Here is a 144179-nt window from a genome sequence, read left to right as displayed (position 1 = left end):
ACAATTGCATCCTGTGGCGTATTATTCAAAAAAGCTAACTGCATGCGATGTCAACTACAGTATCATGGACAAAGAACTGTTGGTTATAAAAAGAGCATGCGAAGAGTGGAGGCACTACCTCCTGGGAGCCAAGCATACCGTTGAAATATTTACAGACCATCGTAATTTACTATTTCTGAAAACGGCAAGGGCACTAACACCTAGACAACTCCGTTGGTCGCTGTTCTTTTCAGATTTTGACTTCGTCATCAAATACCGTCCAGGACCTCAAAACGGTAAGGCTGATGCCTTATCGAGACCTGTCTCTGTACCTGAAACCAATCTTCTAGATCGAGACCCGCCTGCGATCCTGCAAGGAGCCTCTTTCCCTGATTCTCTGTTGGCCTCCGTCACCACCCTCGAGTTTTTGGACAAGGTGAAGGAGCAATTAGAAGATATGGATATCCAAGCATGGATCAAAGAAGACCCCGATCACCGTAAAAGCAGTAACGACCTTCTGTATCATGATGATCAGTTGTACGTACCAAATAGCCCTTTGCAAATGCAAGCCCTCCACTGGATTCATGATTCCACATTGGGAGGACATCAAGGCATACAAAAGACTATAAAAGCCATGAAAAGATATTTCTGGTGGGAAACCTTGCCCGCAGATACAACCACCTATGTCTCTGAGTGCGCTATTTGTACACAAGGGAAAGCACAACATCAAAAACCAAGTGGGTTGCTACAAATCATTCCCGTACCCCCAACACCCTGGCATACGCTGTCCATGGACTTCATAGTGGACATGCCTACCAGTATGGGACATAACACTATACTGGTCGTGATAGATCACTTGACCAAAATGGGACATTTCATAGCACTATCTAAATTACCCTCCTCCGCAGAACTGGCCCAGGTGTTTTTGGAACACATCGTACGAGCTCATGGCATCCCGGCGGTGCTCATTACGGACAGAGGGACCCAGTTCACTTCAAGATTCTGGAAAGCATTATGTGACATCATGAAGGTGGACGCTCGCCTCTCGTCTAGCTACCACCCGCAGACAGACGGAAAAACAGAGAGGCTGAACCAAACACTCGAGCAATACCTTAGATGTTTCACATTACAACATGAAGAAGAGTGGACTAGGCTTCTGTGGATGGCCGAGTTCGCTTACAATAATGCCGAACACTCTTCCCTAGGATGTTCCCCTTTCTTTTGCCTAAATGGGTACCACCCTAATATGTTGCCCTTTGAGAAACCTGCACAGTCCAAACACCCCACCATACACGAGCACCATGCACATCTCCGTGGCGTGTTACAGGAGGCAAAAACACAGCTTAGTAAGGCCCAACTCCGAGATAAGCAATATGCTGACAAAAGACGCACCCCAGAACCTTCCTATGGGGTGGGAGACAAGGTATGGCTTAACACCAGGCACTTGAGACTGAAAGGGAATTCGAGACTACGACCAAAGTTCGTAGGACCCTATGTGGTAGAGAGAGTGATAAACCCTGTAGCCATTAAATTGCGACTCCCTTCTTCCTGGCGTATCCATCCAGTCTTTCATGTGTCCTTGCTGCGACCCTGCCTTCCTCAAACCAGATTGCTACAAAAGCCCCAACCACTAACCATAGAAGGGGAGGAGGAATACGAAGTGTAGCGTATCCTTGACTCTAAGATCATTCGGGGAAGGATTCATTATTTGATTGATTGGAAGGGATACGGACCTGAAGATCGGTCCTGGGAACCCAAGACCAATCTTCACTGTCCAGACCTGCTCACACGCTTTCACAGGCGGTTCCCGTCTAAACCTGGTGGCCCGTCGGGACGCCGGTCATTGAGAGGGGGTCCTGTCACGTCCCGGCGCAATTTGGGGCAGGGACCACACAGGAGGTGAGCGGGAGCGAGTAATGCCGGGACATTGGTGGGATGGACTACATTTCCCAGAAGTCGGTGAGGGGCGTCTTCTACCGTCCCTCGGACTTCCTTCTTAAGCTCCGCCCTGGGACAGCTCGGGGCTTGTCAATCCCGTTCCTTCGTGCTACCGCGTTTGACCTGCCGTCCTCGAGTCACGCTCCTCGTGTCCCGCTGGCATCCTGCAAAACCCGTCCTATTCCCGGAGCAGCCCCGCTGAGCCCCGAACCAGAGTAATTTCCACACGCGCTGAGGCGCGCAACATTGTATCGTTGCATCCTGATTCGACAGGGTGTTCCTCGGCGAGCCGCTTGAAAGGCTCGGATCCCGTTTTTGTTGTTTACTTACCAACCCCCCAGGGGGGGCTCCAAGAGCCGTTTGTTTTAGGCTCGTATTTTGATTTACATTCGCTTTCACTCGCCACAGTAACAGGAACTTCTCCATTGGGATTCGCTATTGGGTGAGACGGCTGTCTCTCTCTCTTCTGGGTTTCTGTCTAATTCGACACGTAAGCGGATCTCTCTCCTTGATGTTCCTGCTCTAGGGAACCACAGTCCATCAGAGCTAAGTACTTTCCTTACATGTATTTCAGAAGGAGTCTAGTTCGCATGTCATGTGATGTGAAGAGGGACACGCTTCTTGAGGTGGTTAGATTAGCCCTGGACTAAGAGAAACCTGTATCCGGCACTTGTAAGTGGGGGGGTTGTTGTCAGTAACCTTAGACCCCATTCTTCCTGACTGCTGGTAATGCATAGAGTGTGTTCTCCTTATTTCTCACTGCAGGGACCACGGGGTGTATACAGTGGAAGTCCCAGAGCCTGACTGAAGTCTGTTACCTGTCCACTGCGAGTGAATTGCTGGTTTACCTTTCTTGTTTCTTTTGTCCCTTTTTTCCCTTCCCCTGATGGGGAGTGGTCCGGCGAGGGTACTATTTATATACTCCCGGGCGGCTCCGCAGTGGGGGCAGGGTTCCCTTTCATCTTTCATCGCTCCTGCTGTATCCGGCTTGAAGGTTAGTGGTAATCTGCTAACAGTCTGACAGTGCCGAACTATACGGGCCTAAATTAACCATCTGGGTCCGACCAGAGAGAAAACTAGCCATCCAACGAAAGGCAGAATCTCTTGTGGTACTGAAAATTCTGGACCCGTGTTATAAACATCGTCGTATCAGCAGACCGAGAATGATTAGAATACTATGCACAAGTATTTTCGTCATATTCGGGTGACGAAATCACCCTGAAATCAGAGTTTCCGTCCTGAACCCTCGGTTTCCATTTGAACGGCAGCCATTTTGTGATTGCCCTCACATAGGCCAATGACTAAGGCCAAAAACGAGTCTGAAGGACATGTACACCTTTGCTGACTCCTCTGTGACCTGGGCAAGCTGACTCCACTGCCTGAAGCCAAACCTGTTCGGCCAGTTCCTTTCCCAGTGGCCGAATGAGATTAGTATCAAGGCACAACATATCATAAAACCTTTCATCACACACAAACCATGCCTAATCTTACACACACCCCTGTCCCTGTTTCTTTTCTTATGACTTGCTTTCCGAGGAGGAGGTGCCCGTTTTTATTGGGGGTCCGGGTAATTGATTGAGGGCTGGACAAACTGAAATATGGGCTTGTCATCATGACTCTGCTTTTTCTTTGTAGTGAAAATATGTGAATAGTCAACTGTAAAATAAGGAATGTTTGCCTAAAGTATAATATTTTGTATAAAAAGAGAAGGCTGGCTTTGTAAGGTTGAGCAGTCTCCTGAGAATATACACCGTGTTGTACTTCTAGGATACCTGTTACTGGCTGCAGCCAATAAATACGATCTTTGACTTCACCAAGAAGACTCTGTGTTTCTGTAGTCTGAAACAGGAAGGACTCGAAGTCTTAGGGTGTGTTCCCTGGCACCGCTGGGTTCTGAAAAACCCAGTACTTCAGTTGGCGCCCAATGTCGGGCGATTTCAGCGGTACCGGTCCAAGCCAGAGGTTCGTGAGGAGCTTCGTGTGAAAATTCTGGAGGAAGGCCGCCACTTCATCGACCCCTGCATGTCGACGTGGTCCGAAAGTCTTTGCTGCGAGGTTCCCCGCTTCCCGACGGCTACGAAGGACTGCTGCCCTGACTATCGCCCTGTTTTGGACCCTTGATGTTTGGTAGAGCGAAACGATAGACGAGTCTTCTGGTGACGTCATCGATACCTCAGTTAAGTATAAGTGGAGTGTCTCCCAGTCCTTAGTTTGGTTCTTAGTTTGGTATCCCCTTGGGATCTTTGATTTGGAACTTGCAAGTACCAAAGCCGAGGGACTCGTGTATTCACGAGACTATCGTATTCGATAATCCTTTGAAGTTTGAAGCTAGACTAGAGAGCGAAGATGCCTGGTTTTAGCAGACTTGGAAATTTGTTTTGTCTTGGTTGTAATAGGGATTCCCGATTGGAGGACTCGTGTCCGGTTCCTCCGATTGGAACTCCAACCTATGAACTATATGTGAAACATGGCGTAGGCCCCATCACATATAATGAAGTATGGATCCGATACACCAGGAAAGATGGTGTTTTAAAATGGCCCCAATATGGTAGTTTTGACACAGAGATTCTGGATAATCTGGAGGTTAAACTTTTTCAGAAGAAAGCCCGGCCGGCGATGTTTGACTCTTTCCGCCTATGGCGTAAGGAAGCCAAACAGAAGGAAATTAAATTAGCAAAGAAAAATAAGAGAGAAAAGGGTATCTCGATAATGCAAGCTGCTATGCAGTTTAAAGATAATGAAGAAGAACAGATGAGTGAGCAGTTGCACAGGCAACGTAAAATGGTGATTGATAAATGTTATCCAGTTTTGCCGCTTCTTCAGCAAGATGCAGCAAAAGAACTTGAGAAAGATCCTTTAATGTCACACTTGTTGAGTTCGCCACCCCCTCATGCGCAGAGTGCTACAGCACCTCCGCAACCTTTAGTTGTGCAACCTCCAATTATTGTGCCTCAGGTTCTTCCACAGCCGCCAGCTCCTCTTTAGTTGGCTCCTACTCCTATGGCGCAGCCCCCTCAAGGGCCGTCGACTTTGCTACCTGCTCCATCTGTACTTCCTACGACTTTGTCTACTACATCGACTGCCTCCTCTGGTGTTCTTCCTGATACTGCCTCTGCATCTGCGCCTGCCTTGCCTCCCTCTGTTTTTCCTCCTGTTCTTTCGTCAACTTCTCCTTCTGTCCGACAGAGAATGACTGATACTGTTGCTAGCCTTATATTTCCTCTCTTTGGGTCATCTGGTTTGACCTCTGACTCGGGGCGTAAGCAGTCGCGTAGTCAACTGCCTGATTCGAGAGAGAGAGAGAGAAGCGTTTGACCATATGGCGCGTAAATGGGTTACTTACCCTTTAAGATATGATGTGGAGTCTGTTATGGATGTCTTCCGTCAATGGGAAGCACCGAAACAAAGATACGTTTTTGAGAAAATGTGTGCTTTCCTTTGTGAGGAATTGGAGGATAATGATTTGGAAACAAATCCGCCCGATTTGTGCCGTGTACGGTTTGAGTTTTCAAAGGGCACGATTGTGGGTTCCGATGTAGAGAAAGCAGTTGCGACGTTGTTGTCCTTTAGGAATAAGGATCCTTCTCAGTCACTGTTTGAACATGACTCCTCAGTTGGGAAAAAAGTGCGACAGTACCCAATGAGAGAAGTCCCTCCGGTATGGAAGGACGCCGTTGCGGCTGATGCCGCTAATCAAATTGATGCTGTTCCAGCTCATTTTCAGCGTGTTTGGGTACATGTTACTTGGAAGCGAGCTGAAGTTTTAGCCCTTAAGCAGACTTTGCCTGACCCCCGTAAAAACCCTGCAGGGTATTATAAGGAATTATCACAGACTGCAGACTCATGCATTATGAATTTAGCCGACATAGACATGTTATTTGGGAATGTTGTTCCACAGCCTTTGTGGGGATTGATTCGCCATACAGATCATGCACAAGAGTTAGGTGACTCATGGGCTAATATTAGTACTGCAAATGATAGACAAGTTAGTGGTGCCAAGCCTGAGCCTTTGGTAGCAGAACTTCCTGCTAGGATCATTACTTACATGAAGACTTTAATGCCTGCGATGCGTGTGAATTGGGATAAATTGTCTGCGCGTAAGCAGCAGAAAGATGAAACAGTGTCTGATTTCTTCACCAGGTTTGAGGAAACGTTTATCGACCACAGTGGTCAAGATATGAGTACAGAAGGTGGTCAACAGTTGTTCGTTGACAAGTTTGTACACAATTTGCTTCCCGAGCCATGTAAGAAATTGAAAAATTCAGAGAGTTCTTGGGCCATTTCCTCTTCAGCACAAATATTGGCTACTGCACAGTACTACGAAAATAGGGATAAAGATGAGAAGGATAGAGCAGAAAAGAAAACAAAAGAATTAAAGACGAAGGTTCTTTTACAACAGGCGTATCCGCCACGTGGTAGTCAGAGTAACTATCAGCAACCTCAACAGTTTCAGAGAAACTCGCAAAGGTTCGAGTTTTCTCAACCACGTGTTCCTGTAGGTCCCAATCAGTGTTCATATTGTAAAGAAGAGGGCCATTTCAAGTATAGTTGTCCTATTTTGTTACAGAGTACGAATGGTGCTTCTGGCGCAAGAGGTCGAGGTGTTCAACAAGCCCCTAGAGGTAGAGGACGTGGAAGTGTCCCCCAGAACGCGCGTTCCTTACCGTCTCAGAATTCAATGAATAGTTTTGACCAGCAAAATAACGCGTCTGGTAGGACGGCTCAGTACTATGCTGACGACTACTATGCGAAAGATGAGAATATGGAAGGTAATGATTGCTAGGACAGCCATAGACAAAGAGAGGGAGTTGTTTCAGTTCCAGTAGATCAGAGTGGACCTTATGTTAAGGTGATTACATCAGGTGTGTCAGAGCCTTTTCTGTTGGATACTGGTGCTACAAAGAGTTCTATTATGCACTCAAAACTCCCTGGCGCACCTTTGTCTGGCGAGATGAATGTCTCAGTAGGTTTTTCTGGCGCCCCGGTTAGGAACCCGATTTCCAGTCCTATGTCCCTTTCTGTTGGACCTTGTGAATTGGAAGCACCCCTTATTCTGACGACAGGTTGTGGTGAAAACTTATTAGGATTGGATCTGTTGAAAAGACTGTATGCGACATTATATTGTTCTCCTTCGGGGGTACAACTTACACTGGGTAGGAAAGTGATCTCTCCAATGTATTTGTCGAAGGATAAACTTCCGACCGAATTGTCGTTTCTTCCTGAAATTCTTTGGGCCACTGGTCCTAATGATGTGGGTCTTTTGGAAATACCGCCATATGTTGTGACATTGAAAGCCAATGTTAAATTGCCATGCATTCCCCAATACAAGATCTCTAGTGAAGGTGAAAAGGCGTTGCTAGCGATCATTTATGATTTGATTGAAAAAGATGTAATTGAAGAGACAAGAGGCAACGTTTGTAATAGTCCTGTTCTGCCTGTCTTGAAACGTACTGACCCTTCTCAACCACCTGTTTACAGGTTCGTGATTGATCTGAGAGAGGTCAATAAAATAGTTGTGCCACAGTTTCCAGTTGTTCCTGATATCACTGCCCTATTGACTATGATTCTAGCTTCCGCCACCTGGTTCTCGGTAATTGACTTGAAGAATGATTTCTTCAGCATCCCGATTGCCGAGGAGAGCAGGGATATTTTTGGCTTCAGTTTAGGAGGCCGAAGCTTCCGCTTCAAACGCGCTCCTCAAGGCTACTGTGAAAGTCCATCAATATATAGTCAGGCTTTAAAAACACAGCTTGATGCAATTGTTTTACCTGATGGCGCTACCCTTATTCAGTACGTCGATGATTTGCTAATAGCTGCAGATACTGAAGAGATTTGTAAAGAAGCCACCTTGTCGTTGTTGCGTCATTTGTCTGATTTACATCACAAAGTGTCTCTTTCAAAACTGCAATATTGTCGACAAGAAGTGACCTACTTAGGTCATCTCTTGTCGAAGGAGGGAAGGAAACTGACCCCAGAAAGAATTCAGGCAATTGCAAAATTGAGTGTGCCAAGGACACAGAGAGAAGTACGTGCTTTCTTGGGCATCACATCATACTGCAGACAATGGATACCGAATTTTTCTTTGCTGGCCAAACTTTGGTAGCATTGACCTGTAAAGATACACCGAATCCCGTTCCGTGGTCTGAAGATTGTCAGAAAAGTTTTTCCGAATTGCGTAATGCATTGTGTTCGGCTCCTGTGTTGGGTACCCCCGACTACAGTAAGCCCTTTACACTGTATGTCCATGAGAAAGAGGGTTGTGCATTGTCAGTGCTGACACAGTCTTTTGGAGACAAGCAGCGTCCATGCGCGTATTTTTCGTCGACTTCGGATCCGGTAGCTAAAGCATTGCCGAGTTGCTTGAGAGCCACAGCGGCAGCAGCTGTTTCTATTCGACAGTCTGCTGGGTTAGTGATGAATAATATGTTGATTGTGATGGTTCCACATGCAGTGGACACGTTGTTAAACAGGACCAAGATACAGCACTTAACTAGTGCTCGATTGTCAGGTTACGAGTTGACACTGTTAGCGAGTCATGTGAACATAAAGAGGTGCAATACGTTGAATCCAGCCACGTTATTGCCGATTTCAGTAGAGACAGATGATGTTGAACAGCATGATTGTTTTCTCAGGACAGAAGAAGAAACGAAAGGGAGAGTAGATCTTAAAGATACTCCTCTTGTAAAGTGTGATGGTACCTTATGGGTGGATGGATCATGCTTCAAGCTTCCGAATGGTGATACGACTGCAGCATATGCTGTCACGACTTTGCATACGATTGTTGAAGCTGCACGTATACCACATAATTCAGCTCAAGAAGCAGAGTTGATTGCACTTACGAGAGTGTGTGTGTTATCAAAAGGAATGAAAGTGACCATATATACCGACAGCCAGTATGCGTTTGGCGTGGCTCATAGTTTTGGACGATTGTGGAAAGAACGTGGGTTCCTGACTACGCATGGAGCTAAGATTCAGCATGGTCAGTTGGTGAATGAGCTTCTTGAGTCACTGACCTTGCCGCTACAAGTTGCGATTGTGAAATGCAGTGCACACAAGAAGGTTACTGATGATGTTGGTCGTGGCAATGCATTTGCTGACGAAATCGCAAAAGAAACAGCAAAAGATGTGATGAATCAAATGTATGTTGCAGGCCCTGCAAGATGGGTTGGTGACGTTGGAATGTGTGAAGATACGATAGAGAGTGTGAAGTCTCTTCAAGCTGAAGCTTCAGAGAAAGAGTTGAGTGTGTGGAGAGAGAGTACGGGTAAATTGGATGAAAATGGTTGTTGGGTTGACTTGTCAGAACATCAGCGATGGTTGCTACCCGATGCGTATGTGCTTGCAGTGGTGACAATGGCCCATGGAATGGCCCATATCAGTGTGAAAGGGATTTGTAAGTTGTTGGCTCCAGTATGGCAAAATGCTGGAATTCCTAAATGTGCAGAGAATGTGGTCAAGAATTGCATGGTGTGTCTGAAATACAATCCTGGTAGGGGAACCCCAACTCCAGCTGGTCATTTTGCGCCTCCAACGTATCCGTTCGAGGTTTTGCAGCTAGATTTCATCCACATGGAAAGGTGCAACAATTTGAAATACGTACTCGTTGTTGTTTGTGCCTTTTCAAGATGGATAGAAGCATATCCCTTAAAAGACAACACTGCCTTATCCACAGCTAAAGCCCGTGTCAAAGAATTCTTCCCTAGGTTTGGAATGCCGAGAATGGTCTGGAGTGATAATGGGAGTGAATTTGTGGGTCGAGTGATGAAAAAAGTATGTGAGGGGCTAGGTATCCAGCAAAAATTCCACGCTGCAAATCACCCCCAATCAGCTGGACTAGTAGAGTGCTATAATGGCACGCTAAAACTTAAATTGGCAAAGATACAAGCGAGCTCTGGTCTTAAATGGCTTGACGCCCTGCCTTTAGCACTCCTATCAACAAGAATGACTGTGCATTCGCGAGTGGGACTTAGTCCCTATGAAATTGTGTTCGGCCGCCCGGCCAACATATGGGGAGTGCCAAGGCCGACAAAATTCAGTGAGATCGAGCACCCTGTACTGCTTGATTATTTGTATGAATTGACGGCTAAATTGCGTGTTTTACACCAACAGGTTCACGATACTCTGCCTCAGGTCTCTGAAGCTCCAGGACATCTTATCGATCCTGGATCATGGGTGCTGGTCAAGAACTTCCAGCGGACAAAGAATGACCAGCCCCGTTGGACCGGCCCCTACCTCGTCCTTCTCTCAACAAGATCAGCTGTTCGAGTGGAAGGGAAAAAGAACTGGATCCACGGCGTACACTGCAAGAGGGTCCCTTTGCCTCTACCGTATGACTGGTGGGTCCAGGAGGGGATCGCTGACTCTGAGACTGAGACCGTGCCTCGTTTTCTGCCTTTTAGCGATGCACGTGTAAAAGGAACACTTTCTGAACGAGAAAGTGACAATATTTTGCAAGAAGCTGTGCCACCGTCAATTCGATTGAACACTACAGAGCCTGAACTCTTGTTCCAGAACCAGACAGTACCTGGAAAAAGCCGTTATAATTTGAGGCCGAGAACTATGGACAAATAAAAAATTATTTTTCCTTGCTATTTTTGAAAGTGCAGCTCTCTCATCTGAGAAACTTTCTTATTTTTGTTTTTCGAACCGCCATCCGGGTTCAGCTGCAGGGTCGTGGTTGCCCAAGTCTTTGGAGTGCAGCTGAAGACGTTAGGTCAACAGTTCTGGTCGGTCTAAGGGAGTTGCCCTGGACTCACAGAAGCATTCCTTAGCATAGAACACCCTACCACCGCGAGCAGCAATTAGAGAGGATGGAGTTTTTCGAGAATGAGAGACCTGCCAAACAGATGGACTTTAAAGCCAGAATGTGTATAAAGATGACAAAGAAACGATTTTTGATATTATGTATTTTCATGTTGCTTAGTGGAATGACGTTTTTAATAGGATATGTTTTATTCTCTTTTCAAGTGACATTTGCACCCACTACACAGCCCATACCTCCTTCTACTGTTTCCTCGCATTCTTTTCATCCTCTGCCTGAACACGAGTCCGCTAGAAGATTAGAATTTGTCAATAATTCATTCATTCAGCTTCTACACCAACACCAATTAGTAGTGAACACAACTAACTGTTGGGTGTGTGGTCTTATGCCGCATACTACTGATAGAGGTATCCCTTATCTGGTCCTGCCTTTCAGCCATAATGGTTCTGTGTGGGCATATAGAACGATATTCATATACGCTCATGAAGCCAACCCCCTACGTTCTGTGAAAGATAATCCTAAGAATAGTGCTCTAGTTAAGGGTATAGTAGATATGATTAGATATTTCCTATGAGATTATCCCGAGAGATGAGACACTAGCATATATTGGATGGAACATAACAGGATATGGAGTCACTCTGAGTGAGAACCAGCGAGCAAAGTGATCCTCCCCGATTTGGATTGTACCCCATCAGGGTCACCTATGTCTGCAAGGTAATGGCAAGAATCCCAGAGCTCAGTTAGGGAAAAGTATCTGCACTGAAACATATGTTTTTGCGTCTCAGACTTCCCCTTCGTTCTTAGCAGCTAAGGGTACCTATTTCATCTGCCATAATAGAGCCTATACATGGTTGCCCCCTGACTTCTCAGGCACATGTTTTGTTTCGTTCCTGTTGCCTCCCACCTACACGGCCGCGGCAGATTACCATAAGACAAGGATAGTTAGAGGTGTCATCAGTAAAGAAGACACTACAGGACAAGAACGTGGAGATTTCGTAAAGGGTTTTCTGCCATTTTGGGGGCCTATGGTTAACAGCAGGAACATAAGGCAATTGACAAGGGTGGTTGAATCCACGGTAGATGAAACCGCCGGTGCCCTTAGTAATTTGACTGCTGAGCTCCAGTCGGATCGCCTTATGACTCTTCAGAACAGGGTCGCATTAGACGTCATACTTGCAGGCCGAGGTGGGGTATGTAAAGTGATCCATTCAAGTTGCTGTGTTTTCATTCCAGATAACGCTCCGACGGTTTACCAGGCCATTTCCAGACTGCATAAGATCTCCGAATCTATTCACGTGGATAAAGGAGATTGGTCAATGATGGGGTGGTTCTGGGAACTGATATCCGCCTGGGGATGGAGGATTCTGATAGTCATTGGGATGATCTTAGCCATTCTTTTCCTGTCCTGTCTGTGTGTACAGTGTGCTCCTGCAATATGTGGCCTCTGTGCTACATCGTGTGTAAGGAAACCTGTATCAAGAGACGAGCTAAGTAATAGGATGATGCTACAGCAACATCTCAACGACTTTATGAATATAGACCTGGACTCAGATTAGCGTGAGTATAGGTTATTGCCTATGTAAGGGCAAAAGGAGGGTCTGTGGTACTGAAAATTCTGGACCCGTGTTATAAACATCGTCGTATCATGATGATTTTGGTATCAGCAGACCGAGAATGATTAGAATACTATGCACAAGTATTTTCGTCATATTCGGGTGACGAAATCACCCTGAAATCAGAGTTTCCGTCCTGAACCCTCGGTTTCCATTTGAACGGCAGCCATTTTGTGATTGCCCTCACATAGGCCAATGACTAAGGCCAAAAACGAGTCTGAAGGACATGTACACCTTTGCTGACTCCTCTGTGACCTGGGCAAGCTGACTCCACTGCCTGAAGCCAAACCTGTTCGGCCAGTTCCTTTCCCAGTGGCCGAATGAGATTAGTATCAAGGCACAACATATCATAAAACCTTTCATCACACACAAACCATGCCTAATCTTACACACACCCCTGTCCCTGTTTCTTTTCTTATGACTTGCTTTCCGAGGAGGAGGAGCCCGTTTTTATTGGGGGTCCGGGTAATTGATTGAGGGCTGGACAAACTGAAATATGGGCTTGTCATCATGACTCTGCTTTTTCTTTGTAGTGAAAATATGTGAATAGTCAACTGTAAAATAAGGAATGTTTGCCTAAAGCATAATATTTTGTATAAAAAGAGAAGGCTGGCTTTGTAAGGTTGAGCAGTCTCCTGAGAATATACACCATGTTGTACTTCTAGGATACCTGTTACTGGCTGCAGCCAATAAATACGATCTTTGACTTCACCAAGAAGACTCTGCGTTTCTGTAGTCTGAAACAGGAAGGACTCGAAGTCTTAGGGTGTGTTCCCTGGCACCGCTGGGTTCTGAAAAACCCAGTACTTCACTCTTAGTCCTATTTCCTTCAGCCTTCTGAGTAGTATTTGATGGGAAACAGTGTCGAATGCGGCGGATAGGTCTAATAGCACCAGAATCATGGAATGGCCTTTGTCCAGGGTAATTTTGATGTTGTCAGGGACCGCTAGCAAGGCTGATTCGGTGCTATATTTAGGCCTAAATCCTGACTGAGAGGAGTCTAGGTTACCTGATAATTCGACATAACTGGAGAGGTGCTTATTAACATATCTCTCTAGTTCTTTGCTCAGAAAAGGCAAGAGTGAGATAGGACGAAGATTGGTCAGATCAGTCAGAGGGGCCTTCATGTTCTTACAAATAGGCATTATCTGAGCTACTTTCCATTCTGGTGAAACATAACCTTCTTTTAGTGAAAGATTCAAAAGATGTCCAATTAGTGGGGCAAGTTGATTAGTAAGGGTGTTAGCTATTCTTGCAGGGATCAGGTCACACAGGGAGCCAGACTTCACTTGGTGCATTAAAGCTTCTACATCTGTAGTGGTAAGCGGGGGAAAGTTCTCAAGCAGCATAGAAGGGGTCAACCCTGCTGCATCTATTGTCGCCGTTTGTGTTTGATGTAAACTCCTTGCGGATACAATATTATCATAAATTGATTCATTTTTTTGTGAGAAAAAAGATGCTATATTATCACAAAGTATTTGTGAAGGTACTTCTACAATCTCACATACTTTGGGTTTCGTAAACGACTGAAGGATATTATATAAAACCATCGGCGCATTACCAGCCAATGTAAGTTGGGTGGAGATGTAGTTCTTTCGTGCAAGCTTAATACTACAATGATAGCTTGATAAAGAGGTTAGAAACTGGATTTTATCACTCTCCTCATGAGTGGTACGCCATTTCCTCTCATGTTTTCTGCATAGTTTTTTATGTGTAAGTAACTGGGGGGTGAACCAAACGGCTTGCTGACATTTTGGATAAGTAGAGATGCATTTCACTGGCGCAAGATGGTCAATAGTATCTGTTAATGCAAAGTTATATTTAGTGCAGGCTGGAGAAATGCAGGCTATGTAATGGGAAGAATCAATTGTCCCCCGCCTCAATCAATGCGCCTCCACTTTCACTGTTCAGCAGCTCACAATTAATTAAAGTTATCCCGGACAAAAAGCTCATCTGTAATGATGAGCTAACCGCCGCCACGACAAACTTCAAAGTGGCTGCTATCAATATGAATTCAATAGTGTGGAGCCGGAAGGCGCTGATGAAAAAGTGTGAATCTTACCCGGACGGTCCAGGTGCGCACCTCGTCAGGGCCGGCCGTGAAGAAGTATTCGAGCTGGAGGGCTGCAAAGCCAGTCTTGATGATCTTGGACAAAGCGCTGCAGGAAAACACCACAGACCTGGTTAGTATACTCAAGTAGAACTTGTCTGTCAAGTCAACGCCTGTGTGCTTTTGGAAACACCTGACTGACACACATAATCAATGTTTTGTAAAAGGAAGGCAAAAGGGCAAGGAGGAGCCTGTTATTTTAAACTGAATAACAGTCATCAAATGAACCAAATAGGGAGTGTAAATACCATGTTAAATAACTACACCCACTACTCCCACAGAGAGCGTTACTCCTCCAAATTTGTTTGCTCAATTTATTGTTCAATAAAACAATTCTTAAGCTACAATTTCAATACAGCCACCATTTCAGAATTAATAAAACGCATTGCCACAACAATAAAGAAAAATGTATCGAGAAAAAATATCAGTTTTTGCCAATTTTTGACTTTCAAACTTAAAAACACAGAAAATCTCTCTTTCTCGTTTCTACCCCAAGCCCTGCATTAAAAAAACAAGCGCATGCGCCTCGCGCGAAAAGTAAAAAGAAAAATGGCGCCGCGCTCGCTCCCGCAAGGGAATCGCCAAACGTGCATGCGTTGCCATTGAAAGCAATGCAACGCGTGCACGTTTTTGGCCTCAAAACCGACTAGATGGCCAAAGGTCTTTTTCCTAGGCAGCGCCTGCGCGCTGTGTAGGCGAGACCTAAAATTGTGCACTGCCACCACTGCTTCAAGTTGACAACACAGCACATGGGCAGTAGTCCCATGTCAGCTAGAGGGTACACTGGTGCATCCCTCCAGGCTCTTGACCTTAGAGTCAAAGGACAGGTTTAGCCTTCAGTGCGCACCCTTGATTAGCATATGAGTTGTGCCACAAAAAGTAGGAATACCAGACATCATATGCAGTTGGGTTACTTAGGGCAGGGGTACACAACCATTTACCATGCATAAAACAATCCTGTTCCAACAATTTAGTATGGTGCCAGCGAACCAACCAGCATTGGACTGCCAAACAGCTATCACTTAAGTTCAAAAATTGTTTACAAAAATACAGGTGAGAGACTAGTTAGCATAGATAATGATGTCACTTCATCGGCGATAAGGCTAACACTCAGTGAAATGTGAAATGATCATTTAAAAATGCTTTCTCCCCTATTGTAATTCCACAATTAACTTTTTGACCTTTTAAGGTACTTTTAAAAAATACTTTTTTTTCAATGAATAAAACAAATTCTCAGAGTTATCTGTTTAATGCTTTGGTATAAACCGCTGATAAGAGTTAATAAGAGTGAGATATGACTTGAAATTGGAGTCATTTACACATGTTCACTTCCCCAGCAGCCTTTACCATGCTCATCACCATACTTAATAATTTGACTCAATCTTTCTAAAAATAGATTCCTTGGAATTAATCCAATTTGTCAACTTGCGTCTTCTTGAGTTTTTCCATTTCCTCCTCCTTGGTCTGCGTTGCAATGGGCACCGTGCTGGTTGGCAGATCATGTTAGGAGAAACCTGGCTTGGCCAGGAGGTACCCTAAGATGAATCATTGCTGGGCCTGGAACCCATGAGCCCAAAACAAAAAAAACTGACACCTATAAAGGTCAGGCATGAGAAAACCTAGAGGGGCTATTTGGAGAAAAAGGGCAGGGGGGACTTCAGTTCAACGTTAGTGAAAAGATGAATGTTCATACAGCAGGCCGTTTTCCAAGAAGTGTTTATTGTAAAAGTAAAAGAGAGCCGCCCCAGCACCTGAGCCAAACACAAGACAATCTCCAACTGCCGCACAGCCCAGACGCAGCTAGGCAAATGTCAACATTCCAGATGACATATAACAATTCTACTGCATGCTCTAACAGAATGACATCATGACACACTTCCCTTCTTTTATTAAAATAACATTTAAAACATAGAATAAAATATTGAGCAGTTTACAAGAATACAAAATCTACAATCGTTACACAACGTACGACAAACAATCCCATTCACACATACTCTCGCAACCAGCTCGGTTTGACACGATCCCTGGAGCTTCTCCTGACACCACCATCCCCTCCTAAAATTCTTTCGTCATTTCGCACCTTTCCTTGTGAAAAGACAGGATCTCTAGCTACACGAGACGTATTCCACCAATTACCATTGCTCAACTTAACAGCATTTCTCCTGACTTCAACAACCTGTTGAGGATCCAAAAACTTTGACAAACCTTTCCTAACAGACACGGGATTCTTTACTCTCACCCAGTCACCAACCTTAATCTTGTGATCTTCATTGCAAACAGTAAATTCACTTCTTTTCTTACTAATCTCATAAGACTTCTTATTCGCAGAATCCCAAATACTCCTCATGTCACATCCCTGATGAAAAGACTTCACCATCCAAAAAGGATAAACCTGTGAAGAAGCTTTCCTGCCTCTCATGAGTTCGAATGGACTGAAATTGGTAGACACATGAGGAGAAGTGCGGTAAGACCACACAAGATCCTTAACTGCCTGAAACACACACATATTAGATCTGTAGGCAGCTTGAACACACTCCACAATAACCCTATTAAACCTTTCAGTTTTGCCATTGCTCTGTGGATGATAAAGGGGAGTTCTCGTGTGCTTGATGCCAGAAGAATGCAAAAAATGATTCATTTCTTGCGAAATAAATTGGACACCATTGTCCGTTAGGATTTCCTCAGGAAAACCTTCTCTGAGAAAAATCTTTTTAAGACAGTTGATAACACTCTTTGAATTAGGTACACCAATAGGTTCAACCTCAACCCATCTGGATAGATGGTCCACAAGAACAAGAAAATATTTTGAATTTGTAGGAAGAACATGAAATGGGCCAAGAAAATCCATGCCCAACTTTTGCCAAGGCCTTGCAGGAGGAGAAACAGGATGTTCGACAGAACCTTCTAGAACAAGAACCTTATCACTAGCACTACATCGTGCACACTGTCTAACCAAATCGTCCACCTGAATATCCATTCTAGGCCACCAAAAATCTGACCTAACTTTCCTCTTTGTGATGGTAGAACCCAGATGACCTGAATGAGCGTTCAATATGATTTTCTCACGATAACAAGTGGGAGGTACCAATTTGTCACCCCTGACAACCTTTCCACTCTCAAGAGAGAGTTCACTATTAACTTTCCAGAACATTTGAAGATCTGGAGAAAGACACTTCTCTTTTGGCCAACCTCTTTCAATCAATGAAACAACTTCACTGAGGATGGTATCTTTTCCAATTTCAGAAACCCAATCATCCTCCGCAAAAGACAAAATTTCACGATTCACACAAGCTACAAAACACTCTTCTACATCATTTTCCCACTCTTGTTCACTCTCATCTGTTATAGGCAACCTAGAAAGACAATCTGCTCTACTATTTTTCCCCCCTGCAATATACTCCACAGTGAAAGAGAACTCTAACAATTTAGTTGACAACCTAGCCAGACGAGCAGTAGTGCGTTTTGGATTTTTCCCTGATAGAATATCAACTAAAGGCCGGTGGTCAGTCCTTAGAACAAAAGATCTTCCCCACAAATATGACTTGAATTTTTCCACACTCCAAGTGCAAGCTAGTAACTCTTTTTCAATCACGGAATACTTCCGTTCAACTGGACGAAGAGTCCTAGAGGCAAACCCTACTGTGTGCTCTCTACCCTCAGCAAACTGCGAAAGAACAGCACCCAAGCCGTACTCGCAAGCATCAACCGTAACCACAGTTTCTCTACCTTCTACGAAAGCTTGCAAAGCTGGAGCTCGTACAATGTGACTCTTTATACTCTGAAACCCCTTCTGACACTCTTCTGACCAAATGAAAGTTGCCCCCTTTTTGAGTAAAGCTCTAAAACACTCAGTTGTTTTTGCAAAATCCTTCATAAATTTAGCATAAAATTCACAGAGACCCAAGAAAGACATAAGTTGTTCCTTATTCTGTGGAGCAGGCGCTTCAACGATACTCTTGATCAACCCTGGTCTGGGCTTGATGCCTTGTTCCGAAATTATGTGACCCAAATATTCGATCTCCTTTACCTTAAAGGAACACTTGCTTCTTTGTAGGGTCACTCCTCTACTTTCTAGTATTTTAAAAACATGTTCAAGAACTACATCATGTTCAGCCTCATTCTTAGTAAAAACAAGAATGTCGTCCTGAAACACTACAACATTGGAAATGTCTGTGAACATTTCTGTCATAAGTCTCTGAAAGACCGCAGCCGCAGAAGCTAGGCCAAAAGGTAATCTACAAAACTGGAAAACCCCGTCAGGAGTTACAAATGCTGTGAGATGTCGGGACTGAGGATGAAGTTCGACCTGATGATAAGCCGCCTTAAGATCCAACTTAGTGAAAAATGAGGAAGACCCAACTTTGGCGATAAGGTCTTCAATACGCGGAAGGGGAAAACCATCGACCCAGATGGCCTCGTTGAGACTCCTCAAGTCCACACACATCCTCAGGTCCCCAGATCTCTTTTTCGCCAAAACAATGGGAGAAAGCCATAGAGTGGACTCGACTTTCTCAATAATTCCTTGTTCACACAATGTCTGAAGATGTTTTGAAAGATCATTCCTAATACTCAATGGAACATTGCGCAATTTGTGTTTGATTGGAACTGCATTTTCCTTTAGTTTGATGAAATGCTGAAAATTTGTAATTCTACCTAATCTATTTTGAAAAACTTTACTAAATTTAATTTCCAAATTATCAACGGATAGAGTGCTAGAAAGAGAAAACATGTCCTGTGTGGAATGAGTACAATTATGATCTGTCTTTCGTTTTTCAATAAAAACAGGATTTTCTAACCCAGGTTTAATCGTTAAGCCAATTTCAGCTTGATGAATGAGACCAAGGACATTAATTCCTTTTCTGGCCACATAAACTTTGCCTTTGATACTCTCACCTAAAACATTAATGGTAGCCCAAAAATATCCTAACAAATCAATATGGCTGCCTTCAAAAGCTATAGTGAAAACATCAGGGGGCAATAAACAGTTTTTAAACCAAAACTTCTGATACTTTTCTTGAGAAACAATTGTGATTCTAGCTCCTGTATCAACTAATAGTTGAATTATGTTGTTCTCTATGGTGACGTCAACCTCAGGATCTGGAATATGTTGTAACGCATTCTCATGACAATTTTTTACCACTACAACATATTCTTGGTTGATAACATCCTCTTCATGTAGATTATCAAACTCATTGATTACACATCTAACATTCCTTCTTCTGCCACTCAAGCAAACTTTCGCAAAATGTCCCATTTTCCCACATTGCCCACATTGTTGGTTTGCCGCTGGACAATTTCTAAAAGATGAGACATGTGCTGATGACCCACATCGATAACAGTACATACTGGAACTCGGTTGTCTGTTTGGCATAAATGCTCTCCCTCCTCTAAAGTTACTTAATCTTCTGGTGTTGTTGCGAAAAGAATTACCCCTAAACGTATTTTCTTGAGCAAACATGTAAGGCTTCACAGAAGATGACTCAGAGTGTCTCGTTGAAGTAGCACCTGAAGATGATTCAGAATGTTTTGTAGAGACAGCACCTGAAATAGAAGAATTCGCTAAAGCTGACTCAAGCTGTTTGGCATCATCAATGGAAGTTTCTATACTTTTAGCGATGTCGACCGCTTCGTCTAACGTAGGATCCTTACATGTGAGTAGCCTCTGTTGAACTTTTTTGCAGTGACAACGTGCAACCAGCTGATCCCTTATTAATTGAGAAGTAAAATTTTCAAATTCACATTTGGAAGCTAACACCTTTAAAGCTGTGATAAAGGTGTCAATACTTTCTTCTGCTTTTTGTACTCTGGTAAAAAAATTGTATCTGTGCACTACAACATTTTTTGTTTTTGTGAAGTGTTTATCCAGTTGTGCCACAGCTATCTCAAATTCATCAAGATTTTCGTCTTCAGGTGGAACATATGGAGGTAGGTGATCAAATACATTCTGTCCTTCAACCCCCAGGTGATAGTACATTAAGTTCTTTTTCCTATCTGGTCTGTATCTCTGACCATCAATTGCTCCTAAATAAGCTTTAAATGATCTGAACCATAGTTTCCATTCTAAAACAGGATCTCCTGGATCTTGTAAAAAGGGCGCTGGCGCAATGACACTTTGCATGTTGATATTGAGTTTTTGTTAAAATAAAAAAAAAAATTAATCAAGAATGAGGAAAGAGAAAAGTAAAGTAAAAAAAAAAATAAATGAGAGAAAAGGGATTGAGAACAACTGATAGGAAGATATTACACTGCATTGTAATATTTCCTCAGGTCACTAGATGGCAGCATTGTTCTCTTTTGTGGGATAAAAAACAAGAATAATGTGAATAAATAAGCTGTGCGTGTCAGCGATAATGTAAATGATAAGAAGAAATGACACGCAAATGCTGAGCGTGTCAGCGATGATTTTCCAACGTTGAATTGCCTGAATTAGCCAAAAATATGCTAATGCGCTTCATCGGTACACGTCGATGCGCTCCATGCGTGAACGTCAAGAAACAATGCGTTCCAAGTACAGGAAGACAGAAGGATGCGTTCCAGGTGCGTAGATGACAGAAGGATGCGTTCCAGGTGCGTAGAAGACAGAAGGATGCGTTCCAGGTGCGTAGAACAGGCGTTCGACAATGAAGAATGCACGAGAAGCTTTCGAAGCGCGAGCAAGTACCGCAGTTCAGAAACGGTAAGAAAATTAAATACGGAAACTTTTGCCCATTACTGGCAAATGTCCTTACTGCCAAAGTCTTGTATGCCACGTAGCTCGTAATGACAGTGCAGAAGAAGATAAAAACAAAACGGGTGCGGCTCTCTGGTTGCTTAAAAGTGAATAAAAAAAAAATAATGCCTTAACGCTCAGATAGGCAACGCTTTGGCGCTTGAATAAGTAAAGAAAAAATGTACTCACAATAGAGTCGTGGGTTCAATCTTGCTGCGATGCAGGCATACCTTGGCTTTGTTCGTAAAAAAAAAATCTTGATTGGCAGGACATCACTGGGTAGATTCGTATCCCATCTTCTGTCGCCAATTGAAAAGATGAATGTTCATACAGCAGGCCGTTTTCCAAGAAGTGTTTATTGTAAAAGTAAAAGAGAGCCGCCCCAGCACCTGAGCCAAACACAAGACAATCTCCAACTGCCGCACAGCCCAGACGCAGCTAGGCAAATGTCAACATTCCAGATGACATATAACAATTCTACTGCATGCTCTAACAGAATGACATCATCACAGTTAGCTTACAATGGAATAGAGGAAAGTGTGTTTATCCTCATGTGGGTTCGTGTGTGAAGTTATAATTCCATGGAATTGTGTGTGTGGGGAAGTCCTCATTGCCAGTTATAAACCTAGGATCTGGTTGTAAAATAAGATATTTATTCAGGCATGAAAGTAAATGTCACGGCAGTACCATGGCAGAGCTCAACTGACAATCTCAGAACTCTGCAGCAGCGCCAACTAAACGCAGGGGGTTATCACAGGCTCACGCCTACAGCATATTATCACTAGCTCACACATACAACACATGAGCTCAGGCATACACCTACAGCACATATACACAATTTATCAGAATTTAAAACAACTTAACAACAAACACACATGCCGCACAAGTCGACAACCTAACTTCTACAGCACTTAACCACAGATTCACACATACTGTGAATAGCCACATTTGAATACATAAAGCACAGTGGCAGGTGGCAGGCAGGGGGTTGAAAAAAAACAAAAAAAAACACTTACCTCTTCACGCCGTCGTCCCTCCTCTGTCATTACTTCTCTTTCTGACGAGTCCAGTTAGCACACAGATTCCCCTAAGCCAATCACGGCGCTGCTATAACCATGACAGCAGTGTTGTGATTGGTCTGAGCGCCGTGGTTTGACGCACAGACAGAGACTGGGAGCCTGTGCATGTTCTCCTCCCAGGCTGTATATTACAGCCCCGTGGAGAACATGCTAAGTGTGCATGACTGTTTGGCCGGCTCGAGACGGCCGGCCAAACCGTCATGCGCACTTAAGTGCATGAACCACTCAGCCCCCTGTGACCCCAGCCCCGTCCTGCCCTAACATAACCCCGTAGCTACGAAAAATAAAATAATAATAAGAAAGTTATCCTTTTATTTTTCCTTTTTCCACTGCTCTCAGAGCAGTGGGGTGATGCTCCTCGGCCTTGGCGGAGAAGCTGTCCCTGTTAAACATATAACCACTGATTCATATAGACAGTACATAGCCCCGGGATCACACACACGGGTAGCCATTCTGTCCTCTCAGACTTTTGAATTTGTTTTCCATATGTTTTTTTTCAATAGCCTTTCAGCAGCCCAGACAGCGGGAGGTCATCTGACTCTGACATGCCAAAGCAAGCAGCGGAAAATGTGTCAAGCATGGAAAGGTAGGCCAGTCCAGGCATCATTTGGACGGCATCATTGTAGTCGATTGTACATATGAGACCAGCAAGGACATACTGCGTTTGCAATTTAATCCTATTGCTTTAAGGTGACTTTTGCTATAAACATGCAGCTCTGTAATGCCTACCTCACCGGTATCTTGTTATAACAACATTTTTTCTCTGGGAGCCATGCTATGGTGACACCAGGCTCCAGCATTGATGGGTGTGCAGCACTAAAGAGCCAATGACTTCGAGATTAATGGGGCACGAATGTGAAGTCAAATTCTTTCAAACTGCTGTGGATCACGAAGAAACACAGCGAAAACTGTGATATAATCATGTACTCTCTGGATAGGAAAGACCCCAGAATAATTGTCGAAGCTAAATCCATTCAACAAGATTCATTTTGTTAAGGTTAGGCTGCCAGCAGGAGTCAAGCTAGGGGTTCTCCTCTTATCCATTCCTCAGAGACGAATACAGAAAGAAGACCCTCTCTATGATGCATCTTCCCATTCAAATGTCGCAAATATCCCAGTTTTGAACTTTATGCAGGACAGGAATCAACATTTTGGGTTCCATTCTGCATTGGGCATACCCAATTAAGGGTGCTCCACAGCACAGATTTGGAAGTGTATTTGATAAACCTCTAGTGTGCCGGATACCTCTACCTGCACACATAACTAGTGAAGTTAGACTATTGCTCCTAGACTTGCCTAATCATCAGAATGTTTTAGATATGCTTTCAAGTGTCTCTCTCATAGCCGATTATTTTGAGGATGGTAATTGTTACCCTGCATATAATTTAAATAATCTATGTGCTGAAAACTATCAGTGAACCAGGGCATTGTTATCCACGGACACAGAGACCACCTCTGCAGAGAACTCTCTCCAGGAGAAGTTCTCCATCACTTTACTTACGAGAACTGAAATTAGCTTAAGCCAATCCATGACATAAATAACGAACGTGGAGAAAGTGTTTAGTTATAATCCTGTCTAGAGCGAGTTTCCAGACTGAATAATAGGGTGTCACACCTGCTCGCTGTGTAGCGGCGTCACTATGGGGGTGTGGGGGGTGCAGACCGCACCGGGTGACACCCTCACATGGGGTGACGCCAACAGGGCCGGTGTGTGCAGAGCAACCTAACCTTTCAGGAGGAGGAGGTGCCTGTGCGCAGTGCGCACTTTCTCCTCCTCCACCGCGTCTGCGCTCCTCTCTAGGCCCGGGTGCAGGCGGCTGATGTCATTCCCGCATGCGCATTGGGCCCTAAAAGTGCGCGTGACTGGCCTGCAGCAGCATCACGAGTGACGAGGAGCAGAGGCACTGTCAACCGCCGGTTTCTGGGCCGCCCGCCGACGTAGCCTCCCCTGCCACCAACACAGCAGGTGAGTTTCTCCGGCACCAATTGATTAATGATCGTGGGTGGTCAAGCGGTTATGCTGCCTGTGCTGTGCGAGTTATGATGAGTGAGTGACTTCTTGTGCAGGGCGGAGGCAGTGCGGAGCGAGGTTGCCTGCCTCTGATCACCGAGTTGTGGGCCCATTTTTTGAGCTGTCGGGAGGCCTGCGAAGATGACTTTCAGGCACAGCAGCTCTGTGTACATGCTGAGGTCTCTCACCTGCTAGCCCGGCAGTTCTTCTCTTACTGAAAACAGTGGCTGCAAGACAGGGTTCTCACTCTCTTTCCTCTCCTTTCTTTTATTTGCTTCCCTGTGAAATGGATCCAAAAAAGAAAATCACTTTTCCTGGAAAATCAATGTCGTATTTTTCTGACATTTAATTCCAAAGTGCAGCATCGGGAATAAAAGTTTAAAAATATGAAAAAGAAATAACTAAATAAAGTAAGGCAGAGTGGTAGCAAACTGGCCAGATTGATTTTATTTACACCCAAACACATTAGTGCCACTTTTACAGAGTTTTCCAGTGAAGCGCTATTTTTGTTGTCTTGGCTTTGTTTTCCCTGGGCTTAGAACTAGGGCACCAATCCTGGAGGTACTGCAATGTGAGGATTGAAAAACAAAATTTGTACTGCTGCTCTGCATCTAGAGATGTTGTCTTTCTTTACCATACTACTTACGTTTTGTAAGGATATAAGCAATGGCCATTGGAATGGGTCCAATCAAGGCCCTGTTGTCATGTCCTTAACTTTTCAGGCAAAAGCACTCACTGATTTCTGAACAGTGAGTGTAAAAGCGTTAAGGTAACCATGTTGTTCCTGCTTACATTTCACATGGTTTGCAAAATTTTGCATTCCCTATTATTGTTTGCTTTTTCCAGGATGCTGTCACTTTTTTCTTGTAGGCCACAGATTGCTCTTGCCCAGTGCGTAATTTAAATTGAGCCGCATCCCGGTGTTTATAGCTGGCAACAATTGGGTTGTAGTTGAAGGCAGTCTGAGTTTTTCTCAGTGGGGCAGTATGGTGTTCAGTGGGGGAGAGGATGTGGCACTATGGCCAGAGCTGCTGAATTTGGAACTGGGGAACCAGGTTCAGCCTTAATAACCAGTCCACCAGACCACTCTCCTGAGAGAGCACTATCTCATGCTAGACCTTAGAAGGCTTCGCAAGACATTAGAATCCCCGGTGTCGTAGCACCGGCAGGTGAACCCTAGCATTACAAGTGTAGGTTAACTTTCAAGGCTTGTCCACCACTGTTCATACTGAAGTTCACCTCCAGTCTTGCGGGCAGGCCTATGAAGCAGTACACCCTAGAACAGTGACCCTGTCACTGAGATCACAGGACCCTTGAGAAGGGCCAGCTCTAGGGTGGCGCAACCACTGTGACCGCAGCAGGTGATGACTTTAGGTGGAGGCATAATTTTTTCAAGTATATTATGGTTTTTAAAGCGCTTGCTGCCTCCTTCCTGGCCCCAGCAATTTTCGGTAACAATAAAAATGTCATGATGACTCTGGTGATTAATGTTCTTCCTAGAGAGTGATCGGAATTTTGTCTAATGGAAGATTTGACTCAAGGAAAGGTAGCTCAGAGGGTTAATGTACCTGCTGCAAAGAACGTGCACCATGCAGATCACAAAGTGCACATAATGTAAATAGGCCAGTGGGCTACTGCTTTTGTCAGAGAGATCCTTTTGATACTTGCAGTTTATAAGTTAAAATCCTAACATAGAACAGTGAGCTATTAACTGTCATCTACTCCGCAGCAACACAAGTCACATTTTCTATTAACTTTTGATACCTTTGAGCTACAAACAATTTATTAGTTTAAATGGTCAGATGCTGCTGCAGTTCTTGCATTATGAGGCAAATATGGCGGAGCCATTATTATTTAGAAAACATTTGCAAACTAGGATTTTTAGCCATTCCTGTTCGAACTGCTGTTTTGGAAAAGGGAGAAGTGCTGGTGACAGAAACTCCATAGCTCGGAGACAAATGGCTTGTGCTTCCACATTTTATCGTATTTGGGGACATTCTGTGATTAGAAGCATATCCCGCTTTGTGAATACATTTTTCCGTGAATAACTCCTTATAACCTTAAATAATCATGTGTATCCATTGGTTGATAAAACTGGGCAGTGAAACCAAACAAATACAAAAAATTGGGATGTTTGCGCATTCTGGCCACACCTCTGGCTCCTCCCACTGATCCAATCCTTGGGTTATTCCCGCCCTCTGATTCTCCGCCCACAGTTCCCCTACTTTTTTCCCTCCACTTCAACCACTGATATATCGTGTTGCTGGGTAGTGGGAACACCACACCAGGACAAAATACCATACCTATGATGTTATAAATTCCAATAAACTGTTGACTAGCAGGTAGCCCACTCTACAACCTGATTAATGAGTCATTATTAAGGCTCCCTGTTTTCCGTTTTTACTGATTTTTACAGATAAATACAGACAGAACACCATTTGTTTTCTTGTCTGTATTTATTTATAAATGTGGATAAAAACGGAAATTAAGTGCTTTTTGAGTGATTTTAAATACACTTTGCAATGACTGCCAGGCCAATACCTGTGTTGATTGATAGGTAAGGAGGTTAGAAAAAAAGGAATTTTAGTAAACGTGCTTAAACAGCAGTAGATATGCACAAGGCTGATACTGAAATGTGCATATTTTCATATAAGTTAATTGATTTATCTTCTGCAGGTGGTCATATAACTGAAACCAAGCTTGACTGCATATTTATTGGTTATATAAATGCGGAAATATACCAGTTGCAGCTTTATTTTTTCCACAAAACTCATAATAAATATGGATAAATACAGATAAAGTTGACAAAAAATAAATATGGATAAATACAGACGGAAATGTCAAAAAAATAAATACCATAAAACCGGGAGCCCTAGTCATTATCACACTGTTGTTAACAGGCACATTTTGTAAATATAGGACCTACATTTACAAACGTTACTAAGGACTCTATATGGTCCCGTTATTTGCCAACTGTGTCCACTGGCGGACTCAGAGCGGAGGAGGTCCATGCGGTAAGTCGTGAGGGGGTGACACCATGAGTTACCCGCACCGGGTGACACCAACCCTAGTGACGCCACTGTCGCTGTGCGTTCCTGCCTGGCATAGAAGCTGGGGATTTGTGTGACTGTCCGGTATCAGAAGTGTTGATTGCATTAATATACCTTTCGTATAAGCACACTTCATAATCGGATGCCACTATCAGCAGGAAACACTAATTTTCGCGTTGGAAATCTTCCAAGCAGTGGCAGTCTCGAGACATTTTATGGGGGCGCACCAAAGGCAGTGATTAAGTGAAAAAGAATGGGCTCTTTAAAACCAACAAAAACAGTCCGTAGTCAACAAAAGCTTCAGTTTTCACAGACCAGGTTTAATGATCCAAAACAAACGGGATTAGCCTCTAATAACTGCTGTCGGGTCAGTTTTTGTGTCTGAAAATCCATGATAGTTTTATACATGGAAATAAAGACAGAGAGGCCATTTTGCATTAAAAAAAATAGTAACTACGAGATTTGTCGACCCAAATTCTACTGAGGGGTGAAAGAACCATGATTTACAAATGCAAACATAGGTTCGTAATTCACAATATGTGTATTAATACGTATAAATCGGTTTACACCATAGTGGTGGCACACCACTATGGTGTAATATTATGGATGAGTTAAGGTGCTTTCAGGGGTAGGGGTTATGTGTTCCAGGATGGCAATAACTTGGAAAATACTTGATAAGCCACCCTTGAGGCGACCAGAGGTTTGCTCCTTTCAGTAGCAAAAGCAAATATGTTTTCACAGTGGGGCTGAGTATGCCCCCCCCCCCCTCCCCCCTAAATTGGTTGGGATGCAGGGGAAGCGGTTTCCTGAACGAGGAATAAGTTGGTTACTAAATCATGTGCAGTTGATAGGGGATTTTCGCATCAGAAAACATACGTGCATCTTTGTTCACGTGACAGCACAGTTATCTTATGCACATTTGTGTAGCACCGACTTCCGTTGGTGTGGCACTGAAGTGTTTTCTTCATCTGGAAGCACTTTTTGTGCAGCTCTGTACTTTGTGTCGATCAGCTTAGTCTGTATTTTTATTGTGTATGGTTGGAAGAGAGAGTTGTTAACCGACTACTTTAGTAATGTCAGTCAATTACTTTTATTCGATCAATAAAAGATCATAAAAAGAGAGAGACTACTTTAGTAATGGTTTGAGCTGGTAAATGTGAAAATAAAGGAGCCTGGCTACGTTTGATGAAGCTGTGACTGTGACATCTTCCAACTTCTGTGGATTCAGAGAAAGTAAGGCATTTACTTCAGACGTAGGAGTAAACCTACAGGATGGAATTTCTGACACAGTTTTGTGAATCCAATTCACATTTTGGAGAAGATTTTCAATTTTTTTTGAATTCTCAAAATATTCCAGTGATATTGTTATAGAAAGTGCCATGAGGCTGCAACAAACGTGCTATATTACAGAAGCGAGTGCAATGGCAAAACAGCTTTTAGGAGACACTCTGAATGTGTGTCACATAGATGGAGCACACAGTCAGTGTGCTCCCCAAACTAGTCCCTCGGAAGAAAGCGAAGGACGTCGGAGACTTTCGCGGCACCCATCTGCAGGCAGGTATTGCTACTCACCGCCCTTGTGGTGATCTCTTTCACCTTTTCAGTCTGACATTGGGCCTCTGCCTGCATTAAAAGGCCAGTGACGTCAAACAGCCATCTTACCTTTCACTAATGTGCTCTTCACTGTGCAGGTGTGAATTCGTACCTACATTAGAGTGCACTGTTCTAGTCTGCGTCTGTTCCTCCTAGTAAAGGATGTGCTGCAGCGCAGAGGGAACAGTGCCCCCTATCTGGAATTTGGCCCCAGGAGTTCATCTGGGACGTTGAGAAAATTGCAACTTTCAAGGAGTACTTACATATAAAAACCTTTACACGTTTGTAAATATTCATAGTAGATCTTTAGGAATATGTAAGTGCTTAACATATTCACACCTGTTTACGTTTTATTTTAGTCTCAAGGAAAATATTTTCCCTATGGAGTAACCTCTTCCCTTACACCCCAACCACCAGATCCAAGCGAAGAATGCACCTTAAAAATGTCTGTGAATACTGACAAACATAGTCATGGTTCACCTACTTTACCCAGCATTCCTGCCTTGGAACGACCTGTGACTGCCCCTGGAAACAGAGGATCTGATTTAGATGTTGGTGGATCTGGTCCAACCATCGCTTTTCCGACGGTATTACTGCCCACTGGCTTGGCGGTTCACCCGCTGTATTTAGCTGTTAGCGGGTCCTTGGAAGGAAGACTGTCGGAGTCCCGCCATCTCTGCCAGAATCTTCCTCCCACGTCAACAGTGTCATAAGCAGAAATGAATGTCAAAGGGAGTCCTACCAAGCTGATCACAATGTGCCTTTCCGTCGAGGAAACTGTGGCGGGGAAACCTCCAAACTCAAGTTGCCGGAAACTAGGAAAAAGAGGTGAAAACGTACCTTTTTCCAGGTTCCCACTTCTGTTTCCATCTTGAACCCCATTGTCTAGGTCATTCCTGTGCTGCTGCTACTTGACCTCGAAGTTTAGCATCCCTGTTGTCGTCGGAATCTAAGGTGGGCTTCTGTGTCACTTGTCTCACTATGATTTGTGTGTAACATTAGCTCTCGCCTTGTGTATTTTTACAGTGCTCTTACATACAATTTTTTTATGTGTCATCTTACAACTTATGGTAAAATGTACACACCTGTAGTGACACATACAAAATATTTATTTGGTGCTTGTGGGTGTTGTGCTTGTGGAGACTTTGGGTGTACATACAATAGTGTGTGTAAGTTGTTGGTGTGCAATGCTATATGCAAAATGAATGGCATTACATATTACCTACATATACATATTGACAGAGTCACAACATATATATGTATTGAGATAAAGATATGTAGTACTTACCTCTCTTCACACCGCTATGGCCTCACTCCGTAAGTACTTCGCCACCAGGACACCACTAGCACAAAGGGAACACCTGAATCGACTCGGCACAAACCCGTCGGCCTGTCGGCGACAGAGTACTCTTAGTCAGCTGAGAAGACAGCCGCCGTGTTTGTAACCAGTCTGTTTATGCCATATCTAAATACGGTGGGCAGACCAATGTCAGATCGACGGATTACGTTGAACCGCCTCCGCAGGACGAAGGTAATCCAGCCAAGATCTAAATCAGGCCCAGAATTATCCAACATTATTTTACACTCTGCTGGTGTTGGGGAAATGTACCCAAAAGTGAGCACACTGGTGCATGGTCACCCTCACGTCCTCGGGTCGGAAGACTAACAAAAAGAGAGATCGGCACTGGAGTCGAAGTTAAACAACTAGTTTATTAATCACTCATGAGTGGGACCACGTCCACACAACACTCTCAAGTGTTGTAGGAGGAGGTACACTGGATTCACAAACCATCGTCCTTATATACAGTTTTGTTGCAATGTAAGCATATGGACAGAAATGGAAAGAACGAGTTTAAACACAGAAATAGCAATCGGCAAACAAGGGCAGATGGATGACCACTTGGTCAGCAAATAGGGAGGGGAGCAGGAATGCCTATGGTAGCAGTAAACAGTCAACAGATAACATCTAAGACCAGGTGCACCGGTAGCTACAAACCCCCAGCACGTACATTGTTTAGCCATTTCGGAAGAGGTCAACTAGAGTTGATGACACAAGCAGAGTGAAAAGGCGAACAGCAGAGGACAAAAGAATTACGAAGTGAACAAAATGGACACCACAGCCAAAATGGCTGTTGCTTATGCTAAGTAAAATATTACACATTTCCACAGTGTCATATAATGTGTATAGACGCACTTGTGAATCATGTGATACGAGCACCTAAGGTCGATTTACTTATGCAAATTCCTTTGTGAATTGAAACAGATAGTAAAGACTTAATAAAATAATGTGTATTAAAGCTCATTACTGTCCAGTTCTTGACATTTTTGGTTCGGTTTAGAAGTGTTTATCTTATTTTATGAACTTTTAGAGAATGCAGTAGTCAGATAGTTGGAATTTGAGAGAAACGGCAAGTAGTGTAAATGGATGACTACAAAGTGGAGAGCAAATAAAAGAAATGGATGTACAAATAGAGATTCCACCAGGGTGGGAGTGATGAAAGGCACCTGAGATGACTGTGTTCCTGTGCTTTAATACTCTCTCGTTTTATTTCAAGGAGGTCTCACCACTCTCAGGAGGACAGCACAGAAGTTTACTTCCCCTTTCGGTCTGACTCCGCCTCCTCCAGGAGAAGCCTCCAGGTGTCTGACAGTATCGAGATTGAAGGGTTAGAGTCCAGCCAGAGCCAAGCCAGGTGCAGGGGCGGCTGGTGACATCTGAAATTGGTGGGCGGAAAAGTTTAGGATAAGTGTTATGTCAATAGCGAGTGAGCCGACTATCATAGGAGGGACTCGAGGGGAGAGGGACTTGCAAAGTTTAGAGCAAATTTGAGAGGGCAAGAATATTTCTAAAGCAATTCTGAAGGTGTAGACTTGAAATATGCACATACATTACAAAATACCCCATATCTTACAGCACTAAACCTATCCCCCTTTGACTGTAGTGTACACATAGTAGTTCAACATGTAAGCTTTTAATTATCTTACCAGGTAAATACTACACCCTTACCACCACATTCCTGATGAACGAGTGTAGTGCATTTGTGACACTTGTCTTGTGCTACCTTTGGATTTTACACAATCCCTAAGATTTCAGTCACAGCATTGATGGCAGCACCCCCACTCTGAAAATTGTTCCAGCACCCCTGCTGCCTTCAGTTATCGCAGACCAGATCAATAGACCTTAAGTCGATGCACTTTCATTGTGGGCCTGTCTGCCACCAGCAACACGTGCGTTCTTTTAACCATAGATGGTTTTGTTTGATTCAGACAAAACTGTAAAATGAGTTGCCAAAGAAAACCACATGATGTCAGTATTGCATGCGCTTCGTAATTTAAAAAATGAGCTAGTTTAAACAGGAATGTAAAACAGAATGTGTCTCCCTCGAAAGCCTTTAAAATAGGACAGGAAAGAGACATCACACCTCAAACGTACCTACATTAGTTCACGTCCAGTAGCATTCTAAACGCATTTTCAACAAGGTTCTCCCTTTTCAAGTGGCAGTTTACAGTGAGCTGCCTGCACCGTATGAACACCACCTCCCAACAGAACAAGCTTAAGATGGAGCCCCGAGGTCAGCCTGGCGACGAGTGCAGCCCCTGGACACCGGGGAGGCCAAGCCGCTTCCACAGGCTTCCACTGTGCAACGACTTTACCAGCAGGTCTGCCCAGTCCGGGAGTTCAAAAAAAGGGAAAAAGCTTACCTGCACATGTGTCGTGTTGTTTGAAACCACGGCTGCAGGCGCCTTTTTCCAGCAACAAGCACACCCCTCCCGGAAATAGGAGCCGAGCTGCCTGACAAACTGAAACTAAATGGATAGCCACTCCCGGTCGCCTCGGCCTTACCCAATGAGAAAGCCTCATTTACGGAGGCAAAAGGAGTGCTGTAATTGTTACCACCCCCTGCACTCAGTGCACTGTGAGCCAGCCCTGCCCCTTCCCATTACTCTGAATGGCGCTCCACTGACCGCGCCCTGGGCCAATTCATTATCGCCCCATTTGAAACCTATTTACTGCTGCTTCTTTCAGCCACTCCCACAAGGCTGATGTCACCCCCCTCCTCGCTCCTCACTTGTGCCTCGAGGGCGAGGAATAGTTCTCGCCCAGCTTTTGCACATGCGCACATTGCGCAGGAAGACTCTGGGTCCGGGACAAAGTATAAGTAAGTAAAAATATATATATTTTTTTTTTCTCAAAGGTGTTTTTTATTGAGGTATAGAACAAGATAAAATAAAATAAAATAATTTTTTTAAAAAACCATACGCGGCAATCCCGCAACAATTCCCACGCAGGGGAGATGCACAAATTGAGGGGGGCCGCTATGACTAGCAAATGTCCAGCTGTCCGGCCCAGCTAAGCTACAAGTCTGAAGGAAAAGAATAGGGTCCAAGTCCAGGCCTCCCATACAGAGGTTATACGGGCATCTGAATTCCGCCCACCAAAAATGTACAGCAGCAGTCCAGTTACCGGGGCCGGACCAGCCAATCCCATTATTTCAGGCTCTCCCCTCTTGCTGTTTGGGACTGGCACAGTAACCCAAAAGAACTAAAATGAAAACAGGGAAAAAGCCCCTAACTTCCCCAACAACCGTCCACCCCCCACCCTACCCTCCAGTGGTGACAGCACACAATCACACTTCAGCAATCATCCAATGATATTCATACTTGGAACAGATGGAGGGCTCGGACAGAGGGCGGGCACACAGCAGCTGGTAGCCCTCTAGACAGAAAGCGCACCAAGGGCCCCCAACGGAAAATTACATTTTTGAAGTCCCCCAGAAATATGTCCGTCATTCGCTCCATGCTTAACAACCTCCACAATTTCGCATGCCACAAAGAAGTCGCCGGGGCTTCCCTCTTTTTCCAGGCCGCCGCCAGAGTGGTTTTAGCCGTCCCTACGCAAAGCCAAAAGATCTTTTTGTCCGCTCGTGTCTGATGTTCGAGAAGCGGGTCCCGAATGCCCAACAGCACATGCTCCAGGGAATCCCTTATCGGGTATCCCAAGATATCCTTAATATGGGACAAGATCTCTTCCCAATAGGGGCGGAAGGATGACCGGGCAGTCCCACCAAATATGGCGGAAGTCCCCCAACAAGCCACAGCCCCTCCAACATCTGTCCGAGGAGTTGGGGAAGATGTGATGGAGCTTGGCGGGGGGAGGTACCAATCCATCATAGTTTTAATATGCGCCTCCCGAAGTTCCATCGAGTGGTTGTGTTTGGCCAGGTCCCGCCACAGATGGGACCACTCCGCATCCGTGATGGCACGCCCAAGGAGATCCTCCCAATGACCCATATATCGGGGCCTAGACGAGACAGCGGTGGTCAGGAGGTGGCTATAGATGAAAGAGATGGCCCCGCGCATGGTCGAGGTTCGGGAAAGGAAGGCCTCAAAGGAGGTGAGCGGCCGAGTCGCCGCATCCCGGACCGACGGAGACAGGGCCCAGTGTAACAATTGGGCGTGGTGGAGCCGCTCCGTCTCGGCAATCCCATAGTCCCGCCCACAATTCGGGAAAGTCAGCGGGGCATAGCCGTGGAACAGATGCGTGAGGGCTAGGCAGCCTCCCTCCCTCCAGGCATCGAAAGGGCCCTCCCGAAGCGCAGGCGGAAAGGCCGGATTGAAATGTATGGGAGTGAAGGGCGATGGGAAAGTAGTCCATCGCTGGTCTCCTGAAACCGAATCCCAGACCTTAAGGGCGGTGCCGGTAGGGGTGCTAATGTAAACATTCTTGGGCCTATCCCCCTTAGGCTTCCACACCAGGTCCCAGATCGTGCGACCCGCCACACTCCTACCCATGTGGAGCCAATGCTTCTCCAAAAGGGGTTGGGTCCACTCCACGAACACCCTCAGTTGCGCTGCCTTATAGTAGAGATGCAGGTCAGGGAGGCCCACCCCCCCCCTCCGCCCGCGGTCGCCGGAGAGTGGCAAAGGAAAATCGAGCCCAGCCCCCCTGCCACACGAAGCGAAGCATGAGAGTCTTTATGCGGCCAAAGAAATCCCCGTCTAGAACAATAGGGAGAGCCTGGAATAAATATAAGAGCTTCGGGAGGAGCGTCATCTTAATCACATGGATCCTGCCCAGCCAGGAGATAAACAACGGCTTCCATCGCTGCAAATCAGTTTGGATAGTCGCCAGGAGCGGGGGGAAATTGGCTGAGTACAGCTTACTTACCGTGGGGGTCAAGCGAACCCCTAGATACAATAGGGAAGATTGGGACCACGGTAGGGGCGAGAGTGGTTGGAGACGGTCCACCTCCGCCGACGAGAGCGTGAGATTGAGGATATAAGATTTGCCGTAATTGACCCGAAACCCCGCCACCTCCTCAAAGTGCGCCAGGGCCCTCTGCACATGGGGGATGGAGTGCGCCGGATCCGCAAGGGAGAGGAGGACATCGTCCGCAAACAAAGAAATCTTGTGCTGCTCCCCCGTGAAGGGCAGTCCCCGTATATCCGGGTGTTCCCGGATTGCCAGTGCTAGGGGCTCGATACTCAGGGTGAACAACAAGGGGGAGAGGGGGCAACCCTGCCGCGTACCCCGCGAATGCGAGAAGAAGGGGGACAAGTACCCATTCACCGCGACTCTAGACCGGGGGCCGCTATAGTTGGCTTTAAGCATGGTCAAGAACCTGTCCGAGAATCCAAAGGTTTGAAGAGTCCGGAACAGGAACTGCCAGTCCACCCGGTCGAATGCCTTCTCGGCATCCAGGCCAATCAATACCGCCGGAATGTTAAACCGGTTGGCCTTCTCAATAAGGTGGACCACCCTTCATCATGAGTTTGCCGCCCCTTGATGAAGCTCGATTGGTCAGGGTGAATTAACGCCGGCATCAGGTCTTGTAAGCGCGACGCAAGAATGGAAGAGTAAAGTTTAGCATCGATGTTGAGAAAGGCTATCGGCCTGAACGACGTACAAACAGAGGGATCTTTGCCAGGTTTGGGGATCACTGAGATGACCGCTTCCGCCATGGAGACCGAGGACACCCCTAAGTCGGCCATTTCATTATACAGGCAAACCAGGAACTCACAGATGTCCACAGCAAAGGACTGATAGAAAAGGGCCGTGAACCCGTCCGCACCAGGCGCCTTGTGGGGCTTCAGAGATTTAATGGCACCCAACACTTCCTCCCTAGTAATGGGGGCAGAGAGCAGGTCATTCCATTCAGTAGAAACGCGAGGGAGCGGAAGAGCGCGTAGATAGTCCTCTTGGGCAGCGGTGTCCAGGGCGTCCCCCGAGTACAACGTTGCATAGAAGTCCCCGAAGAGTTCTGCTTTGGTCGCGTCGTTGTGCTGCAGCAAGCCGGTGGCGTCCCTCACGCCCCCTATGTACTCCTTCTCCCGTTTATGACGTAGTTGGCGGGCTAAGTGCCTCCCCACCTTATTCCCCTGGGAGTAAGAGAGATGGCGAAGCTTCAGGAGAGTGAACTCTGCCCTGTTATTATAGTGGGCCCGGAGCTTGCCCCTGAGAGCAGTAAGGGAGCGCAACAGTTGCCTGGACGGATTGGCCTTATGCGCCCGCTCCAGCGTTGAGAGCTCCCGCTCCAGCGCTTCCCGTTCCGCCCTCCGCAGCCTATTGAGCGCTGCATTAAGGGCCAAGCAGCTACCCCGAACCGGCGCCTTAAAGGCGTCCCAGGTAGTGAAAATCGAGGTGTCCTGCACCGGGTTGAGCTCAAAGAATTCCCGAATCGCCTTACGAAGTTCTTTGCAGGAAGACTCATCCCGCACCAGGGACGCCGGAAAATACCATCTTCGCGGCGCAGACCCCTCCGGAGCCCACTGGAGGCCCAGCGCCAACAGGCTATGATCAGAGACGGAGAGGGGAAAATCTTAGCTTCCCTCAGAGACCCCTGGAGGGACTGGCTATAAAAAACATGGTCGAGTCGGGAGTAAGAGTGGTGCACATGAGAAAAGAAGAGGTAATCACGAGAGAGGGGGTGCAGAGAACGCCACCCGTCCAACAGACCCAGCTCCTCAAGCCGCTGACGTGTCTCCTCAGAAAAGAGGCCGGTCTCGGCTCTCCGCTGGTGAGAACAGTCCAAGTCCCTATCCCAGACCAAATTGAAATCGCCCATTATGAAGAGGCCCCCCTCCATAAAGTCCTCCACCGAGCGCAACAAGTCCAGGAGAAACCTATTTTGCCCAGCGTTAGGGGCATACAACACCAGGAACGTGCAAGTCCTGACGAGGAGTACTCCTTTAACAATGAGCCATCTGCCCTCCTTATCGCCACGCACCCCCAGAGGCTGAAACTGAAGGGTCGAACGGAACATCAGGGCCACTCCCCTGTGTTTCGACGCCGCCGAAGACCTATAAATAAGGGGGAATTGCCTATGTTTGAGGCGAGACTCGTCCCTCCGGGACAGGTGAGTCTCCTGAAGCCCCACCACATCCAGGTGGTGATCCAGGGTGTATTTCCAGACCTTCTGGCGTTTCTGGGGAGAGTTCAGCCCCTTCACATTCCAAGTACCTAGGGTAACAGGCATCCTACATAACTCTCCTCCCCCTTCTCCGCCAGAGCCCCCCACTCACACCGCAGCTCCCTCACCCGTCCCTCAGCGCGATCAAAACTCCCCCCTCCCCCCTGCGAGGGTCAGCAGTGCACACCAGGACAGCAGCCCCCGACTCACAGCGCATGGAGACTCCAGGTCGCCTCCCAAGTCGTCGTGCGTCTCCTCAGTCCCATCAACCATATGTCACCTCGCGCCCTGCCATATCAGTCAGTCAGAAAACTTTATTTCGGCAAAATTGCCATAAAAGTGCAGACATCACATTTAAAAAGAATCAACATATATAATCAATAGTCTTAAAACCTCTCATAAAACAATAATTTAAGTCGTTGTATGTACATAAAAAGTAAATGATGTTTAGCACAAAGATACAGTAAAAAGGTACATGGCTTGCAAAAAAAGGGAAAAAGACGTTACAATACTAGATGTTTTCTTGTTACCCACATTGAAAAAAGGTATTTCGCGGTTACTGTGACGAATAGGGGTGAGGTATCAGATTTCATTACCCTGTGTAGGTCTCTATAGTTTCTTACACCAAGATTTTTGGCTAGTTGAATGATCCATTTTTTGCGTGGGTTAGTGTAGGCCTTGCAAAAAAATAATACATGGACCTCTGTTTCTTCATTCAGACTACACCCTGGGCAAGGACGAATTATAGAACCTTCCCATTTATTCGTCCTGGAAAACAAAGGGAGGGATCCATGCCTAAATTGAATGTAAAGTTTCTTGGCAAGCAATGGTTGGATCAAATCCAGTGCGGGCTCAAAGCTGTAGCTTAATTTCATTTCGAGGAATACAGAGGTCATGTTAGTGCTAGGCTCTAGGCGTAGCATTTGGATCATTTTGTATTCCTCTATCGCTTTTGCCAGCTGTTTTTTTGTTAGGACAACACAGGTCTCCTCTGGATTATGCCAAAGGTCCTCCCTTCCAATTGCGCCTAAAAACTTTTTAATATATGCAAGCCACGAAATGGTACCAGCCCCTGGGAGTGTCATAATTGATTTTAGTTCCTCCCTAAAGTTAGTAAGTTCTGGTGTGCTCCACAAACGGCGCCAATACATGACCGGACGGGAAGCAACCAGATCCGCTATTGGGCGGATTCCAAGATCCATCCTAAGTGGTTGGAGGGGAGTACTATTGGGTAGTGCTAAAAGTTGTCTCATAAAATGATTTTCTGACCTTGCTAAGGACTGGACTGCACTATATCCCCAAAGTTCAGCGCCATACGTCGCCACTCCTCTTGCCTGTACCTTATAAACCTCTACAAGCGGGCCGATTAACTTTATCGGGCTGTCCCGGTACATCTTCAGGATTCCCCCAGAAACTTGGGCCAGTTTCAAATTAGCCTTTAGAATCTGGGCTCCCCAATCCATTTTGTTACTTAATGTAAGCCCCAAATAATCAAAGACCGATACTCGTTCCAACGGTAGATCGTCGAGCTTTGGGATCGGGCAGCTTGTGGTATCCGCGTGCAGAGCCATGTATTTGGTCTTGTTGACATTGATGACCAGGTTCCTGTTTCTGCAAAATGTTGCAAAACCCTCCAATACTCTTTCCATTCCCATTGCAGTCTTGGACAGGAGCAGAGTATCGTCTGCAAACATTAGTGCGGGTATTTTCCTACCTGCTAGCCCAGGTGCCTCTATATCTGTTAGCGCTAGCAGTTCTTCCACAAGGCCATTTAAAAAAAGAGAGAAGAGGGTCGGAGCAAGCACACAGCCCTGCCTCACTCCTCTTTCAACGGGGAAGGGAGATGTTAATTCACCTTTTTGGCCATACCTTACCCTGGCAAAAGTGCCTTTGTGGAGGGTTTCCATAAGATAGCATAGGTATGGAGGGACACCCAATCCCTTCAAGAGGTCCCAGAGCTGTAGTCGGTCAACCATATCAAAGGCGGACTTTAGGTCAACAAAAGATAGGTAAAGACTACCTCCTTCCAATTTAATGGATTTCCAATAGATCATCTGAAATCTAAAAAGTTGATCTATTGTTGACATTTTAGCTCTAAAGCCCGCCTGAAGTGGAGTCAGAATGTTAGTCTCTTCCATCCATGCTTGGAGCCTCCCCAATATGACGCGTGCAAAAATCTTCTGTGCCACGTCTATTAAACTGATCGGCCTATAGTTAGCCGGATCCAGGGGCGAACCCTTTTTGTGTATCGGAATAATCTCAGCCCCAGCCCAAGTATGAGGCGGTGGCATTCCTAAAAAAATAGCATTAAAAAGATTCTGTAAATAGGGAACCCATACAACCTGTTCACTCTTATACAAGTCACCCGGAATCCTGTCTAGGCCAGGGGCCTTATTAGGGAGGACTTTTTTCAGGGCCAGTTCAACCTCTCCTAGAGAGCATAAAGCGTTATCACCCATGATCGAAAAAGGGGCTTGCCTGGGTCGGGATTCATAATGGTCTGAGCCAATTAAGTTACTGGCATAGAGGGCTTGGAAATGTCGGCGCCATACGTCCTCCCCTAAATTAGGTTGGACTGCAGCTTGGGGGGCTGAGGACCCGGTTTTAACCAGGTACCAAAAGGCCCTGGAGTCCCTTTTTCTTAATGTATTAGAGATTTCCTCCCATCTATTGTGCTCCCATTCCTTTTTTGCATCAGTGATCACTTTCTTATAGTGGCCCCTCGCCTCCTTAATCAAATCCTTGTTTCCCCCTTTTAAATTTGCTAGGAGTGATGACTTTGCTTCACTACAAGATTTAGTGAACCATAGAAGTCTCTCTCTAGGATTTCGTGATTGCCTCCTTTTTCCCCGGTGGAAATGTCCCTCTAAGGTTGCACATAGCTCTACATGAGTTGAGCCAATGATGCCCAAATCTGGAGGGGTGATTCCCACAGCAGCATGATCTAATGCTCGCTTTAAAAGCGGGAAAATCTCCCTGTACATATCACCAAGCTCGGTTTGGGATTGGGCAAGCTTGTCCCATCTAACTCTCCGACCTCCGCATGATGTAACCAAAGGGGAAGGAAAATTAATACTCCTAGATTGATTTGGGGAGTTGTCATAACCTTTCAGAGTGAGGACAAGGGGATTATGGTCACTTTCGCTGCGATTTATCACCTGGAAATCCAGAGCCCTAGACCACATATCCAATTTAATCATTATATAGTCTATAACGGAGGTATAACCATTCCGCTGGAATGTAGGTTTACCAGGGTTATCCACTGGAAACCTTCCATTGCATGCCCTCAGAGAATAGGTAAGGGTTAGTGTGGTGAGTTGCAGAACCAAAGGTGTCCATCCCTTCGTAGGATATGTGTTACTAGGGGGAATTGCCCATTCTTCGTCCTCTTCTTGGGTGACTAAGCTAGACACACCGTTCAATGGTTCAAAGTGGCAATTAAAGTCACCACCTATAAGCAAATGTTCATGATTAGGTAGAATACACAGCAAGTCGTCTAATTTTGACAGGGTACTAGATTTTTGGCCATTCTTCACGGGGCGAGAATAGATGTTGATTACATTAAGCTCGGGATTATCCCGAAATGTTAGGGCTATACACATAATGTCCAGTGAACCAGTATCAATTACTCTGATTCCGCAGTCCAGGTGTGTTTTCACCCACAAGCACAATCCACCTGAGGGTCACCCTCTTGTGGCCCTTACTGCCGGCACCCAGTACGCGACGAAGCCGAGGCGATGGCATGCTTGCATTGCCCAGGTTTCTTGGAGGAGGTATATGTCGTGTCCGTCTATGAACTCCGCCCAATCCGGGCAGTTCAACAGGTTAGCAATGCCTGCCAAGTTCCAGGATAGAATTTTTAAGCCCGCTCCATACTCTGAATTTCGAGAGATGTTAACACTTGTATATGGGCCCGTGTGAGGCTGTGGGAGTTGGCCAAGAAAGTCCCCCCCATTCTCTGATGGCTCTACAAATAGGGGAGGGCTGTCAGTCATTAAATGGATAGGAGCAATATTTGTACTGGTCACGATTTTATTGGGGTCGTGAGTGCAAGCCTGGGGCAGATCTGTATGCTGGGGAGGCCACTGTTCTGTGGTAAAAGCTGCCCTTGAGCAATCATGATTGAGATAAGCCTTGGTCTGTCCCGAGAGAATTTCCTGTCTTCCTGCCTGATTGTAAACCTGGCCATGGGATCGGGTGTTTTTAGTAGCCTCTTCCGGGGGTTGCAGTCAATCGACAAGATCAAGGATGCTGAACCTATTGTGACATTGGATAGGGGGGCATGGGTCATAATAGGGGGCTACTCTTATCCCAGGGGGGCCCCTACACCTTTCCCTCGAGGCCCCGATTTGGTCCACAAAACCTAAATCAAGGTTGGATGCTTTGCTAGGGTAAAAGAAGGAGAGGGGGAGAGATTGGATACCGTCCGCGGAACTAACTCATCCTCCATCCCCCAAAAACGAGGTCACCCCTTTGTCCCTAAAGGTTATTATAATACAGTCACCCCTTATATTTTTCACACTCCTGCCCACCCACTCCACTCTGCGAACCATTATGATTTCCCCGTCAAGATGGGGTGGCAGAGGTCTGTTGACACGGAGCCAATACATGACTTTGTTCTTCAAAGCCATGAATGGTTCAGTTTTGTCAGCGTGTAGTTCGGGGACACCAGTTAGAACCACTACGTGAGGGCTACACTCAGGGGGGAGATCGGGTCTTGGAAGTTTTGTTTTAGGACATAGAGATTGATTAAGGCTACTGTCAGGGATAGGCGCTGGTATGTATAATCGAGAAGAGTTCCTAACCACCCTAACATCAGTAGGGGCCTGGGAAGTTTGGGAGGGAAGGGTAGGGACAACAGTTCTCTCACTGTTTTGCATTTGATCCCCGTCGGGAACTGTTATAATACAAGGTGGTGTTAGCTCTTTTTCTCGAGCGACCAGCAAGGGGACCTGTTGTGGGGGTGTGGGTTGACAGAGACCCTTCTTGGGTTGGGGAGCCGACTCGCTGCGGTTTGAGTCCGCAGCGATGAAAAGTACCCTTAATTTTTCTTCAACAGTGGCTAATCGATTGACTAGTGGTGATAGGCTCCTTGACATTAGAAGCTCCATCTTTTCCCAGAATGCATCATAGATTAAACATTTAGAGCATTGAAGAGTCTCTTTCAAAGTGAGTTCAGGTAGGATAGGTGGTATAATGTCCAATCCCGGTGTTGAAGGTGACCTTCCCTGCACGGGTAAATCACTATGACCAGTGTTCGGATTAGGGAGGTTTTTAGGCTTCTTGTTATTGTTGTGTCTCGTCGGGCCTCCCTTGCGCTTCTTACCCTTCGAGGGGTTAGTTCTTGAGCCCTTACTCCTCACAGACTGCTCCGATTTTGACCTAGTAGTAACAGTGTTCATGAAAATTGGAGCTGGTGGCAATAGGTCACTCCTTTGTGCAGATGTCTCATTTAGCCCTGGATCGTTTGGCCTTAATGCCACAAAAGGCCGTTGCGATACTACTGCAACGGGAGGTGCCACTATGTGAGAAGCCCCTTGTGATTCTGTTAGCCTCTTAGCCGGAGAGCGAGCTGTCATAATACTACCTAAAGAGGAACGTTTCTCTAGTAGTGGCTCTAGCGATAGACGGCGTTCAGTGGCGGCAATTTCATATGCCAGGACATTACTGGCACAGGTTATAAAGTTCCCCAAAGTCTCGGCCATACTGCCACCTTTGCTCATCGCCATGTACTAGTCGATGCCTAGTGATTAGCTCTGACCGCTCAGGCAGCGACAATGGGTGTGGAGGTTGCAGTATAATTACAACTCTTACCGCAATATCGTTGTTGCTCCCTCGATTTCAGGATGACGACCCAAGCACAGTAGAGGTGAAAGGGGGGGGGGCCCGGCCCGGCCTCCGCCGGTCTCGAACGGGCCCGCCCTTGGCCCGGGCTTTGCCCGGCGCGTCCCGCGCGCGTCCCGCGAAGCGGGCCCCTTTCCGATTTGTAGGCGCCTCCTGGCGCTGTCACTGTGGCGTCAGGTCGACGCGCCGCCGCTGGGGCTGCCGGGAGTTGTAGTCCCGGGGCGTCGACGCGAGGGGTGAGGCTTCCTGGTGCAGGCGCTGGTGGTATGCACCCCCTGGATTCCTGGCGGTGGCGGCGTTAGCGAGGACACGGTCGCGGCAGGTGAGTGGCAGGTAAATGGCTGGTTCCCCTGCCATATCAAATAAAGCAAAGACCCTAGCCAATTCAGCCCCCCACCCCCCCGCCCGGACTCAGATACCGTACAGTCACTCACCTCAGGTCCTCCCTCCATCCCCCGCGGAACAACCCACTCACACCAGCCCGCACACACCACCCCCAGCCGCCACTACCGGTCCCTCCCCTCCCCAACCCCAACCTTCCCCCCCCACCCCCCCTCCCTCTCCCAGGAACACCCCAACTAGGACCCCACCGAAGACAAAAAAGAAGGAGAGAAAAAGCCAAAAGCCAGCAACCCCAAACCCCGGACCACTGTGGTTATCCCCCAAGTCCATGGAGCGGGGTCCCCGATCTCACCCCTCCAGTGAACAGGCCCAGGGTGTCTCCCCACAGAGTACATCAAGTCCCAGTGGTACCTGAAAGGAGGGTGGCCCTCCGGCGTCAAGCAAGCAGAGGCCTCCCAAGGGGCTAGGCAGCCGAAGAAGAGTCCTGCAAGGCAGCCTCCGTCACAGTCGCCACCGAAGCAACCGCAGCACCACGCTCCTGTACGCTGGCCTCAGGGTCCGGCCGACCCGAAGCGGAAGGGCGCCCCACACTCTGCCAGGAGGAGGAGCATCGACGTCGCCCCGCCGAAGAGCCCCCAGCCCCCAGCTGGGGGGACCCGTCATCCAGTCCCAGGAGATCCTTGGCAGCCTGCAGAGAGCGGACCTGAACCAGCCTGTTCCGCCACCGGAAAATAAGCCGGAACGGGTGGCCCCACGAGTAGGAGACATTCTGGTCCCGCAAGAAGGATGTCACGAGACGAAAGCCACGTCGCTTCTGTAGCGTCGACGCCGCCAGATCCTGAAACAGCTGGGGATGGTGGTCCCGGTACAACAGCGATGGAATCCCACGCGCCTTCCGAAGAATGCGCTCTTTAAGCTGGTATTCATGGACGCAGACCAGGATGTCGGGGGGAGGAGCCCCCGTCCTTCTCGGCAACCACACGCGATGTACCCTGTCCATCCGGACTTCGCGGGTATCGTCCTCTCCCAAGATCTGCAAGAACAGGCCCTCCACATAGCCCCGCAGGTCCCCAGCCTCTCCATCCCACGGCACCGCTCGAATGCGAATATTGTTCCGTCGGGACCTGTTTTCTAAGTCCTCCGCGTGGGCCTGGAGGTCCAGGTTCTGCTCCGTGAGCCGAAGAACATCCTGTTGGAGTTGATGGACGTCGCCGGCGAGTCCCAAGTCATGCTCTTCCAGGGTTGCCACCCTCTCCCCAATACCATCCACATCCCGGCGCACCTCCCGGAGGTCAGAAGCCAGCTGGGAGCGGAGGCTGGTGATATCCTCCTTGATGGCGTTGAATAGCTCCAGCATAAAGGCCTTGGTGACAGGTGCTTCATCATCATTTTGCCTGGGAGGGGCACTAGTGCCAGGCGGCGTCGAAGGGGTGGCACCCCACTGCGGACCGTCCCTACCAGGCCTGCCCCCCCCGGGTCTTGTTGGACATCTTGTTCAGTTCAAGGATAGCTCGGCGTAACACGCTGCCAGGCCACACGTCTCCACCACCGGTGCGGCCCCCACCGCGCGTCCGAACAATCAGGAATAGCCGGTCTCCAGGCAGGCCCCTCTTCCCAGTCCGTGCCAATTGTGGGGAATGGGCAGATACAGGCAGGCGCTCACCAGGTCGGGGGGTCCAGCTATGGGGCAGCGCACCCCGCTGCAGGACGGTTCCACACACGCCTCTGCCCTCTCAGGCCTCTTCCGCCCTCTCCTCAGCCGGGGTCACACACCCAGCTCGCCTGGTTCAGGGGGGAGCCCTCCGCTCCATGGCTCCCCCGGCAGTCCGAGCAGGCCGAAGTAGGCCTCACACAGCTCGGGGGCAAGGGAAGTACAGCCCCCCGAGCACCCACACGGTGCGGCAGCTGGCCACTGCTCTGCTTCCACCCCGTCAGTCCAGCCACGTCTCAGCGGGGTCCCGCCTACAAGACTGCAGGCCCCCCGGCACCACCACGGGCGGAGCATGCTCCCAGCTCCTACGCCCCAGGCCTCCACAAGTGCCCCCCAGTCGTGTCCTCCAAGGGCCGTAGCGCCTCCAAGGTCGCAGTTGCTCACCGCCTCTCAGGAGCCCGGAGGCGTCCGAGCGTCACCCCGCACGTCGCGTCACCTGGGTGGCCCGGTGAACTCGGCCTCCAGCTCCTCAGCGCTCCGGTCCGGGGACCCCCGCCGGCCCTGCCCCTCTGCCCGAGCGGGGGCTAAAAGCTCCCAAGCGGCCACTGCCGAGTCCTCCCGCAGGTCAGGGGTGTGCGGACCACACACACCGGACGTCCCCGCAACGCCGCCTCCACCGACTCATGCTCCGCCCCCGATGGGAGGCCGGGCTCCACAGCTCCAGCCCCGTCTCTCAAGATAGTCCCCGGCTTCTCCGCCAGCCACGCCGCAGGCCGCAGGCAGGACGGGGCAGCAAGCACCACGGCGGGGGCCGCCGGCGACTCCAAACTCCTTCCGCTGCCGCAGGGGACCAAGCGACACACCAGGCAGGTCTCAGGGGTCCTCGGGAGGCCGCTATGACAAAGCTATGCAGAACTGGTGCCAGAGGGACCGGAGAAAGCGTCCTACTCCGCCGCCATCTTGACTCCGCCCCTATATATTTATTTTACATAGTTTAACTTTAACTTTCAAGTTTCACGGGGGAGCACCAAGCAGTGAGCACTTCTTTAAACTGCTCCACTGGTGTTCATGCATTCTCTCCCATTAGTTTTCTACGATGCTGGTAGGTGGGGCAACGCCCCCTACGTCCCTTAACACCAGCCGCCACTGGCCAGGTGTTTGGTCAGCTCAGCCATGCATTAGCCGAAAGTGTTTGATATGTAAATGTACAACAAACGTCCCGTAAAATATGATAAAATCTTCTTTGACATTTGAATCTTTGACATTAATATGCATCATTACAGCACTGCGCTGGCGAGTACGTAATAAAGTGATAGTTTTTAAACAAGAATCATTAGTGAATTAAGAGGCAAGACAATTGTCATGTAAACCTGTTGATGGCCCAGATTATTATAGTACAACATTATAGTTTATTAACTCAAGTACAATAGGTTTTTGTACCACTACTATTCTGCACTCACATATTTGAAAGTATCCGCAATAATGAAGGAGGTTTGGTGAAATAAAATATTTGCCTTAGATCACACAATTTAAACGGGAAAGCTGAGATTTATCCAGGTTTTCTGATTTTGCTTTGTACCACTAAATGGGTATATATTTGTCTTTCCTTATGTTAAGTTTTTATTTGTAAATCTTTGGGCATTTTTTTGCAGTTTTTATATAACGCAAACTCAACCCAAAGGTATGGGGGCGCTTTATATGAGCACCAGTTACATTACACAAGGGCACCTTCATTTTTATAGGCATGGGGAGATTAAGTGATTTGCCCAGATCACCGGATGTTGAGCTGAAACTCAGACTTGGTTCCCCAGGTCCAAAGTCGGCAGCTCAGGCCGTAATGCCACATCCTGGGTAGAAGGGAAGTGGTAGCCAGAAGCAACATGGAAGGTCGGATCGTTATGGGCGCGAGGTTCCAACAGGACCTCGAGCTGAGCAAGCGCCAGGCTATAGGCTTAAGCCTGGCTCGAGCTTTCAGTGGCTTGCCCACCTTAATATGACACATCACGTATCCAGTGACATCACCAAGACCACAGACAATTTTCCCTTTTTGTCTGTTTGCTGACAGTGATAGTCAAGCCGCACTCTATGTGTAATCACTACAGGAACATCAAGGTGTTAATATTAATATTGCAGCCTCCAAATACAATCAGGGGCAAAGGGCCAGATGCATCAAAGGGTTTTTCCCATTCTGTGTCTATGGGAAACTGTGTTCATGCATAGGGCCCAAAGAGTGTATGTACTGCGAGTTAATGCAATTGGTGAAGCGTTTATGTTTGCATCTGCACTGATGACAGAATGACTTAAGCGGTTGCCTCACGCATCACATTACCATTGACATCATCGTTGGTGTATTTGAAGGTGCAAACGAATGTTGTTTTCCATATCTGTTTGTTGACACGCAATATGCTCACTCAGGTCTGCTCTAGGATGGGGTCAGGGGGACCTGGCATATGTCATGGCGTTTCTTCGCCATCTGTTCTATGCATGGATGTCTAGTTGCTAACAATCCACACATGCAATTACCTTTAAAGTAGCGACGGCTTCAGTGATACCAATCGTGACGTGGTATACAAAGTCACCAGTGTTGTCATTTATCATGTTATTAATGACCTTATGTGTGAAGTCACGATCAGTGATTATTGGGGACACTCTGATTGTACCTTACCACAACTGGTGAATTTCAGTGGGTTTCTATCAAGAAAAGTTTTTCTTTTTCCTGCAAAGTTCCACAACATTTCAGTTTCCCCCCGACCAAAGTTTACAGCTCTCTCTCCAGCTTTGCAATGTTTTTCTCTGCATAGAAGAATAATTTTACACTTCAGACGGTTATTCTCACTTTAATTGAACACAGCCAAACTGCAGAATATATGCAGAACTTTTTTTCTGCAGCTTTATCTTTTGAAGAACTTTTCCTCGCTCAGCCATTTTTATCAGCACTAAATACTGGTATATATACAATTCAGGCTGTTCAAAGTCAGACATTTCACAGGGATGTGACACAGCGAAGCAAAAAACAAACAACTTTAGGAAGTTGTGCAGTTTTGGATAGACCTCGACTAAGACTGCAAAAAAATGTTGGCAACGTCACTCATCTCATTTGCAACCGTACTATCCCTTCAACTCAACGTTTCAAAGGATTAAATATGGAACCAGAAACCCCCTTAATGAAGTTTTGTTGTTGAACGAGCACACATGAAAAGATCCCCTGGCACAAACCATATATGCAGAAGCACAAAGTATAATTTGTTATGAACTACCATTGTTAAGGGAAGGGAGGAGCATCATGACACGCGTCTCCCCCGAGTCATGGTCAGTGGCATTCGAGAAGTTCTGAACTAAATGTTCATGTTCTCAAATATTATGATCTCAGATATCTATATTTGTTTGCATGGTTATATTTGAAAAGCATTTCCATGCGTTCATATTAAACTACAACTGATATCAGGCAGGTTGGGCCGAGACATACCTTCTTATCATGTGTGGGATAAATCTGTCCAGTAGTTTTTGCGAGGGAGATCAGTGGTGGTGAAACAATTTTCAGAGTGGGGGTGGTTGCATCTATGTCACATCACTGAACTCGTAGGGATTTTGAAAAATCCCCATGCCACACTAGGAACAAGTGTAGCAAATGAGGCAAAACCATTCATCCGGAGAGTGACAAAGTAGCAGGAAGGGCATTTGGAGCAAACGGTCACAAATCTAGTACTAAAGCATGGTTCGCAGGAACATTGCCATTTACAGATATATCATTTCCATTGAAATGGCCACAAAATTCGGACTGACATGCAGTATTACTGATAAAACTAGAGCACAACAAATGTATGGATATCATTTCAGCAACATTTATCATTTAAACATCACCCAAGTAAAGTGTCATGAATGTTTTGATCCTATTAAAATAGTTGTGTTCATCACACTTCAGAATTAAAAAAAAAATGTGCTTCATTTGTGCTTTCCATATTGTATATTTTGAAATATTTGTACAATTCATTTACAGGTGTTAAAATGCTGTTGTGTGCTAGGAAAAACTGGCATCCTACAGCCTTCCCTTTCATGCTCCCTGTACCCAGCAAGATTGTCAGTTCACTTTACCCCTCAGTATGAATCATCTAACTTTGCCATCAAAGAAAGAAAAATAAATATCAATCTCCATGTTAAAAAACATAAGCAGGAATTTGTCAGAAGACATAGCCTGACATTTGACCTTTGTCTCTGAAGATGGAAACAAAATCTAAAGGCGTCTTTATTGCTCATTCCCCTCCTGAACTCCAGCATGGTTATTTTGGGGATGTGGCAAGCTTCATAGTGCCTATTAGGGAAATGGAAATTTTGGGACCTCACACATTATTTATTAGTGAACATTTCACGCATATTTCTGAAGCATCGCCGGAGTTATTATTCTAGAAAAGAACACTTTACCTAAATAAGTTCATGTCAAGTTCACTCGTCCCTTCACTAGATAAATATCTGGAGAAGGCTCTCAGAAGATGAGGACAAAACTCCCAGGATTAAATGAACACATCGAATGGGTTATCTTCACCATGGCCCTTAGGACCAAAGAGATTTTCCCATTTTGAGGGCACATAAAGAGGAGGGTGACAGGCAACTGGAGAAGCACATGGAAGCTGGAGGTTCTGTTTTCTAGAAAGGGAGGTACAATAATGGCTGAGTCCGTTTACAAAGTTGATGGTATTTTGATTGTGACATCCCATAGGTGTCCCCCACCCAAGAACAGGGTTATCTACCCTGGGTGTATTGTCTGAAGGAGGTACTCAATATGGGGCACCAAGAAAAGAATAATGCAAGCCTGAGCTAGGTACATACCTATGTTTCTTTCCACTGTAGGATGGAGAATGAGCAACTGAGAAAGGAAAGCGGGGTAAAAATCCTGTCCCTGGAATTGAGCCCGGAATCCGACACTGAGGAGCAAGCTCAGGAGAGTGAGGCCCAAGAACAACTTTGTAACATGTGAGTGAAGCGTCTGAGGTATTGATGCAGGTATGTGATGTGAGTGAAGTTTTTAATCTCCAAATGCGACTTTGAGAAGCAATAGGAGGGAGTGTAAGGCCCTGCTGATGCTAAGTGATACATTAAAAAGGTAAAAAGGGGCATGAGGACCTCTGATGGAGCTACGTGAGACATTAAAAGTTGAGTGTGAGGTCCTGATGGAGCTACATGAGACATTAAAAGATGAGTGTGAGATCATGATGGAGAGGCATGAAATGGAATATGAAGGTCTTGATGTACCTAAGTGAGACATTAAAGATGAGTGCGAGGTCCTGATGGATCTAAATGAGGCATTAAAGATGAGTGTGAGGTGGTCCTGATAGAGCTAACTGAGACATTAAAGGGTAATGGAGGTAAGTGAGGCCTTAAAGTGGGGAGTATAAGACTCCAGTGGAGATAGGAGACACATTAAAAAAGGGCATGAGATTCTGAGGGAACTAAGTGAAGCAAAGAAGGGTGTGATGTCCTACTGCAGCTTAGTGGAGACATTTAAGAGAGGTGTGCGGACCTGATGGAGCTACATGTGCCATTGTAGAGGGGTGTGAGGTCCTGATGCAGCCTCCTGAAAAGTGAAATGCCTTCATCAGTTGATGGATGAGTGAGGAGTGTAATGCAGTGATTCAGGTTTGAAAAATTAGAGAGATGCCCTGATGCAGATGCATTGTGAATCAGGAATGAGATGTCTTGATGCAGGTATGAGTTGTGAGTGAGGAGTATGGATTCCTGGTGCACATATAAGAATTGATTGAGGAGTGAGATATCCTGATGGAGGTGCAAGCCATGAATGAGAAATGTGAGTGAGTGAGGAGGTTCTGGTGCAGCTGCGAGATCCTGGCGAAGCTGTGAGATTTGAGTGAGGGATCTGAAGCCAGGCTGTGAGACTTGAGTGAGATTGAATTTCCTGGTGCAACTGGGAAGTGCAAGTGAGAATCGAAGCCGAGCTGGACTGTCCTTCTTGAGTCCTGGACCAAAACTGCTTTGTATGTGGTTGTTTACTCTCTATGGTGGCACAGTGATCAAAAGAAAATGAGACACTGAAGTGCAGGGCAGAATAATTACCAGTGGCTGAAACTGATGAAAGCTTTCCACCCATTACTTATTTGCTTCTCCATGATTACGAATATTCTGCAGAAGTGTACATTCCAGGAACTGTCTATGAGATGCCATGATTGTGCTAGAGTTTGTCAAATATTAGATGTCTCTGCTCTCAGGATAGGGAATTGCCTATGTCCAGGGCTCCTAATGACAGTATGAGTACAAACCACCACAGTGTAGCTAAACAAACATGCTACAAACCTCGATTTACCAGGCCGAATCCTATTTGGTTAGAGCAGGCTGAAGTCCGCTATGCTTGGCCTATAGGTGAGAGTGGACAATAATGGATGTGAGAGGTTCACAAGGGATTGACCAGGTCGAGCTCTATTATTTAGTGCACAATTCAATAAAGTATTTGCACATCTAAGTTGAACTTAAGTGAGGAAATAGCTCAGTGTATGAGTTTTAGGGTGAGCACCTCCTTTCAGATCACCACGTTCACTGTTACATGTCCTGGACTTTTGTTTGATAGACTCCGGCATTTAGGTGTTGTAATCTTTCTTCCATTGCACTGATTAGACTAAAACACCTGAAATCATTGATGTGTAATTGAAAAGTTCCGGACGGTGTCTTTAATGTCCTGGAGTAAAGTAGCCGCCCTAATGAGTGTAAACCACCTCTTGCATTCACATGTGACTATACACTTGTTAATAGATTTGTCCTCCCACAATATTACACCACCAAGGTGTAATATTACAGGTGTATAAATTTGCTCCCCTTGCAGCGTTGTAGATGTTCCAAGGAAGGGTTACCTGAATGTGTAGGTAAACACCCACTGACTTGGCAGTCACTAACTTTCATCAGGCACATTTGCGAAGGTGAAGGATAGCTTAAGGAACGTGGTGAGGAGGGTAGAAGGGGATAAAAAGCCACTGGAATAACAAGGTTAGCCCCCAAACATTGGCATACGGTTAACACTGTGAAGCACACAATGACGTGTTCTGTGCTTTTTCACTCAACGACTAGATACTCTGGCCGAGGGGACAGGAGAAGAGTAGAAACAGACTGTCCTCTGAGGGGTGGGATTTGGATTAAAGATTACGAGCCTGCTTCAAAGTTTGTGAGATCAAATTCTTCCTCGCTAATGTGACAGATATCCTGTCCACCGTGTTACATGTGCATTATAACTTAGGGCACTGGTAATGTGGTGGATGTCATATTTGTGAAGGAATATCCCGTCCTCTCAACTCTATGTCAAGTGCTAAATCTGGACATTTAGGTTTTTGTTTGCGTGTTTCATCTGGAAAGTAAATGGTGTGACATAATATGCCATTAAGAGACATATGTAATACTTGATTTGAGGCTGAATTAGGAATAAGAGGACTCACTGTAGAGTGATTACTTCGGGAAACTGTTCTAGTAGAGGAGCTGCAATGTTGATAAAAGATCCAGAAAGTCTAAATTCTAGCTCAAGTCTGAAAAAGGGGTGATGCAGGTTCTAGTCAAACTGTATAAGGCAGACCACCAAAGCTCGGCATCCTCTATGTATGCACCCACCTTGGGTGACCCATCGATGGAAATGTAATTGCAAAATGAATTATCAGTGTAACAGACATTTTACAATTTATCTGTGAAATTCAAACCTAACTTCAAGCTTCAAACAAGAGTTTGGGACAAAAAATAACAAGCATTGGCAATGCATGTTCATATTGCACACCAAGTTCCACTAATTATCAGTTTCATAATCTGCACCTGCCAACAAACAGACAAACAAATGCAGCCAACTATGGCATTGTCATGCCTTTGGTTGGAGTTTTGAAAAACTAAAATCATAATTTCCTGATGCAGGGTGCAGTATCTAAGTCTGTTATTAGAGGTCCCTCAAGTCAGACGCAAGTCTTCTCTGCAGCAGGTTGAAGGACATTAGGCCATTACTAGAGGTCCCTTGAGTCAGACACAAGTCCTTGCTGTAAGCAGGCTTCAGTACTTTAGACTGTTACCAGATGTGCCAAATTAATATACTAGAGAATTATGAACAGAGCATGTGTTTTTCAATGTCTCTTTTTGTTGACAGTGGAAAGAAACAGTGGCAAAAATCCACTGTGCTTTTGTTTTGAACATGGTATATGATGGACAGGGTGTGGCTTAGATTTATAAAACTGTAGTTTCACCTTCACAAGCTGAAATATTTTTGCTTGTTTTCTGTGTCCTATGTTCCTGAACAACCAGTCACAGAGGGTGCAGATGGGTGGCTATATTTTTAGAGAAGAGGAGCTTTCTTGTGGGGTCCATCAGGGATCTACATTGTCACCTCTGTTGTTTAATATCTATCTGTGTCCTCTGATTGCTGCACTAGCATAGTTGGATTGCCAACCGTTTAACTATGCAGACGATACCCAACTGGTTTTACGGATTGAGAGTTCATTGCAGTCGCAGTTGAACATGCAGAATATGCTTAGGTTCACTGTGAACTGGAGGACAGCAAACTCACTGAAAATGAATCTAAATAACACTGAGGTGCTTGCCATTACCTTGAAGGGAAATCCATGGATAGATGGTTTTTGACCCCAAGAGTTAGGTCTTGTCCCTGAATCTGTGCTAGTAGTGAAAAGTCTTGGTATCAAGCTGGATAGTAATATGTCGATGGCTAAGCAGATGGCGACAGTGGTTGGCAACTGCCAGGCCTCCTTAGGCAGCTCCGTAAATTGGTTCCTAATTCTTTCTTTTATCAACTATGCGTACAGTGGTGGCTGCAGTGATCATGTCACGGATGGACTATGGCAATGCCCTGTACATAGGCCTCCCTAATAAGCTGCTGGGGAAGCTTCAAGTGGGTATGTATGATATCGCAAGACTATTGTTTAAGCTACCAAGATGGGCGCATGCCATGCCACTGCTGCAACCATTGCATTGGTTGCCAGTCAAACAGAGGGCAACGTTTAAGGGCCTATGTATTGCACACAAGACTCTGTATGGCACAGTACCAGCCTATATTGAGGATCGGCTGAGGCACTATGTGCCTGGATGGCTTCTCCGCTCCTTAGAGGCATTTTGTTTGACCTGCCCTCACTTTAATAAATCTACCTTGGGCGGTCGGGCTTTTTCAGTTCTGACACCACAGTTCTGGAATGGATTACCGGAAAGTTTGAGGAGAGAAACCGCTCTCCTCCCCTTTCGAAAGAGACTGAAAACCTTCCTATTTGTACAGGCTTTTAGAAGAGATTGACTTTATGATTATATCGATATCTGCTGCAATATGGTATCATAACCCCTTAGATAAGCGCTAAGAGACCTGTGGTATTTGTGTGCTATATAAGTGTTATTGATATAACATAAAATATTTAAAAATACCCATAATGGGTTATGATGGTAAGTCATTATCAAGACTCCAAGAGCGATGACCGTGTGTTCTGGAAGAAGTCACCTTGTAGGTATCAACAGTCACTTGTATGTACAAACTACCTGTTTTCTATATCTAGAGTGGCGCCTTAGTTACTCGGTAGAAAATATTGCAAAGTGTGCCACAACAGCTATCAGCATGTACAACCATAAAGCAGGTGAAGGCTTGCGAATGGTGATAGAAATGGAAAGAAAATGAGGAAATTATAGAGCGGTAGCAATGATGGAGAAGGTCTGAACAGCAAATAGGCTAGACGGCTAGGCATGAATGAAGCACCCAGAAGGGGAGCAGGAATATGGGCGAGCAAGTGAGCAGGAGAGGCAGGAGGGTGGCAATGAGGGATGAAGATGGCAGCAAGGGAGATAGAATGTAAAGGAGGAAATAGGGCTACTTGAAATCCATCACCGAAACTGAATGGGATCATTAATGGGGCAATTCAACTTTCCATGAAATGCCATGAGCCTGATGGACACCCATTCCAAGCTATGGAAACCATGACAAATAAATGAAAACCATTCGCAGAAGGTGGTTGGTCCAAGCCCACTATCTCCCTATAACTCTCATACTACATTTTGTAAGTAGCCATGGCATGCAGTCACCCAAAAAGCTAAACTGTCAGTAGCAAGTCCTAAAAACATAAGCAGAGATGGATTCTATGGCCCAGAGTTACTATGTGTTGTGCAAGCGCTCATGTGGTACTGTGCAATTTTGTGCTGCACCTGCAGGCCCTTTGATAAGTAAATCAATGCATTTGGGCAAAGTTTGAGTTGCTTTGCCCACATGAGCGGGTGTGTAAAATGTTAGTATATAACCCCTTCTGATTTAGAATTAAACCTTGATTGGTATCTGGAAGGGGCAACAGTAATTGGTTTTGGAGTACTTCTTTTTTTCTAATGTGCATCAATACAGCCCCGGTATTAACTTAATGTTGGATTCTCGTGAATTCCATAGAAATGTGGAAAGCTACACAAAAACCAATAATCATATCTCACGATGTAATGCAGGATGCCATATTTGAGACAGGAGCTTAAAAAATATGTAAAAAGACATGAATACTTAACAGATTTTTAGGTCGATCCTAGAGTCAGCGCGCCAGCGCTGCTCTGGTGAAGATATGCTGTAGTTCAGTATGTGAGGTAAGCCCCGCCCACTCCCCAGCCCATATTTTTCATTGGCTTGTGTCTTTCTCGTTCGTTCGGAAATGTTGTCTGCTGATTGATTATGAGGCTTGTTAGTCCCTCCATATTTCAGCCATGTCGTCATTTGTACCCTCCCATGGCTACTGGCCCCTTTACTTTGAGTGTTACACAGGAAGTGTTATGTAGACTGTGAGCACTATTTTCCTTAATGAGGTTCTCCTACTGCCTTCTCTACTCCCCGGTCCATGCTTTCTCACCCCCTCCCTCCACCCGCACTCCCGTTGTCCGTGCCTTCTCACCCTTCTCCCTCCTCCCCGCCACACTCCCGTTGTCCATGTCTTCTCCCTCCTCCCCCCGCCCACACTCCCGTTGTCCTTGCATCCCCCCTTCCGTTGTCCGTGATGCAATGCAATAGGTCTTGCGTAAATGCGAGTCATATTGCATTGCAAATGCTTGTTAGTGAAGGTTGTAAGTGAGACTATCTTAGAAACATTGACTGACATTAATATTGTGTCCCAAATATTGTTTACGCATATATTGTCCCCATGGGTGTAGCTTTCATATTATTAACTCCAATTCAGTTTTGTAAATTATATTTAAGACACTATATTTGGGGAACATTAGATGTATCAGACGATAATCTCACTACAAAATTCCAGTACCACAATTTATTGAATGATGTAGAGATTATTAAATAAATGGGCAATATATTCTGGTGTTATTCAGTTCAATAGGGGACGGCTATTATTGCAGAGAAGCTATGGAATGTTATGTAATCAGAAGTATAATGTAATTTGCGATTAGTAAACAGTTAGACCCCTTGCAGTGGCCATAGAGCAGACAGGGACTACTGGTGCCTGTCCTTCTACAGCTCTGCAGAATGGGCCAAATACAACCCTTTCCACATTTGACTCTGAGGGTAGTGAGGGTGATAAGTCACAGACTTCTCTGGGAGGTAGTGTGGGAGGGAAGGGAAAGAGTTTTGAACTCAGAACTCAACAATCAACCAGCAGATGCAATAAAGCAATGTCTAGCCCAGTGCTTATCTTTATGAAAAGAAAGTGATTTTTAATCTTAGGCAAAACTAAATACCATGCAATTGAATATTTAGGACAAGAGGGTAACAGAATACTGCATTCTATCAATGAGACACATTCACCCTGCCTTTGCTAGCAATAATCCTTCTCCCTGCTAAGGATTAGATTTAGATGCAGTTATTTTAAACATTTTCAAATTTTTTAATATGTTTCCCAGTTAAATAATTTATTGTTTTCTTAGTCTTAATTCTACAGTCTCAGTGGACATGGAGGGCCACCACGCACCCTTGTGTCTTTTGGCCTGTGAGCAGAAAAATGCCCCACTATTTACCTGCATGTTTCTTTTGGCAGTCCTATGCAAGTAATGGATGTGGTCCCACCCTTCTCCTTAATAGCAAGGGGCCTTCGCTGAATGGCTGTGGCAGTGACTTCTCTGGAAGGCATGGCCAGAAGGCTCTAGGTAGGTAAGTCTTCATATGGCTGGCCAGCCCGTGGTGGCAGCCTTCTTGGGCAGCTGTGGGCCATACTCCAGGACAAATCACCTTGCATTGATGACTTTAGGCATTGGCAGCTTTTAGACAGATTGGCCTCTCCACTGATGCAGTCTCTTTACTCCTCATTGGCTGCAGATGTATTTGAGGATGGCACCCGTGGCTATCTGTCGGGTGACATGTTTCAACCACAACAAACTGTGCTGAGAGACCCGAGGGTCTCCCCAAAACACGGGTCTCTCCTAGTGCACTCTGCTTACATCATCAGCTTCCTCTGGAGTGCCTGCCCCACCCTGGGGACACATAGCCTCTCCTCCTGGACAGCCTCAACTCCTGCAGGTATAGGCACACTCCTTCCCTGTCTGAGCAGGGAGGCAGGCTTTTATTCACTTCATTCAGACCCTCGGCTCCTCCAACAAGAAGTGCTCCCTTCAGGTGATGTCTCCTTACTGCTGGGAGACTGGCTGTGAGGCAAAAACAGCCTTGGCTACATAGCAGCTCTTGCAGCACTCTGCGAAGCACTCTCTTCCCTGATCAAGAAGAACTTGGGACTAGAATAAAGTGATGTGGTTTGGATCCTACCTTTATACACATTTTCCAGACAGGGGATGTTGATCCACCATCTCAAACGTTTGGTTTCGGGTTGTTCATCTTAAGTTGCTCTCCATTCACAATTTTTGTTTAAAGTGATATTTCTCATGGAGGTATCACTGGTGCGGGCTCCAAGCAGAAGCATCCTCAAAAGGAGCACACTGAAGCAAGGGTTTTCAGCACCTGGTTGTCATTACCTTTCTGAAGCAACAAATAGAGAATCTTCCTGAACTTAAACAACAGAAACTGCAGTCCCATCTTTTACCCCTACCATCTACCAAATTAATGTACCCAGGAAGAACAAATCATCAGCTCTTTGCTAACAGAGGGCCTGAATGTGACATACAGTACTCTCTGTCCAGGTGGCGGAGGATGTTACCTCCGCCACCCTGAGGGACTATCAGCCATGAATTTAAAGATGGCTGTTAGCCCTTCTATCCACAAATATCAGCTTGCCATTTTCTGTAAATTCACCCAATGAATCCCCAAATATCACCCTGTCATTTTCATACAGTACTCTTGTTTACTACTACTCCTACATGGGCAAATACTGCATCACATGATATGGCAGTAACATATGCCTACGTTCATAGTCACATGCCAATACTCCCTTCCCCCTCTAAGTGAGATACATTTGCCAATGATCACACAATTGGTCCACGGAAAGGATTTGGTGCCCATTGTGTCCCCCTCTAGCTTATTGCCCTAAGTGCTATACTTCACACAAACCCAACCACATTTCATGTGGTGGACTGACAGTGCACGACTCAATGAGAGTTTGCAGTAACTTAGGGTATTTTAGGATATGTTACTTATTTATTTTTTGATTCTCTCTAAGAGACACCACATGCAAGTCTTCCTCGTATGTATTGCTTCCCTTTGTCTGCTTTCTTTATGCCACGTGTCCTGGTTGTTCATTCCCTCAATGTCCAGGCTTTCGGGACTTGTGCTGGGGGATTCTTACCTTTAATAAAACTGGATAATTGTTTCCTGTCTCTTCTTGTCTGTGGGATATGGCTCACCCTTAAAGGGTTCTTTTGTACCAAGGTGTTGAGGAGTGGCGGCAGCAAGCTGATAAAGGGGGTTCACTGCATGTTGTGGGGCTCCTCTGAAAAAAAGCAGATGTGTCCCTCTATGTAGATCACCATGTGCTTGTCATCCGTGAACTACCTGCTCAACAGCTTCCCAGTCACTGATTTGGTGCCATTCAAAGTATCCTTCACACTGTGGCATATCTCATAAGGTTTAAAGAAATTCGATCAGATCATCACAAGATTGAAGGAATGGCATTGACTTTGCTTGCAGGCTCAAAAAATCTTCAGGACCAGCAGAAATTACAACACAACATATCTGGCCAAGGAACTAACCACCTCAGGTTTCAGACATTACCAGGCTTGAGAGGAAAAGGCAGGAGGAACAGTTGGGGAAGGCAGATCTTCTCCATTTAAGCACCTGGAAACAACAACCACATAAACATTAGGACTGTAAACAATTCATAAAGAAAATGAATACACATCTTTTCAAAGAACATTGCTCCCACACACAAGTCCGACGTGTTGTCTACGTCTCCATTTATTTCCACCTAAGTTCACACTAGACAAGTAGTGTCCTATACATATATTTATCAGCATTTTAGAAAGTTTAGGGATTGTGACTAGATTGGAATGTTTTGTTTTGTCAGAACTTGGGTAAAGGGTAATGCTCGTCAGTAACAGGGGCCAACAACATCTTAAAACCATATGACTATTTCAAGCAAAAACACAAAATATTAGAAGTGTTGAACCTGCTGAAGAGCGACTTGTTTTCGGTATGTATTTCTCTTGTGGAAAATAGCAAAATATTTCCCAAGAAAGTACTTGTTCACCTCTCTCCACATAGGGTTGTCCATGTCTTTTTCTTTAGCTTTGTTTTATTTGTTCCTTAATTGCACCTCCCTGGAGCTCGTTCTTCCTAGTGCTGTGAAGTTTTTGTCAGTTTTGGTTCAACATGTCAGTGGAATCTTGAGAATGAACTACTTTGTTGTATATGCAGCTGAGGGCCAATCCTGATACCCGATAACTCTACATCGATTGGAATTTGAGAATGTGAGGTGGCCCAACTGGCTTTAAGCTCTGATGATATAGTGGTGTTTTCCAGGTTCACTACCTAAACCATACCTGTCATTAAACTAAGAATGCATGAACTTGGTATAATTTTGGGGTGCAAAGTAAATACTTTCTTAAGGACAGGAAGGTTCTCAGGGGATTAATGGTAGATCTTCTGGAAACATAAAAGAGCTTAAAAATCCATGAAGAAGCTTAGGTTTTCCAAAGAGAGATGAGCAAGGACTTTACTGGGATTACCGCTTAATGACAGGGCTGCAGCTTCAAAATAGATTCTGATCTTATTTAGTGATAGGGCAGATCGAACGAAATATGTACTTAGATACTTGGTTATTGTCCAAGTTGGCACAGCTTACTGTCAATGCCAAGCCTTTCATGCGACTGTCTTTTTATTATTGTGATGTAAGCTGCTGGGCTTACTTTGTTAGATGTGGTCACTAGCAATTCCATGGGGCCCTTTGAACTTCCTAATCAGTCAATGAGAAATGAATATAAATAATTCTATAGTGCAAAAAAGTAACCTAACAGACCAGTGGTGTTGTTCACCTCTGTCAGTCAAGAGGTGTTCCCATTTAGAGTAAGTGAGTCCTTTGTTTTAAGGAAAAAACGTCTGGCACTATCCAAGAGAGAAAGGATGTGTCCTTTCAACACGTGAAAATGTTGACACTGCCCCTAAGGAATAGGGAATGACCATGGAAATCTTTGTTTCAGTTCCAATTTCCTTGTGTAGGTATGACATTCTGGTGGGAGTGCAATGGCGGAGCAGGTGGGGGAAGCAGCGAGGAGTGAGAGGGACAATGGAGCAATGGAGACATTTGAGGCAGGACCAGGGGAGGCCTAAAAAACAAAAAATAATAAAAAAGCCAGAGTGGGATGAGGAAAGCAATGGAAAAGCTTGAGGAGAGAGATGAGGGCGCTACACAGATCATGCTAGTTTAGGGGGAGGAAAGCAGCACACAAGAGAGGGAGCTGGAAAACACATCAACTCTCATGGATTGCTGAAAGAAAAATGTAGTTCCCTAAATGTGAACAGTAAATCAAATGGAGGGTATAAAGGGTATGCTTCAGGGGAGGGACAGATAGAAGAAGGGGCGGGACAATTACAGGATTGACAAGGAAAGATACCAAACAAAAAGCAAGCAAATAAGACTGACAACAAAGACAAGTAGTGGTAGGAAATGGGTTGACCCAACCCAATGTAAAGTTTTGATATAGTCCACAATAGGCTAAACACTGTCTGATAGGCGAGACCTAAAAATGAAGGATCAGTCAGGAAAAGGGCCGCAGGATGGCTTACCTGTTCACACAGTGTGGTAGGGGCTTTCGTCACTATAAACACAGCACATACAGAATGGCTTCTTTCTTAGCGACACAGACTCTGAGCCAGCTGTTTGTTTACCGTCAGTGTCTCAATGTCAAGACACTTCAAAAGTCTGTTAATGTAGTCAGTCAGATAATGTGACAAACCTGAGTGTCATCTACATGGATTGACTCCTCAGTCTGCATGGATTGAATCCTGCATGGATTAAACAACGGGATGAAGTAGGAGCTAGGCAACTGACAACAGCAGTGGCTGCGTCTCTGAGCTTTTCTGACAGACAGATAAGAAATGATTAGAGACGGTAATTCATCATTTGCAAAATTAGATTTTTAGGCAATATTAGGCATGGGAGAAAATCCAGTTTAGTGACTCAAGCTGCCCAATTTACTGGGCAACCGGTCGCAGCTCAGCACTCTGTGGTTCTTGGCAAATCCAGTAGGATCAAGGCTCCCCTTGGAGACACTGTATTGCACACCAACTATGACACAACACTCCACCAATAGTTCCCACATATACTATGGGTCCTATTCCCCTCAACAAGTACCACCAAGGTAAAGAGTTACATAAAGCTTTAATGTCATAAAAATCCCATATAAGTTCCCACAGTTACATCATATCACAATCGAGCATATCAAAATTTCATGTCTCAATTTAGCAGTACCATATCACATCAAGTTAAAAAAATACAATTTACTGCTTAGACCTCGACCCCCCTAATACGGCTCAACAAACAATTCAAAAATATACAATCAAAGGATTGAAAAATACACAAATCAAATGGGAGCACCATAAGGACAGTACTACTGTATCTGTTCTATATGCTGATCTGTTATCTCTATCAGACACGAGTCCTGATGAAGTAGATGTTCTTCATCTGTGGTCTCTCGTTGCAAACGGATTCAGCGTAAGAAATACGTAGACGCGTTTCGGTGGATTAGGAAAGAATTCAACCACTCTCTTCAGGACAATGAAATTAGGTATGTCTCCCTCAACATAGTAATAATTTATTCAATATCTACAAAGAAACATACATGTAACACAAAATCAAAACCAACAAAAGAATATCACAATATACAAAGACTTCATCTATAATCCGCCTGAGTGGTACTTAAAAACTGATATACCCCCTATTCCTCTCACTAACAACGAGGGCCAGGCCTAGATCTATAGTTAATGTGGAACCTTCCCGCTAGGGTTTGTGTGTTTTGAAGGACTTTCCAGGCGGGACCCAAGCCTTCCTGGAAGGGCCCCCGGGATGTAAACTGGGACCCACTCCTCTCTCTCACATTCATTCTACTCCATCTGGGTAGGGGCACCCCTTATCCCCTCACTCACCACATAATCCCGCAGAAATAATATGATATTATGTTTCCAAACTGGATTTCTTCACACCTGGGAACTCCACGACATACGGAGGTGTAGCCTTCCGTTGATTCTGAGATTTACACCTATAAGAAAACATAATGCATCTGTCTATTCCTAGTCACTGACCCCAGATACTCCACCACATAGAGTTGCTTACATACTTATAAAGCTAACTCTAGTCAAAAACGATTAAAATGCCTCCTCCATACAGTTGTGTCCATGGGGAGCCAGACATGTCGGACTCACCAATCCCATTTTTGAGTTCAGGTGGCAACCCATTACATAAACCCTTTAATCCTAAGAAGTACAATTCATAGTTGAATACATTTGGGTGTGAGATCTGCACCCCACGGCGAGCCCTAATGATCATATCAACTATCCTCATATGCGTCACATCCTCATTACAATGCCCCAAATGAGGTTGGAGTAGAGAATCATAGAGTGGGGTATCTTGTAGTGTCATAGAGTGTACTAGAGTGAAGTGTTGTAAAGTACAGTGGTGCATGGTATATTGGTGCACAGTGCACTGGTTTTAAGTAAAGTGGTGTAGATTTCTCTGGCATGGAGTGCAGTGACGTAGAGTAGAAAGGTGCAGAGTAGATTGCAGTGGTGTAGAGTGCAATGGTGTAGAGTAGAGTTGCATAGAGTGTAGTGGCTTAGAGTAGATTGTTTCAGAGTCGAGCGAAATGGCATGGGTTGGAGTGGTGCACAGTAGAATGCAAAGGTGTAGAGTGCAGTGGCATAGAGTAGAGTGCAGTGGATAGCAGTGGTGCAAAAGAGTTTAGAGTGGCGTAGAGTGTAGTGGCATCGAGTAGAGTGCATTGTGCAGAGTGCAGTAGAGTGGTGCAGAGTAGAGTTCAGTGGTGTTGATTTCAGTGGCAGAGAGCGCATTGGCAGAGAGTACAGTGGTGCAGAGAACGCTGGTGCTGTGGTGAAGAGTGCAGTGGTGCATAGTAGAGTGGGGTAGAGTGAAGTGGCATAGAGTGGTGCAAAGTAGAGTAGAGAGTCATAGAGTGAAGTGGTGTAGAGTGTAGTGTCAGAATGCAGTGGTGCACAGTAGATTTGAGTGCTGTAGAGTGTAATGGCGTAGAGTGCATTGGCGTAGAGTGGTGCAGAGTAAAGTGCTATGGCTCAGAGTTCAGTTGCACAGAGTAGAGTGGCATGGAGTTCAGTGGGAGAAAGTGCAGTGTTGCAGATTAAACTGTTGTAGAGTGCAGTGGTGTAGAGAGGCATATAGTACATTAGTGTAGAGTGCAGTGGTGTAAAGTGTTGCAGAGTAAAGTGACATAGAGTGCAATGATGTAGAGTAGGGTGGCATAGAGCGCAGTACCGTAGTATTGCAGAGTAGAGTATAGTAGTGGCATGCAGTGGTGCAGAGTAGCTTGGCATAGAGTGCAGTAGAATAGAGTATATTGGTTTTAAGTAAAGTGGCGTAGAGTGCATTGGCATACAGTGCAGTGGTGTAGAGTGCAGCAGCAAAGAATAAAGTGGCAGAGAGTGCAGTGTTGAAGAGTAGACTGTGCATTAGTGTAGAGTACAGTGTCGTAGAGTGGTGCAAAATAAAGTGACATGGGGGCGTGGTCTCGCTGTGAATGGAGTGAGACGCACGCCATTGCAGCTCCGGGCCGCTGCCACAGCTTACGACAAAATATAACAAGGCAGCGGTGCCAAAAGACCCCCGGCTGGGGAGAAATAACTGGCGGAGTGAATGAGGAGCTGATTGTATGGCGTGCATTTGGCACACAGAGCGAGAAGGCGGCGAAAACCTGCTGCAAGTGAGGAGCGGCCTGAGGCCTGACCGCGCACCCGCCATCTTGGTTCCCTGGGTCCCGCGAACTTGCAACCACCGTCCCGGGTGGAGATCGAGACCTGCTAAAAACCTTGAAACCCCGAGAGGTGGGAGCGGAGCTTGGCGAGGGCCCAATACCGCTGACGCTTGGACGTCTGTGCCCGGGTGCCGGGTGACGCGCCCCGGGCAGCACCTACCGCCTGGACTGCTCGGCCCCCGTGGGGACTGCACCCAAGGCATTCGAGAGGGGCTCCGGAGTGCCTGCACACACGGCATTCGCTGCGGGAGTGACAGAGCAGCCCCGAAGTCGATCCGAGCTGGGATCCCGCTGCGAGGCCCCGCGGCCACCGAGAGAGGAGCGGATTGCGCCGGCGGGAAAGAGCCCATCCCCCAAGAGACGGCCACCATTTTAGATGATGCTGGGCCGAGCAGGAGACAACGGGAGAGGGCCTAGAACGCGGGCCTGCTGACACGTCCTATTGGTGATAAGAGGTGGCAGGAACTGGTATCGGAGAGAGAGACTGTGGCCGCCATTTTAATGCATGGGTGACTTGCAAACCTTGCCTGGATAGCGCTGACCAGCCACCGTCAGAGAGATCCTGAAGCGTAGACTCCAGCCAGGTACGAGGGCAGGGGGCGTTATCACCGCTGCTGGGGGTGTTCTCTCTGTGACCTGGGCCATCTGTGACCCCACTCTCCTGCAATCCTCCCGGGGCCTGGGGTGCACCCCGGCGGCGGCACCCCTGCCCTACTGCGCTGTGTTACCTGCGTCGCCACGTGGGACGGACCAACTCATCCCCGGGTGCCTCGACACAGCACCCCAGTCCGCCTGCGAGCTGTGCTGTGGCCTCCTACATCTCAGCTCTCCCACCCTGTACGCCCGCCTGAGAACTAAACCCGGGCTAACAGGCAACAACAAGCGCGGGAGGACAATAGCGCTAGGGGAAAGCCCCTGATTAGCTGGGGAGACCGTTGGCCAATTGGAGGGACTGAGATGATCTATCCTCTTCTGGGGGAACTGGTGGACTCTTGTGACACGGAGGGATGCTGAACCGATAGCTGGGACTCCACATAAATACCCTGCTGAAGCAGCGCAAGGCCCAACACCGCCCTGCCCCGACATCACTAGCTTCTATACACACCCAACCTCAGAGTAGGGGACACTGTAGAGGGTTTTGCTCAAGGACTTGGCCCATCGATTGGAAGGTCTAAAGCACCCCACTGCGCCCTTGTGACTGGTGTTCCCCTGCTGCAAACCCAGGGACAGGGAGCTGACAACGGCTGGCGAGACAACATCTTGTGAGCGGTCTGCAACAAAGCCTTCAGCAGTCACTGAAAATGACCCGCTCTAAGTCTGGGAAGGAGCCCTCAAAAACCCCCAAAGATGCCACGGTTATGACCCTGTGTAACAAACCAGGAGCGGGACTGGCACCCGCTGCGGCACTGGCGGCCGGAGGCCCCTCGGAACCGGTTACACAATCCTTTATGACTCTCTTCATGCAGGAACTTAAATCGGAAATAGGATCACTGCGCACTGAGGTCCAGGCATGTGTTAAAGAGCCCCGAAAAGACGTTGGGGAATTAGGTGGCAGAGTAGACGACCTAGAGAAGACCCTCGACGCCCGCACAGAGGATCAGGAACACATGTGGCAGCGACTGCCCACCCTGGAAGAACAACACATTGAGCTGCAGATCAAACAGGAGGATTTGGAAAATAGGGGGCGCCGGAGCAACATACGCCTGCGGGGGATTCCGATTGGGGCAGAAGGTGACGACATAATTACTTTTGTGGCGGAACTACTCCACGACATTAGAGGCGACGATGATGCCTCGCCGCCTGCCCTGGATCGCGCACACCGAATATCTGGGCCGCCGGGGAGGCCTGGTCTCGTGCCAGACATCTTGACTCGGGTCCCCTTTTTTACCGAAAAGGAAGCCATCCTAAAGGCGGCTAGAGACAAGATGGAGATACTGTGCAAGGGCGCACCTATCCAGCTATTTCAAGACCTGGCCCCCGCGACGCTTCAACGCCGAAGAGACTTCCGGCCCATCACAGATAAGCTCTGGGAGCTCAACATCCGCTACCAATGGGGGCACCCCTTTGCCCTCATATTTCAATGGGAGTCAAGACGCCGAGTGCTAAGATCATACAGGGAGGCGGCTCAGCTACTTCAAATTCCTGACACTCCTCCGGCAAGTCCCACACGTCTACCTCCAAAGGCCAGAGTCCCTTTGAAACCACAGTGGACCACGGTGCGTCACGCCAGGCACCCGTCTTCCCAGGAGCACAGCAGCTCATCACAAGAAAAGCAGGACACAATCCAACACATTAGATCCCTCGAGGGAGGCCCATCGCCCCTGGGCTCGCACACATCTGTCAACCAATAATCTGACCCTGCGCTCCTTAACCCATCGAACGTACATCTCCTACTCCGGGGTGGATTTCCGACCCTCGCTTTGCAGTCGCTACGCCATTCCTTTCATTGCCCTGGAGATCCAGCCTATCGAGGCCCAGCCTATAATTAAGAGGCGGCGGCCCGGAGCTCCGCTTCGGAGGTTTTGATTTATTCCAAAACGCGATGACCGACTCCCACTTCTATTTCTGGGAGAGTGACATCTCTGGGACAGCCTGTGCTTCTATGCCTGGCTACTACCTGAACTGGAATAGGCCTTGTTGGCCATGTTGGCCCTTGAATTATTTGAATTGTTATGTTTGCCCTTACCCCTTTCCCCCTCCTTCCCCTTCCCACCCATCCACCCAATGGGGAGCCCCCTTGACACGCAGAGGAGCTCCCAGTGGACATTGTACATCTCGGATCACCTGCCCAAGATAGCGCTTGCGCTAGACGATAGGGAATCATGACTTCGGCACCCTGCCTAAAGATATTATCCCTTAATGTAAAGGGTCTTAACTCCCCCAACAAGCGGCGTCAAATATGGCGATACCTAATTTTACACAATTGTTTTTTTGCAAGAGACACATCTCCTGAGGGCTGACGTCATACGCATGTCACATCCACGCTTTCCTCTACAATTTTGGTCCTCGGCACCCACTAGGACAGCGGGGGTAGCTATCTTCTGCCGGGCGGGCATTCATCAGGGAGACTCTAAGGTGATACGTGACACTGAGGGCAGATTTCTTGAAGTGGTGGTCAAATTGGGGCAACGCAAACTCACCCTTTGCAACATCTACGCACCTAACCAGGGCCAAGACACTTACTTGCGCGAGATTCTCCGAGAACATATAGCACAGGTGAGCTCCGATATAGTAGGAGGGGACTTAAGCCTCGTGTGGGATGCGAGCCTAGATCGCAGCGGGGGCTCGTATCATGGGGTGGGTGCCATGTCGGCAGCAACGAAAAATGCCTCACTGCCCTGGGTCTAATAGATGTCTGGCGGTATCACTCTCCCGAAACTCGCGATTACTCTTACTCTTCACACGCGCACCGCTCCTACGCATTAATTATCTCTTTGTGTCACACTCCCTGGTTAAAGATACACTCTCAGCCGCCATGTCTGATATCTCCACCTCTGACTACGCTCATGTAGAATTACTCATTCACGACCACTTCTCGCGTCCCAAGAGGCCTACTAGATGGCGGTTCCCCCTCATATCCTTAGAGATCCAGTGGACAGGATGGAACTACAAGACGCTATTTCATCCTATTTTGAAATTAACGACCTCCCGGAGTTGCCGCTTCCGGTTTTATGGGACGCGTTCAAAGCAACGATCCACGCCACCCTTACATCTATTACCATTGCTCGGATGCGGGAGGCCCGCCTCTTTGAGAACAAACTTACGTGCAAAATCAAAATGCTCGAGTGACTGGATCAGGAGCGCCCACTGGCGGTGCACAAGAGGCGTCTAGCTATACTCAGGGGACCGCTTAGGGCACACAGAACTAACAAGGCTGAGCACGCTCTTCTTGCGCTGCGGCAGCGTTATTACGATGGAGGAGATAAGGTGGGTACCGTCTTGGCACGCCATCTGAGATCACACGCACACATTGCCAAACTAAAGCTAGAAGACCGGTCCTGGGCCACAACGGAATCCGCTAAACTCCAAGCGTTTCAGCATTACTACACATCCCTCTACGCGTGAGATACATCTGCTCAGGGTCGAATATTAGCCGCCCTAAAAGCTTGTGACTGGGATCCCCTGAACGAGTATCACTCTAAACTTTTAGAGGAACCCATTACGTTAGAAGAATTAACTAGTGCTCTCAAGGAACTCCCACTCTGCAAAACGCCGGGCCCCGACAGACTCCCAGTCTCGTTCTATCAATCATACATGCTACGCCTTTTTAATTCTTTTACAGACACCACTGGGCCCTCCACGGATATGGCGATGGTAGAAATATCTCTCATCCCGAAGACTGGGAAGGACCCCATGCTCTGTTCTTCTTTCCGCCCCATTGCCTTATTAAATACAGATCTCAAACTTTATACCAAAATCTTGGCCAAGCGCCTTAGTGCACACCTACCCGGCCTCATTGAACCGGACCAGGAGGGTTTTATACAACAACGCCAGGGAGCGGACAGCGTGCGTCGAGTGGCACACCTGGTAGGGAAAGCTTGGCACTGGAGGATTCCCGCGTACTTGCTCTAGCTGGATGCTGAAAAAGCGTTTGACCGGGTGGACTGGGGATTCCTCCGTGCCGTTTTGCAAAAAATAGGACTGGGCCCCCGGATGATAGCGCGTATCATGGCCCCTTATATTTCACCACTTGCCAGGGTAAGAGTTAACGGGCAACTCACACAACCTATCTCTATCTTTAGGGGTACCAGACCGGGATGATCCCTGTCACCACTATTATTTGCCCTCGTAATAGAGCCACTCGCTATTATGGTTCGTCAGTCACCCGAAATACACGGCCTCACCCTCGGGGGCATCGAGCATAAGATTGCCCTGTTTGCTGATGACTTGCTTCTTACTTTGTCCGACCCAATCCACTCGCTGCCAGCGGTGCACACCCTGCTTCAGTCGTATGAACAAGCCTCAGGGCTTAAAATTAATCATTCAAAATCATGGGCTCTCAACCTCACGACTCTGCCCGCCGAGGTCGAGACCCTGCAAGCCCTTGTTCCCTACCAATGGGCGACCAATTTGGTTCAGTATCTGGGGCTCAACCTGACACCCGACTTGGCTACTTGGTCTCAGGCCAATTGGCAGGAATACAAAACTTCAGTTCTGACTGACTTACGGGCGTGGAAATCTTTGCGGCTCTCTTGGTTGGGGCGTCTCAACACAGTTAAAATGTCCATTCTTCCGAAGATACTTTACCTATTCCAGACCCTACCGACGCCCATCCCAGAACATCAGATCCAGGGCCTGCAGCGTGAACTAGTAACCTTCGTCTGGGGAGGGAAGAAACCACGATTCTCTAGCAAAATCCTAATGCTCCCGCGCTATAAGGGTTGTCTCGCTTGCCCTAATCTGGTGGAGTACTATTGGGCGTCCCATCTTCGCTTTATACTGGAGTGGGGTTTCTGGGAGAGTGAGAAGGTGTGGTTTCACATGGACAGGGCAGTTACATGTCGCCCTATCTGGGACCACGCGTGGCTCCCTCGCGAGGCGCGTCACTGCAGCGCATACATGGCGGTCCCTACCAAAACAGTATTAGAGACCTGGGACAAACTGGCAGTCCGTAGGGGCCTTACATCCTTTCCGTCCCCGCACACTCCCATTGCTCGCAACCCACAATTCCCACCTGCCTGTCGCCCACCCTAAACTGGACAGACAAGGGATGTAGGACGGCGTGAGAACTATTCTTGGGGGAAAGCCTCAAAACCTTTGCCCAATGCAAGCAGGAGTTTGGGTTAACAGAGAAGGAGCCATACCAATACATACAACTCAGACACAGGGTACAGGGATCCTCTCTATCAAAGGCAGCCATAAGACCTTTCACGCAGTTTGAGAAACTGACACGCACATTCAACAATTCCAAGGGATTAATCCCCCGCCTATATCAAATTCTTCAACACTCACAACGCCTTAACCCCCACCCATACCAGCAGCAATGGCAAACATTATCGGAGGTTGACATCACCCCCGCTCAGTGGGCACGTCTTTGGTGCGACATCCCGAAAACATTCCATAGCATCCCTCAGCAGGAGTCCGCCTACTAAGTAATGACGCAGTGGTACTATACCCCCACTAGGCTTCAGAAGATGTTCTCCAACACTTCACCCATCTGCTGGCGCTGCACACATGCACTGGGCGATTTTATACACATTTGGTGGTCATGCCCTCTCTTGGCCACCTACTGGAAAGAAGTCCTCAGCCACATTAAACAGGTACTAGGCTACCCACTGGCTGAAAACCCGCTCACAATCATTTTGGGCCTCAGGCCGGTGAACCTACGCGCTATGACCCGCCGAGATTGGATAAACACAGAAACGCCTTCCACGAACGTATGGTTCACTCGCCTGTGGCACACGGTGGCAATGGAGCTGCTGACGGAGCGTCTACAGTTTCGGGACACCAAATTCACGAAGCTATGGAAGCCGCTGGTGGGGCATTTGGGATGTTTGGAGAATGCTAGACTACAGCCACCGCGACTGCGGGCCTTGCGCCTCTTTGGAGATGCGGTTCAACCTACAGACCCAGAGGGTTTCTGGTTCCACACTGACTGATGGCCCTGCGCAGCTCCCTAAAACACCCTTATACCTTTGGACAATCTGACCATCATTACCATTCTTGGCACCGCCCCAAGCACCTTTAGAGACAGTAACTGATGTAGGTTCAACAGCGCATCTCAGAGATACGAGATATCGCGGACAGAGTGTTAGAGAGCCACCGTGCCTCCCTCGCCACATCATTTCCCTTTCCCCTGCTGTTTGTTCCCCATCCCTATCCCCCCCTACTGGTTGTTCTTCCTTTTTTTCTTCTTTCTCTCTTTCTTTCCTCTTTGTTAAGTGAAATATTGTCAGCAGCTACAACAGAGGTGCCAATACACAGGTAGGGCCTATTTAATGTTGAACGAGTCTTTAAAACGATGTCCTATGGCTTGCGCCCTAGCATTATAGACTTCATCGTTAGGCAATCGGAACATTACAATGCTCACACCAGAGACCTAAGCACCTGATGTTAAAATCTTTCGCTAATAATGTGATTTATTGTGCTGTGCACTGCTCCTGCACTGGGTCCGCCCGGCCTGGAGAGCCTGCAAGGTATGACTAAGAGGTACGGACTGCAGAACCTCGTAACATTATATCTAGGCACCTGTCAATTGCTATGCTGAATAATGCACTGTAGTTTCTTATAAATGCTAATAAAAACGTATTGAAACGAAAATAAAGTGACATAGAGTGAAATGGTGTAGAGTAGAGTGCAGTGGCTTACAGTGTTTTGGAGTATAGTGGCAAACATAAAAGAGGTGCAGAGTAGATTGCCATAGAGTGCAGTGGTGTAGAGTGTATTGTTTTGAGGAAAGATAGAGTGCATTGGTGGAGAGTGCAGCGGCGTAGAATAGAGTAGAGTAGGGTGTAGTGGGGTACAGTGGAGTGCAGTGACTCAGGGTAGATTGCAGTGGTGTAGAGTGGAGTGAATTGAGTGGAATGGCAGAATGATATAGAGCGCAGTGGCATAGAGTAGATTGTTTCAGAGTGAAGTGGTGTAGAAGGCAGTGGCACAGAGTAGAGTGTCGTAGAGTGCAGTGGTGCAGAGTAAATTAGAGTGCCTTAGAGTGGACTGACGAAAAGTGCAGTGGTGCGTAGTAGAGTAGTGTGGGTTAGAGTGTATTTGCACAGAGTAGAGAGGCGTAGAGTAGAGAGGTGTTGAGTGACGTGGTCTAGAGTGGAGTGGTGCAGAGTGCATTGACGCAGTGTTGAGTGACATAATGTGGAGTGGTGCAGAGAAGAGTGAGGTAAAGTGGCCATTACAGACAACACATATTCAATTGAAATGACCATTATGTTTGCACGGGCATACAGTTTTACTGATATAAGTATGAAGTGCACAAAAATAATGTGTGGAAATATCACCTAGTGTATTGATTTGTTTTTATTGTATTAAAATATTTGTTTCCACCACACTTCAGAATTAGCAGAAAATGTGCTTGGTTTTTGCTTTCCATATTCTGAAATATCTAAACAGTTCATTTAAAAACATTAAATTTTGTTTTGCGTTAAAAAATAAAATAACTAGTACAGCACACTCTAAGTAGGCAGCATGATTGTGACATATATCCTTTCACTTTGAAGTCAGAGAAAGAAAAGTAGACATCAAGCTCCCTGGAACACACAGCCTGACATTTGACCTCTGTCACAGCAAATGTGACAAGAACAAGTTTTAAAGGTCCTTTTACAGAAATTCAGTTCTGGTGGAAGAATACAATAAATAGGGTTTGGGCAAGGGAAGGGACATACTCAAGCTGGACAGCCTCAAACAAATAACGCCAACAAATAGAAAGCAAGCAAACGTGAGTTACTGGCCACAAAGCCAACGGTAAGCAATGGGCAGAATGCATTCCCATGGAAGTTTTCCAAATGTCCCCCAGGTGTCGTAAGCAAACCAGACAGCTGTGCTGTTTGATAGCCTTCGATCTAAAAATGAAATAATGTTCTGAATGGTGTTTTTAAGTGCCAATTGAGAACTTTGCCTTGTCTCTGGAAGCACACCTAAAAAGATATGCTTTATAGATTCTGTTCTGGGGAAAGGTTGTTGTTATGTGTAAATGAAGCTCTTTGGCCTACGTGAATGGCAATGGTTTGGGAAAGATGTTTACAACTGGGAAGGGGATAGACACATAAATAATGAAATGCTGAGGCGGAAACCCGTTCAAAGTTTGCACAGAAGACATGTGGGAGTATACCAGAGGCAATATATACATTATTTAAGCCCAAAATAAAACACGTTACACGCATTAAAAAGTAATGAATATTTTATGCCTGACACTCGGTGCTCTTGATGTTCTAACAATGGCTACAGCTATGAGTTGTGTGGGAGATAAGAGGGCAGGTTGCCCTGCGTCTACCCGGCTACACAGATACTGGCCTGAGGTGTCTGGTCCTGTCGCGGGTCTTAAGGCTGACCTTTAATTTGCCTCCAACACCATTATGTTCTGTATATCTGGAGTTATAGAGGATTGACAGCAGCGCTTTTAACACTGGCCATTGAACCAATTACTCACGCGTAACGTTTTTTACACCAATTAGGGGTACTCCATTTCCAGTCCTGACTATATGAGGTGTTCCCGCCTCTCCAATAGACTTCCAATGCTCAATTTGTTTTATATATAAATATGCACCACATATCTTCTATCTCTGCAGCCAATATCTGGCAGAAAAGGTCCCTCCTCCCACACCTCTTTCTGAATGTACCAAGTTTAGTATTGGAGGCATGAGAACACGAGGGAGGGAGGGATGACAAGGAGGACCCCTAATCGGGGTAATGAAAATTACAGGTATGGAATTGGTTCATTAACCCCCCATGGTGTCCTCCTCATCCAAGTCATGACTATCTGAGGATTACTCAAGTTATTACATTTGCACTGAATAATTTTTTATTTCATGCAACAATTTCTTAATTTGCAGAAGAAATAACAGAACCAACATTTTGATTAATAAAATCAGTGACATTGAGTCTATAGGGTTTGACAAAAGTCTGATGTGAGGATCAGGTGGCCACCCTGCAAATCTCTTGCAAAGATACTCCCCCACCTCCACTCAGGAAGCTGATACTGCCTTTGTTGAGTGACCCTGGATGTTAGCAGGAAGACACTCCCCTACAGTTCTAAAAAACTGAGAGATTGCTTGACAAACCCACCTATTCATATTTTGACATACATGCCTTTTGACCTTAAGTAACTGAGCCATGTACAACAAAAAGAGAATTTGAGACTCTAAATGCCTTAATACGCTCTAAATAGGTGAGCAAATCTCTTTTTTACATCTAGAGCAGATGGAATTTCCTTTTTTGGATCCTCTTGAAAAACTGGTAAGATTACTCCTGAGTCATATGAAATGAAGAAAGAATCTTTGGAACAAATTTTGGATCTAGCTTCAAAGTCACCCGATCTGGAAGAATTGTAAATATGCATAAGTGGCCAGTAAAGCACTTAACTCCCTCAACCTTCTTGCAGATGTAATGGCAACTAAAAACCTGCCTTCGCAGATGACGAGGAAAGGTCTGCTTCCACTAGGGGTTCAAAAGGTTTTTGTTGTAGACCGTTGAGCACTATGGACTGTGGGTGTCTTTGTTGAAAAAGCTCTTAAAAAATCATACTACCAAGGAAGAAACCTTGGAAAGGTTATCAAAAACGTTCTCAGGCACCATTTGTGCAAAATGTTTCAATGATTTTTATAGGAACTGAGGGTTGATTGTTTTCTTGATGCTTGGATATCAAGAACACCCTGCTTGAAACAGCCGAGAGCTTTTAGACCTAGCCTCCCAACAACCATGGCGCTGATAGAAGTGAAGTGGCAGGTTCAAGAACTATGAAGGAGGTGGACTAAACAGACAGGGTCAGGAGGAGAGAGAATCAGGGGTGTCATGGCAAATAAAGAGCTTTCAATATCATTGTTACCCTCTCCATTCTTCTGCAGCACCTACGGGAGTAGGGTAATCTGTGGGAAGGCATACAGAAACCTCTGGGGCCATGGTACTGACATAGCATTGCACGGAGATATGATACATCATTGAAGATGGCAGATTGTGACTGACTAGTTGAAAATTGAATTTGCCCTGGATGTACACTGCTCTCAACATCATCAAATGCGACTCTGCCCACACACAAATCTGGAATGCTACCAAGTTCAGGGACTCACTCTTTATTTCCCTTTGCCAATTCAAGTGGCACCTCACCACTTTATCAGTCCTGACAACCACATTCCTCCCTTCCTTCTAAGAAAGTCTAAAATGCTAGCAAGTCTCTTTTTACTGCAGACAACCCTCTTCTGTTCAAGACTAGGACCGCTCCAATGAGCTTTCTTCTCTTGGTCCTCGAGGACTGCCCCTCACACCCTAAACACTGGTATCTGTAGCTAACAGAATTAGAGATAGATATTGAAAAGGAATCTCTCTCAGCAAGTTATCCTCACTTACCACTGAGAGATCCTGAGTTACATGATCTCTAATGGGAATCATCTGCTTGTAATCTGCAGAGCTTGGGTCCCAGTGACTCAGAATATGGTTGACAACTGGCTTGAGGTGGAACCGTGCCCAAGGCACAACTGCTGTTGTAGCTGCCAATATCTATCCTCGACCACGATCTGGCCGTGGCCTCGGTCTGTCCCAACACAGTCAGTACGCTGGACCAGATCATCATTACTCAGTCAAGTGGAAGAAAAGCTGCACCCTCCAGAGTGCTGAATCAGGATCTAATGTACTTCTTGTTTGGAGAAGGAACCAACTGTGGATTCTTGAGATTCAACAGTAAGCTCAAGTGAATCACTTAGGTTACTATCGCCACATTCTCTAGGGGCTTAGAAAAAGGCAGTAACTAATCAAGGTAAGTAAACACTGGAACGCCTTCTAACTACAAACATGGAACAACTGCAGCCTATGCCTATGTGAATATTCGAAGTGACGTTGCAAATTCAAAGGGGAGAGCTTGAAACTGAAAGTGTTCTTCCCCCCACTGCGAAAGGCAGAAAAATCTGACTCTCAGAACGAATGGGGACATGAAAGTATGTGTCATTATGTCCAATGTTAACAAATGATCACCTCTTGATATTAGAGGAATGATGGATTACAAGGAAATCATCCTGAATGGTTCTCCCCGAACAAATTTGTTCAATGCTTTTAGATCTAGAACTGTAAGTTAAACTCTGTCCGACGTTGTAGACAAAAAAAGTATTCAATAAAAAACGCTGCCTTTTTGATCCTGGAGGAGAGGGATTCTTGCTCTTTTGTCGAGCAGGGCTTGAACCGCCAAGTGTTGTAATTGACTTTTGACAATCAGTCTTGGCAATGAAGTATGTTTGTAGTATGTTACTGTAGGAGGGATCTTTAATCTTATCCAATAACCATGTTCTATTATAGAAATTACCCATGAGTCTGTTAACAAGTGACTCCATTGTTGAAACAAATGTCTCATCCTTCCACCCAGCTTCACGTAGTTATTTCTGTTGTTGGTATTGATTATGTGGGGTGATAGGTTGGGTTTGATCAAGAATGCAGCGTCCCATCCATGGGCCCATCCTTTAAAGGGTTTGATTGCCCTGATTGGTGAAGACAGAACGTTTAGAAATGAAGGACTTCTTGTTAGTAAAGAGTTTGAACGGCTTCTGGATTTTCTTCTCTTCATCAGCTTACTGGACCATTTTATCCAGTTCTGGACCAAATAATTTCTTCCTCTGAAATAGCAACATATATATTAGAGACCTCTTACAGCTTTCGAGATTTCACCCACAATGTTCGATGTGCAGCTACCAAAGCTCCTGCTGCTGACGTGGATGCTCAAAGGCTGTGAAATGTGACATCTGATAGAAATTGGGCCAGTAACTTCATATTTGCGAGGATTGCTGTTGGGTCGTCATTCACTTGTAGGCAGTGATAAAGTGTTTGAAAATCCTAAAGAAAGACTTGTGTAGCATAAGCTACATAAGAATTGGCCCTTGGCATAATATGAGACTACATAAGATCATTTTAAGATGTCTCAAACTTCTTTTCCACAACATCAGGCAGCATTGAGTTCTGTGATCCTAATGAAGAAGAGGAAGCCATCAAAGTCAGAATCATGATCACCTTAGGTGATTGCAGAAACTTTCCACAAAATCCTCCATTGAGTACCTTGTGTTCATAAATCTTGGTATTGTTGCCTTATCTACTGCTTTCCATTTATTTGGAATTAATGTGTTCATCACATCATAAATGGGAACACCATCAACATTTGTATCACTGTTTTGCACATAAAACCCCTCTTCATCTCTAGGTTTCTCCTCAAATCCAAGCACCTCTCTGATGTGCTGTAAAATGTCTAGTCAGGTCAGATTCCTGATTCTCAACATCTTCTGCCCTCGTTCTTTGAGCTTAGAGCTCTGCAAGAGCATTAGCCACTGCTTCTTTTATTATTGATTGACAGACCCCTCTTGAAATTTGCAAAACGTTCTCCTCTTCCTCTTGTGTAGAGGACTGCACATTGTGCCATTTGGAAGCTGCTTTCCTTGTTTTCATATTATTAAGGAGACTGAAAAATTTCCTAGTTAACATAAAGGAAAGTCAATTCTATTAGGGGCGCGGAGGCAAGGATTATGCATTTACTTTCTTCACTCTGTAAAAAAACATATCACTGAACTACATCTCCCATGAACACTAAGAGTAACCATGGCCACCAACAGTCCAATCACATGGCAGTCCGAAAGTCCATTTAATATTGCCAGTGTCGTAGCCCTTCCTCTTCTTCACTGGAGGAGGTTAAGCCCGTTGGACCTTATTCCGTTTTAGACTCTGAACCTAAGAAGTTATGGATAAAATGTTAAAGACTCTCCTTTAAACCATTCTGAATATTTTATCCAATATTCAGGGCAAAGAATTGCACATCAATAGAATATCATTAGACATGGAATAAATATCAACTGAATCCAAGGAATATTCTAATCTCACATTAGATATGAATGTATCATATAGGAACTGGGAGCCGTTACCATCAATGTCAATACATCCAACACAAGCATAACAATAAACTACAGTAGAAACAAAAAAATCATTACTTTCCTGGCAATCACAGGATCTCGTCCTCTTATCTGTAGAATCCATGACTGTAACTGCGTAAGCTCTCCTAGGGAAGGAGGCATAGATAGAGTGTGCCGGGGGATAATCCTCGGCTCTGCGTCCTTAATAAAATTGAAACTTTCCTTTATGTTAACTCTGAACTTTTTCATTCTATGTCAGGACCGGAGGCGAGGATTATGCATTTTTAAAGCTTACTTACCACCAAAGCTGCTGCATCATGGATTCGTTTAAAATAAAACTTTTTGAAAGTGGAATCAGATGACTAATCCACTGCATTCGTAATATCCTCCAATCTGCCCCCAACCTAGACAGCTTTGGAATCCATAGCCCCTCTAGTGTAGTGTGCCCCAAACTCACTAATATCGACGCCAGCCTCTGCCATTATCCATCTCAACCATCTGGCAATGGTTGGGGATGACACAGCCTTGAAGGGTTTTTTAATGGCAATAAGCAGTTGCCATTCCCCTGGAGGCCATGCCTCCAATGCCATGTCTTTGTAGGCCTTTATGCATCTGACCACACACAACTTACAAGATTCAGGAAAAGCTGGATAGGATACCGACCTGGTACTCGTCTTTGTCCTCCTTGAGATGTTGAATGTGACCCCCTCCGGGGTAAACACTGTAGCAGATAAGTCTAAGGCCCTCACATCTGAAGATCTCTTGCACGAGATCAGGCAGAACAACATTGCTAGCTTTGCCGATATTTCCTTCCTGGACAGGTATTGATTGTCTTGCCAAGATGACAACAGGTGAAGGACCAGATTGATGTCCCAAAGGCCAGCGTAGCTAGGTTTGGGAGGACGAGAAATCCTGATACCCTTGAGGAGTTTACTCACCCAGGGGTGCTCCCCCACCTGAACATTATTCACCGGTGTATGACCCGCTGAAATAGCCGATCTGAGTTAGTTGATGGTACAGTAAGCCAATCCTTCCTGAAAAAGTTCTGCCAAGAAGTTCAATATATAAGTAACACTGGTGCCCACGGGATCCAGGTGCCTTTCCAAACACCAATGTACCCATCTCCTCCGAACTGATCTATACCTCTTGATGGTCCCTGGGGCCTAAGCCTAATCGATAATGAACTCAGCTCCCTGCAAAAGTCTGACGTTCTGACAGCGTCGCCTGAAATCCTTCACGTCATTAGATGGAGATGGCCCTGGAGAACCAAAGGGTGATGTTGCCCCAGAGGGTCCACCAGGATTTCTTCATACGATGGAAGTCGTACCGGGGCAGCTCAAGCCAGCTCCAGGAGAGAGGGGAACCATGCCTGCGATCGCCAGATCGGAGTGACCAGGATTAGCGAGGCCCTCTGGCGTCGGGCTTGCGCTGCCACCCGCTGGATGAAGAGGAAGGGAGGTAAGGCGTAGGCTAGGTCCGTCAACCAGTCCTGAAGGAAGGCATCTACCACTTCCGCCCCCGGGTCTGGTCTCCAGCTGGAGTATCGGGGCAGATGAGCGTTCCATCTGGAAGTAAACCGGTCCACCTGGCATGGACCCTAAAGTGTCGTCAGTGCCCGGAAAACATTTGGTTCTAGTCTCCAGTCGCTGGCATCTCTGAAGTGCCTGGAGTTCCAGTTCGCTATGGAATCCTGTGTCCCGGGGAGAAATTCGGCCATCACGGAGATCTGACGGTGGAGGCAGTAGTGCCCGAAGTCCTTGGCCAGCTCTGCTAGGGCTCTGGATCTTGTGCCACCCAGATGGTTGATGTACTGCACCGCTGTCGTGTTGTCCATCTGTAGGAGCACCCAGCGCAAAACTCTGTCCCTTGTGAACGAGCGAATACAAAAGAGCCCCCCAGCAGTTCTAAGCAGTTGATATGGAGAGCAAGCTCCTACTCCATCCATCTGCCTTCCATGGAGGTCAATCCGCATATGGCGCCCCCAACACAGGCAACTGGCATTTGATTCTATTACCAGATCTATTTGAGATCCAAAGATTGCCCGTCCGTTCCATGCTTCCATGTGGTCGATCCACCACTGGAGCTCCGTCCTGGCTTTCTGAGTCAGAGACACTAGGTCGGAGTAAGTGAGTCCCCTCTGGAGATCGGATGCCTTTAGTCTCTGCAGGGCTCTGTAGTGCAGCGGTCCCTGGAAGATGGCCTGTATCAAGGATGATAACAAACCAACAATCCTGGCCAGCTGACATAAAAAGATTCTATCCCGTCTGAGAACCTTCCTCAGTTTCTTCTTGATCTTGCCAATCTTCTGTTCCGGTAGATTCAGGGTCGCCGCCCTAGAATAGATCCGAAAGCCTAAGAATAGCATGCTCTGCTGCGGGACCAAGTCCGACTTTTGTTGGTTGATGGTGAACCCTAAACTCTAGTGCAGAGTTATGGTGATATTTAGGTGAGTTATCAGTCGGACTCGGGACTGATCCATCAACAGGATGTCGTCCAAGTAAATAAGCAGCCTGATGCCCAGGGTCCGTAGGTGTTTCACCACTGGCTTGAGGAGTTTGGTAAAACACCATGGTGCTGATGACAAGCCAAACGGGAGGGTACGGAATTCGAAGACCTGCTCCCTACACTCTAATTGGAGGAACCTGCAGTGGGGGGGAAAGATGGGGACAGACAGGTAGGAGTCTTTGAGGTCAAGACATGCCAACCAGTCGTCCTTTAGCAAAAGATCCCTGAGGAGGTGTATCTCCTCCATCTTGTAGTGGCGGTACACCAGCCACTTGTTGAAGGACCTGAGGTTGGTGACGGGTGAAAACCCTTGTCCTTCTTTTCCACTAAAAACAGGTTGCTTAGGAATCCTCTGGGGTGCAGCACTTAGTGGCACATTGCCCCTTTGGTCAGAAGTCCCGGACCTCCAGATCTATAAGGGATTCGTCCTGAGAGGAAAAAACCAGTGGATGGGGTTTGACTGTTTTGTACTGGAGTTCCGTAGAACTCTATGTGGTACCCCTTTACCATCTCCAGAATCCAAGGGTCTGAGGTGATCTCTGCCCACTTGTGAGAAAATTAGCTTATTCTCCCTCCCAAACGAAGAGTTGTTAACAGATTGGTGCTTACCACTGTATCCAATGGAGTTGTTGTGGGCCCCTCCACGGCCATGGTTGTTCTTGCCTTTTCCTCCATGGGAGGGGTAGGAGGTTCCTTGCCAGCTGTCCTGCCAGCCATTGTTTTGTCTTGCCTGGGCTCTGTTAGGGCCTTGGTAAGATTGGCGGCCGGAGGAGTGACCCCTGCCTCTTCCGGCCCCACCAAAAAGCTTCCCAGGGAAGATCTTATTCATCGCCGCCTGGGCTTTGTCAAGAGCTTAGAACGTCAACACAAACTTCCCGAGCTCCTTGACAAAGGGGTCATCGCAGAGGGAGCTCTGGGCTACTAAACCTGCCTCTGAGGATGAGAGTTCCCCCAACTTAGGGTCTATCTTCAGAAGGAGAGAGCAATGACGTTCTGCGGAGAGGGCGCAGTTGACATTGCCCAGGCAGGAGGCATACCGCTCTCTGCGCCCACCCTGCCATGTCGTCTGTGGGAAGTGACTGACCTGACTCCTTTGACCACTCTGCGAGCTCTATCATTTTTGCTAATGGTCCCACCACGTCCAGGAGCTTGTCCTGGCAGGGTCTCCAGGACCTTTTGATCCCCTTCTTGGGGTCCATCATATATTTACTGAAGAAGGTGCACAGCCTGGGGTCTATCTCAGGGGTAGCTGTGACCTTGTCGCCCAGTGATGATCGAGGGCAATCTGACCTGAGACGGGCTCTCACCTCCTTGCTCAGTGGCTGCCTAATCTTGTTGCCCACATACTCAGCCACCTTCCTGTCAGGGACCCACTCCGCAGAGCGCAGTCTAAAAATACCTTCGGGGTCAAACATGTCGGGAGGGGCACCGTCCCCATCACAAGGGTTGAAGTTGGTAGCCTGTGGGTGCCAAAACCTGCCCGAATCCTGTGTCTCGTTGAAGGAACCCTCTTCTTCCTCAAAATCACCCTCCTCCATGTCAAGGAACCCCTTTTAGGGGTCAAAATCTGTGGCGACCTCGTCTCTGGTAACCCCGGGTATGTCTTCCTCCCGGTATGGTGCCTCTTTGAGCGTTCGCGCACTCTTGTGAAAGACTTCAGCCAGCCAGCTAAAGCCTTCAAGGTGCCCGCGTCACACTTCTTAGCCTCACGTGGGTGAACCAGGGTCACCCCACTAGGACCTGGCCCTCTGTCTCCCAGTATCCACGTGCCCATGAAGACCTGGGCAGACAACTTATCAACACTTTCCTGCAGGGTGGCCAGTTCCTGGGAAATGGCCCTTGAAAGGATCTTGTCCACCCTTGCAGGAATGTGATTTTGGGGGGGGTCATCCTCAGACGAAAGCCAGGGTGCATAATCATGGTCCTGCTGGGATTGCATCTTATGTGGAGGGTCTGAGCACTAAAATATACGCCCTTATAATAATAATAATGGGGGCAGACCCCTTGCCAGTACTATAAACGTTCCTGACAAGGCAAGTAACAGTTGCAGGGAAATCCCTTGAGGAACGAGGGAAGCAAAGAAAATCAATGGGCAAAGCATGTAGAACTGATCACAGCGCCGTGTCAGGCGAGGGTTGGGGGGAAGAAAGGCACGAGCAGGCAGCCGCTCAATTTCCTCAAGCGCAACGTGACCACCGGAGTGCAGCAAGCTGCTCTGTGGTGAGTCCAAAGCGTGTTAGGGGCGCAAAAGAGTGCCACCTAGTGCACCCACGTAGGAGCAACGATTGACGCGCTCGGGCCAACGAGCCTACTGCATGAAAGTGAAGCGGGAAATCCGCTGTGAAGGGAGCGCTGTCCAGTTAAGCAAAGACAGTCAACACAAAATAATAGCAAACGCCAGATAAGCCCTAAGTCTAACCCCCTTAGTCAGGAAGGAGTGGAGGGACTTAACTGACGAGGTAGCAGTGAAGAAAGAGGAAGGACTACGACACTGGCAATATTATATGGACTAACAGACTGCTATGTGATTGGACTGTTGGTTGCCATGGTTGCTCCTAGTGTTCATGGGAGTTGTAGTGATATGTGTTTTTACTTTATCTTTGAACGTGCTTCTAATAAAGAGTGAAAAAAGTAAATGCATAATCCTCGCCTCCGGTCCTGACATAGAATGTAAAATGCTAAGCAGAGCTTCATTTCCTGGTATATAGAGTTTCTGTGCAACCGAGTCTCATCTCACGAGACTTGATTGCTGAACAAATCATTGCTGCTTTCCCTGCCTGTTGTGCGCCTGCGCCACTTTGGTGAAGGTACATGACACTACCAGAGTAGCGCCTGAATATCTCTGCCACCAATGCAATGTCTATCTCCTTGTCCCAGCTCAGCACATGGGCGGGGAGCACATTCGCAGCCGGAGCAGCAATAACCACCCGCTCAGTGAAGCGATAAGATTTGAGATTAGCTTTTATGAAACATGTCTTTTTTTTTCTAAAGCCAAATTATAACGTCAATGGTATAGCCTTACCACTCAAATGTGACTCAGTCGATCGAATAGGAAATAAAACAGAAGGAGGAGTTGCGGCCCTCAACTTGAGGGGAACCTCTTATGCTGGATATCTTGGCTGAGTGCAGAGATGGAAGAAAGATTAATGTGGCGTATATTATATATTTTAAATAATGAACATTGACCATGTGAAATCTGCTGGGCAGGCGGGGACACCTCATTTAGTCAGGACTTCGACGAGGAGGACACCAAGAGGGAATCATGTAGTTATTCAAACTGTACAACTCTGTGAAAAACAGCTGTTTGGGTAATGACCGCTGGCATTTGAGCATAATACATTGTACTCTGCAAATTTAACATATGAGATATGTTAATGAATTATGGGGCTACTGAGTGAATAGAGGCTGTTAAAACGTTTTTTAAGAAGCCATTCCCCAATTTTTAAATCGCACAGTTCTCTTCAGTAACTATTTGTTCCTCATTTTCCTTCAACAATGAAGAAACGTGTACAAGATATTATCAATCTTTGTGAATAAAAAGAGAAGTTAAAGGTGGCAGTCTGTGGAAGCATTTTAACAGCATATAATCTCTGTTAAGTGTTAGCTTTGTGGTGGTGTTTATAAATCCTTAAAGGTGTTACCTTGAGGATACTCAGGTGAAAATGTCAATGTGTTAGTTTTCGGGGTGAATATATAACAGTGCTATGTTAGTGTTGGTGAATATGTAAAAGCATTAACTTGGTGGTGGTGAATCTGCAAATGCATTAGCATGATGTTAGTGGTAAATCTGTAACAGTGTTATGGTGCTGGTGGTCGTGAATCTGTAAATTCTTTAGCACAGTAGCGGCTCGTATAGGGCGTGCTGCAGGGTGGGGGGTAGCAAACACGGACATACGACTGAACGGAGGAACGTAATAATTACTTACTTACCTCCGCTCCGTCCTATGTCCGTGTTTGCTACCCCCCGCCCCGCAGCACGCCCTATACGAGCCGCTACTGTAGCCTGTGTTAGTGGTAAATCTGTAACAGTGTTATAGTGATGGTGGTCGTGAATCTGTAAATGCGTTAGCATGGCGTTAGTGGTAAATCTGTAACAGTGTTATGGCTGTGGTGGTCGTGAATCTGTAAATGCGTTAGCATGATGTTAGTGGTAAATCTGTAACAGTGTTATGGAGGTGGTGGTCGTGATTCTGTAAATGCGTTAGCATGGTGTTGGTGGTAAATCTGTAACAGTGTTATGGCGGTGGTGGTCATGATCCTGTAAATGCATTAGCATGGTATTAATGGTAAATCTGTAACAGTGTTATGGCAGTGGTGGTCGTGAATCTGTAAATGCGTTAACAGGGTGTTAGTGGTAAATCTGTAACCGCGTTATGGTGGTGGTGGTCATACATTTGTAAATGTGTTAACTTTGAGTTGGTGGCGAATCTGTGTAATTGTATTCTTGGTGTTGGTGGTGAATATGTAACAGTGTTATGTTGGTGGGGGTGAATTTGTAAAAGCATTTGCTTGGTTGTGATGGTGAATCTGTTAATGTGTTAACGTTGTGTTGGTGGTGCATCTGTAACAGTGTTATTCTGGGGGTGGTGATGTTTAATCTGTAAATGTGTTAGGTTGGTGTTAGTAGTGGTGGTGAGTCTGTAAAAGTGTTATTTTGGTGGTGATGAACATGTAAAAGCTATAGCTTGGTGGTGAGTCAGTAACAGCCAACACCATCTGTCAGTGTTGAGCCTGTGTTACTATAACAGGAAGTGAAGAACCAATGAGCATCTGGAATCTGGTGGTAAATCTGTATCAGCCTATCAGGTAGACGTTTAAGTAGTATTAGTGGTGAGAGCAGGGCTGTTTGAAGAATGCAATATGAGAGGAAATAAGCAGGACTCAGTCAGATCACATTACCATCTGGCCTGCATACTTAGAAAAATCATTATTTACAGCTGCCTTTAATATGGAGAATATACAGACTGTTTAAACCTTTGTGTATGGAGCAAATTAAAACTCAGTACAGAATTTAACACCAAGTAATTCTCCAAATACACCTTATATAATAAATTGAGAGCAGTCCCACAATTGTACCTCGTGTTTCCACTAACCAAAATAGAAAAAAATGATCCAGGTTAGGTTCCTGCCATTTTCCATCCATGAGTTCAGGAATGTGTGGTGGACCCCTGATGGCAACAGGGAAAAGTGTAAATTATTGCGTGAGGTATAAAGAATATCAAATTCGTGGACCAACCCATATTTTGGATGCACACTAATCTCTCCCAACAAAGGGTGTGGAGCTGTGGTACTGCGGTTGATCTTGAATAGTGCCCATATTCAGCTGTTAGCTCATTTGGCAAAAGTCTTGGTCCAAGCGACTAAAAGTTTAAAAACTGCTCTTGACAAGAGGTCCCATTATACCAATGAATACCACCCCTTACACTTACCCATCCCTATTCCCTAAAACATGCTTACACCACTTTAATTCCCATTATGTTCCCAATAAACAATAAGTTAAAATACCTACCTGTATTGTAAACATTTTGCTGTAAAGTAATGAAAAAGGCCCCTCATTGTACTTATCTTTGTTGTACCATCTCGCTTTGTAACATTCATCGTGGTAGTGCCTGCGTTGTAAGCATTACATACCATAATAATAACTGATCATGTTGCTTGTTAAAACCATTTGGGATCTTGTAAGCTCAGGGAGCTTCATGATTTAAGCTATATTTTCTACTGATTCTGATTTTAGTATTTTCTTAACTCATGATTAATCTAAATGTTAATGTGTTTTATAGAATATATGTTTTATGATGATGTAATCTGCATCTAGTGTTGGTGATGAGCCTGTAACATAGAATTGTGGTGGTTGTGAGCTCTGGAGGTGCATCTGGGAGTGGTGGTGAGCTTGTAGAATTCTATTCTATAGTGGTGTGTCTGTGATCGTATATCAGATGGTGCTGAGTCTGTGGTAGTTTATCAACTGGTGATGACCCTGTGCAAGTCTATCATTTGTTGGTGAGCCTCTGGTACTATACATGTGGTTGTGAGTTTGGTAGTTTAATAGGAAGTGGTGAACCACTAAAATAATATCATGTAGTAGTGAGTCTGTGGCAGTCTGTCAGATGGTGGTCAGTCTGCACTAACACATCTGGTGGCAGGGAAACTGTGTAAGAGTAGCAAGTACTGGTGGTGAGCTAATGCTAGTGCAGAATGGTGGTGGTGAGCTCTGGAAGTGTATCCAGCAGTTGGGCTCCATATGTTGAGGTCTATTAGGTGATACTGGACCACTATAGATGTTAATTATTTCCTCCTTTTCTGTAGGTCAGAAGAAACTGTTATGGAGCCGTGCATGTCCCGCTTCCGGACATCAGGTTACTCCCATGTCCTCATCTGGATGGTCCTCATGCTCATCTACTGCCTGGTTCTGCTTCGTGTCCTGGAGCTCAGAGACATCAAGGAGCCAAAGACCTACACTGAAAGATGAACAAGGGAGAGTGGGGTGGGAGGAGTAGTACTAAATGAGGATTAGGGAGGGTGTAGGGAAAGTGGGTTAGAAAATGGAGAGTGTCTAGCATGGGCTTTTAACCAACCAGTTAGAGGGAGTGGGGATACGACTGCAAGAGCATGCAAATATGTCAATGTAAAGAAGTCAAGTTGGGAAGGTACAAAAGAGAGGAGAAGCTGGAGACCGGGTACAGATGACATGACATAACATGTGTATATGTAAAATGCAAGTTCACTCAAAAGAGTATGTTGGTGCTAAATAACAGATATCTATTGTTACCCAACTCAATGGTACTCATTGTATCAACCTCAGAAGGATAAAATGCTAAGTGGACGCTCCGAGATTTGAACCTGTGACTATGAGGTCAAACACAGACCCCCTACAGTGGACGCATTATTCCACCAAGCCACCAGTCTGGCACAAATATTAAGATAGACATAGGAGATATATAAAATGGCAGATACAGAAGAGATAAGGAAAAATAGAGGTACAATATAGAAAAGAATATGAAGAAGCCAATGTGATGGAGTGAAAGCAAGTACTGAGGGAAGTGTACAATCCAAGAAGGAAAGATGGAGTGGGCAAGCACATGGGTAGATACTGAATGAAAATAGCAGACAATTAGATACAAAGTGGGATCAGCAGAGGAGAGTCAGAAAAGGGAGAGGAGATACAATGTTAAGAAGAGGACAAGAGATGGGGAGGGAGAGCCAGAAAGATGAGGTACAGAGCAAGTGCAAACGAGAGAGGTCTTGTGGAGAATAGGATGAGATGTGCAACCCTCCCTAGGTTCTGCTCACCTGAACTATGTGCTACAATATGCACGTGATGTGATGGTGAAAAAACAGTCTGCCAAGCCCTTCTGCAACAATTTCAGGGCACACTTTCTCATTGGACTCTAGGAGTAGCCTCCAATAAATTTGTCTCTGGTGTTTACTTAATTACTTTCCCACCACTTTAGAAAAAGCTCACTTTTCTAACCGAGGAGCATGAAATTTTCTTTTATCTTACCAAATTGTTAACACCGAAATTGTTAACAATGCCATAAAAGGCTGGTGTTCACCCGAAATGAGGAAACGTTCACTAGCTTTATTTCAGCAAATAATTGTACATATTGTACAAAAAAGACATACTTTGTTTGGCACATGGTTTACGTGCTCAATCGAATCATAACACCATAGTAAAAATTCTGAAGAAGGGCATTCAAAACCGCAGCCATCCCTCACAAACAGACCAGCACCTCTTTCTCAAAGACTGAACTGAGCCACAGCCCCTCTTGCTGAAATGAAAGTAACCACCTCCATTCATCCTTCTTCAATCTGAAGTAAAACTGCCCCAATCCCCACCCATTTGTACTCATCATAACAGTGCATTTGTCATTGTTAACAAACAGTTTGAGTGGTTTGGCAGTCATAAATCCTTCCTTCCTTTTAACAAGTGCTTTCTTAGGCTTATCAATCTATAGAAATGTCTCTTTCTTCTTGAGCAAATATCTCATGAGCGCAGTGATTTCTGAAAAGTGCGATATGAAGTGTGCAGAAAATTCAGCCACCCATAAAAAGGATCGCAATTGATTCTAATTCACAGGGCTGGGTACTTCACTGATTGTTTTTAACAAAACCTCCTTGGGGTCAGCTCCCAAAAAGGCACTCACTGACCTAGATTCCCATAACATTCACTTGAATCTTATACTTTTCCTTCTTTAATATCACTCCATTCTCCTTTAGGATGGTTAGTGTCCGCCCAAACAGTTTGTCATACTCACTGTTACGTGCTTCAAACACAAGAATATCAAAGTGATAAATACATCACCCCCTCCACATGACAAAACAAGATATGACCAGCCCTTTGGAAAAGAAGAGATGCTGGTGCTAAAGCAAAAGGTATCTTGTATAGCGGAAAGCACCATCTGCAATCACAAACAATATTATGTGAGGCAGCTGCTGATGAAGCTGTATCTGGTGATATGGTGATGACATGTCCAATACGGTAAACACCTTTGCACCCTTGAGTAGCATCAACATCTCCATAATGTTGGTTAGGGGGCGACGGTCTACAAAATGTTTTTATTCTGGTCGTACAAATCTACATTCATTCTCAGACTCCACTGGCCTTACACACAAGAACAATCGAAGCCAACCACAAATATTTGATGTCCTCAATTTCGTCCATTTCCTTTAACTTCTCCAAATCCTTTAGTAAAGCATTCTTTAGAAAATGTACATCCCCAAATGTCTTCAGTTACATATCTGTTGTCATTTGAATAGATCATCTGGTCAGGATGCCTGGGGTCAAGTACTATGCTCAAATCCTTCTGCCCCCTCCAGCACAATAGAAGCGAACTGACCTGTGCATGTGTTATCTATCTATCTATCTATCTATCTATCTATCTATCTATCTATCTAGCTACCTCTCTCTCTCTCTCTATATATATATATATATATTTATACATATATATATATATATATATATTTTCTCCAACGTAAAGGTACGCCTAAAGGACAGCTTTCACCACAGTTCACCCTTCACTTCAATCATCTTGTTAGCTTGTTACGATTTGCAAACATCCGCTTATTAGATTTTACCAATTCCTCTTCACCAATTAAGGTATTGTGAGACCCAGAAACCACTCCAGCATCAGATGAACTTCTACATTTTTAATCTTTACATTGTAAAATTGTGGATTCTACTTTTTCACGTTGATAGATAGGACATGCCATTCTTCCTCATCATCACATTCTACCCCACTCAAACCGGCATTCTTACATTCCTCTTATACTACCAAATTCTTAATGCTCCAACGATGTATGCACTCAATTAAATTGTCCTTCCTTGTTGCATTTAAAACAAGTTATGGACCATCTAGAGAAATTCTCTGGGATGCCCATATGACCTTTGCTCCCACACCAATAGCATACAGGATGTTTGCTATTCCGCTATTCTGTTAGTGGGTTCAGCTTTTAACTATTTACACTAACAAATGCTACAATGTCTTCAGTAAATGTTACTGGAGTTAAGGAGACATATATTTATATATATTGCAGCATTTTCAATGCCCGGGGCAATTTCTACAGCTTGTTCTACTGTCAGATCCTCAGCAGTTAAGAGGTGTTTGTGCACTTTATGTTTGTTTTCTAAGTTAGTTGGTCTTAAATCATTTCTTCCATAATTTTTCCATAATTACAAGTAGCTGTTATGATTTTAAGAATGGCTACAAAATCTTCCAATAGCTTACCAGGCAATTGCACCCTCTCCAAGAATTTAGTAAGACAACATTCCCTTTGAGACACACTCACTTATCCAACATTTTTATTATAGTTGCAAATTCTTCCACACCTGTGTCCCAATCACCATGTCGTACAGTCACATCCACCCTCAGCAAATGCTTGAGGGCATTCTGCCCTTCAGGACTTAGCAATCAACAATTTACAAGTGAGACCTTCTTTTTTGTTGTAAATATGTCAGCCTCTTTGCCTCCAGGTACATTTTTAAACCTTTATTTTACTTCAGCCGGTCAAGTTGGAGAGGATCAGGAACTGCTGAAAATTGTGCTGGAAGAGATAACCTTCCATTTTGAGTTGGTGCGTTATATAACGCTAGTCTGCACAATGAATATGGCCTATCTCTACCTAATCTTGGTATAAACAGTACAGCATATGGGAGCGTGAGACACTACTTTAGTGCAAGATTCCTTTATTTCTCTCAGTGTTTGCTTGACACATGCCTATGCAGTCTTAAAATGAACAATACAGCATATGCTAGTGCAATAACTTACTTTTGTGGAATATTCCTCTATTCATTTCAATAATCCCTTGACACCATGTGATTGTGGGCCACAGTCAGTGGAAGACTTTCTTCATATTTGAGAAAAAATTCCACCTGAGTCTAATATGGCATTAAGTTGTACAGCGTGATGACATACTCAATGAAAAACACAGCTAAATAGCGGTTTTCTGTGCACCACAACAAAAACGGCACAGGTGATGAACAACATAATATGCTGTGACTGTTGGGAGCATGGTGGTGACGCTTACTAACAGCATAGTAGGGCACAACACAAGAAATGTCACCAAAGCTTTCTCAACAGGATCAAAGGTTTACACGCTTTATAGATTCATGATGCACCATTCGCGTAACGTTTTTCAACACAGTTTTCTGGTGATGTGACTGCACCAAGGAACCTGGAACATTGGGAGCTCATCACAGCTGTAAAGAAGTCAAGATTTTTCTTCTCAGTGGAACAGTGTTTGTTCCGGCAGGAAGGACAGGCTGAACGCATTCAAACAAAAACAACCAGGCAGCATCAATTTACTGTTGGAATTCAAATATGAATATATACAACATTCTCTATGCACCCTGCTCCTCCTCACCCTTTCACATTTGTCAGTTCCACCCTCAATGCAACACCCAACAATAGCTTCACTCTTCTAATTTAGTTTCATTGAAGTGTTTTGTAAAGCGATATGGTTGTAATTTAGTTTGAATTTGCTAGAAAATAATGATTAATTTAGACCTGCTTCACTTAGCATAACTAGAACGCACCAGGTCACAATGACAACCAATCATGATAAGCTGCAGAAAAGTTCATGTTTATGTTAGGTAGACAAGCATTCCATGTGCAAGCGTCTTTCTCCTATTCAAATAATCAACGAAAATCCAGCGTCAGCCATGATCTTTCCTAATACAAATGTATAATAATTTGTTGTCTCCAGAGGGAAGGATGTGTTTGTGTTACGGGTTCAAGGTTACTTTGCCAGGCTCCTCTGTACTTGAACAAACTATAGTATCCCAGTGTTTCTTGATGTAAGATTTAATCTCAATTACATTTGTACAGCTTTAACCAACCAGATGTTTTAGGAAATCGGAGTTTCTAGGAATGTTATACCAACTAATAGATTGATTGGCTGTAATGAATGAAACTTTTTTAATCCAACCCTTTTATGTAAAGTCATGCCATGACAATGCGTGTACCTTCTGTCGCAGAAACAGTATAAAATACATTATTTTGACACAGAGACAGTTATTTGTGATATTTTAGGCTTTCTTTAGAGACAAACTGTATGTCAGTCTAGTTTGCAGGTTATTCAAGTACTTATACTTATGAGAATTCTTTTGATTCATCTTCATTCATCTAATATTTTTAATCTTTTTGTTTTGTGTAATGATATGATTTTTAACATGAAGTTATTAACTTTAGAATCTTCTCATGAGCAGGTTTTATTAATAGCCTTAGACTAAGTCTATGAGAGACTCAAATAATTCAATGGCCACCTAACTACCTTATTAACTATCCTTCTCCTTCATCCCAATTCAATATCATGGTGCTAAGAAACTTGGTGCCTCTAAGACAAATTACAGCCAAGACAAAACCATAAAACCAGCTGTAAATGAAATCCAAGCAACTATGAATTCTGCTCCTTACTACATTTACAGAGATCCGCAATCTACCCAAGATGTAATGCCAAGGAATTCCACTCATTGGCCACTAAAATAGAAAAAAAACATCCAAAAGTTTGATGGCGGACATTATGCTTCAAATCTATTTTATTGTATTTCGTTAATTTAATGCAACATAATACAAAAATACCGTACGCAGCCAGCTCCACGCTTGTGATGCTGTACGGCAGAGAGAGCTACAAAAACAACTAAAACATTCCCTAACCATTCCCCTGTGTGTCTCTCCTCTGTACCCACTCTGACATAGTGTGTCTAGGCGTCATGTGACCTTCCTGCGCCCTGGGATTTGAATCTGCGTGTGGTACATTTGTGGTCTCTGTCCATCCCAAACAAAGCAGTTGATTTCCCCCTGCAAGATTGAAGCATGCTTAAAGGGGTTGCCAAAGGAAGGGCCTGGAACAGAAATAGAACCCTTGGAAGCATGGTCATCTTCTGCGCCACCACCCTCCCAAGCCATGAGAGATGGTAATGTTTCAAATTGAGTGAGGTCTGTACGGACCTGTCGAAGCAAGGCTTGGTAATTGATGGCCTCTGTATCTCTCTCAGTTGTAGCTATCTGAACACAGAGGTAGGATATTGGGAAGTCCACTTTAACGGATATCAGGTAACTAGCTGTTCCTCTACAGGAGGTGTGACCATGAGGTTTAGAGCCTGCAATTTCTGCAGGTTGATGTGGAAGCTGGAGGCTCCCCCAAACATCCCCAGCTCCTCCAGCACGGCCGGCAGCGACCTCAGCGGGTCTTCGAGTGCTACTATAACATAATCTGCATAGCAGCTAATGGTATGCTCTTCCCCCCCAAATCTCATACCAGTGATGTGCGAGTCATCCCGCACCCTCTGTGCCACCAGCTCCTTTTAAAGAGCAAATTGCCAGGGCTACAACACGCAACCTTGCCTTGTTCTCCTACCAATGGGAAAGGGGGTGGAAGCCACTCCATTAATGTGCACCATTGCCCAAGGTGCACTGTAATTGCTAAGCATCCAGGCACGAAACCTGTCCCTGATGTCAAAATGGATCAGCGTTGCCTTTAAATAGGACCAGTGCACCCAATCAAATGCTTTTTCAGCATTGATGGCAAGAAGCATTATTTACCGCTTAGCTTTATCCACCATGTGGAGGATTTGCCTAGTGGATCCACCAGGCCTGGCATATGGGGCCTCAATTGTGCTGCCAAAATGGTAGTGAACAGGTTAGCGTCCACATTTATAAGTGAGATGGGCAGATATGAACCACGCTGCCACCTGTCTTTCCCAGGTTTGGGTATGATGGTGATAGAAGCCTCAAGCATGGGGTTGAAAGAGTGGTGAGGATAAGGGCGATGTCTGGTAGAATGTTTTATAAAAAAGGGCAGGGAAGCCATCTGGGCCCAGGGAGTTTTGAGGTTGCTGGCGTGCAATGGGCATAACGACTTCATCTATATGAATGGACTGATCTAAGGAGTCAGCCTGTTGGGGTGTCAGCCAGGGTGTGCGTGTGCTCTGAAGGTAAGCTTGTGAATCGCCAGGTTGTAAGTCCTGTGCCTCATATAGTGACATATAGAAATCCCTAAAGGTGGCCGCTATAGGTACATCCCCGGTAACTTCAATTCCATTGAGATGAAGGATGGCTTCCAATCTCTCAGCCTGCCGTTTAGCTTGTAATAGGCCAATAGACTGCCACAGTTATCCCCCTTGCATATAAGGAATGCTGCAGGCAGAGCACCGCATATTCTGCCCTATCCTAATCTAAATTTCAGAGCTACGCCTGTGCATTCTCCAGTTGCCCCAAGAGGGGACCTTGTCCTTTCATGAGTATTCTTTTATGGATAGGCTCTAGTTCCTTAACCCTCCACTCAAGTTCCACCCTTTACTGTTTGCGCAGTTTATGTTCCGCTGCGAGGATGGCGATGAGCTCTCCCCAGACAAGCTTCTTTAACGTCTCCCATAGAGTGGCTATGAAAATGTTAGCCATGTTGTTATGATAGCAGTCTTTAGGAACAGCGATGAGGAGTTTGTTCTGTAACCTTGATGATCTTGCTGGCTGGTAAAGACTGAGTCAGAAGCTCAAAACAGTGTCTAAAGAAGAGAATATATTTTGGTGCACCAGATGCATAGATTTAAAGAGGATGCAAGCTTTAATAGTCAACTCATAGAAGAAGACATGGAGTCATAGATTCTCACACCTTCTAACTAAGCACCAATCTAGTTGCATAGTTATGAATGAGATGAAGCTTGTGAATTAGGTAGACTGAATTAGATGGGTCAAGACGAGATGAAATAACAGCATTGATAATCTGGATCTTGTGAGAAAGAGGAGAGATGTAAAATGAGCTTCAAAGAACATTTTCTGAAATAGCAGTTCTTTGGCACTGCATCAATTTGATACTGCAGAGAGAGAGTTGAATCTATGTTCACGCCCATAGTTTTTATGGAGGTGCACAATACTAGTTTGGGACCCAAGGAGGGCAGCCAGAAGGAGAGATCCCAGAAAAGAGAGTGACGAGCTGTACAACATATCTGTTTTGTCCCCATTCAATATGAGATGATTAGGGCTTGTCTATGCTTTAACCTTGTATAATCAATCATATCAGGCAGAAGAGAAATCTTATCTGAGCAACCATTCATTTGTGGACAGTGTGGGAGCATGTGTGTATGTGTACAAGTTTTCATTGTTTAATTGTGTAGTTTTATATAACATGAGCCAGGTACCAGAAGATACCAGAGCGGTGTTCATAGGTGAAGAGCAGAAGCACTAAGAATGGATCAAAACATAATATATAACATAATAGATTCTGGCATGATAGTCCTTGTGCTTCAGAAGCTGTACATACCACTCTTTATAACATTTTAACCTGACCACAAGCAAATCCCAAGCACTCTTCATCCACAGTACAGAATTTGCACTTTGCCTACTAGAGATTTCATGGCGAACTGCAATTGCTGGTGAAGAGGGAAATTATGGAAAGGGGATGCCTAAGGAGATGAGCGGTACCTCTGTAATATCAGCATAACACAGCCTGTGGTGCCACCACGTGCAGTACTAATCCTGTGACACATCCTCGCGACAGAACAACATTAGGCCAAGGAGACCAAAGGGTAAAGTAGGATTTCTCGTGTACTCAAAAGGAGCTTTACCTTTAAAGAGCATGTTCAAACCATTTCTGATGGTCAAAGCAAACCCGTCCAGTTGGTTTGTGTGTTCTATACTCTGAGAAGCAGGCACAGTAACAAACACCTTCGAAACTACCCATCTATGAGCCCTAAAAAAACCCTCACTAAACCTATACACTAAGCATTCCTGAAACCAAACCCCCTTACTACACCTACATAGGTTAAAGAAATTAAAACCATAAACCTTTACTAAAAATACATTGCATATGATTTATTATGTAACTTCATTTAATTACGTAAAATTAACTTTTTTTTACTAATTACTTCATTTTAAAGTACATTTTATTTAAATTACTATTACAATTTTAAGTGACATAACCTTATCAATATATATGTAAGTGAGAACTAAATATAAATATATTTATATATGTGTATGTATATATATATATATATATATATATATATAGAGTTATAGATAAAAATTGGGTAATTGTTAAGAATGATCCAATAATTGGAAAGTTAATGCCTAAACATCCTAGCATTACTTTCATGAAAGCAAAATCTATGAAGGATTCAATAGTTAACAGTAGCCCGGAAATGAAACTGTCGACCAACTGGTTGTCCAATCGAAAGGGTTTTGTAAAATGCAATACATGCAAAGCAAGTCAATATGGGAGTAACAAAACTACATATAAAACTCCCTTTTCAGAAACTCCCAAGAAAATTTTGAAATTTCTTAGTTGTCGCACTGAATATGTGGTTTATGTTTTAAGCTGCTCATGCGGACTGCAATATGTGGGAAGCAGTAAACTGCAAGCCCACAAGCGTATATTGCAGCACATGAGAGCTATAACTAATCGTGATCAAGCATACCCAGTCGCAAGACATTTTGATAGAGCGCATGCCAGTGATTTGAAACATTTTTCCTACTTTTTGATTGATTCCATACCAGCGTCCAGACGAGGGGGGAACAGAGAAGCTAAACTAAGAAGGCTTGAAACACAATATATCTTGGAATTAGATACCAAGACCCCCAATGGGCATAATTCGAGCGAAGATTTTCACACATGGTTAGGATAAATTTCAGAAACCAATATAACAACTTAAGTGTGAATTATCTGTTGAAAACAACCTTTTGCTTGAATATCTCTCTATATATAGATCAGCATACTGTGATTTAACATTTAATATTTATATTTTGAAATAATTGGAGAAAAACACACAAAAAAATCAATATTTCATAACAAAAACTAGAATTTATTTTTTAACACATACGACCATAGTCCCCTCACCCCCCCCCCCCTTTTTTTGCACATTTTTTATCACAGGACCATGGTTGAGTCCGGGTTTACACGGGGTTTTATTTCACTTATAGGATGGTATATATTAATATATTTATTCTTTTTAATAAATAGCATGCACAATTTACAACAAGAAAATGGAGCAGATCAAGTATACTATTAGTGCAATTCAGATTGAGCAGCAAAACGTTTAGGAATCAAAAAATCGGTTTGACACAACGCATTTAAGTGTAAATATAAATTCCTACAGGGCAATAATACCATTTTGCGCAATCTTACCTCTGATTGGATAAACTGCAAGAGAACAATAATTGTTTCAATGCATGTTTTAGAATTATGATGGTTTATATGATTTTTATAAGAAATTGGATTTTAACCATATATTCTTGTTTTTTTGAAATTGTATATTAATGTATATGTATTTATTTATATATATATATATATAATTGCTGATTTGCACAATAGTACTTAATATGCACAAGTTTACATTAAAATATGTTTACATATATTTATTTATATATTTATATAAGTAATTGTTTACAAATGATCTGACAAAAGTTCATTGTCTGAATGTTGCTGTTTTTTACATAAAGAGAAAAACGGCAGTATTCTTTCTATGTCCATGCTAAATTCACGTGAGAGGCACAGGTCACTTTAAATGGATGATGACGACTCCTAAAACGCTCATTCACGTAAGATAGTTCGTGGGCGGTATATCTTGATTTTCCGCCTTGATATTTAAATACGTGACAGCATCATCATAGGGCTTTTCCCATGCTTCCTCCAACCCGGAGGGAACCACAGGACGTTCCAGTAGTGATCAGGGAAAAAAATGGAAATCTAAAAAAGGTGAGAAGTGCTCAAGTGTTGTGATTGGTTAAAAAATTCCTCTAGCTACTTATATTCAATGTTATTCCATTAGGTGCAGGGGAAAAAAAGGATAAAAAACAGCTAGTTGCAGAATGGACATGTAATGAATCCGCTGCAGTTTTAGTCTGAAGTACTGGGTTTTTAAAACCCAGCAGTGCAGGGGAACACACCCTAAGACTTCGAGTTCTTCCTGTTTCAGACCCACAGAAACACAGAGTCTTCTAGGTGAAGTCAAAGATGGTATTTATTGGCTGCAGACCAATTACAGGTATCCGAGAAGTACAACACAATGTATGTTCTCAGGAGACTGCTTCCCCTTACAGAAACGGCCTTCTCCTTATATACAAAATATCATGCTTCAGGCACACATTCCTCGTTTTACGATATGGTCATTCATATGTATTCATTACAAACGAAAAGGCAGAGTCATGATGACCATCCCACATTCCAGTTCGGCCAGCCCACAATTATTTACCCAGCGAGGTTCAGATCCCTCCTCAGATATCGGCAGACCCCAATAAACACGGGCACCTCCTGTTTGTAAAACAAGCCATAAAGCAGGAAGAGTTAGGTGTGAAAGATTAGCCGGAGGCTTGTGTGGGATGAAAAGGCTTTATGGTGTGTCAAACCCTGATGCTAATCACAGGTGGCCGTAGGACGGGGAGCTCGTGGGACAGGACTGACCTGGGGCGGTGGAGCCAAGTCGCATAGGTCACAGAGAAGTCAATGGAAGGCACATGTGTTCTCAAGGCCCGTACTTGTCCTTAATGTGTAGCCTATGTGAGGGCAACCATAAGATGGCCACCGCTCCAAGATGGAACCCACAAAGTCAATGTGTAATATCGTATACAAAGTGCATTTATCGATAAAACGTTATGCAAAGCACTTGTACATACTGCATTGGCCATTCGCGGTTCGCTGATACCGGAATAGGCAGGGTAGGGCCCTGCCTCCTACGCGTTCCCAAATTTCAAAGTACCACAGACCCTCCTTTTGCCCTTACATAGGCAATAACTATACTCATATTAATCCGAGTCCAGGTCTATATTCATAAAGTCATGGAGATGTTGCTGTAGCATCATTCTATTACTTAGCTCGTCCCTCGATACAGGTTTCTTTACACATAATGTAGCACAGAGGCCACATATCGCGGGAGCACACTGTACACACAGACAGAACAGGAAAAGAATGGCTAAGATCATCCCAATGACCATCAGAATCTTCCAACCCCAGTTAGATATCAGTTCCCAGAACCACCCCATCAGTGACCAATCTCCTTTATCCATGTGAATAGATTCAGATATTCTATGCAGTTTGGAGATGACTTGATAAACTGTTGGAGCGTTATCTGGTATGAAAATGCAACAGCTAGATTGGATGACCTTACATACCCCACCACGGTCTGCAAGTATGACGTCTAGAACCATACGGTTCTGCAAAGTCATGAGGCGATCCGCTTGGAGCTCAGCTGTCAAATTACCAAGGGCACCAGCCGTTACATTAACAGTAGATTCAACCACACGAGTCAGTTGTCTCAGGTTCATACTATTGACCATTGGTCCCCAAAACGGCAGGAAACCCAAAAAGAAGTCTCCCGCTTCCTGACCGGCAGTATCCTCCTGACTAATCGCGCCTCTCACAATTCTGGTCTTGTGATAATCAGAGGCAGCAGTAAATGTCGGCGGTAGCAAATTTGCAATATAACATGTGCCCGAGAAATCAGGGGGCAACCATGTATATGCTCGGTCATTGCAAACAAAATATGTACCATTGGCAGCCAAAAACGCAGGGGAAAACTGTGATGGAAAAGTGTACGTTTCAGTACAGTCACTTTTCCCCAGTTGAGCTCTTGGGTTCTGGCCATTACCTTGTAAACAGAACCGACCTATGTGGGGTACGACCCAAATTGGGGATGAGATTTTTCGCTGCCTTTCACCCAGACTAATGCTATACCCCGTCGCGTTCCAACCTACATAAGCTCGCAATTCATCCTTGGGAATAGATGAGTATGCGTCGATATCTCTGCTCATATCAGCGACTCCTTTCATTAAGGCTTTATTATTTGTGCTAGGTCTGATGGAACGCGGTTGTCGCGGGGAGTAGGCATCTAATGCATAAAGAAACATGGTCTGGAATGCCCATGATGATCCATTATAGCTAAACGGCAGCACTAGATAAGGAATACCCTTGTTAATGGTATGTGGCATTAAACCACATACCCAGCAATTGGTTGTATTCATAACTAGCTGGTGCTGGTGCAGGAGTTGAATAAACGAGTTGTTTACGAACTCAGACCGTCTAGCTTGTTCGTGTTCAGGCAGAGGGTGGAAAGAGTGCAAGGAGACAGTAGGAGGAGGTATAGGCTGTACAGTGGGTGCAAATGGCACTTGAGAGGAGAAGAATACATAACCTACAGTAAACACCATCATACTAAATAATATAAACAGACATAAAAATACAAAACGTTTGCTCTTCATTATTTTACATATTCTCTTCTTAAAGTTCATTTCCTCAGCGGGTCTCTCCATCTTGAAAAACTCCATCCTCTAATCGTGCCGCTCGCGGCGGGTGAGTATCTTCTGCTAAGGAGTACGCCTGTCGGTCCAGGGAACGCCCCAGACCAACCAGAACCGTTGACCTAACGTCTTCGGCCTGTACCCCGAAGTCTTGGCACCGCGACCCTGCGGCTGAACCCGGATGGTGGTTCGAAAAATCAAAATCAAAAAGTCCTTCAGATGGGAGAGCTATAATATCAAAAAATAATAAGGGAAGGGAATTTTTATTTGTCCATAGGCCTTGGTCTTAAGTTATAGCGGTTTCTGCCAGTTGCTGTCTGGTCTTGAAACAAGAGTTCAGGCTCTGTGGTGTCTATTCGAGCTGACGGTGGCACAGCTTCCTGCAAAATATCGTCGCTTTCTCGTTCTGAAGTCGTTCCCTTTACACGTGCATCACTAAATGGCACAAGACGGGGGACAGTGTCAGTTTCAGAATCAGCGATACCCTCCTGGACCCACCGGTCATATGGTAGAGGCAAAGGGATCCGTTTGCAATGGGCGCCGTGTATCCAATTCTTTTTCCCTTTCACTCGAACCGCTGATCTTGTTGATAGAAGCACAAGGTGAGGGCCAATCCAACGGGGCTCATCGTTGCTCTTTCGCTGAAAGTTTTTCACAAGCACCCACGAGCCAGGGTCGATAGGGTGTCCTGGAGCTTCAGAGGCCTGGGGCAAAGTATCGTGCACCTGTTGGTGTAAAACACGCAATTTAGCCGTCAATTCATACAGATAGTCAAGCAGTACTGGATGTTCGATTTCACTGAATTTTGTGGGCCTTGGCACACCCCATACATTGGCTGGCCGGCCAAAAATGATCTCATATGGGCTAAGTCCTACTCGTGAATGCACAGTCATTCTTGTTGATAGGAGAGCTAAAGGCAGAGCGTCAGGCCATTTAAGACCGGAGCTCGCCTGGATTTTGGCCAGTTTGAGTTTCAGAGTGCCATTGTAGCACTCTACTAATCCAGCTGATTGGGGGTGATTTGCAGCGTGGAACTTCTGCTTTATGCCCAGTCCCTCACACACATTCTTCATCACTCGACTCACAAATTCACTCCCATTATCACTCCACACCATTCTTGGCATTCCAAACCTAGGAGAAAATTATTTCACAAGGGCTTTGGCTGTGGATAAAGCAGTGTTGTCTTTTAGGGGAAATGCTTCTATCCATTTTGAAAAAGCGCAAACAACAACCAGTACATACTTCAAGTTGTTGCACCTTTCCATGTGGATAAAATCTAGCTGCAAAACCTCAAATGGATATGATGGAGGCGCAAAATGACCAGCTGGAGTTGGGGTTCCCCTACCAGGGTTATATTTCAAACATACCATACAATTCTTGACCACATTCTCTGCACACTTGGGAATTCCAGCGTTCTGCCATACTGGGGCCAACAACTTACAGATTCCTTTCACACTGATATGTGCCATTCCATGTGCCATAGTAACCACTGGAAGCACATCTGCATCAGGTAACAACCATCGCCGATGTTCTGACAAATCAACCCAACAACCATTCTCATCCAATTTACCCGTACTTTCTCTCCACTTGCTCAACTCTTTCTCTGTGGCTTCAGCTTGAAGGGACTTCACACTCTCTATCGTGTCTTCACACATTCCAACATCACCAACCCATCTTGCAGGGCCTGCAACATACATTCGAGTCTTCACATATTTTGCTGTTTCTTTCACGATTTCGTCAGCAAATGCATTACCACGACCAACATCATCAGTGACCTACTTGTGCGCACTGCATTTCATAATCGCAACTTGTAACGGTAAGGTCAGTGACTCAAGGAGATCATTCACCAACTGACCATTCTGAATTTTAGCTCCATGCGAAGTCAGGAACCCACGTTCTTTCCATAATCGCCCAAAACTATGGGCCACGCCAAAGGCGTACTGACTGTCAGTATATATGTTCACTTTCATCCCTTCAGACAACACGCATGCTCTTGTAAGGGCAATTAATTCTGCTGCTTGAGCCGAATTATGTGGTATGCGTGCAGTCTCGACAATCGTGTGCAAAGTCGTGATAGCATATGCAGCAGTCGTATCACCATTCGGAAGCTTGAAGCACGAACCATCCACCCATAAGGTACCATCACACTCAGTTAGGGGAGTATCTTTAAGATCCACTCTCCCTTTCGTCTCTTCATCTGTTCTGAACAGACAATCATGCTGCTCAATCTCATCTATGTCTGCTGGAATCGGTAATAATGTGGCTGGATTCAACGTGTTGCATCTCTTTATGTGTATATGGTTTGCCAACAGTGTCAATTCATACCCTGACAATCGAGCACTAGTTAAGTGCTGTGTCTTGGTCCGGTTTAACAATGTGTCCACAGCATGTGGAACCATTACAATCAATGTGTTATCCATCACTAGTCCAGCAGACTGTCGAATAGACACAGCTGCTGCGGCTGTAGCTCTCAAACAACTTGGCAATGCCCTTGCTGCCGGATCCAAAGTTGACGAAAAATATGCGCATGGACGCGGTCTGTCGCCAAAAGGCTGTGTTAACACTGATAATGCGCACCCGTCCTTTTCATGAACATACAATGTAAAAGGCTTGCTGTAGTCAGGGGTACCCAACACAGGAGCTGAACATAATGCATTACGCAATTCCCAAAAACTTTTCTGACACTCTTCAGACCATGGGACAGGATTCGGTGTATTTTTACAGGTTAATGCTAACAAAGGTTTTGCCAGCAAAGAAAAACTCGGGATCCAGTGCCTACAGTATGAAGTAATGCCCAAGAAAGCACGCACTTCTCTCTGTGTTCTTGGCACACTTATTTGTGCAATGGCTTGAATTCTTTCTGGGGTCAGTTTCCTTCCCTCCTTCGATAAGAGATGACCTAAGTAGGTCACTTCTTGTCGACAATATTGTAGTTTTGAGAGAGACACTTTGTGATGAAAGGCAGACAAATGACGCAACAATGACAATGTAGCTTCTTTACAAATCTTTTCAGTATCCGCGGCGATTAGCAAATCGTCAACATACTGAATGAGGGTAGTGCCACTAGGTAAAACAAGTGCATCAAGCTGCGCTTTTAAAGCTTGACTGTATATTGATGGACTTTCACAGTAGCCCTGTGGAGTGCGTTTAAAGCGGAAACTTCGACCTCCTAAACTGAAGCCAAAAATGTCCCTGCTCTCTTCTTCAATTGGGATGCTAAAGAAGGCATTCTTTAAATCGATCACTGAGAACCATGCAGCGGAGGCTGGAGTCATAGTTAACAAGGCAGTGATATCAGGGACAACTGGAAACTGTGGCAAAACAATCTTATTTACCTCTCTAAGATCAATCACAAATCTGTGAACAGGTGGCTGTGAAGGGTCCGTACGTTTTAAAACAGGCAAAACAGGACTATTGCAAACGTTGCCTCTTGTCTCTTCGATTACACCCTTTTTAATCAAATCACTGATAATTGCTAACAACGCTTTCTGACCTTCATTGGAGATCTTGTACTGGGGAATGCGTGGCAATCTGACATTGGCCTTTAAAGTGACTACATATGGCGGTATTTCCAAGAGACCCACATCATTGGGACCAGTTGCCCAAAGGACATCCGGAATTGATGACAATTCAGGTGGCAATGTATTCTTTGACAAGTACATCGGGGAAATCACTTCCTTACCCAATGTAAGTTGTACTCCTGATGGAGAACAATATAGCGTTGCATGCAATCTTTTTAACAAATCCAACCCTAACAGATTTTCACCACAACCCGTCGTTAGGATGAGGGGTGCTTTTAGCTCACAAGGTCCAACAGAAAGTGGCAAAGGACTAGAAATCGGGTTCCTAACCGGGGCGCCAGAAAAACCTACTGAAACATTCATTTCGCCAGACAAAGGCGCGCCAGGGAGTTTTGAATGCATAATTGAACTCTTTGCAGCACCAGTGTCCAGCAGAAAGGGCTCTGTTACACCCGCTGTGGTCACCTTAACATACGGTCCACTCTGATCCACTGGCACTGAAACAACTCCCTCTCTCTGTCTATGGCTGTCCTAGTAATCATTACCTTCCATATTGTCGTCTTCTGCATAATAATCATTATTATAGTACTGAGCTGTATTACCAGTAGCATTGGCTTGCTGATCAAAGCTATTTATCGTATTTTGAGGCGGAAGAGGACGCACGTTCTGGGGAACGTTTCCACGCCCTCTACCTCTAGGAGCTTGCTGACCACCTCTACCTCTTGCGCCATACACATTATTAGTACGCTGCAACAATTTAGGACAACTATACTTAAAATTACCTTCCTCTCTACAATACGAACATTGATTGGGACCTACAGGAACACGCGGTTGGGAATACTCGAACCTTTGCATGTTTCTCTGAAACTGTTGAGGTTGCTGATAATTATTCTGGCCACCACGTGGTGGGTAGGCCTGTTGTAATAGAACCTTCGTCTTTAATTCTTTCGTTTTCTTGTCTGCTCTATCTTTCTCCTCCTTATCTCTATTTTCGTAATACTGTGCAGTAGCCAGTATTTGCGCTGATGAGGAGACAGCCCAAGAACTCTCTGAATCTTTTAACTTCTTACACAACTCGGGAAGCAAATTATGCACAAATTTATCCACAAATAATCGTTGACCACCTTCAGTTCTCATATCTTGACCACTGTGGTCAATAAATGTTTCTTCAAACCTTGTAAAGAAATCAGACACTGTTTCATCTTTCTTTTGCTTACACGCAGACAATTTATCCCAATTCACACGCATCGCGGGCATTAAAGTCTTCATGTAAGTGATAATTCTACCAGGGAGTTCTGCTACCAAAGGGTCAGGCTTGGCACCACCATCTTGTCTAGTGTCCGCAGCAATGTCCATGTGCCCCCTAGTTCTGCAGCATGATCTGTATTACGAATGGATCCCCATAAAGGCTGTGGAACAACATTCCCGAACAACATATCTATGTCAGCTAGATTCATGACACACGATTCTGCAGTCTGTGATAACTCCTTATAATATCCTGCAGGTTTTTTACGGGGGTCAGGCAATGTCTGCTTAAGCGCTAACACCTCAGAACACTTCCATGGGACATGTACCCAAACACGCTGAAAATGAGCTGGAACAGGCGGATTAGCATTTGCATCAGCAGGTCTCCAACCTGGAGGAACCTCACGCATCGGATATTGGCGCGCTTTTACCTTTTTCCCCCACAGGGAATTCTTGTTCGAACAATGATTGTTGACAATCATCATTCCTGAAGGACAGTAAAGTCGCAACTGCTTTATCTACGTCGGGACCCACAATTGTACCCGTTCCAAAATCAAATCGCACCCGACACAACCCCTGCGGGATTGTGTTTGAACCATGATCTTCCAATTCCTCACAGAGGAATTCACACATTTTCTCAAACACATACCTCTGTTTCGGGGCATCCCATTGGTGAAAAACATTAACGACTGACTCCACATCATAGAGTGAAGAAAAAACGATCCACCTACGTGCCATATGGTCTAATACCTCTTTTTCTTCAGAATCAGGCAGCTGACTGCGCAACTGCTTACGTTGTAAACCAGGGGTCATACTAGATGACCCAAAGAGAGGCGACATTAAACTAGTAACCACATTAGCTAGTCGTTGACGTGCAGAAGGAGGAGTTGAGGCGAAAGCGGGGGGAAAGACAGAGGGAAGAAAAGCGGGTGCAGATACAGGTACAGGGGCAGTGTTAGGAAGAGCGCCAAGGGAGGCAGCTGATGTACCAGGCAAAGTCGCAGGAAGCGCGGGGGCAACAGGTAACAAAACTGGCGGCCCTTGAGAGGGCTGCACTGTAGGGATAGGAGCCAGCTGAGGAGGAGCTGGCGGCTGTGGGAAGGCTTGCGGCACATTAACTGGAGGCTGCACATTTACAAGCTGTGGAGGCGCTGTGGCATTTTGCGGATACGGGGGTGGCGAACTTAGCAAATGGGACATTAGGGAATCTTTCTCTTTCTCTTTTGACTCATCCTGTGGAAGGGGTGACAAAACTGGGTAACATTTATCGATCCCTAGTTTGCGCTGTCTATGTAACTGCTCATTCATTTGTTCCTCCTCATTATCTTTAAATTCACAGCTGCTTGCATCATTGACATACCTTTTTCTCTCTTATTCCTTTTTGCTAGCTTAATTTCCTTCTGTTTGGCTTCCTTTCGCCATAGGCGGAAAGAATCAAACATCGCCGGCCGGGCTTTCTTTTTAAATAATTTAACTTCCAAATTATCTAAGATATCTGTATCGAAACTACCATTTTGGGGCCATTTTAAAACACCGTCCTTTCTGGTGTAACGGATCCATACTTCATTATATGCGATGGGGCCCACGCCATGTTTTACATAAAGCTCATAAGTTGGAGTTCCAATTGGAGGAACCGGACACGAATCCTCTAATTGGGAATCCCTTTTACAACCCAAACAAAACAATCTTCCAAATACACTAGAACCAGGCATCTTCGCTCACTAGTCTAGTTTCAAACTTCAAAGGATTATCGAATACGATAGTCTCGTGAATACACGAGTCCTCTGGCTTTGGCACTTGCAAGTTCCAAATCAAAGCGATCCCGAAGGATACCAAAAACCCCGAAGGATACCAAACAAACTGGGAGACGCTCCACTTATACTTAACTGAGGTATCGATGATCGATGGCGTCACCAGAAGACTCTCTCAATTGTTTCGCTCTACCAAATCGTCAAGGGTCCAAAACAGGGCGATTAATCAGGGCAGCAGTCCTTCGTAGCCGTCGGGACACGGAGAACCTCGCAGAAAAGACTTTCGGACCACGTCGACATGCAGGGGTCGATGAAGTGGCGGCCTTCCTCCGGAATTTCCACACGAAGCTCCTCACGAACCTCTGGCTTGGACCGGTACCGCTGAAATCGCCCGACGTTGGGTGCCAACTGAAGTACTGGGTTTTTAAAACCCAGCGGTGCAGGGGAACACACCCTAAGACTTCGAGTTCTTCCTGTTTCAGACCCACAGAAACACAGAGTCTTCTAGGTGAAGTCAAAGATCGTATTTATTGGCTGCAGACCAATTACAGGTATCCGAGAAGTACAACACAATGTATGTTCTCAGGAGACTGCTTCCCCTTACAGAAACGGCCTTCTCCTTATATACAAAATATCATGCTTCAGGCACACATTCCTCGTTTTACGATATGGTCATTCATATGTATTCATTACAAAGGAAAAGGCAGAGTCATGATGACCATCCCACATTCCAGTTCGGCCAGCCCACAATTATTTACCCAGTGAGGTTCAGATCCCTCCTCAGATATCGGCAGACCCCAATAAACACGGGCACCTCCTGTTTGTAAAACAAGCCATAAAGCAGGAAGAGTTAGGTGTGAAAGAGATTAGCCGGAGGCTTGTGTGGGATGAAAAGGCTTTATGGTGTGTCAAACCCTGATGCTAATCACAGGTGGCCGTAGGACGGGGAGCTCGTGGGACAGGACTGGCCTGGGGCGATGGAGCTAAGTCGCATAGGTCACAGAGAAGTCAATGGAAGGCACATGTGTTCTCAAGGCCCGTACTTGTCCTTAATGTGTAGCCTATGTGAGGGCAACCATAAGATGGCCACCGCTCCAAGATGGAACCCACGAAGTCAATGTGTAATATCGTATACAAAGTGCATTTATCGATAAAACGTTATGCAAAGCACTTGTACATACTGCATTGGCCATTCGCGGTTCGCTGATACCGGAATAGGCAGGGTAGGGCCCTGCCTCCTACGCGGTCCCAAATTTCAAAGTACCACAAGTCTGAGTGGTCGGTCGACATGTTTCAGCCCCTAATGTGCCCAGAAGGGTCGGGGGGCTTTCTTCAGGACCTCAGGTGAAAGTAAAGTGGGATTTGGATAGTATCCAATGTCAGGTGGAAGTTCCAATATTAATCACATGAACTTCTTAAAGGTTAGTACCTATGTATAAGGGGGAAAGGGGGGGGGAGGAAAGGTAGACAGAAGCGTCCTTAGTTAATACAAGAAGGACGAGGTTGTTAATTGGTCTAGCTGAAATCGCAATGCATAAGCAAATATAAATGGCAAATCTTTAGATACATACTGGTATACATCTTAAAGAGCAAGTGGAGATTCGAACCGTCTATATTGTAGAAAGGTGAGTTAAGAAACAGGTAAGTTAGGTGTGGTTAAAATTAGGTGTGGTTAAAATTAGCACAGATAGTATTGGGAACGTGGGTGTACACTTGTTAAAACCAGATTGTTCTGTTGAAATAGTAGCGAGTAATGGTGTTGTTAGTTCTAACATTAGATGCCCCTAGGTAATGGTCATGATAGACCCAGGTTGTTGTCGAGCATAGGTTAGTGCAAATGTGGTTAAATAACTTTAGGTATCGAGGTAGATGGAGAGACCTGCCTCTGTTGAGGAGATCTCTTGGCAAATGTTACGTGATGCAAGACGAAAAGATATAAGTGTCCTTGGTCATGTTAGTCAAAGTTGTTTTTGAACCTCGGTTAGTGCAAACAATATCAATTAAAAAATAAAAGCAGGTAACGAGGCACAGAAAGACCTGCCTCTATTGAGGGGAGTTGTTACTCATATGCTACGATATGCAACGTAAGCAAAGTAAATACCTTGGGGGTTCCAATTCAGAACTCCATAGGGCGAAACAGGTAGCGGTATTACTGTTAGAAGAAAACAGGAAAACAAGTACAGACAATATAGAAATCGTCAAGATACTGAATAACGTTACGTGTCTTCTGTTGAGGCTAAGAGACGTTCCCCATACCGCGGCTCCGGTGCAGTCACGACTTGTGCTGACACTGATTTCCTGTTTACGTGGAGGACCCGGGAGGCGGGATTTAAGTACTGGGTTTGAGCGCCACGGAAGAGAGACTGTTCGTGTTGTGATGGTATCAAGAAACTTTATTGAGCTAGTGATTGTCATTGGAAGAGCGAGTGTTAAAATAAGAGATGATAAAACTTAAAGCAAGAGTCATTGCCAAAAATTTTTGTTTTCTGTTGATGTACGGGCAGTTATTGTAATAAATGTTTGACTAAATAAGGCAATGTTGGTATTATATATGAGAGATAGAGTGCTCATGCATATTTTATTCTGACATCTTTGTGCCTCAAGATACATATAGCCCATGGTTGGCATGTTCAGAGAGGAATATGTACGTTCATGTTCTGACCCCTGGTTCTTTAGGACATCCTGCTCAAATAAGAAAGGGGGGTGTTCGTGTGTATTCACAGTCATATTATTCAGACATCTATTTACACTTATACACTCAGCCAAGGGATGTCGTCGTTCAATCCTTGTAAGTTGGTCTTCGGACGATGGACCCATCTTTGTTCCTTCTCAAAAAGTAATTTTTCTGCATTGGATGATTTGGAAGTAAGGGTTTCAAGTATTATCCATCTGAGATCGTTCACTGTGTGTGGGTGGTCAATATAATGACTGCTCATTTTCGTTGTTCCTCGTCTACACTTAACATTACTTCTATGCTCGCAAATTCTCTGTTTGACTTTGCGGCAGGTCATCCCGATATATCTGAGATTGCACGGGCAAGTAATCATGTAGATAGCATGGGTTGTGTTGCAGTTTGTATGTTGTCTCATTGACCAGGTCATTTGTGGTGATAGTTCTATGGTTTTGACAGTTTCTGTAAGATGGCATACGGAACAATTTCCACATGGGAAGTGACCAGTCACTGGAGGTAGGGTCCACAGGGTATTTTGGGTCAGACTCGGCCTAAGATCTGGTGGACGTGTATGCACCAAAATGTCTTTGTAATTCCTTGTTCGTCTGTTAGCAAACATAGGTTTGGGCCAATTTAGGGTGCCTGAAGTGAGAATGCGCCAGTTTTTGTTTATAATCTTTTTGACTGAATTAGTGACAATGCTGTATGTGGTGACACAAGTCAGTTTGTCAACTGTAGTAGTTTTCGATGTTATCTCTAGGAGACTCTCCCTTGGCTGGTTTCTTGCTCTCTTCTGGCATTTCTTAATTATTTTCTCAGGGTAGTCTCTTTTGCAGAGTTTGGTGCAAAGATCTTGTGCTTGCGTCTTGTACTCACTGAGTTCACTACAGTTCCTTTTTAGCCGAAGGAACTGACTATATGGCAAGTTTTCTCGCAGGGGGCGCGGGTGGAAACTGTTGAATGACAGTAAGCTGTTTTTGGCCGTCGGTTTGAAGTAAGTTTTTGTCTTGATGACATCACTTTCTACATAAATAGTAAGGTCCAAAAAATCAAGCTGTTCCTTATCCGCGTTGTAGGTAAACTTGAGACAGGGGTCTTGGGTGTTGATCCAATCATGGAATTCTTGTAGGTTTTCTGCTGTGCCATCCCAGAACATGATGACGTCATCTATGTATCTTTTCCAAAAAAGAATTTTAGAGAGGAATTGGTTCTTGTCATTTTGTATGAAGGTGCTCTCGAAATTGCTCACATATAGACCCGCCACACTGGGAGCGAAGGTACTTCCCATGGAAGTACCGTGGCATTGTTGGTAGAGGGTATCTTCATATTCATGCCGCAAAGTCAAACAGAGAATTTGCGAGCATGGAAGTAATGTAGACATCTAAAATGACATCACTGATGACATCATCCATTGAGTCTGTGTTTCTTAACAATTTTAATATGTTTAATATATATAGGGAAAGGCCTGTTGAAGAATGAGAGGGTGTACAAGTGTGTAAATGGATGAGTTTCTTTGGTGCGTAACTGACTCTATAAGTGAGTCATTAAATGTATCTTACTGCAGACTAGTGACTAATCTGTGTGAATGTCTGTATGTTTCTGTCTGTTGGTGTATAAGTGGTTGCATGGTTTTGTGAATAGCTATATGAGTGTCTATATGGGTTATCGATTGGTTGTCTGAGTATCTGTATGGGTGCCTGAGTGTTAGTGTGGGTAGGCTGTGTGTGACTCTGTGCATAGATGTGTGAGTGGGTGATTCTATGGGTGCATGGTTTTAAGAGTGCATCTGTGATGGACTGTACGGTTGAGCGAGTGTATGTATGGGTGTGTTAGGGATTGAATGTATATCTCAGTGGTACATTTGTGACTAACTACATATGTGAAAGGCAGTATATATGTGTGTAAGAGTATATAAGTGGCTAGATGTGAGAATGTGTGATTGTGACAGTGACTGTATGGATGAGTGTGTGCTTTTGTCAATGATTCTAATAGAGCATAAAAATGTGATACTATTTTTGTGAGCAAGGGAACTTGATTGTGTATAACTGCATAGGTGAGTAAATGGCAGTGTGATTATTTGTATGAATGACTAGGTGTGAGAGTACCTCTATGGATGATTGGTAGTATGTGAGTGTCTATATAGGTGTGTGTATAAATTCATATGATACTTTTTTATCGAGTGACTGTAACTATGAGTGACTTTACAGGTGAGTGTGTGGAGGTGTATGAAGACCTAAAAGTTAATATGTGGGTATGCAGTTATTGGTATTGCATTATTTATGGATATGAGAATGCAACTCTGTAATTTTGAGTTGGTATATCAAAGGTTTTATAAGGGTGTGAAAAGATGTTGTAATTTATCACATTGTTGACGTCATCAGTGATGTCATCAGTGATGTCATTTTAGATGTCATCAGTGATGTCATGAGTGATGTCACTGACCATGTCATGAGTGATGTAATATGTGACGTCATCAGCAGTGGATTGCGGGTGCGCGAGTTATAGTTAGCTGAACTAGCTATAACGGGGGAATTTCAATGGTTTTTTACAAGAGAAATGTCCAGCTAACTATAACGTGTGTGAAACCTATGGTTTTTTCATTGAATTTGCAAGGTTTTTTAAATGCTAATTCCTAACTATAACATGTGTGAAACCTATGGTTTTTTCAGTGAATTTGCAAGGTTTTTTAAAAGCTAATTTCTAAATATAACGTGTGTGAAACCTATGATTTTTAATGTGTGTGAAACCTATGGTTTTTTCATTGAATTTGTTTGTTTTTTTACATCATTTTTTTTCTTTTTCTTTTTTCCTTTAAACACTATTCTACCTATGTATATATTCATGGTTTTAATTCATTCTTCAATTTATTAAGATTTACCTTTTTTAAATAAATGGTTAGATATAGTTGTATAACATAGTTAATATCTTCAACAAACCTTTTTTTTTTTTTTTTTTTTTTTTCCGTGCGCGTACGGTAAGCTTACCGTAAGCGCACGCTTCGCTTTATGTACGGGGAGCGTACGTAATATTTATACTCTGTTTGCGCATGCTTACGCAATTTGCGTAGGCGTCCGTACTTCCTACGCGACGCGTAAGCGCATGCTTTACACGCGCACGCGCGCGCGCACGTTACGCGGAAGTGTACGAGCGTGCCTGTAAATACTTTTACCGTACGCGCTCGGTAAGCTTAACGTGCGCGTACGGTTGGTCATGTAATCAAGAAACAACACTTTTGATTGGTTTAAACTACTTTCAGTTCCAGAATCTTCCTACACCACACCCATTCCCCTCATTACTGCTTGTGATTCTCTAGGAGAAGGAGCTGAATTGTCTTTGGGATACAATGGCAGAGCAGCAGACCTCTTCTGAGAGTGAACAGGGCAGCAGCATCATCAGACAGAGAAGGAGGAAACAAAAGAATTCTTTTGTTTGGGAGTATTTCACTTTTCCAGAGGGGCAGAAAAAGGTAAATGCTCCATTAGTCACCTGCTCACTTTGTGAGCGTGTCTTATCTAGAGGTAACCCAAGGAAGAAGTATTCCTTTGGTAATCACACTATGGTGAGACACATTAGGGATGTACATCCCAGGACTTTTGCTCGACATTCTGAAGCAAACCCTTCAGTAAGTCACCCGAGTACACCCGCAGAAGCTCAGCAGAGTACATCTTCGGCAGCTCAGCCGAGCCCTTCCTCTGCGGTGGGAGCATCCCCCTCTTCTGCTCCTCTGGAAACGAACCCTCAATTTCAGAGGGTACAAATGAGGTGCACCACATGTTATGGTCTAATTGTTCATGGGGAGACCAGTGTTTCCCTAATAAACAATAAGATAGACCAGCACATCTGTGGTCCTTGTTAATATTCCCATTCTTTCTTTCCTCTGTCCCTGTATTAACACAACGGCTCTTTTAAGAGCCAACTTTACCTCACAACTTTTTTAAATTTTTTGTAATTTTTTTTTTTTTTTACAGTGCACGCATTTATTTATTTATTTTTTTTTAAACAATTTTTTTTTTTTTTTACCCTACAAGGTCCTTGAGGGAGTACAACGGAAATGAGAAAAGCAGAGAGAGGAGAAAAAGGGAGCATGAAACTAAATGCGTGATAAATACAGAAATTTTACACTTACCTGACCAACAAAATAACGTTTTTATTAATAAATGGTTTATTTAAATTGCTAGAAAAAAGGTTTATTTTTTCCTAAATTTTCTTTCTCAATCTGGAAAAAAAGAAAAAAGTATTAATGTTTAATAATACATTTTAGAATACAGTACACATATTTTCATATTTAAAAACAATTTTTTGCCCTTTCTTTGCTGTTTTCAGAATATATTGCATTTCACTGTAAATTGTGAAAGCAATTGCATTCATCACTTAACAGCGGGCAAAAAAAAATAACAATCTGAAAGATTGTTTAAAAAAAGGCCAGAATCTCTTCTCACTAAAACATACCTTTATAGAAATGTAACATATTTTTTAAAAATATCATCTAAGAACAATAACTATTTCCACTAAATATCGTCTTAAAATTTTTGTTGCATAAGCATAATCACCAAAATAATATCTGCCAAAGAAGTCCACAATACAAATTGTTACCTTTCCTTTAGTCCAAATGGTAATTTTTAAATTCTTTTTTGATGAAATTTCCAATGGTAATCCAATAAAATTGCAAAAATGATTTGTACAGATGTTGCAAATTCTATCTAAAATTTTGGTTTCAGAAAAATTAAATAGGAATTTGCTAAATCAAAAGGCAAACGTTGCTTAAAAACCAATTGAGAATCATTACACAGTGTCCAGCCTTTTTCACATTTAAGATAAACTGTATAATGACCAGAAGTTACAGTAGGTCCATCATGGAAAATTATTGCAACTGTAACAAAAGTTTTTCCTGAAATTGATAACTGCTGTCCTATAAACTTCTTTATTAAAGTGTCCAATTTTGAACCATCAGCTCTACAACGTTGCATCATTAAAATTACATACTGTCCATATTTCTTTAAAAATAACGTTGAAAACATGTCAGATTAACATTCACAGCATTCCATGCTATGATTGGCATCTTTAACTAATTTACTAAAACTCACTGATTTACTCTCTGGCAATGTTAAATAGATAAATCTTTCTGAATCAACATTAGAGCTGCATGTGTAGAAACAGTTTTCACAAGTATGTTCCCATTTATAAGAGAGACCGAACATATTCTCAATATCTATGCCTTCATCTTCCAGTACCATAAGGACATACATCAAGAATTCCTGTGCATCTTGCTGGACATTTTGAGTAAACTGTGTACGTCCTGAACATACATCTAAAAGATTTCTAATTTCAGTAGCACTTTCTATTTTAGTTTTATCAATACTCAGAATCTTTTATCATGATTTACTATTATCTGCTCTTGCAAACTTTCAAGATAAAATACAACATTTAGCACTACATTAGCGTAGCAGTTGACACCAGAGCTATTTTCAAAATGACAACCAACAACCTCTTCAACATTGTCCTTTTTCTTTTTGCTTGCAATCACATGAGTCTCTTTTTGTTTTCTCTTCTCTACATCCTCATTACAGATATTCTCTAATCTCCTTTTCCGAGAAACAACACGTTTTTCCAACACAGGATACTGACCTAAATGAGGAGCATAGGTTCTTCTTAATCTATTATACTCCTTTACACAATTTGCATCTGCACTAACTTTTGAGTCATCAAACTCTATCATGAATAAACCAGATAATGTTTTCACTCGTGACAAAGCAACATATGCCATACCTTCTTTGAACACAGTAGAACCAATGTTTACAAAAGCACTATCTACAGTTAATCCTCGAGACTTGTGAATAGTTACAGCATATGCTAGAGAAAATGGAAACTGCTTCCTACGTACATATAAGTCTTTTACAAGCAAAAAAACGGACTGAACAACGACTAATCTCTTTAACCTCTGCAATCTGATCAAATTTTATTTTTAAAAATTCAATTCCATCTTTTTTCTGGTATTTCACAAAACCCACAACTTTACCCATAGCTCCATTCACTAAACCTTTTTCAACATCCAAATTTCTCCTTAAAAATACTCGACAGTTCATGCAAAGATATAGATTTTTTTCTAATCCAGCTGTTTTCGAAATGTTCTTCTCTAGAGAATCCAATTTATTTTTCAGTTTGCCTGTTAATGTAATAGTAATTCCTTCATGCTGAATTTTGTCAACTGCTTCCATTTTCTTAATCTCTTCCTTTTCCAATTTCAAAAGTTCCTCATTGAATATCGAGCATTCACGTAGTGTTGGCATTAAGCAGATTACAGTATTATTTTCTGCAATGTTCTTGTATATTTTCTCTGCAACTATTTCTTCCTTTGGAAATAAATTATGTAGCAACCGACTCTGTAATGCTTTTCGGCCAACTTCTGTGAGTAGTCCAATTCTGATATCTTTCAGAATACTTGCATAATCTTCATCGTTTGCTTGCCTCATATTGGTAGTAAGTTCTTTGTACTCAAAGAACGACCAAATATTCGCATTACCAATGCTTCCTAATGACATCTTCGTGTCTTCATGTGTCACAGTATTAAACACTGGTTGTCCTTTAACTGGAGTAAGCTGTAGAAGATCCCCAAAAACTACAACATGTTTTCCACCAAATAACACGTCATAGTCTCTCTTTAAAATTTACTGCATTCTTAAATGCACAAAGGCAAGCATTAAGTTTGATACCATGCTTACCTCATCAATAATGAGAACTTGCATCTTCTTCAACACTCTTGAAACTTCGAAGCATTCTTCTCCTGTAAGCTTGTGATATTCTATTTTGTTCTCATGCTCCATTGGTAACATTAGCAACCGATGTAAGGTAATTCCTTTAATATTATATGCTGCTAACCCAGTTGGAGCAGTAACAACACAAGACAAAGTTGAATCTGTTTTTTGCTGTAGGTAGCTTCTGATGACTTTAATTAGGAAACTTTTTCCAGTTCCAGCTTGTCCACTCACATACATCCTGATTGGTTCAAATGATGTGCATGTGCACTCTTTATTTTCATGTAGTAATCCGTGATCAATTTTTTTTCTGACTGCTTCATAAATTTGTTGTTGTTCTTCATTCAGTTGTTGTTCCAAATTTGGTAAGTCTATTAAATCTTCTTGAGCTTAATTCATAGCCGTTCCAACTTCATTCATGGCTATTGCAGCTTCATTTTCTACGATGGGTTGTCCTAGGGGATCTTGACTGAGCGTTTCAGAACTTTGGCTGTCTTGAGAACTGTCTCTAGCTACTTCAGCTGCAATTGTTGCTTCCTGTTCAATTTCTTCATTTAACATTTAGACATAATTTATGAAAGTACTGCATTCAATCGTATCTTTACATGCATTGAATGAATCCTCATAGCTTTGAAATTCTCCAAGTAGTTCGTCCTCTGTACGCCATGGTTTAAACAGCTGTAAAAGTGCCAAGTAGTAAAATTCCTTTTTGTCAGTAGTGTCGCAACTCAGCTTCCTATGATTAATCAAACTTCCTTTTGTTTGCTTCACCAAACATCCTTCCTCACCAATGACTTTATATTTTCCATTTTTGATGTCTTCTGTGGCTTTCCGTGAAAAAATGTAGTTCTGCAGCACTTCATAGAGACACATGTTCTCAAGATGATAACTTATTTTTGGGTAATACGTGTCCAACAGTTTGTTTTCAAAATATCTGTACTTTCCGGGTCGTTCTCGGCCAAATATTCAATTTCTCCAACAGATTTCAGTACCCGATTTCGCATTGCTGCAAGGCCTAAACTTACCCAAATTATTCTTCTTGATTTCGAGTACAGACTTGCAGATGATAACCTATCTGAGCATTCGTAGGATCCAATTTCTCGATGCGATAACATCTTTAAACTGAAACTGTATAGCTTCTTACTGACAGTTTTCTCGTGAGAAATCTCTTCCCACATTTCCTTCAATTCCGTTTTGTCAGATTTAGTAATGTACGATGTGACATACCATGCAACAGCAATAGAATTGTCTGCCACATACTGAATATCCATGTTAGCATTCCACATGGATAAAATGACTGGGTTGTAGTCATTTATATATTTTGACTCTTCTTTTCTTCTTAGGTTGTACGTATTTTTTGGAGATTTTCTTGTAATAGTATGTCGCACAGCTGACATAAAACTGTTTACTCTTCCTTTTGAAAGAACAGCTCTGGGAAATCCAAATCGACATTTTGTGTAGAATTTATCTTTGCTCTTGTACTTCCGTCGACAGTATTTTCCACACCGATGACTTTGGAAACGTATAACTTGCTCTTTTAACTTTTTCTCTTCTGTGCTTTTAGGTATAGCACATGTTGCATATTCTTCAATGAAAGATAAAACTGCTTCATCAGCATCTGTTCCAAATTTTGGGGCATCCTTGATCCACAACAGCATATGAACATGAGGAGCACCTCTTGCTTGGTACTCTTTTCTCCAAAAGAAATCCACAACTCTCCAAGAGGTGGATTTTTTTTATTGCAGATGAAGGACATCATAGCCTCAAATCTATGATTGAAATATCTGCAAACATTAACCGGATCCAATGAGCACAGTTCTCGTGCTGTCTTGTATTCGATGTTTTTAATGTTTGAATTTGCCTCTCGAAGAAAATCCAGAAGATCATCCCAAGCGTACTCTGCACAGCTTAGGGTAAGGAACCATGTAGGAGTTCCTAAATTCCGTAACATACATTTCAATTCTCCATGGCGTCGGTACCAATATTCATTTGTCCCACGCTGACAAGCCATCAGATTGATCAATTGTGATTCCAAATGATCATCTCGCTGCTGCACTTTGTTCATAAAATCCTTAGCAGACACATTATGTAGATGTACTCCACTTTTTAAAATGTGATTTACTGCATAAGATAGTGCAGACAAGTCACTTTCAAATAACAGATGGAACAAATAAGGAATACTTTGACAAAATCTGGGATCTTCTGCATATAATCTTGTAGTCCGATACTCAGAAGCAGGAATCTGGACTGGACGTTCATCGTATCGTCCACCTTCTCCTGTAGGAAACAGCTGGGGAAAACAACGAGCTTCCAAACTCTCCTCCCATACACTTACGGGAGTTCCTTTGGCTTTTTTCATCTGAAACAGATCAATAGTGTTTGCCATGACTTCTTTTGAATGAAGAGGATGTATGCTGAAATGTTCATAAATTTCTTCTTCTTTTGACTTGTCCACTTTTTTAATTTGCCCAGTTGGTGTTTCTGTGTCTCCTAGTAAATCTTCTTCATCTTCATCTATATAAATTGATTCATACCATTTATTATTCCTTTTCAAATATAAATTTGCTCTTTGTACTTTCCGTAAATCTACCAGCTCCTGCCAAATTTTCTTACTCTTTGTAGGTACACCATTAACCAGAATAACTAATGGTTCAGTTTCCAAAGTATCTGTATCAATAGTTTTCATATTTTTTTTCAAATCCAACGGCAAATAGACAACTCTTCCTTTTAAACCTCTCTGTAAATCTGAAGGAGGTAATTTACCAGTTTTGGGCTCCATATGTACTATAGTCTGGAACGGATGAACACATTGAATGAGTATAGACTCATACGTATTTAAATCAGAAAGTTCTGCAGGAATATCAACCAATTCTAAATTATTATGTACAGCTCTAGCTGGCATTTTATTTTCTTCTAACTTGTTATAACAGTATTTACAAATACGATGATCTTCACCCAAATCAAAACAATTTTCAAGAAATATATATGTTGCAAAATCCTTCCACTTATAATTATCTTCTTCTTCACTTTTTTTGTAGAGATCAACATTCCTTGTTTGGATTTTATAATGGCTTCTCCGGCAACAAATACAAGTAATATTTGGTCTTTCATTAGAGATGATAGCAAATTTTGTCATTTGATCTTCAAATTTCTTATTTACGGAGGGTTCTACATTCTTTTCCACATTTTCCTCAATAACTGTGTCATTCCCTGCACTTTCTTGTTCCGGACCAAAATAACTTAACTGAATTTCATCAGTAACCTTCTCAACATCTGATACAGTTCCACGGAACAGAGCCCTATTCAACTCATTTAACTTTAGTGCTGGACTTTTAGCAAAATACAATCTTCTCACAAATTTTCTAATTTCAGTATGATGAACTGCCAGCATCCTAAAATGGTGAAAAACACTTTGACAAACTTTCCTAGATAGACAAGCCAGAGAGTGTCCTTGCAAACCAGTATTCTCTCTCACTCTGCATGGATCTAGTCTTTGAAGCACCTTAATCTTCTGTTTAACACTCTTTTTACTATATTCTCTTAAAAACTCACGTAATTTATCAATAGATTCCTGTCGCAAAGTACAAATACTACTACAATTCCAAGTATACACTGGGGCTTTAGGACATCTCCCCATAACCTCATCCGCAATCACTTCTTCCTCATTTCTTGGAACCATTTTCTCCTTTTCCATTATACAACCATCTTTCACTTCATAAGCTCGTCCAGTGGTGTCAACTGCATGCAGCAAACTATTACTTTGAAGATAACTCTCTTCATTAAAAAATGGTTCAGTACTTGAGCTATGCATCCATTCTCCTAAAAACACTTTACAAAAGTTATTTCTTTTCACTACTCTTTTCGTTTTGCTTTGTGACTTCATTACATTGACTATTTTTTCTAATGTACGCATCCTGTTCAAAATTAAAATGAATAGTTTTCTTTTTAATTCTAAAGCCTTAGCTACAATGGCTTCAATATCTTTTTTTCTCATGTAAAATTTCGCTTTTTTCTTATATTTTTTCACATCCTTTAGCAAATTGGACATCACTCTTCTCTGAAACATTTTTCTACGGATCTCTTTAAGTGCTGTTTTTCTTTTTAAGTCAATCTTTATTGCTTCTGCTTGTACATTAGCATTTAGTAAATTCTCACTTTTGTCCTGTTGTTTTCTACTTGAAACAGTTTTTCCAGTGGGGACATTTTTTTAATTTTTCCTTTTTTTGAATATATTTTTAAAGAATTCCTTTGTCTGCTTACCAGAAGACTTTTTCTTTTTTCCAACATGAGCATCTTCAACTAACTTGGGTCCTCCAGTTGTCTTCAAATATACATGTTTTTTCTGTTCTTTTCGCTTTCTTGATTTTATAGGCATCTTAAATTTGCTTCACTGCTCTGCAGCAATACCTGAAAGAAACTAAAAAAAAAATACCTTTTTGTAATTTAAATATATTACTATATTTTTTATGAGCTTTTCAAATCTTATAATACTATCTACCCCTTTCCTACAAGTGAAAAACACAATAAAACCAACACGAATGAAATCTCTAAGAACAATTCCTGTGTGCACACAGACTCTTGGTGTGATTCTAGGCAGAAAACGATATTTGATTTGCAATTCAAAAGCACACTTACTACTGTTTTTTTTGCAAGTGAAAATTACTATAACAGTCTGACACATTTTCCTTATAGTTTAGAGAGGCAGAAAAGAGCACATGTCCAAACAGCTTTTTCAGACCATGTACATGTGTAACCTGGCTGACTGACTGCACTCCAGCAAAGGTAATGAGCCTTGGTGATATTCAATGCATTAGCGTTACTCACTCCTACCTAAAACACCACACAGTGCTGATTAGTAAGCATGAGTGTACAGGATAAACAGCTAGCTCTCTGCTAAGAGTGTGGTTCTGGAGACTGTCTACTGTCAGGTGCAAGAGAGACTTGAATGGACCCTTACATAACTGCATAAACACTGTAAACATGTATGTAAGACTACATGTGTGGTAAGGGTTAATATGAGTTTTTAGCATGTAGCAACTACATGACCCATTGCACGAGTGGAAAAAAAAATCTACCATGTTGATTTCAAATATGTTAGCATTTGCCTCTCATTTGAGATACTGTTTTGGGCTGAATGCTAACCATCACATTTCCAGAAAACAAGCTTGCCCTTTCCTACGAATGCAATTCTAAAAGAACCAGAGTGACACGAAATACATCTCTGACAACAATTCCTGTGTGCTCACAGACTCATGGTGTGATTCTAGGCAGAAAACAAAATTTGCTTGCCAATTTGAAAGCACACTTACTACTGTTTTTTTTGCAAGTGATAAGTACTCTAACAGTCTGACACATTTTCATTACAGTTTTCAGAAACAGAAAACAGCACATGTGCAAACAGCTTTTTGAGACCATGAACATGTGTAACCTTGGTAACTGACTACACTCCAGCAAAAGAAATCAGCCCTAGTGATGTTGAATGTATTAGCGTTACTCACTGCTACCTGAAACACCACTCACTTGTAAATACTAAGCATGATTCTAAAGGATAAACAGCTGGGTGTGTGCTAAGAGTCTGCTTCTGCAGACTGTGTATTTTCAGTTACAAGACACATATGCATGGATACATCCATAACAGCATAAACATTGTAGTAATGTATGTAAAAGTACATGTGTGGCAAAGGTTAATTGGAGGTTTGTATATGTAGGACCAACCTCACCCATTCCATGTTTAGTAACAAAATCTACTATATCTATTTCAAATGTGTTATCATTTGCCTCTCATTTGTGTGATACTGATTTATGCTGAATGGAAACCATCACAGTTCCCAAAAAAAAGCTGACCCTTTCCTACAAATGGCATTCTTACAGAACCAGGCCAACAGAAATAAAATCTCTGACAACATCCAAAACCTCCCCTTTCCTACCAATGCAATTCTAAAAGAACCAGAGTGACACGAAATACATCTCTGAAAACAATTCCTGTGTGCTCACAGACTCATGGTGTGATTCTAGGCAGAAAACGAAATTTGCTTGCCAATTTGAAAGCACACTTACTACTGTTTTTTCTGCAAGTGATAAGTACTCTAACAGTCTGATACATTTTCATTACAGTTTTCAGAAACAGAAAACAGCACATATGCAAACAGCTTTTTGAGACCATGAACATGTATAACCTTGGTGACTGACTACACTCCAGCAAATGAAATCAGCCTTAGTGATGTTGAATGTATTAGTGTTACTCACTGCTACCTGAAACACCACTCACTTGTGAATACTAAGCATGATTCTACAGGATAAACAGCTGGGTGTGTGCTAAGAGTCTGCTTCTGCAGACTGTGTATTTTCAGTTACAAGAGACATATGCATGGATACATCCATAACAGCATAAACATTGTAGTAATGTATGTAAAAGTACATGTGTGGCAAGGGTTAATTGGAGTTTTGTATATGTAGGACCAAGCTCAGCAATTGCATGATTAGAAGCAAAATCTACTATATCAATTTCAAATGTGTTAGCATTTGCCTCCCATTTGTGTGATACTGATTTATGCTGAATGGAAACCATCATATTTACAAAAAAAAAGCTGACCCTTTCCTACAAATGGCATTCTTACAGAACCAGGCCAACAGAAATAAAATCTCTGACAACAATTCCTGTGTGCACACAGACTCATGGTTTGATTCTAGGCACAAAACAGTATTCCTCAGTGATACCAGTACACCTTCACTTATGGTGAAAACATACTCCATAATATTTTACAAGTTCAAGACAGTTAAATATCTCCCAAACCACAAAATGTAAAACCTAACTTTTAAAGAAGAATCACAATTCTAATATTTATATCAAAAATCACCACATACATCCTCTCTCAAACTCATATCTCACCTTTAAAATTAGTTGAGAAAGAAATGTGGCACTCAAACAGCAGACTATCAGAGTCAGAATATCAGAGCTCTACACCTCTCTCCTCTCCCCAGAACCAGTAAATGGCAATGTTTCCCTCTCTTTTTTCACACATGTACATGTTAATTACAAATCTCAGTGCTTCCCACATTTTTTCAAATGAAATCACACATTTCTATTGGTTGAAAACTTCAACCCTTTTCCAAATGAACCCTTCCCCCAACTTGACTTCTGCCTGCTACCATAGCAACAGCTCATGGAACACTGGTGTGAGCAGAGAGGTCAGAAGTTCAGCACACAATGTTTCAAATCCAAAGAGCAAGAGTGCTTCACCTGTCAGACCTAACAGCAGATCCAAATTAATCTTCTGTGGGAACACACTTTTCTGAACCAATAAAAAACATGCTTCTAAAAATGTACACATACAGCCTAGTTTTAACTGTAAAATGATTTGAATCAGCCAATGAGTTCTTTTTATTTAAAAAAAATATGTATGCCTCCATTTTACAACTGTCTTTCATTTCATATTGCCATTCTACTGAAAGACACCTCCTGAGTGCATCCAGATCTCCTTGAAAGATGTTCACAGTGTGGATTGTAGGTCACAGCTATGTCTTCTGGAGTGAAAAGTATGCAGAAAAAAAAAATATGGTGAGAGACCTTGCTTTGCCAAATGTAGACATTAAATGGATTGGTCAGAGAGGGTTAAAGTGGCACCAATTAATGCCTTTGGTGAAAACCTCTCTACATCTCCCACAGCCTAACCTTATTATTGTGCACTGTGGTGGAAATGACCTAGGCACTTTAACTGGGGTAGGTCTGGAAATGCTTATTAAGGACACCTTTGTGCAATTGATGTCGCTTTTTCCTCAATCTGCCTTTGTATATTCTAACATATGTCAAAGGCAAAAGTGGAACTGGTCCAACCAATTTTGTCCACAGATTGACAAAGCAAGAAAGCACGTCAACAAATCTATTTCTGCTTTCCTCAGAGACTATGGTATGGGTTCTATATACCACAACAACTTGCGTTACAACATGCAAGGCATTTATAGAGGAGACGGTGTACATTTCACTGATGAAGGCAACAGAGTCTTCCTCTTGAACTTTAGACTCTGCATCGGTACTTACTTGTAGGTACCACAAAAAAAAACACTTCATAAACACAACAGCTCTTTTTAGAGCCCCCTAATATCTAAACACTTAAATTTGATTTTTACTTCTATTTTTTTTATTGGTTTTTTTCTGCCGTGCGCGTACGGTAAGCTTACCATACGCGCACCCCGCGATTTAAAAAAAAAAATTTAAATGTATTTTTCATACTTTTGGGACCTTCTTGGACCCCCTGACAAACGATAGGGGGTCTGCAACTCTCTTCGTTGCCCCCTTTTCACGTTCTCCACCTTTGTTTATCAGTGTGAGACACACAAAATGGTGGCCGACACTTCCTGACTTCGACCGATTCGAATGTTTACAGTCATGTAACCACCAATCAGAATTAAGCTCGCGCACGGCACCGTGTGCGTACGGTAAGCTTACCGTACGCGCTCGGAGCGCGCTTACAGCTATATATATTGATTTAAATGCTATTTTCTCAGCAAATACTGAACACATTTACACCAGACCTACAAAAGGCACATCCCTGACCTGAGGACTACCTCTCTGCCAAATTTCAAGTAATTCTGTTCAGCCGTTCGGGCTGTAGCTTGGACTAAAGGTCCTATGGAAAAATGCATGGGGAAAACACGTTTTGGGACCCCCCCCTTTTTCTCAGCCCCCGCTTGACGAATCCCCCCGAGACTTTCAGGATAGGAGCGGAGCGCCCCACCTATTTTGAAAATTTCGCCAGGGTTCGTCAATCGGCGCCAAAGTTATTCAAAATAGAATTTTGCGGATTTCCTATGGAAACACGGTCCTAACTATAACTATCTACTGGCGACCGCCAGTAGATAATATATAGATTTTCATATTAACCAATTTCTCCCAATAGATGGAAACACTCAGATGCTCTCAGTTTGCAGTAAATGTTTATTCAAACGAACTCCTCCGACATGTTTCAGCCGTATCCTTTGTCACAGAAAGGAGCAATTACCCACATTTAATAATAATGACATAGACAGTAAAGACAGACAAAATAATCAGAATATACACGATTACTTGAAAAGCAGCCCCCATTTTGAAGTACCATGAAATCAAAATAAAACATATGATGTTACAATTCATTGTGCATTACAGTACCTATGATAGCGAGCACACTACATGAAGGAGACTGTTTCCCACTGTTGCTTTGCAAAATAGTTTGATTTCCATTATGTCTAAAAAACTTGATGCTTGCTTTACATGTTTGGCATATAAATTTCAAATTGCACTCATTGATATTCAAAACCTGAATGGATTTCTTAGCAGACATTTCATCGCCCTTCCAGATCATTAAAATGTCATCAATGAATCTGACCCAGAGCACTACCTATTCCTCAAACCATGATAGGTTACTGGCCAACTGCTCCCACCAGTCCATGAATTAATTTGCGATGCCATGCCCTTGGTCTGTTTGAATAATTAATTAACAAAAAGGAAACAATTGTCGTTTAAATAATAAGAAATCATATAAAGAATCATCTCAGAATGTAAAAGAAATGATAAGGGTCTTGCCCTCATTAAGTGCCTGAAAGCCTCAATCCCAAGATCATCAGCCTAATTGACACGTCCCAGAAACACTTCTGTCATCTCATTCTGGATCAATTGCTTGATTGGGCCAAGGACAACTCCGTTATCTCAGAGCTCCAGGTGGGGTTCAGGAATCAAATCCAGTTCAGTACGGTGAATCAAATCCTCAGTTCCTGCGCACTAAATTGGAAAATTGTCTCGCTAGACAAGGCCACCTGTATGTTGTCTTTGTTGACCTGAAGATAGATTTTGATTCCATTCCTAGAGCTAAGTTGTGGGAAGTTCTGGAGAGATGGGTGTTCCCTGTAACATTTCGTCTGCCCTTATTAGGTTGCATGCATTCAATACTGCTAAAGTCAGGCATGGCAACTGCGGTGAGCTCACAAACCCTTTTAAGATTGAAACTGGTGTCCGGCAGGGTTGTGTGTTGGCCCCGACACTGTTTACCCTTAATATTAATGATTTAGTGCATGCACTTGACTTTCCCGGAAATGATGCACCCAAACTTAGCCCTCATATTATTGTGACGCTACTTTTCGCAGACGACACACTTTTAATTTCTAAAACGCTACGTGGTCTGCAGGTACTACTTAATAACTTTTTAATCGTTATCGTGGTCTTGAACTAAATATTAATAAAACAAAAATAATGGCTTTTAATTCTTTTAAATTTGGTAGGGCACATATCATGGTGCAAGGTGTCGCTAAAGAAAAAGTGCAAGAGTTTGTGTATTTGGTAGTTTGTTTGAATCAAAAAATGAGTTGGTCCACGAACGTCTGGAGAGGCACTAAAACTCCAACAAGAAACTTGCGCTGTAGCTAAACTGCGCAAATTGGAACATGCGTACTCCTTAAAAGCAGTGGTAGAGACTTACAACATTAAAGCAAAATGTACAGCCATGTATGGCGTAGAACTGTGGCCATGCCCCTCGCCTCCCCCAACTCCTGGATTCGGGGATTGTCCCAATAAATCAACTTTTTATGTGTTGCCCTATTTTGTACCGGCACAGGCTTTAGTACACAGATTAATTAGAATCCTATAGAGTTGTGATCAGAGCTCTTTTTAAATCTCCAGGTTGCAAGAGAATTGCTTGGTTTACCTACATTAAAACCACGCTGTATGAGATAGGCTTTCCTTTTGTTCTGGGATACCCCTGTCATGGTAAAACAAGCCCCTTGCTCCTTCGTCGAAGAACAACTAAAGGACTATCTGTGGTTGAGGAATCTGAAATGTGTCAAAGCGGGTATTCTCACTGATCATTTTTTAGACATCAAGCTTTCCTCTGCTTATGGATCATTTTTTGACATCCTCCCAGATCCCATCACTCTACAACTCTTTTTAAAATGGTGCCATGGGCTTCTGCGGTTAATTAGTCTCTGTATGAATGGCGTGTACAGTATTGCAGTTCTAAAGTGTGTTCCTCATGTAATTGAGCGGAAGAAACTCCGCATCATTTTGCCTTTTTTGGTCCATCCTACGATGAACCATGAAAATTATGGCTGAAGCCAGAATTTAATCTTTTGGGCTTTCATCACTATGTTCGTGGACTATGCACTTTATGTTCGGACACAAGAGAGGTAATTGTTGTTGGGATGACAACATTTTTGTATGCTGCCTGGATTATCCGCATATGCACTGTCAAAATGTTGAAGCAATGATGTTTTAAAAGTGCACTCTTTTTGTGTCTTGTAGATGCTACTCCAGCTCCTTGGAAGTCTCTTCATTTTATCTTTATTTTTCTCTCCTATTTTATTATGGGACTGACGTTTATACGAGATTGCTGGTTTAATTGTCTTTTTTTATTTGCTTTTATCTGTTTACTTGCTGTACTGTGTTTTATGGATCTTTGTATCCGAAATAAACACTTTACACAATAAATATAATTGAAAATAGTGGAACAAGATGAATTGACAATCCAAATTTCCTAATCAATACATTCACATAAATTCATGGATATCTACTTGAGTATGATGTAATCTCATGAAAAAGAGCCACCATTTTAAAGTGTCCAATCTTCAAATAGGACCTTATCATGTTGCTTTACAACGTGCAGTCTAGTGCAAATTAATGCTTACAATGCCAAATACACCTTTAAACTTGAATTTCAACCCTAGGGGATGGGGTGCCAAGGGCTTTTTTAAGGCTCGGGGATGGGGGGCGCGCAGTCTCCTTCCACTTAATAAATAGATCTGGCCCCAGGGAATGGGCTCCCAGTGCCAAAAACGACTCGGGAGGAGTGCCGCGTGCCCCTCTCCCCATTACATATATATTGGACTTGGGGGTTGGGGGACAACAGGTCCAAAAACAGCTTGCGGATGGGGGGCACACTCTCCCCTCGAAATATACATGGGGCCCTGGGGGTGTGGTACCCAGGGCAAAAATAGCTCAGAGATGGGGGCTGAGCACCCAATTTCCCCTATTAAATACACTGGGCCCCGGAAGATGGGATCCCTTGGGGAGGGGGACCACGAGTCACCCTCCCCTTAAAGATACCCAGCCCCAGGGAATGGGGTCCCCAGGGCCCTAAACGTGCTGCAGAGGGGGGGCCCTACTTATGTACCCCTTGTGTACTCTCACGAGATCGCAGCAAAATGTACCAATTTGTTTTTATTTTGGCCCCTAAGGGGCCCTTTCGGTCTCCCCCAAAGGGCCTAGTGGGAAAGGGTATCACTTCCCTGTCCCTTTATATCATTTTTTTTTTTTACTTCGGGACAGTGTACTTAGTCCCTGAGTCCTGTAATGCCTGTCAGCAAAAGTTTCCTCATGTTTCTGGCAGCCAATCAGAGTGCTCAGTTCTGCAGGAGATGGCATAAGGGTAAAAAAGCTCCCTGGTCCAATAAGAAAGCTCTATTTTTAATTTGGTGCTCCTGCGAGACTCTCGCAAACCCAACTGCCAGATGTGTAAATATTCTCAAACCTTGATTTATCAAAAATTACTAAACAAATTTACACCAAATCACAAAAAGGGCAATCTGCCGACCAAGATCTAGCTTTCTACCAAATTTGGTGTAATTCTGTTCAGCAGTTTTTGCAGTAGTGCTTCTTAAAGAAGTCTGTGGAAAAGTTATTAGCAACACAAAAAAATGCATGGAAATGCTGATCTAACTATACTTACCCCTGGGTTTTATATATATATACATATATGTATATGTATATGTATATATGTATATATATTTAAAAAGAAGTTGCCCCCAGGCGAAATGCACTCCTCAAAACAGGGATTTTTCACAACGACCAAAGTAGGTTGCCACAAACGAAGCAGTAAATGCCCCTCCCAGGCCTGACACGTTTCGGAATTCATCTTACTTTCTCAAAGGCAGGACAAGCAGCATACACCACGCATTGACTGCCGATTAATTCCCTCCATATATGGTACTCAGGTGAGCAATAGCATGTGCTATGCATAATGGGATTGGTAGTCACATGTGTGAGAAAGTGCCATCTTTCTTGCATGGTATGCTTCCTCATTTTGCTGAATTGCTGAATGTACTTTGACTGAGTGTGCCCTGGACTCCTGCCAATCAGGTCCCCAAGGCATATGTTCCTTCCCTAAAAACCTAAAACCCAAATTGGCAAACCCTGGCCACATATCAGCCCCTGGTAAAAGGTACCCTAGGTACCCAGGGCCTTGTTACCAGGGAAGGCCTCTAAGGGCTGCAGCACTCATTGTGCCACCCTTAGAGGCCCTGTACCCTAACACACACACACACACTGCCCTTGCAGGCTGAGTGTCTGGGTACAAGACAAAACAAAGAGTCGACATGGCACACATCCCTGTGTGCCATGGCCACCACCTACACTGCCCTGGCATACATCAGCCACCCCTCTAGCTGGGTGCCCTATGCCAGTGGTGTGGGCACAGGAGCAGGAGCCCTGTGCCCCTACAGTACCCAGGTCCATTCCTGGGCACTGTAAGTCCAGTGCTGCCATTTAAGAGTACATGGTGCTGAGAGCTCGTCAAACACGAACTCCACAGCACCATAATGGCAACACTGAAGACTTGAGAAGTTTGGTATCAAACTTCTCAGCACATTAAAACCCACATTGATGCCAGTGTGAGATTTAATGTACCAAGCACCCCAGAGGGCATCTTAGAGATGCCCCCTGAAACCTAACCTACAATCCACGTCTGGTCTGAGAGGCTGCCTAGGCTGCCACACAGCAGACATGTTGCTGGAACCCTGGGTAGGAGAGCCCCTGCTCTCTTGGGCCTGGAACAATGCACATCCTGGGCGAGGTGCTAGATTTCCTTTCCCAGGATGGGCAGGGGGAAGCTTCAAAGGCATGCCGCCTCTGTGAGCTTCCCCAGGCCACTGCAACCCCCCACTCTGGTGGGAAGCTTGGCCGGAAACCCCAAAAAAGGACAGGGGATGTGCCAGCCTGCCAACCCCACCCCTCAGGTGGGGGAGGCGAGGTGAAGCACATCTCTGGGCTCTCGCCATCTTGAAGATGGGAAGCCCTGCCCAATCAGGACTAGGCTACTGCCCCCCTCCCACAGGAGAGAGGCAGGATAGAGGGTGTACTCACTCCAGGACAGGGACCCATTGGTCCCTGCCCTTCACCTACCTGTAACGCCCCTAAATCTAGTATTTAAGGGCACCCTGAACCTTCCTTCCCCAGATTCCAGATTCCGAAATACAAAGAAAGGCAAGAAGAAAGATGACCTGCCCTGCAGCTGCTAAGAAGAGGAAGACACCAACTGCTATGGCCCCAGCCCTACCGGCCTGTCGACCCTCGAACCTGCTCCTGCTCCAACACGGCATCTCTTGTGGCCAGCAACCTCACAAACCCCGGAGGACCTGGCTACCTTTTGGCTCTAAGCCCCTGGGACTCCCATGAGTAGAGGCTCTACTCAAAATCTGCTTCTAATACCTGGCATCAGCCCGGAACCGCGAACCCTTCACACTCTGCACCCGCCAAGCCTGGCCTGTGCCGGAGTGAACAAAGACCACGAGGACGACCCCACGGCGACTGTGACCCCGAGTCCGGCACCCAAGGACTTCCCTCAACGCTCCTGACGACGCCTGCAGCCTCAGAACCAGGTGCCCCCCCCAACCGCGATCAACAGAGGGTAAGATTTCCCGACACCAAAAGGCACCCCTGCACCCGGCGCCCCGCGGCCCCCTGTGCCCAACTCCAGGGTACCTACCTATCCTCCAACTACCCAACTTACCTCTCGAAGTGGTGGTGGCACCTGAAGAATCTTCGTCCCCGAGCTTGCAGTTTTTTTCTAAACCGGAGCTTTCCCATTGAAACCAATTGAGCGCCCGAAGGCTCAAAAGCACCCTGCACCCAGCCGCCCGAGTGGCCCTGGCAGTGTAACCTCTAGACCTATCTACTTCCCCATTTGCCCTGAGCAAGTGACCAGGAGCCCAGCTACCACAGCCGCGTGGCCTGCTAGTCAGCAGCCAACAACCAAGGCCCCCCTGCCTCCCATAGGATAACATTGGGCCTAACTCTCTCTGCACCCGGCTGCCCCAGTAACGCTGAGGGTGTAACAACTGTACTTACCTGACCCTGGGAGACCCCTGAGTCTATGCCCAGAACCTTAACTCTGCCAGTCGAGTACTTACCTTAAAGCCAATAACTCAATTTTCTCCATAGGGTAACATTGACTGGTTTTTCCTGAAATTTCTTTTGTGTGGACTTTTCAAAACTTAAAATATTCACCAAAAATCAGCCGAGTAACGAAAACGAAAATACTCACCTGCTATTAGGTGAGCTCCCAGTGCTGGATCTTGGTACCCAGCACTGACTCTGAAAAATATTCACAACCGTACTTACCAGTAACCCAATTTTCTTCCATAGGAAACCATTGACTGTTTTTCTGTGAAATTTCTTCTGTCGATTTCTGCAAACTTTAAATATTCTTTAAAAATCGTATAAATTGTGAAAACGTAATTACTTACCTGTTTTGGATAAAGGTCCCAGTACTGAGTCTAGGCACCCAGTACTGGATTACAAAAGTAACGAGAACATACTACACCTGCAACTTGAATTTTCTTCCAAAGGGAATCAATGACTGTTTTCTATGAAATATTTTCTATGTGTCAACTTTTACAATAGCAAAATATTGTCTAAAAATCATAACAATAACTAAGTCGACTTTTATCACTTGATTCTAAGTACTGACCCAGGACTGAATCTAGGATCCAGTCCTGGAATCCCAAAAGTAATCCTAAAAGTAATCTGTTGCAAATAACTTGAAACTTCCATTGAACTCAATGCATGATTGTGTTTAAAATTGTGTTGCCTATTGCAACCACTTGTAACTTTCTACAAAAGTCAATTGCATATTGCTAAAGTATTTATATAAAGCATCTCATTCTGAGAAAGTATATTTTAAAACCTATTGTCGGTTCTAAAATAAAACAAGCATATATTTTTTATATATAAACCATTGGCCTAGAGTTCAGTTATTGCGTGTGTGAGACCATTTGCTGACTGAGTGTGTGCAACAAATGCTTTACACTGTCCTCTGATACTGCCTTACTGCTCGACCAAGCTACCACTTTAGAGAGTAAGGTTATATCTAACTTTAGCCTATGCCAAACCTCTGGGGACTGTGGACTCTGTACACCCTGTACCTACTTGGGAACAGTATATACAGAGCCAATTTCTCACATTGGTGGATCAGCGGTGGGATACAAACTTGCATTTGTTGGACTACTTGGTTACCATCTGATCACACAACAGAACTCTTAAAATTGTCTTTAGAATTCTGATTGGTCTTTTCCAAAATACTAAAAGTCTTGCTAGGGCCTTGCTTAAGTCCCATTAGAATTTTAGAAAAATAAAAGTCACTATAGTCAGGGTAGAGGATTAGAACTGTCAGGTTAGAATGACTCAAACAAACCCAGCTATTAGTGAAAATAATAACATGGACCTGGTGGAGGAGCTCGACCTCACACCTTACTTACACTTGTCTTTCAAGGAATTGAGGTCCCTATGCAAACTTAAAAATATTCCAATGGGCCTGCATCCAACCAAACTAGGGCTCCAGGAACTCTTGGCTGAGTATGCTAAGGACCACCCATCTGAACATGGTGATGGCCAGTCAGATGAGGAAAGGGAAGAAGAGGAGGTGGATAATCACCACCCACACTATTCCCTAGGGAGGAGAGGGCCCCCATACCCTTCCATCCAAGAATTAGCATCACACAGGTGACTCTGGTACCAGAGAGATCACTGGGGGACCCACCAGTGAAGAGGACAGCCAAGTAAGGTTGGCCAAAAGATTAGAGCTAAAGTCCAGGATCCTGGCTCTAGAAAAAGAAAGGAGAGAGATGGATTTAACACCCATCAATGGTGGCAGCAATAATAAAAACAAGGATAGGGAGGAAACTTCTGATCCTAAAATCCCCAAAGGGATTTTCCCTAAATTCGAGGAAGGTGATGACATCACCAAATGGTTCACAGCCTTTGAGAGGGCTTGTGAAATAAGAAGAGTAAAGAAACCTCTCTGGGGGGCACTACTGTGGGAACTGTTCTCTAGTAACTGCAGAGACAGGCTTCTGACCCTCTCTGGGCCAGAAGCAGGATCCTATGACCTCATGAGGAAGACTCTGATTGAAGGATTTGGATTCACTACTAAGGAGTATAGAATTAGATTCAGGGGGGCTCACAAAACCCAGACCCAGTTCTGTATTGAGTTTGTAGACTTCTCAGTAAAGACACTGGATGGTTGGTTAGCTGGACATGGTGTGCAGGATTTTACTGGATTGTACAATTTATTCATGAAGGAACCTATATTAAGTAACTGCACAAATGAAAAGTTGCATCAGCATTTGGTAGACCTAGGTCTAATTTCTCCCCAAGAATTGGGAAAGAAGGCAGACCACTGGGTCAAGACTAGGGTGACAAGGACAGCCACTGGGGGTGACCAGAGGAAAGTGGTCACAAAGCCTCCCCAGGGGAAAGGTGGTGAGAATCCCCAAGATAAAAAGTCTGAGTCTTCCAAAGGGCCCCAAAAACCTGTTCAGGGGGGTGGGACCCAAACTACTCCCTATGTGCCTCAACCCTATAGGGGGAAGAACTTTGATCCCTTAAAGGCCTGGTGTAATAACTGTAAGAGGTCACAACACCTAACTGTAGATAAGTCTTGCCCCCACAACAAAGCCCCTAAGGCACTCAGTACAGCTACTCCTGGGGCAGCAAGTATACAGATGGGATCAGAAGTGTACCCTGAGCAAATCTGGGAACACACTGAAGCAAGTCTAGTCTCACTGGGAGAAGTGGAGTTTGCCACTGTAGCTGTGTAGCCACCCAACTTAAAGAAATATTTGCAGTACCCCTGGGTGAATGGAACTAGGGTAGAAGCTTTGAGGGATACAGGTGCCAGTGTCACTATGGTGAGAGACACACTGGTTTCCCCTGAGCAATATTTCATTGGGTAGTCTTACCCAGTCACCATTGCTGACAGTGTCACCACTAGTCATCCCATGGCCATGGTGACATTAGGCTAGGGGGGGGGGGGTTACTGGCCTTAAACATGTAGTGGTCTCTCCAAAGTTGCCAGCTGCCTGTCTGCTTGGAAATGATCTGGAAACCTCAGCATGGGCTGAGGTTGAGCTAAAGGCCCATGCAGCCATGCTGGGCATCCCCGAATTGGTGTGTGTGCAAACCAGAGCACAGAGCAAGAGGAAAGATGAAAAAGTAGGTCTGGAGCCTGAAATAATGGCCCAGCCAACCAAGAGAAAAGGTAAGAAGACTGGGGAACCAGCTTCTGTACAGCAGAACATTCAGGACCCCTCTCCACAGGGAGAGGATTTGGATACCCCTGAGGGAACTGAGCCCATGGAGCTTGACCCTTACCAGGTTGAACTCTTGGGCCCAGGGGGACCCTCTAGGGAAGAGCTGTGCCAGGGTCAGCGAGACTGTCCCACTCTTGAAAGCCTGAGGCAGCAAGCTGTTTCAGAAGCAAAGGGAGATGTCAGTGGTACCTACAGAGCTTATTGGGAAGAGGGATTACTGTATGCTGAGGCAAGAAACCCCACTCCTGGAGCTACCAGGAGGGTGGTAGTGTCACAGAAGTACAGGGAGTTCCTCCTAACTTTGGATCATGACATCCCCCTAGCTGGACATCTGGGGCAATCCAAAACTTGGGAAAGGCTAGTGAGCCACTTTTACTGGCCCCAGATGCACCAAAAGGTGAAGGAGTTTGTCAGCTCCTGTGTTACCTATCAAGCCAGTGGCAAGACAGGTGGCAACCCAAAGGCCCCCCTCATCCCACTACCAGTGGTGGGGGTACCCTTTGTAAAGGTAGGAGTGGGCATTGTGGGTCAATTTGAACCTCCCACAGCCTCAGGGAACAAATGTATTCTAGTAGTAGTGGATCGTGCTACTAGGTACCCTGAAGCAATTCCACTTAGGACTACTACAGCTCCTGCAGTAGCCAAGGCCCTCCTGGGTGTCTTCACCAGGGTAGGGTTTCCTAAGGAGGTGGTTTCAGACAGAGGTTCCAACTTCATGTCTGCTTACCTGACACACATGTGGAAGGAGTGTGGGGTGCAGTACAAGTTTACTACACCCTACCATCCACAAACCAATGGCCTTGTTGAGAGATTCAACAAGACATTGAAAGGTATGATCATGGGTCTCCCTGAAAAACTCAAAAGGGGATGGGATGTTCTGTTATCATGCCTGCTTTTCGCTTACAGGGAAGTACCACAGAAGGGAGTAGGTTTCTCACCCTTTGAACTTCTGTTTGGTCATCCTGTAAGGGGACTACTTTGTCTTGTAAAAGAGGGCTGGGAGAGGACTCTTCAAGAGCCCAAACAAGACATAGTGGACTATGTGATTGGCCTAAGGTCCAGAATGGCTGAGTACATGGAAAAAGCATCCAAGAACCTTGAGGCCAGCCAGGAGCTCTAGAAGCACTGGTATGACCAAAAAGCTGCACTGGTTGAAATTCAACCTGGGCAACAGGTGTGGGTTTTGGAGCCAGTGGCACCAAGGGCCCTCCAAGTGGCCCTTACCCTATCCTAGAAAGAAAGAGTCAGGTCACCTATTTAGTTGACTTGGGCACTAGCAGGACACCCAAAAGGGTTATCCATGTGAACCGCCTTAAGCTCTACAATGACAGGGCTGACATCACCATGCTGATGGTGACTGATGAGGAACAGGAAGCAGAGAGTGAACCTCTCCCTGACTTCCTCTCCTACAGCCCACAAGATGGGTCAGTAGATGGTGTGGTCTTTTCAGACCCCCTCTCTACCCAACAGCAGACTGACTGCAATCAAGTCTTGCAACAGTATGCGAGTCTCTTTTCCCTGACCCCTGGTCTGACAAACTGGTGTACCCATGATGTGGACACTGGTGACAGTGCACCTGTCAAGAACAAAATCTATCGCCAGTCAGACCAAGTCAAGGAAAGCATCAAAGCTGAGGTCAGCAAGATGCTGGAGTTAGGGGTCATTGAACCCTCTGAGAGCCCCTGGGCTAGCCCAGTGGTTCTGGTCCCCAAACCTCATCAACAAGGTGAAAAGAGAGAGATGAGGTTCTGGGTGGACTATAGAGGGCTCAACTCTGTCACCAAGACAAATGCTCACCCTATTCCAAGAGCAGATGAGCTGATAGATAAATTAGGGGCAGCCCAATTACTCAGTACCTTTGACTTAACTGCAGCGTACTGGCAGATTGGCATGGCCCCAGGAGCAAAAGAAAAGACAGCATTCTCCACCCCTGATGGGCATTATCAGTTTACTGTGATGCCCTTTGGGTTAAAGAACGCCCCTGCCACCTCCCAGAGGTTGGTGAACCATGTCCTGGCTGGGCTGGAGTCCTTTAGTGCAGCTTATCTTGATGATATTGCTGTCTTTAGCTCCACCTGGCAGGATCACCTGATCCACCTTGTCAAGGTTTTAGAGGCTCTGCAAAATGCAGGTCTCACTATTAAGGCATCCAAATGCCAGATAGGGCAGGGCACTGTGGTGTACTTGGGTCACCTTGTAGGTGGAGGCCAAGTACAACCCTTACAACCCAAGATCCAGGCCATCCTGGACTGGGTAGCTCCAACAACCCAGACCCAAGTCAGGGCATTCCTTGGCAGACTGGGTACTACAGGAGGTTTGTGAAGGGATATGGGTCCATTGTGACGCCCCTCATAGAACTCACCTCCAAGAAGATGCCCAAGAAGGTTAACTGGACAGTTAGTTGCCAAAAGGCTTTTGACACTCTGAAAGAAGCAATGTGCTCAGCACCAATTTTAAAAGCTCCAGATTATGCCAAGCAGTTCATTGTGCAGACTGATGCCTCTGAGCTAGGGATAGGAGCGGTCCTATCCCAGACCAATGATGAAGGCCAAGACCAACCTGTTGCTTTTATAAGCAGGAGGCTACTCCCCAGAGAGCAGTGTTGGAGTGTTGGAGGGACCAATCCACAGCCTTTGCTGTGGATTGGTCCCTGAAGAAGTTGAGGCCATACTTGTTTGGTACTCACTTCCTGGTTCAAACTGACCACAGACCTCTCAGATGGCTAATGCAGATGAAAGGGGAAAATCCAAAACTACTAAGGTGGTCCATCTCCCTACAGGGAATGGACTTTGAAGTGGAACACAGACCATGGACTGCCCATGCCAATGCAGATGGACTTTCCAGGTTCTTCCACTTAGACAATGAAGACTCCATAGGGCAAGGTTAGTCTCATCACCTTTCGTTTGGGGGGGGGGGGGGGGGGTTGTGTGAGAAAGTGCCATCTTTCTTGCATGGTATGCCCCCACTTTTTGCTGAATTGCTGAATGTACTTTGACTGAGTGTGCCCTGGACTCCTGCCAATCAGGTGCCCAGGGCCTATGTTCCTTCCCTAAAAACCTAAAACCCAAATTGGCAAACCCTGGACACATGTCAGCCCCTGGTAAATGGTACCCGAGGTACCCAGGGCCTTGTGACCAGGGAAGGCCTCTAAGGGCTGCAGCACTCATTGTGCCACCCTTAGAGGCCCTGTACCCTATCACACACACACTGCCCTTGCAGGCTGAGTGTCTGGGTACAAGACAAAACAAAGAGTCAACATAGCACACATCCCTGTGTGCCATGCCTACCACCTACACTGCCCTGGCATACATCAGCCACCCCTCTAGCTGGGTGCCCTATGCCAGTGGTATGGGCAAAGGAGCAGGAGCCCTGTGCCCCCACAGTACCCAGGTCCATTCCTGGGCACTGTAAGTGCAGTGCTGCCATTTAAAAGTACATGGTGCTGAGAGCTCGTCAAACACGAACTCCACAGCACCATAATGGCAACACTGAAGACTGAGAAATTTGGTATCAAACTTCAGCACATTAAAACCCACATTGATGCCAGTGTGAGATTTAATGTACCAAGCACCCCAGAGGGCATCTTAGAGATGCCCCCTGAAACCTAACCTACAATCCACGTCTGGTCTGAGAGGCTGCCTAGGCTGCCACACAGCAGATATGTTGCTGGAACCCTGGGTAGGACAGCCCCTGCTCTCCTGGGCCTGGAACAATGCACATCCTGGGCGAGGTGCTAGATCTCCCCCAGGATGGGCAGGGGGGAGCTTCAAAGGCATGCCGCCTCTGTGAGCTTCCCCAGGCCACTGCAACCCCCCACTCTGGTGGGAAGCTTGGCCGGAAACCCCAAATAAGGACTGGGGATGTGCCAGCCTGCCAACCCGACCCCTCAGGTGGGGGAGGCGAGGTGAAGCACATCTCTAGGCTCTCGCCATCTTGAAGATGGGAGGCCCTGCCCAATCAGGACTAGGCTACTGCCCCCCTCCCACAGGAGAGAGGCAGGATAGGGGGTGTTCCCACCCCAGGACAGAGACCCATTGGTCCCTGCCCTTCACCTACCTGTAACGCCCCTAAATCTAGTATTATGGGGCACCCTGAACCTTCCTTCCCCAGATTCCGAAATACAAAGAAGAGCAAGAACAAAGAAGACCTGCCCTGCAGCTGCTAAGAAGAGGAAGACACCAACTGCTTTGGCCGTAGCCCTACCGGCCTGTCGACCCTCGAAGCTGCTCCTGCTCCAACCCGGCATCTCTTGTGGCCAGCAACCTCACAAACCCCGGAGGACCTGGATACCTTTTGCCTCTAAGCCCCTGGGACTCCCATGAGTAGAGGCTCTACTCAAAATCTGCTTCTAATCCCTGGCATCAGCCCGGAACTGCGAACCCTTCACACTCTGCACCCGCCAAGCCTGGCCTGTGCCGGAGTGAACAAAGACCACGAGGATGACCCCACGGAGACTGTGACCCCGAGTCCGGCACCCAAGGACTTCCCTCCACGCTCCTGACGATGCCTGCAGCCTCAGAACCATGTGCCCCCCCAACCGCGATCAACAGAGGGTAAGATTTCCCGACCAAAAGGCACCCCTACACCCGGCGCCCTGCGGCCCCCTGTGCCCAACTCCGGGGTACCTACCTATCCTCCAACTACCCAACTTACCTCTCAAAGTGGTGGTGGCACCTGAAGAATCTTCGTCCCCGAGCTTGCAGTCTTTTTCTAAACCGGAGCTTTCCCATTGAAACCAATTGAGCGCCCGAAGGCTCAAAAGCACCCTGCACCCAGCCGCCCGAGTGGCCCTGGCAGTGTAACCTCTAGACCTATCTACTTCCCCATTTGCCCTGAGCAAGTGACCAGGAGCCCAGCTACCACAGCCGCGTGGCCTGCTAGTCAGCAGCCAACAACCAAGGCCCCCCTGCCTCCCATAGGATAACATTGGGCCTAACTCTTTCTGCACCTGGCTGCCCCTGTGCTGCTGAGGGTGTAACAACTGTACCTACCTGACCCTGGGAGACCCCTGAGTCTATGCCCAGAACCTTAACTCTGCCAGTCGAGTACTTACCTTAAAGCCGATAACTCAATTTTCTCCATAGGGTACCATTGACTGGTTTTTCCTGAAATTTCTTTTAAGTGTGGACTTTTCAAAACTTAAAATATTCACCAAAAATCAGCCGAGTAACGAAAATGAAAATACTCACCTGCTATTAGGTGAGCTCCCAGTGCTGGGTCTTGGTACCCAGCACTGACTCTGAAAAATATTCACAACCGTACTTACCAGTAACCCAATTTTCTTCCATAGGAAACCATTGACTGTTTTTCTGTGAAATTTCTTCTGTGTCGATTTCTGCAAACTTTAAATATTCTTTAAAATCGTATAAATTGTGAAAACGTAATTACTTACCTGTTTTGGATAAAGGTCTCAGTACTGAGTCTAGGCACCCAGTACTGGATTACAAAAGTAACGAGAACATACTATACCTGCAACTTGAATTTTCTTCCATAGGGAATCATTGACTGTTTTCTATGAAATATTTTTTATGTGTCAACTTTTAAAATAGCAAAATATTGTCTAAAAATCATAACAATAACTAAGTTGACTTTTATCACTTGATTCTAAGTACTGACCCAGGACTGAATCAAGGATCCAGTCCTGGAATCCCAAAAGTAATCCTAAAAGTAATCTGTTGCAAATAACTTGAAACTTCCATTGAACTCAAAGCATGATTGTGTTTAAAATTGTGTTGCCTATTGCAACCACTTGTAACTTTCTACAAAAGTCAATTGCATATTGCTAAAGTATTTATATAAAGCATCTCATTCTGAGAAAGTATATTTTAATACCTATTGTTGGTTTTAAAATAAAACAAGCATATATTTTTTATATATAAACCATTGGCCTAGAGTTCAGTTATTGAGTGTGTGAGACCATTTGCTGACTGAGTGTGTGCAACAAATGCTTTACACTGTCCTCTGATACTGTCTTACTGCTCAACCAAGCTACCACTTTAGAGAGTAAGGTTATATCTAACTTTAGCCTCTGGCAAACCTCTGGGATTTGTGGACTCTGTACACCCTATACCTATTTGGGAACAGTATATACAGAGCCACTTTCTCACATTGGTGGATTAGCGGTGGGATACAAACTTGCATTTGTTGGACTACTTTATTACCATCTGATCACACGACAGAACTCTTAAAATTGCCTTTAGAATTCTGATTGGTCTTTTCCAAAATACTAAAAGTCTTGCTAGGGCCCTGCTTAAATCCCATTAGAATTTTTGAAAAATAAAAGTCACTATAGTCAGGGTAGAGGATTAAAACGGTCAGGTTAGAATGACTCAAACAAACCCAGCTATTAGTGAAAATAATAACATGGACCTGGTGGAGGAGCTCAACCTCACACCTTACTTACACTTGGCTTTCAAGGAATTGAGGTCCCTATGCAAACTTAAAAATATACCAATGGGTCTGCATCCAACCAAACTAGGGCTCCAGGAGCTCTTGGCTGAGTATGCTAAGGACCACCCATCTGAACATGGTGATGGCCAGTCAGATGAGGAAAGGGAAGAAGAGGAGGTGGATAATAACCCCCCCCCCACACACTATTCCCTAGGGAGGAGAGGGGCCCCATACCCTTCCATCCAAGAATTAGCATCTGGGGACCTAGAGATCACACAGGTGACTCTGGTACCAGAGAGATCCCTGGGGGACCCACCAGTGAAGAGGACAGCCTTTTAGCAAGTCTGGCCAAAATATTAGAGCTAGAGTCCAGGCTCCTGGCTCTAGAAAAAGAAAGGAGAGAGATGGGGTTAGCACCCATCAATGGTGGCAGCAATAATAAAAACAAGGATAGGGAGGAAACTTCTGATCCTAAAATCCCCAAAGGAATTTTCCCTAAATTTGAGGAAGGTGATGACATCACCAAATGGTTCACAGCCTTTGAGAGGGCTTGTGAAATAAGAAGAGTAAAGAAACCTCTCTGGGGGGCACTCCTGTGGGAACTGTTCTCTGGTAACTGCAGAGACAGGCTTCTGACCCTCTCTGGGCCAGAAGCAGGATCCTATGACCTCACGAGGAAGACTCTGATTGAGGGATTTGGATTCACTACTGAGGAGTATAGAATTAGATTCAGGGGGCTCACAAAACCCAGACCCAGTCCTGGATTGATTTTGTAGACTTCTCAGTAAAGACACTGGATGGTTGGTTAACTGGACATGGTGTGCAGGATTTTACTGGATTGTACAATTTAATTTTTATTTTTTTAATTTAACAAACCTTTATTGACATCAGAAAGAGCTGTCACAGCTGGGTGCCTACATCCCAAAGGGCCGGCACAGCGGTACATAGCATTCTTTGCCACGGACAATGGGGAAGTAAACACAGCAAGCCGCCTACAACCCCAAAGGGCCGGCCGCGTCAGGTGGGCAAGTATAACAGGTGATATTCAACTCAGGTTCTCAAACAAGTACCCCCCAAAACCTCAAAGTCAAGAAATCACAGCGTCAACACCGTCTTTCGCCTGTTATACCAACACATTGCCACATCAGTCTCCGTACATCAAGCATCCCCATAGTTCCAACACTCCGCAATTTCTTTCACATCCCAGCACCACAAGAAAATGATCTCTGCACCTCCATATCGGATAGCCCCACAACGCCACCCCGTCGCTCCCCACCGCTTCTCACAGTCTCCCCTCGGCCAGGATCTGGGTCAGGTTCCCCTGTATCAGTGTGTGCCAAGAGATAAGTTTGAAGAGGGGCCCAGATATCTCTCGGGCGTGAGGAGGGCGGCATTAGTTCAGCATATGTGTGTAACTGGTCCTGGCAATATGTGAGATCGTTTATCCAGTCCTTGAATTTGGGAGCACGACCACGCCCCCATCGACAGGCTATTCGACGCTTTGCCATTAGGAGGGCCAGGGAAACATATCTCCGCATCTTGATTGGAACTCGTTCCGTATACCCCAATAGCACAGTGACAGGGTCGTCAGGTACATGCACTCCAGCCATTTCATTAAGCGCATGCAGTACCGCTCTCCAGTACTCCCGAACAGGCGGGCAGCCCCGGGCCAAGTGTCCAAAGTCAGCCTCTCCCGTCCCACATCTATCACAGCAGTCAGCGTATCGCAATTGCAATCGGTGTAGCCTAGCCGGCGTATAGTATAGGCGGTGAACATATTTATAATGTATAAGGCGTAATCTGCTATTGGCGGATATGACGCCCGTTTGCCGACAGCAGTAGGCCCATTGTTCCCTCGTGATGGAAGTTCCCAATTCTGCCTCCCATTTAACCTTGGCTGGGGCCGGCCCCCTCTCCCATTCCTCTTGAGTCGCGCAATATAGTCGCAACACTACATGTTCCGGGGGAGTGTGCTGTAGGAGAGTGTGTAAGGGAGGCATTATAGGGGGTTCCAACGGGAAGCACTGAGTAAGTGAACGCATGTCTTGCCGAAGCCTCACATAATAGAACCGTTCCAACGGGGTGGGGGAATGCTCACCAAAGAAGTCCTCACTATTTTTAAACTTACAATTGACATACAATTGGCCCCAAGTAAGATACGACAGTTTCCGCAGCATACGACAGCAACCCCCCTCTGTCGTGACCGGGAGGTCCTGCCTTCCCTGTAAGGGCGCCAGAGGCGAGTAAAGTAGAGGGCATTTAAGTCTATGCGCAGTTCACGCCAGGCACTAGTAGTACATTGTACGGTTGTAGATGCCAAGTGTCGAGGTACTGCAGTAGTGCTTAAATATGCTGTACATGGTGTAGGGGCCATGTATCCATCCTCAATTGCCAGATGGGCCATGTAAGGGTGCATCCAGTAAGCAGCAAAATGTGCCTGGGCGCATATAAAATATAGTTCCATGTCTGGGACTTCGAATCCTCCAAACTCAAACGGCCGAGTAAGGACATCCCAAGCCAGCCTAGGTTGCCTTCCACCCCACGTCAATCGAATCAGCTGAGCTTTGACTGGATTGTACAATTTATTCATGAAGGAACCTATATTAAGTAACTACACAAATGAAAAGTTGCATCAGCATTTGGTAGACCTAGGTCTAATTTCTCCCCAAGAATTGGGAAAGAAGGCAGACCACTGGGTCAAGACTAGGGTGACAAGGACAGCCACTGGGGGAGACCAGAAGAAAGTGGTCACAAAGCCTCCCCAAGGGAAAGCTGGTGAGAACCCCCAAGATAAAAAGTCTGAGTCTTCCAAAGGGCCCCAAAAACTTGTTCAGGGGGGTGGGACCCAAACTACTCCCTATGTGCCTCAACCCTATAGGGGGAAGAACTTTGATCCCTCAAAGGCCTGGTGTAATAACTGTAAGAGGTCAGGACACCTAACTGTAGATAAGTCTTACCCCCACAACAAAGCCCCTAAGGCACCCAGTACAGCTACTCCTGGGGTAGCAAGCATACAGATGAGATCAGAAGTGTACCCTGAGCAAATCTGGGAACACACTGAAGCAAGTCTAGTCTCACTGGGAGAAGTGGAGTTTTCCACTGTAGCTGTGTGGCCACCCAACTTAAAGAAATATTTGCAGTACCCCTGGGTGAATGGAACTAGGGTAGAAGCTCTGAGGGATACAGGTGCCAGTGTCACTATGGTGAGAGACACACTGGTTTCCCCTGAGCAATATTTGATTGGGAAGTCTTACCCAGTCACCACTAGTCATCCCATTGCCATGGTGACATTAGGCTCGGGGGGGGGGGGGGGTTACTGGCCTGAAACAGGTAGTGGTCTCTCCAAA

At 44.7% G+C, this 144179-nt stretch overlaps 1 long non-coding RNA gene across 1 annotated transcript; it reads left to right on the top strand.

Annotated features, from left to right (window-relative positions):
• The first annotated feature begins 24047 nt into the window (after positions 1 to 24047).
• Positions 24048 to 91950, top strand: LOC146871503 (uncharacterized). The gene is made up of 3 exons (XR_014981006.1): positions 24048 to 24155; positions 49937 to 50089; positions 86758 to 91950. It is a non-coding gene; the product is annotated as an uncharacterized LOC146871503 (long non-coding RNA).
• The last annotated feature ends 52229 nt before the right edge of the window (positions 91951 to 144179 follow it).

The sequence above is a fragment of the Triturus cristatus genome, chromosome 1_1 (assembly GCF_964204655.1).
Source record: "Triturus cristatus chromosome 1_1, aTriCri1.1, whole genome shotgun sequence".
Lineage (NCBI taxonomy): Eukaryota > Metazoa > Chordata > Amphibia > Caudata > Salamandridae > Triturus > Triturus cristatus.
Note: the sequence above shows the minus strand (reverse complement) of the source record. Positions and strands in the feature narration are given on the sequence as shown.